The following is a 116,595-nucleotide window of genomic DNA, read 5'->3' on the forward strand; positions in this document are numbered from 1 at the left end:
AGAAATTCAATGGTCCTGTTGAAAGCATCTGTGTAATAAAAATAAAAAGTCCCCTCCTAGAAAAGACAGGTCCCTAGACCTCGGACTCACACTATTTTGAACCCCTGCTCAATTAACATATTTTGGCAGCTTTTGCATTAAATACAAGATGTTTTAATATGTTCTGTGATTCATTAATTTTCATGGATAATAATTTTCCAGGAAAATTGTATTTTCAGTGAAATTTTGATTTTGTGGTTATGTCAAAGTCTGCATACATTGAGTGGCGTAAGGGGGGGGGGGGGGGGGGGGGTATCTGCACGGAAGAACGTGAAATAAAATTGCCATTTCACGATGAACAAACAATTAAAAATTTCTTGCATATTGATCTTTTTACCGATTTCACGAAACATGGTGAATAACAAACCTTTTTCACAGCTGCACGTGAAATAAAAACGGCAAAACACATTGCACGAAAATAACCCTTTACCACCCTCTACAATACTTTAGAAAATTTTATTATTGGTGGAATACCAATTTTTGTGGATTTCGTGGTTATTGGTGAACCATGAATTTAAGTGTTCAACGAAATGTAAATTTTCTAAAGTATTGTAAAGACTAATTTTGAGGTTAAGGTCATGTTTACTAAAAACAAGTCTTAAATTTGTCCAAAAAATAAGTTTTCTTACGCTTTATCAAATACTTCATATTGCATTCCAACCTTTCTCAAATTTGATGTAATACATGTACAATGTAATAATTTTCACTCATTCATTTAAATATAAGTTGTTCAGCTTTCTACTTAGAGATTGAAATAACTTTACTTGTGCTAATAAAAACACTCTTTTTTGCAGGTAACAAGCCAACACCAGAAGAATTTGACAATAAAATTATGGATATGTTAAAAAAGCATGCATCTAATGAAAATCTGGATGATCGTAGTCGTCAACCTGATTTATAGTGCTTAGACCCGAGATGGAATCTCAAATAAAAACTCAAGTGTGTCCAACGTGTGTGTAAGCCCACAAGTTATGGAAGTTGCCAAAGACAAACTTTTTATGGCATGTAATTAATTTAAATGAACTGCTTCCATGTTCTGTGTACATAGTATATCAAAAGTGTTATTATTTATTGGGTTACAGTTTTTAGGGATCTCCTGGTTTACTGTTGAGTCAAAATATTAAATATTCCAACAAGATACAATTTCTCATTGATGTGTGCTGCTGAGTTTCAATCATGTGTGGCCCTTCAATCTGGAGATATAGATATCCAGATTTATTTCTACAAACAGAATAATTTCATTGCAGAACAAAACTTAAATTATATTTTATATTTGTTTATTGTTTTGTCATAAACCAATCTGTTTGAATTGTTTCACATTTTTAGCTCATCTGGCCCAAAAGGGCCAAGTGAGCTTTTCTCAGCACTTGGCATCCTTCGTCATCCGTTAACTTTTACAAAAATCCTGTCTGTCCTTCCGTCTGTCTGTCCGTCCGTCGACAACATGTCGGACATTAACTCAAAAAAACTTTAACCAATATGCATGAAACTTTGGTGAATTGTTAATATCTATTGACGTGAGCTCCCTTTCGTTTTTTATAAATTTCAGATTTACCGTTTCTGAGTTTTGGGGTTTTATTCATTAAAAAAGGGGGGGATTTTCCAGTTTTCCGACAATAACTCAAGAATGCTTTCACCAACTTGCAAGAAATTTTGGTGAATAGTTTATATATATTGACATGAGCTCCCTTTGGATTTTTATAAATTTTAGATTTTACCTTTCCGAGTTACAGGGTTTTATTCATAAAAAAAGCGTGATTTTCCAGTTTTCAGACAATAACTAAAAAATGCTTTCAGCAGTTCTCATGAAACTTTGGTGAATTGTTTATATCTGTTGATGTAAGCTCCCTTTAGAATTTTATAAATTTTAGATTTTACATTTCTGAGTTATGGGGTTTTATTCATTAAAAAAGGGGTGATTTTCCAGTTTTTGAACAATAACTCAAAAATGCTTTCAGCAGTTCTCATGAAACTTTGGTGAATTATTTATAGCTATTGTTGTTATCTCCCTATTGATTTTCATAAATTTCAAATATGACATTGAGAAGAAATTGAACTTTATTTGTTTATAGTCTGACAACTGATTTACTAAGTATTGTGCAACAGCACAGTGTATTGCACAACAGCAAGAAATCTTTAATTGAATATAAATTCAATTCATATAACCAATTTCAAGTTCTTTGACTACATTTATTCAGAAACCTATAATATGTCAAATATTTAATTACAATCCAAATTCAGACCTGTATCAACCTTGAATATTGTGTCGATTTTTGCCCCAACTGTTAGGGGTTGGACCTCTGCGGGCATATCCAGCTGCGCTCAGCGAAGCAGTTTATTGCCTATTATCTTAAAAACTATAATAGATACAGAGAAACATTAGATTGCAAAAATGATCAGCAAGACAAGTTCTACAAATAAGTTACATTGTCGAAATCGTCAGCCTACTCCTTATGAGAGTTATTGCCCTTTGATGATGCTTTTTACAATATTTTGCGTTTTTGCCTTATTCCTTAAAAATTATAATAGATAGATAGATAGATAGAAACTTAAATTAGGCAAAAATGATCAGCAAGACAAGATCTACAATTAAGACAATATAGAGGAAATCGTCCGATCTACTAACAAGTCACATTTTGCTGCTAAAGGTAGTAGGCTGTCACTCTTTATAGGAGTGATTGCCCAGCCCCTTAAATAAGGATTTTTTTACCCTCTTTTGTGTTTTGAGCAAAAACTAAAGAAGATAGAGAGAAACAAAAACAGACTAAATGACCAGCAATACAAGATCAACAAAACAGAGATTTTTCTTATGAATTCTATTCTTGTCTTCAATGTTGGAGAGTGTCCTTTGTTGAATATGCACATAGACCAAGGTGAGCAACACAGGCTCTTTAGAGCCTCTAGTTTCATGTTGGTGACTTTTATAGCTGACTATATGGTACGAGTTTTGCTCATTGTTGAAGGCCACAAGGTGACGCATAGTTGCTTAAATCCATGTCATTTGGACTTTGTTGGATAGTTATCTCTTTGGCAAAAATACCACATCTCCTTGTTTAATATTAAAGAATCTAAGTTCTATTTAAATTTTGGCAAAAAATTTTGGCAATACAACAATAAATTCATGAAATGATATAAAATATAAAACCAACTATCCGTGCATGGTATGTCATGTACATGCTATGAATAAATCATAGTTGAACAGCTGGTCAATGAAAAATGTTTTTTTAATGGATCAGACTTATTTGTAAGATTCTTGTTGCTGAATCAGATTTTTAAATTTCTGATTTTGATATTAAATTCAGAAATTTTTGGGATGTTTTTATTATGTAATAAAATGCTCCGCAGGGCGCAGCTTGATACGACTGCAGAGGTCGAACCCTGAACAGTTGGGGCAAGCTTGATACAGCTCTGAATTTGGATTGTGATTAAATATTTGACACAGCATAGGTTACTGACACAGAATGAATGTGGTCTAAGAACTTAAAAATTTTAAATTGGACATTCACCTATTATGGTCCAATATCCAAAATCTAAATACATGGTTAGATTCAGCATATCAAAGAACCCCAAGAATTCAATTTTTGATGAAATCAAACAAAGTTTAATTTAGGACCCTTTTGACCTCAATGTGGACAAAGTTGATAACGGGGCCCAAAAATCAAAAATCTAAATACATGGTTAGATTCAGCATATCAAAGAACCCCATATATTCAATTTTTTATGAAATCAAACAAAGTTTAATTTTGTGGACCCCGATTTGGACCAACTTGAAAACTGGGCCCATAATCAAAAATCTAAATACATGTTTAGATTCAGCATATCAAAGAACCCTAAGAATTCAATTTTTGTTAAAATCAAACTTAGTTTAATTTTGGACCCTTTGGACCTTAATGTAGACCAATTTGAAAACGGAACCAAAAATTAAGAATCTAAATACACGGTTAGATTCGGCATATCAAAGAACCCCAATAATTCAATTTTTGATGAAATCAAACAAAGTTTAATTTTGGACCCTTTGGACCTCAATGTGGACCAATTTAAAAACGGGGCCCAAAATCCAAAAACTTAATACACGGTTAGGTTCAGCACATTAAAGAACCTCAAGAATTCAAGAATAAAACCCCATTGAAATTGGTCAAGAAATAAGCAATTTATACGAAGTATCTTCTTTTGCACAATACTGTGCAATTGAATATTTCTTACTATTGCGCAATACTGTACAATTGACAATTTCTTGCTATTGCGCAATATTGTGCTATTGGATATTTCTTGCTATTGCGCAATACTGTGCAATTGAAGATTTCTTGCTATTGCACAATACTGTGCAATGGAAGATTTCTTGCTATTGTGCAATACTGTGCAATGGAAAATTTCTTGCTATTGCACAATACTTATTATATAATAATTTACACATCCTGTTTGGTGTGTATCTCCTACCATATCATTATTATTTGCTTTTAAATATAAATCAGAAATAACCAACTTAAAATGGAAAATTTTAAAAGAAAAAAAAAGGAAAAAAAGAAAAAAAAAGGAAAAAAAAAAAAATCCCCCCCCCCCCAATTTTTTGAAACCCCTTATGATTCATCACCCCCAAACTCAATCCCAGCCTTCCCTTTGTGGTATGGAACCTTGCAGTACAATTTCAGAGAGATCCATACACTTGAACACAAGTTATTGTCCTGAAACTAGAAAAATGCTTGTTTTTTTCCCCTTTTTGGCCCTTAATTCCTAAAATTTTGAGGCAATTACCCCCAAAATCAATCCCAGCCTTCCCTTTTTGGTATGGTACCTTGCAGTACAATTTCAGAGAGATCAATACACTTGAACACAAGTTATTGTCTGGAAACTAGAAAAATGCCTATTTTTGGCCCCTTTTTGGCCCTTATCCTAAATGTTTTGGGCAATTACCCCCAAACTCAATTCCAGCTTTCCCTTTGTGATATGGAACCTTGTAATTCAATTTCAGAAAGATCCATACACTTACACACAAGTTATTATCATGAAACTAGAAAAATGCTTGTTTTTTGCCCCTTTTTTGGCCCCTAATTCCTAAAATTTTGAGGCAATTACCCCCAAAATCAATCCCAGCATTCCCTTTGTGATATGGAACCTTGTGGTACAATGTCAGAGAGATCCATACACTAACACACAAGTTATGTCTGGAAGTTACAAAAATGCTTATTTTTGGCCCCTTTTTGGCCCTTAATTCCTTAACTGTTGGTTCCATAACCCCCAAAATCAATCCCAACCTTCCTTTTGTGGTATTGAACCTTATGGTAAAATTTCACGGAGATCCATTCACTTAAACTAAAGTTAGAGTGCGAAAACCAATGTGTCTTCGGACGACGACGACGACGCCAACGTCATACCAATATACGACCAAAAATTTTTTAATTTTTGCGGTCGTATAAAAATTGGGTTAAGACAGATTTCACAAAAATAAAAACATTTTAATATGTGATAGCCTTATTGGATTGTAGCATATTCTTAATTACAATTATTTATATTGCATTTGTGTTGGTTATTCAACAATTGCTATATTAAATCCATCCACTAAAAAATATCTGAATTAACAGTACTGTAAACCAACTTATTTATTCAGATACTTCTATCTAGCCAATTTGAGGGGATTTTCTTTCTCATTTTTCTGAATTTGTTTTTGCATTCATATAAAAAAAAATCCAAGTTTGACAAATTCACATTAATTTTTGCCCATGAAAGTAACTAAAATTAGTTTACCGATACATGTAATGTGAATTGAACTCCCTAAAAGAACAATTTAATTGTCCATTTTCTGAAATTAATGCAACTGTGACTTTGAAGTGTTTTAAAAAACTTCTTATGACTTCTCATTTAAAAAAATTAGAATTTTAGTTCATTTCTTACTTCTAATGTCTGTTTGTAAAAGTTATATCCATCAGCTATTTCTTTTCCTATTTTAAAAGAGCATCTCTTCACCAGATAAATTACTATTCGTAAGTTGTCAAGTTATAGTAATTTAAATTGTCTTTCGTGTAAAAACATATTGTTGACCTTTTTATTTTACAACATCTGTGCTCTGATTTTTATTGAATATTAAATATATCGCTGAGAAGTGCAGATGACCATAATCCATCTGTTACTTTGTATTACAGCATAAGCAAAGTTGCAAACCCATGCTGGTTTACATTTGCGTAGTACGAAAGCACCTGCCGACTTTTGATATACCAAAGTTGAAAAATACCATCAGCATTGAAAGTTTATTATCTGAAGTTTCTTCAAGGATAAACAGAATTTTTTTAAAGCGCCACCTGTAATACAAAGTACATATGAGGAAATACATAAGTGACCAGTGACTTACAATGGCGACATCAGGGGTGGATCCAGCCATTTTTAAAGGGGGGGGAGGGGGTGGTGGTGTTCCAACCATATGTCCCCATTCAAAAGCATTGATCGTCAAAAAAAAATGAGGGGTATGAGTAAAAGGATAACTATATTCAGTATGTGATCCTTGCAAGCTCAACATATCTGTCTGACAAGGTTTACCTGACCTCTACCAAATTTCATTGATCAGTTATCAAGGTTAAGTATTAGAGGTCAAGTCTGTATCTCAAATACTAAAAGAGTAGGTCAACTACATTTGGTGTATGTAAGGATTGTAAGGTGTACATGTCTGTATGGCATGCATCCTCTGACCTTGAACTCATTTTCATGGCTCATTGGTCAATGTTAAGTTTTTGTGTTTTGGTATAAATAGGTCATCTATATTCGATGTATTGAATGATTTTAAGATCTTGTAAGGTGTACATGTCTGTCTAGCCTTGACCACATTTTCATAGTTCATTAATTGGTAAATGTTAATTTCTCGTGGATATTTCTGTTCCTCTTATACTATTAACAATTGGTGTAAGGAATAATTGTTAGGTGTACATGCATGTCATCTGACAGGGTTCATCTAACCTTGACCTAAACTACATTGATCATTGATCATGTCAAATTTATGTGATCCTTTTAGTTAAACATTTTTCTTGAACTTTTCAACATAAAATCAATCATGAAAGCAGGGGAGTGATTTCAGAAAGAATCGGTTAACCTTCTTTGGAGAAATTACCCAATATGTCACAATACTAAAAAGGTTCTATTACAGGTATTGCATAAACATGATCAATGAACCATGAAAAGGAGGCCAAAGTGAGGTGAATCCAGGCAAATGCACAAGTAGACCTGATAATCATTCCATAAATTAAATATAGTTGACATATTGCTTAGGCAGGGACCATTTGATTTTCTAGGGAGCCTGGGTTTTTTGAAAAAATATAATCTGGCCTATTCAGTTGTTAAAAAATATTCTGGCTTCATCTTCAGTAAGTATGACATGTATGATGTAAACAAAAAAATTTCTTACTTTGGATTGACCTTTGGATTGACTGAAAAAAAATTCTTGTTTGGTTTGCATGGTAAAAAAAAATCTGGCTAGATGTAAAATCGCCCCCCCCCCCCCCCCCTCAAATCAAATGGTCTATGCCTTATAGTATCTGAGAAAAGGACCTAGCCATGAAAACATACTGTTGTTGAATGAACCATGCAAATTAGATCTACTAATCAGATGAACCATGGCAGATTGACATGTACACATTACAATCATTCCATTCCATACACCAAATATAGTGGACATATGATTGTTTCGAGTACACGAAATGCAGACTTGACCACAAAAACTTAACATTGATCACCCAGTTATGAAATGAGGGCAAGGTCAGGTGAAACCTGCCTTATAGATATGTGATTCAGGCTTCATGGAGCCTCCAGTTCTCTTTAGCTTAGCCTTAGATATGGATAGTTTTTAAGTGTCCAATGTCAGTCTGATACCATTTATTACTAGATTATTTTTTCTACACCCATTTCTAAATGGCCTGCATGGTTGTTTTTTTTGCCAGAAACATCAGTTTAGGAAGCCAAACTAAAGTATAACCTTCTTGGTAATGTTGCTCTACAAAACGAAACTGTTACATAGAAAACTAAAGACTAAGCAACACAAACCCTACCAAAAACCATGGGTGATCTCGGTTGCTCTGGAATGGTAAGCAGATCCTGCATGGAAAACCTGACATAATTTGTATGAAGGTTGTTTAGTACTTTGATTAATTGTTAGTGATATATATATTTATTTTGTCTGCCCTCGACCTTAGTGTTATGCTGCAGTGGTCCAGAATAGTTATTCACAACATATGAAGTATTATTTTCGGTCATAACAACAACAAAAATAAAACAAATAAGTACAAATTTTTATGCATGAAATCATAAGTTAAAGATTTCAAAAGAACTTCCAGTACAAAGAACACCAAAATTTGCTCAAATATATCAGGTCCACTTGCAAACAATGGATAGAAACAAGGAATTTGCATGAACTCCAAAAGGAGGGAGACAAGGGATGACATCAGTGTAAGCCTCTCCTATGTATGCATCATCGATCATGAAATTCTATATTATTGTACACATCATAACAAATGACATTGTTATGAAATTTCAATGGTATTTAAAATCATTTTTTTTCATTAAGAGAGTAGTGTTTGTTTGTGTCTTGTTTTTTAATATACATGTATAAGATAAATATTTTGAAAAGAAACTGGATGCATTACAAAAAATAAAGCTGCAACTCTCTTATGCAAAGCTGACCGTAGACTAATAATGACTCTTTTAGCTATTCTGTTCAAGTCCAATTGGTTTTGAGAATTCAAAAATATTTATGATTTTTACACCTTTTGGTCTCAAGTCACTGTTTTGGAATGTAAAAGATTATGGGTAATTTTATTTTTCCCTCCTCAAAATGAAAATAAAAGAACAGAGTTCTAATGTCCCCCGTGTTGCACATATTTTATATTTCCAAGGGGCATAACTCTTTTAAAAAAAGTCAATCAGCCACCATTATACAACTTGTACGAGATATTGCTGATATTAACCTATAGTATAAGTCTTATAATAATCTGGCAAGAATTGTACCCGTGAGAGCGCTAACGATGCCATTTTCCATAAATTTAATATTTCCAAGGGGCATAACTCTTTAAGAAAAAGTCGATCGGCTACCATGATAAAACTTGTCCGAGATATTGCTGATATTAACTTATAGTATAAGTTTTATAAAAATCTGGCAAGAATTGTACCCGTGAGAGCGCTAACAGGACGGGACGGACGAACGCCTGGTATTTCCATGTCCCCCGCAATGCATTATGCAGGGGACAATAATGTCAGGTTATTGGTTGAATTTGATTGTTTAGGATATCAATCACTCATTTTGGTGTACTTTTAAAAACTGTACACAGAAATGCATTAGATTCTGAAACGTGTCATATATGGACTGAAATCAGTATCTTTACCATGTGTCATGTGGACTGAAATCAGTGTTTACCATGTGGACTGAAATCAGTGTCTTTAAAATGTGTCATGTGGACTCAAATAAGTGTCTTTACAATGTGTCATGTGGACCAAAATCATCAGTGTCTTTACCTTGTGTCCTGAAGTCAGTGTCTTTACCATGCTAATAATAAGAACCAGTTTTAACAAAAATACACAAATCATTTATTCAAAATTCTCCAAAACAAAGCACTTTAACAATCTTTTTTTTTGCACTTTTGTATATAATAATTGAATAAAAACATAATCGGTGAGTCTTTGAGCATTTTCGTCCATTGGAATCTTCCTTTAACTTCTCAACATTCCATAATTATATTCTTCACTGTGGGTTGACAGTTTGTGCAAAACCTACTCTGTTGTTTCCAAGATCAAATTCTGTGTAGAATGGTCCAATAAAAACATCTCCAAGAATCCATAATGGACCAAGAGGGGCAGGTACATTTATTCCAGCGAATCCACTTAGACAAATTGTTTGACCTTGTTGACTGACCTGTATTAGAATAAGCAGGATTTGCACAAGAAAAAGCTAATACAACAGTTAGTTCATGCTCCAGTTGAAATTTGTTAATACCAGTACTGATTTTGAATGTACATGAATAAAGAGGAGTGTCTGGGTATATGTTATTGAAACATTAACCCAACAACACACTTTGCTTCATTAATTTTTGATAATACTATTGAGTTCTATGAAACTCAGAATGTAAATCTTTGATGTAAACAAAAGTTTGAATAAAATCTATGTCATATCAAATTTGATTCATTTAAATTTTTAATTCAATTATGCTTACCATAACCAATACATTCGTGAAATTGTTAACATTGTAATTTTTCCTGATTGCTCTCTAAAATTTGTGTTTTTGTAGAAAGAAATATATTTAGTGTTTTTGTATCATCTGTACATGTGCTGTCAATCAGAAAGCACAATTTTGATTCAAGGCAAATAACAAATTTCAACTGTGTTTATAATCATGTTAAACAAAAACCATGCCATGCACCAATCAAAATAATTCCAGACTGAAAAAGAAAATATAAGACTAAACAGAGGTATGTGCTTGTTCTGTTTAGTTGGTGGAATTCAGCTTTTAGTCAATCTCCAAGGTAAGTTGAGGCAATAAGGATGTTTATAGCTATGTACAAGTATGTATATGAAAAATATGTGAAAATATAAAAGATCATATTAACCATGAAAACTATGTGAAAAAAATATTAACCATGAGAACTATGTGCAATATATTAACCATGAAAGCTAAGTGAAATAAAAAGTATTCACCAAATTATGAACATGATCCCAAATGATGTGTGAAGCTTGAATTGGGGGATATCAAGGGCCATAATTTGTAAAACAGGAATAATTAGGTAGAATTTCCATCCAAATTTTGAAAGAAAAAGGTATTAGTTTCAGATTGTAAAATTAAATGGAATGCTAATATAATTGAATGTAAACAAAGGTACAATTTACCAATTTTCAAGTTATTTAAAATTAGTGGAAAACCTGTTTTGATGTTCCTTTGGAATTTTTTTCCCCCAAATAAGGATGGATCAAAACCCAGCCCCTTCATTTTAATTTTTGTTAGAGCTCGGTCAACTTATTTTTATGAAACTGCATACTTATGCATTGCATAGATATTTATGTAAAAATCCATAAACAATAATATATATATATTAAAGTATCACAAATATACAAACATGAAATATAAAAAGGGAAAACAACAGACATTTTCATCATTTACGAATGAGATCACATCAAATATCATTTTTACAGATCTACCACAAATGTATTATGCAAAGTTGAATATTTCAGCAGAAATTATCCACTTGTTATTAAAATTAGTGAAATTCTCCAATACCCTTTTAAGTAAAAAAAAACGCATTCATAAATATTGTGAAAATACAAACATGTATAAATATTCATAATTTTCTAAAGTCCAATAAAACCTAGCAATATTATAAACATAAACAAAGAAATATTAATTCCACTGTGTTTTTCTGTGCTCATTTTATCACTATGAATAAAACAAGATCAACATACCGTTTTCAATTACTTTTATATATTTTTTCAAAAATTATCAACATATTCAGTACTTTCACAATATTTATAAATATTAGAACTGAAAATTGCAAAAATGTGTAGGCAGACAGTGAGCATCTATTGACTGTGTTTGAAATGATTGTTTAACAATCGGTCAGATAGCTAAGTAGGGGCTAGTCGCAACATACAATTTGCAAGCATTTTTTAGTATTTATAAATTCTGTTAATGAGTTAGTAACAATGACGAAACAAAAAAAGCCAGCCAGCCTGGATCTTTTATGTCTACATTTACGTCCAGATTACAACTAAATTATAAAACATATATATATGTAGATATGTTGCTAATCTAACATCTCTTTCAAACACTGTGTGCTTATAATAAATATACTGATTTTTATTTTTTTTTTCATTGAAATTTTTATTATTTTCAAATCTTTTTCGGTTAAAATATTTTAATATGATCAAAAGTATAACATGAACAAGATTTCTGACAACATACAGCTAGGAGACAATAATCAGCAAATTCATTATAAACTGTTAGTAAAAGGGTTGTGTAGGTTTCTGAAATTTGCATCAAATATACATATGACATTTTAGTTTTCTCTTTCTTTTTTAACTCTAATGTAAAAAAAATACTGACATACAAATTAACTCAGTTCCAAGTATGATTCTAAACATTTATCAATTTCAGATAAATTATTGAATTTTATATAATTTTTCCAAATGTAGTTTTGATTGATTGTTTAATAGTATTGGCACAAGACCATCATTCATTGTTATATAATTATAAAATCTAAAAAGTTGTATCCTTTTCATTTTTTAAGTGCCTTAAACCAAACCCAAAATAAAATATTGCTTCATTAAATGACAGCTTTACAGTTCAATCTGATGTAACTCACTATTTAAGAAACTAATGAATTCTTGTTAAAAAAGTAAATTCAGTTTACCATGGTTTTGAACAGATTTGGTTTCAACCACATGTATTTCAATCATCACTTATGCAGATGCACATTAGGTCAAGTACATTCAATGCAAATTCCATTGTCGACCAGGTTGGACGGTTTGTGCAAACCCTACTCTATTATTTCCAAGATCAAATTCAGTATAGAAGGGACCAATAAAAACATCCCCTAAAATCCAAAGGGGTCCTAAGGGGGAAGGGACATTAAGTCCTATAAATCCACTGAGACAAATTTTTGCCCCAGCCTGCGATACCTGAAATACAAAGCAAATTAACATATTAAATATTCATGTACTAAACACCTAGAAAGCAGAAATATCTGAACTTGTTTCTTTTTTTCTCGCCAAAATTCAAATCAGTCCAAGCTTTAGGTCAATTTAGGATATGGAGTTATGTGAACTGGAAAATTATATAGACCAACTGTTTACATAGTTTGAAATCTGTCATTGAGAAGATCAAGATAACAGACAGTTTGACATTTGTGAGAGGGTTCCTGCAGTATTGCAAAAAAATTATTACATAAAAAAGGCAGTCCATAAAAATGTACTTGCTCCCTTTCTAAACAGAAAATCTGCTTCCAGAACCGCCAATGTTTCATTTAAAAATTGTTACCAATCATGTTAAGATTTTTATAATTAACGATTGAAGATCAAACCAATCATTGGAGTTGAAATAGGAACAAACCTTCCATCATGACTTATATTTTTAAGATGGTTATGCATAATGATTGAAAATCGCATGATTTGATTGAGCTGAGAAAGCAACAAATCTTCAGTCATGACTTATATCTTTAAGATTGTTATACATAACGATTGAAAGTCATATGAATCATTATAATTGAGATAGCAACAAACTTTCAGTCATGACTTTTATACATAAGGAATAAAGGCCACATGAATCTTTGTAGTTTAGAATGCATTGAGACTCCAGTTATGACTGATATAGGGATGATCACTTGATGATATAAGTAAGTTCTTTATAATCTGACTTAGATATACATAAAAGCTACATTTCGAAGTAGGCTAGAAATTTCAACAGACTTCAGTAGATACATTTAGATGACTTAACATGCATAGTTTATAAATTTTATAGAAAAAGAATATCAGCTATTGTGTCATATAAAGTTTAAAAAAAAACTAATTTATAAATTTTGAAGAAAAAGATAAACTGTTGTGTCATATGAACACTTTAAAAATCTGGTTTATAAATTTTGAAGAAAAAAATACAAACTATCGCGTAATAAGAAAGTTTTTAAAAATATGGTTTATCAATTCAGCAGAAGAGGAATATGAACTATTATGTCATATACTTGTTTGCATAAGTGTTTTATAAGTTTGTACTTCCCATGAGCAGGTCATATTATTGTTTTGTCATGTTCAAATTATCATATGGATTTATAATCATATCTTTGGGTACTACTAATTTATGCAATTATTCAGATCAATAGATATAAGAAGATGTGGTATGAGCGCCAATGAGACAACTCTCCATCCAAGTCACAATGTGTAAAAGGAAACCATTATAGGTCAAAGTACATTCTTTAACACTGAGCCTTGGCTCACACCGAACAGCAAGCTATAAAGGGCCCCAAAAATAACTAGTGTAAAACCATTCAAACGGGAAAACCAACGGCCTAATCTATATAAAAAACGAGAAACACTAATGAACCACATCAACAAACGCTTTAATAAATTTAATCCAAACCTTCACAGATGGAAACCCAAATAGTCAGTTTAAATAAATTTTTTAAGATTTTTTTAGCAATGACTGTTAGTTATTCTTATAATCCTACACTTTTGCAACTTAAGTCATAGACGAGTTATCTCCCATTTTCTGTTTCACAAGAGCGATATTGACTGTTAAGTATAAATAACTGTATTTAAAATTCATAATGAACTGAAGAATTTAAAGAGAAATTTTAGTTTACAATATTAGACTACAGAGTTTTAAAGATATGACACAATAGCAATTCTAAGCAAGGTTTACTTAGGACGCTTTACAGATGGCGCAAACCCGACTCTATTCCTGCCGAGATCAAATTCTGTATAGTAAACACCAATAAAAATATCCCCTATAATCCAAAGGGGACCTTTTGGGGGAGGAACATTAAGTGGCGTAAATCCGCTGATACAAATGGTAACCCCAAACTTTGATAGCTGAAATGCAAAACAATAAGTATCATATTAGATTTTCAGTTAGGGCAAAAAAAACTTTTTGTCTTAACCCTGTATGTATAGGCAAGCTTAGGTAATATGACTTGTGGGTAAGCATTGTAGTGAGCACGGGAAAGCAAGTGTCATTTAGTGCTATTTAAACATTTTTATGATGTGCAGGAAGGTACTGTACACTTAAAATGAAATAAAAAGAATCTAAATGAAATTAATCCTGCATTGTATGCTCTGTTTTTTTAATAACAATGCATAATTCAAACGTTTTAACTTCTATCCATTTAATATTACATCATGGAGTTTCGGTATCAATCTAATCGGCACCTGTGCTCAACCACAAACATCCAGAACCATAAAATCCCATGATGCAACACCATATCAATTTGGTCAATTACAACTTACTGTAGATTCTTTATTAATTTTGTGGGTACCAATATTTGTTGATTAAGGAAATATTGTATTTTTGTGAATAATTGATTTAGTGGTTTTCCCAAAGACTGCATACAAGCCTATAGAAAATTGGTACTTAGTTGACATTAAATATTTAATTTTGTGGTCCACTTAAAATCCACAAAATCCACAAAAATTGGTACCCCCACCAACAATAATAAATCCAAAGTAACTATAATCCCTCACAAATAATATTGAGAATATCTTTTTTATGGGAAATTGTGCTTATACCCAATAGAAAATTCCATGCTCAATACTCCAGGCCATAATTTTAATTCACATAGAATATTGGATGTAATATTGTTACCTGAAGAATGTATTCCTTTCCTGTTAGGGTGAAGGTGGTTCCTCCCAATACAAAGCTTATTGGTGGTAGGCTGTCAATTTTGCTGCAGTCAACTACATACTAAAATTTAACAAAAATTAAAATTAAAATCAATTTCACACACTATTTAAGGGTGGTGCTCTTCCATCCTTACATAATCAGCGCAAACCTGTGATGTTGATTTTAAAGCAAAAAGTCTCTTACCCTGTAAAGGATCAAATTCAAAATCTAACTCAAATTGGAGCTATTTTTAACAGAACTTCAAACTGTATAAAAGTTTACAAAGATTGGTCTTGGAAAGCTTAATGTACTTGTTGTACATTTTTGACAATATAACATATTAATTGTTTCATGCTCAAAGTGCTGTAAATATCTATAAACATGACTAGTCAAAATTGTAAATACATGTATTAATAAATGTGGATAGTGTCCACATGTGGACACAGATGATGCCCCTGTTTGCATATCATATAGTTATAAAGGGACATAACTGAAGAACGGTAAAAGTGACGCTACCCAAATTTGAACTTGATCTGAGTTTTGTGGTAATAAGCATTGTGTGCAAGTCTCTTAACCATAGGTTGAGGCTAACTTAAGTAGAGAACAGAAACTAAAAATTCAGCAATTTTTCTATTTGTAAACGTGCATAACTCTAGAACGGTTGTGTATAAGTTTTATAACATTTGGTTGAGACAAACTAAAGTGAAAGAACGGAAACGAAAAATTCAGCAATTTTTATGTTTATAAAGGGACATAGCTCAAGAATGGTAAAAGTGTCACCACCAAATTTTTGTACTTAATCTGTATTATGTAGTAATAAGTTTCATAACATTTGGTTGAGACAAACTAAAGTTAGAAAACAGAAACAAAAAATTTGTACTTGATCTTAGTTTTGTGGTAATGAATATTGTGTATAGGTTTCATAATGTTTGTGTGGGGCAAACTTAAGTTACAGAATGGAAACTAAAAAATTTGCAATCTTTCAATTTATAAAGGGGCATAACTCAAGAATGGTTAAAGTGACACTACCCAAATTCAACTTGATCTGTGTTTTATCAGTGGAAGTTAAACATTGCATTGTATAAAGCATTGATTGTAGTTGATTCAACTATAATCATGAACAAAGGAAGATAACTCCAATTTTAATAAAATGCTCCGCTGGGCGCAGCTTGATACGACCGCAGAGGTCGAACCCTGAACAGTTGGGGCAAGTATGGACACAACATTCAAGCTTGATACAGCACTGAATTTGGATTGCGATTAAATATTTGACACAGCATAGGTTTCTGACACAGAATGCATGTGGTCTAAGAACTTAAAAAATTTTAATTTACCTATTCAAACCATATCATTATTATTTGCTTTTATATATAAATCAAAAATAACCAATTTAAAATGGAAAATTTTAAGAAAAAAAAAAGGAAAAAAAAATCCCTCCCCGAAATTTTTTGAACCCGCTTATGATTCATCACCCCCAAACTCAATCCCAGCCTTCCATATGTGGTATGGTACCTTGCAGTACAATTTCAGAGAGATCCTTACACTTGAACACAAGTTATTGTCTGGAAACTAGAAAAATGCTTGTTTTTTGGCCCCTTTTTGGCCCCAAATTCCTAAACATTTAGGGCAATTACCCCCAAACTCAAACCCAGCTTTCCCTTTGTGATATGGAACCTTGTAGTACAATTTCATAAAGACCTATACACTTACACACAAGGTATTGTCCTGAAACTAGAAAAATGCTTGTTTTTCCCCCTTTTTGGCCCCTAATTCCTAAAATTTTGGGGCAATTACCCCCCAAATCAATCCCAGCCTTCCCTTTGTGGTATGGTACCTTGCAGTACAATTTCAGAGAGATCCATACACTTGAACACAAGTTATTGTCTGGAAACTAGTAAAATGCTTATTTTTGGCCCCTTATTCCTAAACGTTTTGGGCAATTACCCCCAAACTCAATTCCAGCTTTCCCTTTGTTGATATGGAACCTTGTAGTACAATTTCAGAAAGATCCATACACTTACACACAAGTTATTATCATGAAACTAGAAAAATGCTTGTTTTTTGCCCCTTTTTTTGCCCCTAATTCCTAAAATTTTGAGGCAATTACCCCCAAAATGAATTCCAGCATTCCCTTTGTGATATGGAACCTTGTGGTACAATGTCAGAGAGATCCATACACTAACACACAAGTTATGTCTGGAAGTTACAAAAATGCTTATTTTTGGCCCCCAATTCCTTAACTGTTGGTACCATAACCCCCAAAATCAATCCCAACCTTCCTTTTGTGGTATTGAACCTTATGGTAAAATTTCATAGAGCTCCATTCACTTAAACTAAAGTTAGAGTGCGAAAACCAATGTGTCTTAGGACGACGAGGCCGCCGGACGACACCAACGTCATACCAATATACAACCGCAAAATTTGTTTGCGGTCGTATAAAAATTACTTTGATATTTAGAAGAAAATAAAAATTTTGCAATTTTTCCATTTATAAAGGGACATAACTCTAGAACAGTTAAAGTGACGCCACCAAAATTCAAACTTGATCTGTGTTTTGTGGTAATAAGCATTGTGTATAAGTTTCATAACATTTGGTTGAGGCAAACTTAAGTTAGAGAACGGAAACTAAAAATTTAGCAATTTTTCCATTTATAAAGGGGAATAACTCTAAAACAGTTAAAGTAATGCCACCAAAATTCAAACTTGATCTGTGTTTTGTGGTAATAAGCATTGTGTATAAGTTTCATAACATTTGGTTGAGGCAAACTCAAGTTAGAGAAGGGAAACCAATTTTGGGACGTACGGACGGATGTTCGTACATACAGACGGACAAGGGTAAAACTTAATGCCCCCCGCCGTAAATTTGTTTTTGATTGATTTGTGTTAAACTTTCAGCATTATAAGCTTAAGTTATTTCATGGCAGTCAGTTTTTATTGGTGGAGGAAGCTGAAGTTTTATTGGTGGAGGAAACTGAAATGCCTAGAAACTACAGACCTTCGGTATGAAAAATAACAATCCAATTAAGATTTGAGTCAAACACACCTGCCATGTGCAGGATTCCAACTAATAACCTCCAGAGTTGAAAGGCTAGTGGGCTTTGCTCATTGTTGAAGACGGTACCGTGACCTATAGTTGTTAATTTCTGTGTCATTTGGTCTCTAGTGGAGAGTTGTCTCATTGGCAATCATACCACATCTTCTTATTTTTATAGTGATAAAGTAATTGGACTACTGTAAATTCAGAAATTATTGCGATGTTTTAATTATTGCGAAAAATGTGACAGGGTTATAATCGCAATAGTTTAAACTCGCATTTTGAAATTTTTTATATGAATTAAACAGGATTTTTCTCAATATCGCAAAAATTAAAATCGCAGATTAGTCTAAAATGACAAAATCGCAATAATAAATGCATGCAATAATTTCTGAATTTACAGTACTTAGACCACTCTGCCATCAAGGCCCTTGTGTATCAACAAGAAGTTTGTCTTCATTTAACCTAACATTGTAAAAAGTAAAAAGCAAATAAAAAATTGTTACACTACAGACAATAGTCTCATACCTCTCCCTGTGCCAATGGTTTAGCACCAATCATTTCATTCAGTTTTGTGACCTCATCAGTTGGTCCAGCTAAGAGTGAGGTACCTGTATCAGCAATAGCCTTACATCCTCCTGAGCAGAATTTTGAGGGTTTTCCATTCATCATGATTCTAAAGAGAGAAAAGCATCAAAATGTTGAATATGACACTGCTGTAGCATCAGGTATCGTAATCTGAAATTTGACCTCTGACAGCCTGTTTTAAGACTTGCTAGGGCCTAGGCCGTTTGTAGGGAATTTTTGTTTGTTAGTACTACAGGGGATTAGTACTTGCATAAAAAATACGTATTTGTCAAGAAAAATAAATAAGTAATCAAATGATGTATGATTCATCTACTTGAAAATGAATCTGCATTTGTATAGATTTTGAGACAGAAACTTGCAGCTCAAATTCTTAGTCAGTGATTTCCAATTTTTTTATATGGACGGAGCTCTAATGTACCACTGCCCCATCAAGTCCTAAAAAAGGATGTCAGACGTCAGAGTAATCACTGGCTAAAAATATCTATGCTATGGTAATGCATACCAATATTTAATAAAGTTTGTAGGGAATTTTTGTTTGTTAGTACTACAGGGGATTAGTACTTGCATAAAAAATACGTATTTGTCAAGAAAAATAAATAAGTAATCAAATGATGTATGATTCATCTACTTGAAAATGAATCTGCATTTGTATAGATTTTGAGACAGAAACTTGCAGCTCAAATTCTTAGTCAGTGATTTCCAATTTTTTTATATGGACGGAGCTCTAATGTCCCACTGCCCCATCAAGTCCTAAAAAAGGATGTCAGACGTCAGAGTAATCACTGGCTAAAAATATCTATGCTATGGTAATGCATACCAATATTTAATAAAGTTTGTAGGGAATTTTTGTTTGTTAGTACTACAGGGGATTAGTACTTGCATAAAAAATACGTATTTGTCAAGAAAAATAAATAAGTAATCAAATGATGTATGATTCATCTACTCGAAAATGAATCTGCATTTGTATAGATTTTGAGACAGAAACTTGCAGCTCAAATTCTTAGTCAGTGATTTCCAATTTTTTTATATGGACGGAGCTCTAATGTCCCACTGCCCCATCAAGTCCTAAAAAAGGATGTCAGACGTCAGAGTAATCACTGGCTAAAAATATCTATGCTATGGTAATGCATACCAATATTTAATAAAGTTGTTACAATTTATGAAAATAAATCATTTTTTTATCAACAATAACAATTCCAAGTTTCAGATTCTTGAGCATTATAAGATAGTTTAATTCATACTTTCAGATTCCAAATGAATATGGGTAGTTTCATTGTGAACATGTCAAAATGATAATACAGTAATTAGTAGAATATCCCTTATAAAATTAGATGTAGTATATCATAATCTTATTACAAATCACTACAAGTTATTGGATGATTTTGATTCTGCACCAACAAATAAATTCTATGTCTTTACTCATTTTCATATTTCCCAGAAAGTCCTTTTTTAATAAAAACAATAGAACAATGGATAACTCTTTCATGTCTTTAGTAGATGATAAACATTTGGTATATGAACTATTTTCAAGTCTAATCAAGGCTGACTGTAAAAGTTTAATCAAATATATGATCTAATGTGTCCTATCAAAATTACAAGTTAATTTTGTAGACTGTAAAACAAACATTTGATTAGATAATAATTTTACAGAATGAAAAGTAAACAATTAGATTTGATTAGAAAATTGTATCAGTGACCTTGAACTTTGTGATAACAATATCAATCATACTACTTCCCACTGATAAAGCCATCTTTATTTGGTATCTTATCAGACATAACCTATAGCTTGGTTTCAAATGACAAACGTAATGATAACCCATTAGAAATCCATTTTACTGCACTTTAGCTTTTGCCCTTGACAAAATTTTGTCAAGGGCAAAAGCTAAAGTGCAGTAAAATGGATTTCTAATGGGTTATCAAGTTATTCATCTTGATTTGTATTAAGACCAAATAAGTTATCTGACTTTATAGCTAAACTGTAAAAATAAGGAGATTTGGTATGATTGCCAATGATACAACTATCCACCTAAGTTCAAATGAAGTGGATGCAAGCAATTATAGGCCACCGTAGGCCTTCAACAATGAGAAAAAACCCATACCCTATAGTCGGCTTTAAAAGGCCCATGTGAAACAATTCAAACAAGAAAAATAACACCTCACTTTAAATCAAAACAATTTACGAAAAAACAAATATAAAAGACATGAACCATAAACTTCTTTAAATTTAAAAATTATCCTTTTTCAACTACATTATCAATATCAATAGATTACCCGTCCATTTTGAATTCCCAGTATGCCTGTGTGGTGACTGGAACATATGTGAAGTTTCCTTTGTACAACTGTGGGTCACTGCCTCCTAGGAGCAGCTCTCCACCTTCCTTTGCAGTGGGATCTCTGAAAAAATATATCATGAGTTTATAGTGGACTGCAGATACTGATTGATATTTCCAGTACCATTTATAAGAGTGTTTCACCTATAAAATCTACTTAAAAACTTTTTATTTTGGAAAACACAGTTATATATCTGGTTACAGAAACAGTTCTACAGACCAACTGCTGCATAATGTTGGTGTTCTGATTATGATACTGCTTTTTTTCTTCTGATATGCCTTTATTTCAGTTCTCAATATAAGTTTTTTACCTATCCAAAGCAAAATTGATATATTGATTGTTGGTGTTTAAAACCACTTTCAGCACTATTGGCTATTTTGTGGCAGTCAGTTATTATTGGTTGAGGAAGCGTGAGTGCCCGTAGAGAACCATGACCTTTGGAAGGTATACTGGCATTCCAAGTCAATATCAGTCGAAAGATATTGCCATGTCCAGGGTTTGAAACTTACAACCTCAGTGTTGAGGGCTAGGGATTGCTGTAGATTAACTACTTAGACCACTCGGCCACCAAGGCCCTCCAAAGCAACATATATGACTTTTAGATTCATGCTTTCTACTTGATTGAAAAAAATAAGAAGATGTAGTATGATTGCCAATGAGACAACTAATTAATAGAGACCAAAGGATTGAATTTATTACTTGAATGTAAAATTGTAAACTATTCTGAGTTTCAAGTACATGTAATCATATATACTTTCAACTGTAGTAAATGTAAAGTTAGTAGCATATATGATAATACCTGTGAATTCAATGGAAATTTACACTTGTGTCAACTCCATTGTTATCTTGAAGATTTGTAAACTCCTAAAGGACTTGAATCTTCAATATCTTAATATGGTAAAACATTTCAGTGCTTCAATTCTAAAATGTCACTACTTACTTAAGGTGGTACATAACACTACAGGGAGATAACTCTGTAAAAATCAGCTGAATGTTTTAATCATGTTCTATTGTTGAGGAAATATTAAGCTTCTCAATGATCAAAATTAGTGTTTGTCAAACTGCTATATATTCAATGAAATTTTTCCGATAAAGTGTGTGGTTCAAGTTTTTTGAAAGTTTTATTTTTTTGTCAAAGGGTCAAAGTAAATATTTTGGCAAAATTTTATGAAAATTAAACAAGCCAAATAAATTTTAGTCAAGGTGTTTGGTACCACCTTAAACAACAAGAATTTGTTAAAACTGCGCAGAAGTATTTCATACCTGTCTAAGTAAAATGAAAAAATTGGTGCTGGCACCAAATTCTGTTTAACCATGTTATAGAAAACTGGTGTAACACCATCTACGGAAATTCTCTCATAGGCCATTCCTAAAATACCGTCAAATTTGGCTGCCACAAATGTAATTCCAGGCTGGGTAACTGCTTCAGCAAAAGTCTGACCTTTCACAGTGATGTTTCCAATCTATGAAGTAAAAATTAAAAGGTTTCACTTTAAATCTTATTAATGAAACAGTTGAAGAAAGCACAGCAACATTTTATATACCTCCCCCAAAATTCATTTCACTTAAAATTTAAACCACTTCATAAAGAATGGATAGAATATATTAGACCTCTTCCTTCTCATCTTTTAAAACAAAATTAATTAGGCTTAATTTAATAATACTGATAATGTCTAAAATGCAATTTTTCTTTTCCAATGAAACATCTTTAATTTTTAATAAATGAAGGGCAGTAGGCAGCCTTTCATCCCTAAACCTCAAGAGATACGAAAAGTTAAATCAATAATAGAATAGAGAATGGAAATGGGGAATGTGTCAAAGAGACAACAACCCGAACCAAAGAGCAGAAAACAGCTCAAGGCCACCAAATATGCATCATAATTAGAACTTTTAACAGATACTTGATATAATTCTGAATCCCTAATTCCTGTTAAAATAGAGTGTTTCCCCTTAATCTATTTTTTTTAACAAAAATAACTAGAGGCTCTCAAGAGCCTGTGTCGCTCACCTGACTCTACTTTGGTTTTAGAAATCATGTAAAGATAGATAAAAATCATAACAGATACCCAAATAATGATTGAGGCCAAATTTTGATTAATATTGGTCCCTTTATTTAATAAAATATCCTGGTGGCCATCTTGAACAGTAAATCAACAACAAAGTAGCAACACTTGGTCAGCACTTCATAAGGAACATTCATGCCATGTTTGGTTTCATTCCATTCAGTGGTACTCTAAAAGAAGACATTTGTATGTATTTCCCATAGGGTCCTATGTTAAACTAAGCCCCCCCCCCCCCCCCTAAGAGGCCATCTTGGATGATGGATCGACTGCAAAGTAACAACACTTGGTCAACATCTTATAAGGAACATTCATGCCATGTTTGGTTCCATTCCATTTATTGGTTCTCTAAAAGAAGACATTTTTATGTATTTCCCATAGGGTCCATGTAAAACTAAGTCCCCCGCTGGCGGCCATCTTGGATGATGGATCGGTTACAAAGTAACAACACTTGGTCAGCATCTCATAAGGAAGATTCATGCCATGTTTGGTTTCATTCCATTCAGTGGTTCTCTAAAAGAAGACATTTGTATGTATTTCCCATAGGTCCTTTGTTAAACTAAGTCCCCTGCTGTCGGCCATCTTGGATGATGGACTGACTGCAAAGTAACAACACTTGGTCAGCACCTCATAAGGAACATTCATGCCATGTTTGGTTTCATTCCATTCAGTGGTTCTCTAAAAGAAGACATTTGTATGTATTTCCCATAGGGTCCTATGTTAAACTAAGTCCCCCGCTGGCGGCCATCTTGGATGATGGATCAGCTACAAAGTAACAACACTTGGTCAGAACCTCATAAGGAACATTCATGCCATGTTTGGTTTCATTCCATTCAGTGGTTCTCTAAAAGAAGACATTTGTATGTATTTCCCATAGGGTCCTATGTTAAACCCCAAGAACATAGCTGTCAGTGTCCAAGTTTTATCACAAGTTACTTGCCATCTCCAGCTGATAGTGAAAGTGGGGTAATACAGTATCTGTCTTGTTAAAGGTTATTAATGGCAGTCATTTAGGTACAGCTACAAATGTTGAAGTGGAATGTTACCAAAACAAATGTGTGTAAAGTTTCAATAAAGACATTTCTACTGTAGAGCGTTTTACACATAATTATCTTTTGAAGTTATACTATGGGATAAACTCTCTGTATACCTGTGTAGATTGTAAGTCCATTCTTTGGATAAATAATTGATATTTTAAAGTTTAATGTCTATGCATCATTCTGTAAATTCAAATTTTTTCATGTTTTCACAGTAAATGTTTGAAAGTTTATCAAAATCGAAACCTGTTTCTTTGTTGTTGATTTTATTCAAATTTCATGGGAAAATAAGGAGAATCTCCCCCTGCATAACTTTGTCCTTAGACAGTTTTTTATTTGGTCTTCAATAATTTAGGTAATGGTTGATTAAATCATCATTTTGGCCTTGAGCATCATCACATGTTAGTGTGTTATGCATCTAAATTTGTATTTTTTATCTACATTTTCAGAGTTTACAGTATTGTGTGAAATCATCTTATTTTTTGTGTTTCATAAGTTTTTGCAATTAAAAATTTTGGGATCAATATTTTGTTTTTTCAATTAACAAAGAAGACAAAAATGCACACACAATAATTTAATTATACTAATAAATTATACATAAAGATATATCACAGTTTATTCATCATCATCTGAATCATCATATTCACTACCAATTGCATCATTTTGGTCTATTTGTACATTTTCAACGTCATCAGGCTCAATTTGGTCATTGCGGTCATGATATAACAGATTTACAAAGTTATTCCATAATTCATCTGTAAAAGTATATTGTTTTGGTGTCAAAACCCGATATCCAGATTGTCGACGTGCATGGTCATGTTGCACACGGTGTTGTACAGATGAAGCAGGTCTATCAACATGTTCATTCCAATCAAGTATTGATAGTCCCAACTTAATTTCATACATTAAATTATGATAATGTAACCTTTTATCCACATGTATAAGAATTGTATTATGATAACTCTCAATATAATGAGTGTCACGACAATGTGTATACTTTTCTGGATGCTTATAAATATAAAGGTTTTTAATACTGTTCCTTAGCAACAACTCTGCTGTTGGATCCCGAATAATGTCTCGTGATGGCACATAGTCATTATTTTTGCATCTAGATGTTTGATGACAGTTCCTATGATCTTGTTTGTAGTGGTCCACAATGGAATCAAGCAAGAGCACTAATTGAGCAGCATTGCCATTACAGTTCTTCATTGCCCAGTAAACATGGGTTTTAACACCAGCGGATTTGTCTCTTAGTTCCGGATGCCATGTCTTTCCGAAGTTTTTCCTTGTCCCCTTTGTAATTTTTGCCATATTCCTGCGCACCTCCTTTGCACCATGCCAAGTGTCATAGGAATCAATTACATCTGGTTGGTTTTGGCTCAGATATTTACTGACAGATGCATTTCTATCATGCGAATGAACTTTCACTTTTATCCTTTTCCTTTCGAAATCTTCGTATAGCTTTTCTGTTCCATAAGTTTCATGTTTCTGGGAACTCCTTTCCTGGTTCTTAGTAACGTGACTATATCCTACTACTTTATGAGTCAAGTTTCCCAGAGCTGTTACATCAGTGTGAAAACTGTTCTTTCTGCATGCATGTCTTGCATCTGTCATAATGTCAAGTTTATTATCACTGTAAGAATTTTTATTTTTTTCCTCTTTTAAAGCATCATCAATGCTCTTGTCCCGAAGCGATATCACCACCTGTCTGAATGTTGGAAACATTTTTTCACGGAATCGTTTCTGTGGAAGTCCAATGTTAGCAAAACTACTAAATCGTTCGTATTGGGCAGGAAACATCCCAGCACAGAGATAAGAATGAATCAACTTGTAATTCACTGTAAAGTCCTGCTTCAGTGCGGAGGAGGAATGCCAGAAAATCGGAAAAGATGTGGTTTTAACTGGTTTAACAACTAGTCTGGCAACGTGTCCAATTTTTGTCATTTCGGACGATTCAAGGGGACCATACCACTGTGATAGACGTACCAGTTCAAACAGTTTCTGTTTTGAGCAAACAAAAAGGTCTTGGTCATCCTGTCCACTATTATCAATTGGTTTTATTCTTTCTTCCAGCTTTGGAGTTGAACAGTTCTGATTGTAAAAGTCCATCAAAATGTTCAAAATGTCCACATTAGATTTTACTTTCATTTTCCTCTTTAGGCCTTCATATTTTTCATCAAATGCCAACTTTTGTGAATCATTGTCAAAATTGTAGTCAATGGATTTTCGAGGTTTTCTAACATATTTGTATGATTTTACTTCTCCATTTGAAAGTCTCTTTCTATTAAAATACTCCACATAATTTGTGATATTACTTAGTATATTCATATCGCTAGCTATCTTGGAACTTATTGTATACAGGAACAAAATACTATGTTTGATTTGAAATTGAAAGAATATAAGCGCATCAATGAGCAAACCAATCAAATTCAAAGTTTATAAATCACATGACTTTGAAAAATGATCTGGGCCAATCAGATTTGATTTCAAATTGAAAAATTAGGCGCAAAATTTAATAGACCAATCAAATTCAAACATATAATCACATGACTTAGATAAGGTCAAATGTAAAAGCAAAAATGGAAGAAAGTGCAAAAGCAAAGATGGAAAAAAGATGTGAAATGGTTTTGAAAGTAAATGAAGAGGAAAAGGATAAATTGATGATATTTTTGAAAGAGCACAATATGACATCATGTATTGTTGGTAAGTACCGTATTTTGCGGAAAATAAAACGCACCCCTAAATAAGGCGCACGGCCGTTTTTTGGGGGAAGAAGTGTTTTTTTCCTTACATAAAACGCACCTGAATATAAAGCGCACCCTAATGAAAACGTAGTATGCATTCTACTGACCTTAGAGTAATGAATGTTCACTCGTTTTTGTAACTCACTGCGTAACATGTTTCATTTCTATTTTCAGATTGTTGAGAAAGTTGAAAGGCATTTTGATTATATGTATTTGTTTCATATTAAAATAAAAAATGTTAATAAAATTATTATACTTTTTTTATTGTTTTAATGACGCCAGATTCATTAGTTGTTTTTGTCAACAATGGCCATGTGTTGACAGCGTTGGTGTCCATTGAACTTGTTGTTTTGATTAAAATTAGTTTGGTGTTGATTGCTCGTTAATTGTTTCAATTGGAATCAAGGATTTTAATCTTTCTTGAAAATGTATTCATTAAAGGTCACTCAAGCCATAAAACTGCCATTGTTTACCTTGATTATTATGTAATACCAGGTATACCTGTAGCCACATGTTAACTGGTCACGCATAAGTCAGGGGAAAACAAATTATCAAATTAAATTTGAAGAATTTTATTGTTGTCTATAAAATAAAAGTTTTAGTTTATTAGCTTCAAACATTTTTAAATTTAAACTTGGTTGAATACTACGAACAAAACCATTCAGTTTCTGCAAGTCATTGTCTATTTTTAACTGAAAGTGAGATGGGCCACGGAAAGGGGAATTCAAATAAGACGGCGATATATAAATGTCATAGCATATTAAATTATGAAAATTAATATTCTTTTCTTCATTTCATACATCCGATAATATGTAGCTACAATATTTCATGAAGATATTTCATTTTGAAACACAATAAAACGAAAAGCAGTTACTCCTCAATAGTATATCCTGTATGGTACCTCTTTTCAAACACGCTTATCTTTCTTTGTTTATGAAACACTTTAAAGGGTTCATTTCAGCACATGGTTATCACCATCGTCATTAAAAGAGACTTGAAATATTGGAAAGAAACACAATCACTTCCTTTACTATTCCTTTAGGAGATTTTATTTAAAAACACATTAAAACAACAAACCATTACATATTTATTGTAAATACACAATTAATATCCTGTATGGTACCTCTTTCAAACACAGTTATCTTTCTTTGTTTATGTAATGAACACTCATGGTTATCAACTTCGTAAGCCAACAATGAAATAAAGAACAAATGATAAAGTATATATATTTTTATTCATAACAAAATATGCCACATGAACAATTTATCAAGTCACTGCAAGCACTTGACAATCTGAAGGTCTCCATAAAAAAAATCCAGATATAATTTTTTTTTCACACTTGCCCTGAAACACTGAAAATATACGTACATAAAGCGCACCTGAGTATAACACGCAGGGACAATGACAGAGAAAAAAACCTGCGGCTTATTTAACGAATTTAACGGTATATTAATTTTTTTATTCATTTACTTTATAGATATTTCAATAAAACATTATTCTGTAAAGGTGAATATTTATTTAAATAAGATGTCATTTATCTTTTAAATTAGATTATGTTATTATATTGTATAATCATGTGACAAATATAAATGTAAAGAATGCATATCATAATGTTTATATGTATTTTATTATTTATGACTGCAATTTTATTTTAGAAAAGAAATCTTTAAAGAGAAAAAGGTCTAAAAAGGATGAAAGTGGAAGTACTTCTTCGAGCCAAAGAAACAATCAGGATGAAAGTAGTGACAGAGATGACAATGGTGACAATGGAGATCCAGATCCAGGCCATGGAGACCTTGAATTACGAGAAGGACAATGTCCTTATTGTTTCATCAACCCATGTGTTGCTACCTCAAACATTACAGCTCCATGGGTAGGAAATGGCCAACCACCCTCAAATGCAAACCCCCAGATACGAAAAGGGATATATAGAAGATTTTGGAAATGTATAAACAATATGTATGGGTGGTTACTTCCACAGTATTTGGATAAAAAGAAAAGAGTTGGTGGTGGTGAATGGGTTGTTATGCACCAGCGGGAAATTATGCCTGAGTGTGTTTTGGAACTTGTTAGAGAACTTTATCCTAATCCTGTTGGAATCCAATATATGGGGCATATGTGGGAATAACAGTAAACTGTGTTTAACTTGTGTAATTATAAATCGTCTAAAACTACAAAATATTGTGTTTTTATCAATGAAGTGAAATATGATGCTAATACATCTGTGTAGTGTAAGCTACAAGGTATTTGATTTTTAATGGCTGAAGTGCATCTGGAAACCTCATTATCACTGGTGATAATTCAATGATTTGTCATTCCTCCTGGTGGAAGTTCTTTGGGTTTAAACTAAGTCCCCTGCTGTCGGCCATCTTGGATGATGGACCGACTGCAAAGTAACAACACTTGGACAGCACCTCATAAGGAACATTCATGCCATGTTTGGTTTCATTCCATTCAGTGGTTCTCTAAAAGAAGACATTTGTATGTATTTCCCATAGGGTCCTATGTTAAACTAAGTACCCCGCTGGCGGCCATCTTGGATGATGGACCGACTGCAAAGTAACAACACTTGGTCAGCACCTCATAAGGAACATTCATGCCATGTTTGGTTCCATTCCATTCAGTGGTTCTCTAAAAGAAGACATTTTTATGTATTTCCCATAGGGTCCTATGTTAAACTAAGTCCCCCACTGGCGGCCATCTTGGATGATGGATTGGCTACAAAGTAACAACACTTGGTCAGAACCTCATAAGGAACATTCATGCCATGTTTGGTTTCATTCCATTCAGTGGTTCTCTAAAAGAAGACATTTGTATGTATTTCCCATAGGGTCCTATGTTAAACTAAGTTCCCCGATGGCGGCCATCTTGGATGATGGATCGGCTACAAAGTAACTACACTTGGTCAGCACCTCATAAGGAACATTCATGCCATGTTTGGTTTCATTCCATTCAGTGGTTCTCTAGAAGAAGTTCAAAATGTAAAAAGTTAACGCTGACGACGGACGCCAAGTGATGAGAAAAGCTCACTTGGCCCTTCGGGCCAGGTGAGCTAAAAATGTTAAGCTTGAAAATGCTTATTTCCTAAGAATTAAAAGGGGAAAATCCAGATTTGCCATAAAAGGACATTTCCTTGCCTAGCCCTACCCGTCATTTAGCATCCATTACCTTTTATCTTTTCATTTTTCCTAAATTTTCTTATGCACTTAGCTTTGCAAGAATGAATAGTTAGATGTCAGATAAGCAATGGCAAATTCCATAACTACAAGGGGAAACGTGAAAAAATAATAAGATAAAAAAAAACAAAATAGAAGGTGCACAAAGGCATAATGGCATACTATGATGATGATTCTGAGAAAGTTTCCATTAGTTCTGATACGAAGTTTAAGAACAGAAATGGATGCAGATATGACAAAGTCCATGTCATGCATAAGTTAACCCAAAAAATCCTTCTGATGATGAAATAATTAGGAAGTGCAAAAGTACATTACGTGAGTCAGATTCGATGAACGTTTCATAAATTTCTAACAAGCCGTTCATGAGCAGTAGAGGATACAAAAATGGGACAGAAGGAAGACAAAAATCTACTGGCAATGGAGCCTTAATTTGTTTGATTTTTCATATAGAGACTTACTGTTACTGAATCAGTGCTAAGGAAACCAGTCAAACTTCCTGTTCCATATCTAATAGAAAAAGCAGTTCCATTCTTCACATAAGTACTCGACTGTGTGCTGTCATATTTCTGGTGTAATACTGGAAAAGTAAATATAAAGTATGAATCTAATTAGACATGATATTAAAAATGTGACTTCAATGTATCTTTGTTCTTTGACTTATCGAACTTTAGGCTATAAATAATAACAGAAAAAGTCTCCTGTATATTTGAGTAATTTATACTTCTATTACTGTTTGAGGGGTACCAATTTTCATGAATTTCATACATTGTGTAGTTGCATCAAATCACAGAATTTCATACCAAACAAAATACATATTTTCTATCTGAATGTGTAAATTTCAAAACCATAAATTTGAAACCACACAGATTAACACCCAGGAAGAACAGTTCCTCCACATTATTTATTATATATTATAAGTCAAAACAGACAGGAGGATTGTATGCAGTGAAAACAAATCAAAACTTCATTCTGCAATACCATTTCTGAAACCAACCCCCTGATACTCTGGCAAATGGAGTACAATTTAGTCATTATGAGCAATTTATAATTAATGTGAGGGAAACTAAAAAGTAAGCAGTGACCATGGTGACCAATGCTAATTATCATCTGTCTTTGAAAGAATTTGGCAATATCTAAAATACTTAAAAAAAAACATTGATTAAACTACTGATGAACTTAGTCAAAATAATTATGACATCTTGTAAGGCTGTTTCTATTTTTTTGCTTTGATGCCTTCCTACAAGGCTTCACAACAACAAAATGAAAATAGCCTTACAAGACGTCACAATTATTTGGACTACTGGTAAACTAAGATCTGCAATTTTGATGTCGTTACACTGTGCTCAAGCATAGATCAATTTTATTCGTTCAGTGTATGTTTACTTGTTTTTGTTAATATGTCTTTTGATTGAGTTAAGCCATTTCAATTGATATTTTATAGTGTGTCTTTCTATGTTGTGATGTTACACTATTGTTTCAGGTTAGGGTGAAGGTTGGCACCTGTTAAAACTTTTAAACCCGCTGCATTTGTTTGCACCTGTCCTAAGTCAGGAACCTGTTGTTCAGTGGTTGTCGTTTGTTGATGTGGTTCATAAGTGTTTCTCGTTTTTTTATATAGATTAGACCGTTGGTTTTCCTGTTTGAATGGTTTTACATTAATCATTTTTGGGGCTCCGTGTTGAAGGCCTTACTTTGACCTATAATGGTTTACTTTTACAAATTGTGACTTGGATGGAGAGTTGTCTCATTGGCACTCATACCACATCTTCTTATGTCTAAGTATTTAGTAATTCCAATTAATGTATTTATTGCCTTAAGAAATTAAGTTCACCATACTTACGGCAAGCTATGTCAGTGATGTGACATTTCTTTGATGGTACCCACAAGTTAGATGATCCAGTATCAAAAACAACATTAAACGTCTGTGGAGGTGTTCCTATTGTGATTGGACCATAATATTGTGCCTGAAAAGAATAACATAATTGTAGGTTTTACTGTGCAAGTAGCTTGTAAACTGCCATTAGAATGGTCTCCCTTTCAACGATGGGCAACCCACTTCTTCTCCTGCCAACCCAAATTTTACCTTAATTTCTTTTAAAATATTAAATTCTAAAACTAAACTAATTTTTCAAATATATATATATATATAAATATAGTTTAGTAAGTTCAATTCTTATCATGAAAGAAAAGAAATGTCTGGTCAAATCTATAAATAGGCACAGGGGACATTCTAGAGGTTAGGAATGCCCTTTACCGTCAAACGGTCATTTTTGGCTACCGTTACTGTCAAATTGGTTAAAATTTTACCGTGATTCGTCAAAATATCCTTATCGTGATTCGTCAGAGGTCTCAAATAATTATCGTTACCGTTATTTTTGGAAAAAATTTAACGTGATTCGTCAAAATCAGTTGATTTTTTTATCGTCTAAAAGAAAGTGTACATTTTATCGTCATGCACCAAAAATTACTGTTAACCTCATTTGGCAAGAATTTTTACCCTTATTCGTCATGAAGGTGTCAATTTCCAACCTGGACAGGTCTACACAAGCTGCAGTGCAGAACAATGCCAATTTCTTCTTCAATAATAAAGACTACTCACATCCATATAGTCTACCAGGGGTTCAGGAGCGGGTCCTCTAATCTGATCTGAGCCATATCTCCATTCCAAAGCTTTTATTGATGTGCCAAATTCTGCTAAAGTTCTTCTCACTGTCTTAAACTTTTTCAGTTTGATTCTGAAAGATAAGAGTTTATGTAGGAAATGTATTTGTTTTGCCTATTGGCACTATCATCACATTCTTCATATAAGTTCCTGTCTCAACCCAGGAACCTGCAATCCATTTGTTGCTCTCTGACATAATTTGTTTTTCTTTCATTGTTGAAGGATAAATTAAGACATTGAGTTTCTTTTCTGAAATTTTTCACACATATTAATCCTTTTATAGATAAATACCATGATTAATTGGTATACAGTATAAGTTATGCTCATTGTTGAAGAACATACATGTATGTGTCACTATGGTGACATATAATTGTTCACATCATTGTCATTTGGTCATTAATATGGATAGTTATCTCATTGGCAATCATACCACATCTTCTTATCTTTTTACTGTAGCGTAACTACTAACTCTATATTTCCTTCAATCATGTCAATTATGATCTTGTGGACAATCTCCTTCAGTCCTTGTGAAACAAGAATGAATAAATGAACACGAGTTGTTTCCTCATCTAGTCATGCTGTCCACAATCAGCATGTTTTGAAAAGCAGTAAAATGTTTTGCAATGAAACTTGGAAACCCACTATATATATACAAATGTAGCATTGCATATCAGCATATTAAAGTCGGTGAATTTAATATAAATTAATGGACATGAAAATGAATGAGGTTTCCTACATTGTATATGGGATTTTGTGTTTTTCTCATTGTTGAAGGCCGTAGGGTTACCTATAATTGCTTATATCTTTCGTCATTTGAACTTGGTGCATAGTTGTCTTATAGGCAATCATATGGATTTGTAAAGTATTGAATCTCTTTATCATTAGCCTCAGAAGTCATAGTGTCTCATGTCTTAACACATTAGAGTTAACATTACTGCTAGGCAACCCTTAAAAAATTCTATGTTTGATGTTGCCTAGTACCCATGCCTTTTAGGGTTGGGTAGGTAGGTAGGGATTTTTTTTTTTTGGCAAAAAACATAGGTTACATGTTTTAGACAAGAAAACGATGTTAGACTGAGAGCCATACAAAAATCTTTCAAAAAAAAAATTGAACCAATTTGTGTCATAAAATCTTTTGGGTAGGCTGCTTTTTAGGTGGGTAGGTAGGCAACATCAAACAACCTAAATTTTATTTGGGCCCTATTGAACATGTTGAACCTGAGTATTGAATTCATCAAGTCATTATATTATCTGATACTGAAACAACCACAAAAACACACATACCAGTGGGTCATCATATTCCAAACATATATGTAGAGTTTTATTTTATTTTCATTTTTATACATTACGGACAATGATAGATAAGTCACAGTAAGCGTTTATTGTACAATGAATTCCTTCACATTGATTGTCTTATAATACAGGGATGGCAATTTTTTACACTATTTTGCTTGATCATATATATTATAATGATAAGACTGGAGTGGGCCACCAAAATAGTTTGGCTGGGCTACCACTTGTAAATTTCAATTTCCTGCTGTTAGTTCTAAATGTCATGTGCTTAGCGAAGCAGCAGCAAAGTATAAATACCAATTTTCAAGCCTTTAATATAAAAATAAGAAGATGTGGTACGATTGCCAATGAGACAATGCTTCATCAGAGACCAAATGACATAGAAGTTTACAACTTTAGGTCACCATATGGCCTTCAACATTGTGCAAAACCCATACCAAATAGTCAGCTATAAAAGACCCGAAATGACAAATGTAAAACAAGCTTAGACCAGGATCAGGATCGAACCAAAGACCTCCCTCACTTTAAGCAAACATGCAACCACGATATCAGTGGTGCTGTCTTGACCAAAAAACATTAATCTATAAAATTGGTGAAACTACTCAAGTGTAAACAGGAATTAGGGTGTAACGACTCACATTGCACATGGGGCGAAACCATTCAGATGAATGTTTTTAACTTACTTTATTTTATTACTGGTACAGTACCTCCTTAATAACGATGTTTATTCAGATCGATGTCTTGCTTAGTACAAAACGACCTTGATAGAAGAAAAAAACACCACTTACAAGGCCCCCTCCCCCTTTTTTTCTCAAGCGACTACTTCGTACTTGTCATTAGTTTCAATTATTATTCATCGAAAAAGATTTTATAAAGTATGACAAACTGTTTTATTTACAGTATTGGTAGAAAGACAGACAAGAAAATGTATATGCACTATGGCCTATGCAAGTCCCGTGACTAAGGGAGTTGTATTTGTAAAAAGTATGCATGCACGAAGTTTGTGACACCTTACCTCTGTAATGCACTGCAAACGCTTACAAGCAGGACGCACAAAAAAATATTTAATGCCTTCATGGTGAGATTCCAGTAAATGCAAAGAAAGATACCGGCTGACAAGGACTTTTATAAATCGAACCAAATCATGTGATAAAATGTTCACGTGATGCGTTATCTGAGTCATGTCCCTTGTCACGCTTCATAGATTGCAATACGGTCCTGTGATAAATAGTCTGTATGCCCATAAATGCTAAATTAAAACATACAAGTTTCAGCTTTCTAAAAACCTTTGGAGGGCTTCATTGTATCATAATTTTCGATAGGATGTGGTTTTGTAACTATGGGAAAAGTGTAATTTGTCTCATTTGTGCATATACTCATAAGTGTGGTACTACCGAAACCCGTCTTTAATAGATGCCATGCAGTGAGGGATCGTCGTATTATGGTATACCAGAGACATATAATACAAGAGATTCGCAACTCTAGTGGAGTCTATACAACAGCCAATGAAATGACTTGGCCACCGGAAAGCCGATTATACCGATGGATTTTTGGGTAAAATCCGCCATTGTTGTGAAAAAGGTCCTACGCCTAACGATTTTTATAATGGATAATGCCGATACTTTTCACAGCTAAAGCATGCAAGTATATTTAAAAATTACAAAAAACGAATTCTAATAATTTATATTGATAAAATGTGTTCTAATGATGAGATTAATCAAATACAAACAAAGTTAAAACTCGGCCCATTTTACTTCACCTATTGCCGTAGAAACCATTTGATCTCCCAATTTTTTTCTTTAAACTTGGAAATATGCTGATAAATATATAATTCTATGGGGCAATAATACTCCTAAATGTTGTTTCGTGAAAATAAGACTATTTTCGTAAAATTTGATCCCAAAGTGTTTTTTTTTCAAAATTATCAACATTTATACACAAAGCCAGCTATGCTAATTATTTCAATCTGTTTCGTCAAAACTAGAAATTTACAAATAAATATGTCATATTATGGGGATATATATTACTCCCAATTTCTTTTTTTTTTATTAAACTGGCTAAATATTGAAATTGTTCATGGACAAATTTCCTTAAATCAGTTCTTCATTTTTGTGCACTATGAAATTTATAGCCTGCATTTTGTTTGGCAATTTATTCATTTTTCATTCTGTTTATGGCAAAGTTGTTTATTTTCTCCTATTCTGAAGTCATTGTTTTTTTCTTCCTTTTAGGGTGGCGTGCCAAAGATGAACGAATGCAGTAAATTTACAAAAGGAGTAAAATTTTCCTAGTAAAGGAAACCTTCTGCTGGTCGTAATATTATGAATGAGCTTCATGCATCTGTTGTCGTTTCAGACTACGCTTCTCATTCAATCATGAACTTATTCATTTTTAAATTAAAATCGTATTTAAGGACATTTCAATGGTGACTGCAAAAGATATATATATATATATATTTGATAATAAAAAAATGTATTTACACCAAGGATTTGTATATGTATACACACTTACTTTTAAACTGCCATCTCTTTACCCCAGAATAAAAAAGACAAAAACCACTACAAATGATTTAAAGACAAAAACCACTACAAATGATTGTCTCGTGGAAAAAAGGTTATAAAAAACTTTTTAAATAGTGTCTTCCATGTTGCTTTGATGTATGACCTCGGCTCCCACTTCAATGTTGTGTTTTTTTATAGATTTTTTGTTGCTTCGAGGACACACATATCCATCTATGTATGCAGTATTGTCAATTGCTTTTGTTGGTGGGTCTCTCGCTTATGTCTTCGTCACTTTCACTATCAACAAAGAGTTCGTTATCAGTTTATTCAACTAGGAGAGTATCTAAGTAGTAAGATTGTCATCCCACGAAATAAAATCGGAATTTTCCATATTGCGTGCACATGAATGAAGCTTTATTCAAATGAGAAATTAAATGTAATTTTCTTAAATATTAATTCTCAATACACACTTCGAACATGAAGAAACCATAAATTTACCGACAATCAATTAAAAAACAACTCAATGCAAGCCTATGAAGAAACTGTCAAACAACTCATAGAAATCAAACATTTACCGGCAATCCCACAGAAAAAACTCAATGCAAGCCCAATTAATGATGAATATAAAAATAAATAAAATTTTAATAATTTATAAATATCAAGAATAGAAAACAAAGCTTTTCATGATTAACAATTAATTAACAAATAAATTAACTTTTTTTCCACATTAATTAATTTTACATTTTGTGAATTGTATTTTTGGAAATCGTGTGTGGACACCTGTGGTGTAACAACTTCTTGTTTACAGGATGTCAATTAAAACTCATTATTTATAACATGTTCGTGATTTACCTGGTCATCGAATAATTCAAACCTAATATACATGTCACACTGTGAAATTATGTCTCCGAGACAGGTGTATATTCAATGGAAACCTATTATGAAACTATCAAATAAAATGAACTCTGACACAATTTATCAAGTGTTAATTATTTACTATCAGTTTTTTTTTAAATACAATATCAAATTATGTCTCTTTTTCTATAATACAAATCTTAAATCAAAATTACATTAAAATAAATAATTATATATGAACTCAAATTATTTAATTAATTATGATAAATTTAACACTGAAACAGTTTATGTTATGCTTAAACATTCGTCCTTACTTCGAGTACTTTTAATACTTTTATTCATGACTTTATTACCTAAGGAGATCTCGCGAGGTTTAACTAGTGGCCGCGTGTTTTTACGGGATTTCGCCGAGTTGCGAATCTCTTGTATTATATGTCTCTGGGTATACTGTAGTTTTTCCATGAACCATACTTCCTACAAAAACTCAAATTTGCTATTAACATGTTTAAAACCAATTCACACAAAATTTTAACAGATTGGGATCGATAAAAGAAAGCTTAATACTTTTGATTTTAAAATTCTTTGGTGGCGTCTAATTCCAGAGATATTTGTCGCCCTACACTGAGTCATCATATGACTTACAACATGGTTTTCGGTCATCCCGTTCCTGTGAAACTCAGTTAATATCATTTATTCAAGATCTTGCAAATTCAAATAATAAAAACTTTTAAACAGACATCATAATAATGGATTTCGCAAAAGCATTTGACAAAGTTTCATACCATAACCTCATGTATAAAATCGGTTTCTATGGTATAAATTGCAATGCATTACATTGGATTCAAGACTTTTTAACAAACAGAACACAAACAGTAGTCCTTGAAGGTGAAACATCAAATAAAATTCCTGTAACATCTGGAGTACCACAACCGAAGGCACAGTGCTTGGACCAATTTAATTCTTGATATTTATTAATGATTTGGCAGAATAAATTGAACATAGTACATTAAGATTGTTCGCAGATGACAGCATTATTTATAGGGAAATTAAGAATCCAGATGACACATATAAATTACAATTACAGTCTGATTTGGAAGCGGCCGGCAGATGGGAGCGGGACTGGCTCATGCATTTTCATCGTGATGAATGCAACATTCTCAGTTAAACACAAAAACGAAAACCTTTAGACTTCAATTACAAATTACATAATCACTTTAAGTTAAAGCTCATGCATTTAAAGCTCTTGTCCGACAAAATCAGAGTACTGCTCAACCATTTGGAATCCACATCAAAAACAGCAAATTTCACAAATTGAAAAAGTTCAGAGAAGAGCAGCCCCGGCGCTTCCATAACACCAGCTCAGTTACTGAAATGATGACAGACTTAAATTGGTACCCACTTGAAATTAGGCGTTTAAGATACAGAATTGTTTTCCTCTACAAAAATATACACGAAATTGTTGCAGTCCCTATATTTAACCTTTTGATCCTATTAGACAATAGAACCAGACATAGCAATCCACACTCATTTAGGCAAATACAAACATCTAAAGACAGTTATAAATATTCATTTTATCAACGTACAGTTATATATATAGACTGGAATCATTTGCCACAACAAATAGTTTCATGCAGTACAAGCTGCACATGGGTTCAAGAGTATGATCTCAGAATCTGCTCTCATCCCTATTTTCTACCCTTAACTATTATTGTTATCAAATGTATATATCACATGACTGATTTGGTTTGATACACATATATATATATAGAAGTCCTTTATTATCAATGATGCTTGATTGATTGGTGTTTAACGCCACTTTCAGCACTATTGTGCTATTTCGTGGCGGTCGTTTTTAATTGGTGGAGGAAGCCGGAGTGTCCGGCAGGAAAACTGACAATCCTAGTCAATTACGATTGGAGTCGAGTGCACCTGCCACGTGCGGGAATTCGAACTCACAACCCAGATCAGTGGGGGAGGGGGGGGGGGATTGTTGGCAGGCTAGTGATACAATAATTAGACCACTCGCGCGGCCACCGAGGTCCCCCTATCAATGAAAAACCGGGGGAAAAAACAATTGAGTGACGCTTCGTTTTTTTCACTATAAGGATCTATGGGGGGAGGGGTCGGAGGGGTCCTGATGATATTATGTGATGTGGCATTGTAAATCTTGATTATGAAGCTTAATATTTATATTTGAAATTCCTCTGTTTGGACACATTTGTTGACAGGATCGTGATTTAAGTTCTGTCAAAAGATTTTCAACAATTGTAGTCTACACACTACCTCCATCGAACATTACACGGTCTACACTACAAATGAAAGAAACGTAAGAAGCCGACTGGCATAAATCAGAATTGAAATAAAATTGCCATTCAAAAATTCCAGATGAATGAAAAGCCTGAGGAAATGTGTGTATGTGCATGTTAGTTACATATTTCATCAGTTCAATCTAATATCATTTGACTATATGAAATAGGTTTGTGTCAGTTATCTCCGGCCTTTTAAAATGTGCTATTTAACGTCTTTAAAGGACTTCATGCACCTTATAAACTTTATCTGCGTAAACTCAGATAAAGTAAGGGGACTCTTTGTTTTGATAGAAATAAGATTTCATCTAAAAATTGGTACATTCATATTTATTAATTATGGGCGCAAATGATACTAAATATTTTGAAAACGAGGAGCAATTAAACGTATTATTGGCGCAAACGGATATCTTCGTATCCAATCATATGTGGTTTTATACGTCTCTGGCAGCTAGGGGCCGATCCAGTGTCCGAGGAAAGGGGAGACAGTAAGTGTAAAAAATGGTAAAACATACAGCCGAGCGTAGCGAACGATTTTTTTAACGATTTTAAGCAAAAAAGGATATGTGACACCTCTCAATTCCTCGGTACCTTATAAAGATCTTAGTTTCCACATTGACATACACCTATAATTCATATAGTCAGATGATATAAGGTTGAACTGAAATGTTTAACTTAACACATACACACACGTCTTCAGGCATTCAAAATAAAATGTAACATAATGAGCTTTAAACAAAAATCTACACACTACTATCAACTAGATAACTACATATTAGAGCAAGTTAAAACAAACCTGTATCTATGTCTGAATATATAAGATGACCTTATGTGGAATAGCGGCTACATAGGAAAAATTACAAGCAAGGCAAGCTGTACACTAGGTTTCCTGAGAAGAAACTTACGCCAATGCCCCAAAGAGGGCAAAAAAATAGCTTACGTAACCATGGTAAGATCGGTATTGGAACATGGTGCTGTCATTTGGGACCTATTTACCATCAGGGAAATAGAGAAGATAGAAAGCATACCGAAAAGAGGAGCACTTTTCATTCTGCACGATTACAAATCCAGAGAAACAGGATGTGGAACAAATATTTTTTCCAAGCTGGAATAACCACCTCTCCAGGAACTAAGAAAAAATCACAGGCTGATTATCTTCTACAAATTGGTTAAGGGATTGGTATGGCTATTGAACCGACAAACTACATCAAGGGAATAAGAAACAAACGGCGAGTCAAGGCAACAGATTTTAGTGGTTTCCAATATTCAAAAATCTTAGAAAGACAAGAAACCAGAAAAAGCAGATCCTACAAATTGATTGATCATATAAGATGGACATCAGAAAAGACTCTTCTTTCCAGAATACAATACTGCAGTTAGACCATCTGGAAGAGAGCATCGCATCATCCATGCTCAAAGGTAGTCGAGTGTTTAATTCACGACTGCCCTCCAGTAGTTGGACTAACCAATCAGATCTCTTTCCAGTGCATATATATCCGTGATCGGATCCTGCACTGTGTAACATACAAATACAGATCTTACTAATTACCCATCCAATTCTCATGCCAGCATTGAAATTAAAAAAAAAACATAGACATAAGTGAATTTAGTCCCTTTGCAGACCCTCATATATTTGAAAAGGTACGGATATACTGTGTATAACAGATAATGTGTTGACAAAATCTAAATAAGGTCGAAGAAATATAAGGAAACAATATGCATATGCTTATTGCTCAAGTATTTAGATACTACTAAAGATAATTTCTACGTAATTCCTTGTAAGGACGAAAGAAAGAAAAAAGACAACAATAAAGAGTCCACAAAACACACAAAAAACTTTAGAATGAGCAACAAGAACCCAACATTGAAAAAGAAACAGTTCGGTGTTACGCAGGAAGGTTACTATAAGCAATTGTTGCTCCGCCAGTGTCAGGGATCCCAGCTGTGTTCACGAAATTGTTGCTCAAGGCAAGAAAAAAAACCAGCGGTAATTTTTATTTATTCGAAGGACGTAAATGTGGAAAGGAGGACTCGATTGTGTATACGACAAATGAAACATATTCGTTGTCATCTGTGACACAGATATTCATTACAGCTGTTATCATAATGCTAGCAAGTTAAAGGTTTGGTTGGCTTGCTTGCTTTGTTTGTATTAATGTTTGCTCAAGCATTGTAATTAAGATTGACATCTGAAAACAATATATAAAGGCAGAGTTAAACTTGTATACTTTATGCTTAAATTTGATTGGACACTATCAAATAATCAAATTTACCTATATACAGGTTTAATTCCGCCTACTTATATTGTTTGCAGATGTAAATCTTAATTACAATGCTTGAGCAAACATTAATACAAACAAAGCAAGCAAGGCAAGCAAACCAACCAAACTCTTACTCTGCATGCATTAGGAAATTGACTGTAACTTGTAATCAAATCATGAATTAAAGCTTTAAAATCATCGAAGAAGTAGTATAGTCTCAGATAGAATAATGTTTTGAATGTGATCATAAGTGGTTATGATTGCGGTTAAATATATATAGTCCGTGACTGTTAACAGGAGTCCGTGACTGTTAACAGTAATGCAGGAACTACTATATACCAACAAATCGTCTGACGTCTATAGCTAACATTTATAGAAACTTTCAGTCTTCTAAAACCACGTGGGCTGATTGAAACCACAGTTTATCATCTGATGCAGAGACTTTTGGTTAACCGATGCATTCGTGGATCAACCAATGTGACCATCGTTATAAAAATAGAATATGCTGGGGGTAAAATCATTTGAGGGGTTGGCGGTTAAGAATAGTCTTTCATATATATGATACGAATGTGGAATGGCTTTGCGGTTCTGTTTAAGATTTTAAGTTGATGATTTATATTTTCAGTCAGAATATCGTAATTTAGACACCAGGTGAGCGATACAGGCCTCTTGTATGTGAACTTGAAGCAGAGATATTTGACAGTCCAGTGGCGTAGTTTGGTCCTCGACCTGAAACAGAGACATTTGACAGTCCAGTGGCGTATACGTGGCTTGTCTTTTATTTCCATGTAGCCGAAGCAAACATCACTCCATCCCCCTCCTTCTGTCAACGTATATTTGTTCATCCTAAGAAACATCCTTTGTCATGCTGGGACCTTTTATAGCTTATACTATAATGTATAAGTTTTGCTCATTGTTGAATGCCGTACTGTGACTTATAGTTGTTTACATCCTCCTCCTATGGTATTTGTTGGATACTTGCCTCATTGGCAATCAAATACCACATCTGTTCAAAAAGACGGATGCCTAGTTTAGCATTTTTTTATGTGCGGTACTCTCTGATAGTCATCAATTAAAAGTACAATTTCGCGATTTATCAATAAGTATAGACATGGAAGTATAATACCGATAGAAGTCTATAAAAAGGACCAACCAGCAAATTTACTATGTACCGGATCTAGAATATCTTACTGTGCAGATAAGGAAAAAATTATATAAGTCTAGAGATTTGCACAACGATACTAATATTAGATGGTATTATACGAAGATGTTGTTATTAAATCGTGTATATATATATACAACTCGTCTAAACATCAGCCCAACAATGTTAGATCTGTAAATTTGCTTTCGCAAATTTTTTGTTCTTCCCTCGTCAGGATTCGAACTCATGCTACTGAGATATCGTGACACCAAACCGCCTGCACTGTATCCGACGCGCTAGACCACTCGACCACCTAGGCTTCACAATAATACAGCTTTCGGTGGCCGGGTGTTACCTTTCCTCGTCAGTTTTGAATATAGCGTCGTAGTACATGATATATTAGCATCGCAACCGTAGATTTCGAAGAAAAAGTCAAATTCCGGTCAATCCCAACAACACGGTTGTCAATTTGTCAACAGTCTCTTTAACTGAGGATGAAATTAAAGTCTTGTCTAAGGGTTTGAATTTTTGCCCTACTCCTAGTAACATAGATAATATGAAACTGGAAGATGACCTCAATAACTTTGCCAGAACCCTCAGAATTAAAGAATACTTTGGTAACAAGGATAATGAGGAAGACTCAGACACGTCGGATTCGGAGGAAGAAATCAGAATTCCGCATTTTCAAAAGAAGAGTTCATGGATTCCTAAACCAAGCAAATCTGCTACACTGGAAGATGTTATCGACAAAATCAAATCCGATGTTGTTCATCTAGCTAGCAACAAGTACTCGTCGTTTTATAACACCTCTTTTGATGAAAAAAAAGCCATACAATCGCCGAGAAACCGAGATGATATTGTGATAAAACCAGCAGACAAGGGAGTGCCGTTGTGATAATGGACAAAGCTAACTATATCGCGGAAGCAGAGCGTCAGCTCTCTGATGAGAGATTTTATAAGAAGCTTGACTATGACCCTACTTCCGAGTTTAGTTCCAAAATTATAACTGCGTTACAAACCATGCACAATGACGGTCACATAGATGAGGATACAATCGGATATTTAAAACCAGAGAACGCTAAGCCTGGTCGATTGTATCTTCTTCCTAAAATACACAAGGTTAACAACCCTGGTAGACCCATTGTATCCGCAAGCGGCCACCCGACTGAGAAAATCTCGGAATTCGTAGACTTTCATTTGAGATCTCATGTAGAAAATCTTCCTTCTCACATTCAAGACACTACAGATTATCTTCGTAAAATGGAATCTATGAACCCTCTTCCTCCGGAAACCCTCCTTGTCACTTTAGATGTCATCTCATTGTATACCAACATACCTCATGATGACGGAATACAATCGTGTAAGGAAATATGGGACTCGCGCAACACTTTAGAACCACCTACCGAATGTTTAGTCCAGCTGCTTACTCTGGTTCTGAAATGCAACAATTTCACCTTTAATGGTGAACATTACCTTCAGATAAACGGGACAGCGATGGGGACGAAAATGGCACCGTCTTACGCCAATATTTTCATGGGCAAATTAGAGAAACAAATTATTTCAACATCTTTATCCAAACCTCTGTCTTGGTTCCGTTTCATCGATGATGTTGACATGAAATGGATTGAATCCCAACAAAAATTGGATGATTTTATCAGACATGCAAACAACGCCCAACAGTCAATTAAATTTGCATATGAAATTTCCGCCTCTAAATTATCTTTTTTAGACACAACTACATATATAAAGGACGGTGTCATATCAACAGACCTCTACTGTAAACCTACAGATAAACATCAGTACCTTTCTCCCCAAAGCTGTCACCCCATGCAAACACTGTACAAAAAGTATCCCGTACAGTCAAGCTCTCAGAGTAAAGCGGATTTGCTCCTCTGAGGAGGCTGTCACTAAACGGTTACAGGAACTTCGCGGATTTTTGACCAAACGAGGTTATAAGAAATGGAACATAGATAAGGGATTTGCGCGTGCTAAGGGGACGACCATTTGATATTCTGGGGCGGGGGGGGGGGGGGGGGGGGGGGGCAGGAGGATTTGTTTTGGATGGGTTATTTATTTCTGTGGACCAAAAGGACAGATTATTTATTTTCTGCACTGTTGAAGCATGATTTTTCATTTTCATTGAAACAAGGGACTGATTATCTATTTTCACAATTAAATTTATAATATTTGAAAACATACAATTTTTAAATTCTTAAATAAATAACATAGTCAATTAAGTCAATCAGAATTAATCATCATCCTCTGGAAGTTAATCTTCTGAATTGCTAACTGCATATATTGCATACGTACAAGGTATTAAAGCTGGGCTGTAACTAGCCTCTTTTAAAAGTTGTCAAACATTTTCGCCGAGCGGAGCGAGGCGAAAAAAAATCAGCGAAGAGTCTGGGGTTCGCTGAAGGCCCCAAGAAGCTATAGAAAAAATGGCGCAAAATCATGCATTATGCGCGTTTTCCAGACCCTTTCTTAATTAATCTGAAACGCAAGTTCTGTTTTTATTTTTTTGGCAATATTCTGGTCTCAAAGCAAAATATATAGATTAAGTGTAAGACTTTTAGTTTTTAGGGACAACATCAAAAGACCAATATGTAGGACAAAGCAAAAAATGTTTCAGATTGCGGAAAACCTTTTATACCTGTCAATTATGTTTTTTGTTTCAAATTAAGTTAAGAGGGGGCTGATTATCATTGATATAACTATGTCAAGTCAGTTTTTATAACACATTTCAATTACAACTTGATGTAGTTCCTAACTGGGATACAATTTAAAGTAGTTTGTAATAGACAAAAGGTCCTTAAATATAATAAAACTCAAGTTTAAAACATAATAACTAAATTACAAATAGAATGCAACACTAAGAGAATAGTCATAAAAGAAGGGCAATCAATGAACAAAAGACGAACCCGGGAACAGATAAAACACAAAACGACAAACATTATAGACAATCAACACTGAAAAATAAAAATAAGTGAGAAACATGGATCTCAAAAAGGGGCTACGTCAGAGGGTGAACAGAACTTGCTTCTTGCAAGACACTTACCATGAAAACAATTTGATAGGAAGACAAGCTTTTGTTTTGAAATTTCCAACATGAGGCATTTGCCTCAATGTAGTTACGGCCCTGTAATAAAAGTGAGGTAAATGTTCACAAGACAATATACCTCAAGTGAAATGAAACCCATTTTCAAACATTTCAAATACATTAATATTTATATTATTAAAAGATTTTCCCGAAAAAAATATGAAAAAAGACGAAGTTTGGAAGAATCTGGTGCCATCTCATACTTCAGAATAGCATTTATAAAATGGCTTAAAAGACCTGCCAAAATATTTCCAATACATTGTAAGTCAGGTTATTTATTTTCAAACTACCACAGAACAAACCATTCATTTTTGTTATTATCAAGGCTGAGTTATTTATTTTCAAAATCCTCCTGCACCCCCCCCCCCCTCCCCCCCCCCCCCAGAATATCAAATGGTCGTCCCCTAACAATAACAGCCGCAATGACCTGTTACAGTACAAACAGAAGAGGCGCAGCAAAATAGTTCCGTTTGTTTTAACATACAATCCCGCCTTTACTAACCTATCACGTTTGATCCGTGCCAATTGGCAAACTATTGCCAAGCACCTTAAATTATCCAAGATCTTTCCCAATCCTCCTGTCTTAGCTTTTCGGAGACCAGCAAGTCTGATAGACTTATTTGTGAGAGCTGACGTCTCCTCTAATAAAAGCTGTTCAACTGCAGGATTGTGCAAGTCGTGTGGTAACAGACGATGTCTGACTTGCCAACAAATACTGAATACTCAAAACATTTACTTGCCACTCCACTGGATCTGTGTACACTATATTTTGTAATGTAACTTGCAAAACCCAGAATGTTGTATACCTTCTTCAGTGTCGATGTGGCATGCAGTATGTTGGCGAGACAGAACAGCCATTCAACAAACGCATGAATGGTCATCGTAGTGACTACACCTGCAAGCCCGACCTCCCCGTAAGTCGTCATTTGAGATCCCCTGGGCACGCCCAAGCTGATCTCAAAAATGTTTGGGCTTGTATTATATTTGCCTTCGGGTTTATATGATCCGTTTATCCTATTTTGACTCTTTCAAAATTCAAGAGTCTATCCTAAATTGAGGTAAATTATATGGCCTTCCAAATACCGTTTCGATTCCTAACATCACATGTCACTATACAAATCCTTGGTGCAAATAAAAAATGATTAAACAGCCATTATTCAATACATCCCTGAAAAACAAAATTCAACTTATATAAACCCGGCCAATGAATGTCGAAAACTTTAGATTGCCATAAATATATGCCGTAATTATTCTATACTTGTTACAATAGCAATTAACAATTAAAAGGAATAGATGAAAAGTTTGCTGGGAACAAGCAGTTGAAGAAAAAATAGAAAGAAATAATATATAAAAAAAATCGTCTATGTAAAGTCTTTAATTAAACATATTTAAAAATTAATTACATCATAAGCAGCAAGCAATCGTGAGTTCGTGTTTTGGAACTAGATGGGTATTATGAACATGATGAATCTAACTTAAGGTTCAAACACTCTAGTGCAATAGATAAACTCATCATATAGATATACCAGGAGTCAGTTTCACCTGAGACTACTAAAACACTGTGTTATAGTAGCCTCAGGTTTCAAAAAACTTGCGACTAAGATTGATCGTAAATATACTGAATTGTTCATGACTTACGATCAATCTTAGTCTTAAGTTTTGTTAGTGAAACCGACTCCAGGATTAAAATGTCAAGTGTACGCAAGACGAGCGTTTCGTCTGCAAAAGACTCATATCAGTGACGCTCGCATCAAAAAAGTTAAAATGGCCAAATAAAGTACAAAGTTGAAGACCATAAGGACTCAAATATAATTTTGGTGGGTGTTTTGAAACTGTTACCGGTAAACCTGAGGTACCTACGGTCAATCGGTGAAGCTGACGTCTTTGAACAATCGACTAGCTATTACTGCATTAACATAACAATTATAAGCATTTTGACATCGGAAATGTACTGGAAAATCACGGATGTGAAAGTCGTCTGTATATCGTCCAGGAGTATCTGTATAGAAACCATCCATGACATACAGACTCATTGGCTGTTAACCAGAAGCAGAGTTCGACTTTTGATTGCCGAGTTTATGAGCTTCGGTCCTTGCTTGGAAGCCTTGCTGTTCACATTGCAGCCTAAAAAAAATCCTCAAGTTATTTTTTTTTTGTGTGACCATAAGTTTCAACAAAATAACATTTTACATTTTAAAAGTATAATAATGTGACATGTGTGATAAGTCTCTAGTTTCAATACTTTATTTGACCTTAGATAAACTATACGGAAAAACGTAAAGTTATAATAACTCCGACACCGGTCTAACATTTACTTTATTAGACAAGAAAAAAATGGCGGATGGCGTGGACATCGATCTTTATGACAATTTAGAAGAAGGATTTGAACAGGTTCTCCCTTTAAATCAATGCAGTTTATTACTAAAACGTGAAACAACTAACTTTATTTACCAGTCAATTTAGCCTCGTCTCAAATCAAAAAGGTTTTGGTCATTTTAGCGGACAACAAAAAAGCTTCCGCCATCTTGATTTATTTTTTAATGAACAGGATACATTTCATCACGTTTTTCAATAAATATTCTATGTGAGTTTTGTAAGACTCGGCAAATATGCCTGAAGTACAAAATTAGTAACCACAATTCATTTCCGCCTTCCTAAATACCAAAGACCATACTGCAATAACTGTATAAACATTTTAAATTTATCTAATTTGTGCATGCATGTATACTTTTGTCTTGTATGTGTATTCATGTCATTTGTGTAGTATATATGACGGTTTTTTCAAGTGCTAGCATGTTTACGTTTGTTATCATATATTAATGCACTGTTTGTTATCATATATTAATGCACCGTTCTTAATAAACCTTTGAAAATCTAAGTCTGAAGCTCCACAAAATAATTTATGACTGAGTGAGTACCGAATTAGGGTCCATTCGCCCCAAAACACATTCGTGCCCATTCATGTTCGCCCCCTTTCACTTTCGCACCCTACACGTTCGCACCCAAAGTCCGTTCGCACCCTACATGTTCGCTCCCTTTTTATTGGTTTTGACAACAGTTTTTTTTTGTGATGAATAAATCTTAATTTATGTCTTAAATTATATTTTGGTTAGTGTATTGATATAAATATTTTTATTTCATACATGTGAACCTCCCGACGGGAGTACAATAATCCCGTTTTCAGGGGTCTCCTCCCGTTGAAGAGAAAAAAATCCTGTGTATGAAATTTCTTGAATGAAAAATTTCTGCCCAACATATCATCTCAGACATCTGTTGTAACTGACATTACCTGAAGTTATATTTTACCTGTAAATCAATTAACATGCATAATTATATGGCTTCACTTGTCAGCTTGGGTGTCAAACATACCGGTAATCAACGATTTTTACCTCAGGATAACTGCCGGTGTGTAATAAAAACTTTGTGTATTTATTGGGTTACTTCCCTTGATTTATCCTGTTTTAAGTTACTTTCCTTTAAATAATGAAAATTTTTAAAAGAATATAAATAAAATATAGATTGAACAAATAATCATAAAAGGATGGTAATTAAATGATTTCAAATGTCAAAGGACAAATAAAAAAATAATAATTTGAAAATTATTTGAGGGTTCTATACTTCCTTTCAAGGCTTAAATTGAAATTTATATAATAACTATGACCCTTGTTGCTAGTTTGAAAGAGTTTCTGAATATTCAAATAAAAACTAATTGCAATTGCAGAAAGTTAAACAAATGTTCTGATTGCAATGATTGGTCTATAGAATAATGATATAAAAGATATGAAGTAAAAAATTTAAGGAACATACTAAAAAAATAGAATGTTACATTGTAGATTGGACATGTAGAATATAAAGATAGAGAAACTTTATAAATACAAGGGTACTATAAACATAATACATTGGATGGAAAATTGAAGAAAACACACTTTAAAAGACAATTTTTACAGCACACGGTTACATTTACGACAAAATTTATGTCGATTAAAAACCTCCTGATCTGAGTCCTAATCTCCTGACCAAAATTTCCAAATCTCCTGATCTGAGTTTCATAGTCCATCACATGTATGTTATTTCAATGTTTCAAAATAAAGTGTGATCAAAGGGGCCAAGCTGTTAAAAACAATTATCTTTCATGTTTTTCATTTAAAATCTTTAATGTTTTACTCATACCAAGCTAAATACATGCAGTATTTACAGCAAAGCAAGTTAAAAACAGAAATCATGATTTTCAAACACACAACAATAATACAAAATTTAGCTGTTTAAATACCAATTAGCAGTAATCATAAATAATTAACATTTAATAATTAATCATCAAATTAATAAAAAAATACGTTTCATATACAGTCAGGGGAGTTACTTGTACAAGTGATTTTTAAAATCACTTATTTGCGTGATTTTTTATTTTTGCATAGAAACATAGCGATCGGTAAGGAGATTGAAAATTTGAATTTCCCGCAATTTGTAGCTCGTTGTAATCTCGCGAGATTTTGCGGAAACCACGTGGTTTTCCAAAGATATGGTGGGAAAATACTGTAAACATTGACAAGATAAGGAGTTTACAAAAATTGATTGAAAATGACTAAAAATAGCCTCGAAATATTAATAGTCTGGGGATTTTATAAGATTTTTGCTGATACTGTGAATATTTTTCCGATAAACTTCAACATTTAAACTACGTTTTGACGTTGAAAAATATACGTACTCTCGATTGAAATGCAAGTACTCGCATGGTCAGAAATTTGGACCTTCTGAAGATTGGAAATCACGCCAATGAGTGATATTTTTTATTCAGGTACAAAAGATCATTTCAGCAAGTGATTTTTTGGAATGTTATTAACTTAAAGGGGATTAACTCCTGACGACTTAAAAAGTTTAAACAATTTCCCCGTGCATGTTTGTCAGAATGTCACAAATTAATTTTGGCACGATAAAATAAATATGAAATCATTGTGCGTTTTCTTTTTTTATTATAATTTCACACTGCAAACAGAAATATTAAATATTTATTTGATAAATACAGACTTAATAAAGCAGATCTTTTTTACCAAACTTCGTAACAACTAACATGCAAAGATAATTTTTTTTTGCCAGAAATGGTAAACAAATAACTTGCATATTTATCTCCAAGTGTATTTTTTATATAGTTTATTACATTTGTACATGCAGTTGTATAAATTGTGCATATCATGTACTATGTGTTTCAGGAAAATAAACAGATAAACAGTTGCATATATAGACTATGTGATTAACCATTACTGCATTAGGCATTAAATGTTCTATCACATTATCATGCATATTTCATATTTGTTGTTTTTATAAGTCCCCTAACTACCGACAAAGTCGAAGGGGACTTTAGGTTTGCACTCCGTCCGTCTGTCTGTCCATCCGTCAGTCTGACAAATCAGTTTTCCACACTTTTTTTCTTCATGTTTGAAGATATTGATTTGATATTTGGTATATAGTTTTATTATGACAAGTTACAGATCAAGTTTTCATATTGTTCCGGTCTGATGATTTTGTGCAGAGTTATGGTCCTTGAACTTAGAAATTTCACTCAAATAATCAGGTTTCCACACTTTTTTTCGGTCAAGCTTGAAGATATTGATTTGATAATTGGTATATAGTTTTATCCTGACAAGTCACAGATAAGTTTGAATTTTGTTCCAATCTGAAGATTTCGTGCAGAGTTATGGTCCTTGGACTTGGAAAATTCACTCAAATAATCAGTTTTCCTCACTTTGTTTCGTCACGCTTGAAGATATTGATTTGATAATTGTTATATAGTTTTATCATGACAAGTTACAGATCAAGTTAGCGTTTTGTTCCAGGACAATGATTTTTTAACGGGTAGGGGACTATATATTGCCATGCAATACTCCCAGAATGCTTGTTGATCTAACAATCTAACATTCAGATTTATGCATGTTACACTACAGCTCGGGTGGATTTTGCTTTGTCCACCGGCCCACCATGGGAGTGGGCACCTGGTGGGCAAAATTTGTACCTTGTCCACTCTGCCCACCTGTAGGAGTGGGCATTCAATTTCTTTTGTTTCATCTAAAGACTTGCAAGTACAATCACTTGAAAAAAGCAGATAAGCATTTGTAATCAATATTTTTACAAAAAAGAGATTATAGCTAGAGTGGGCACGGGTGGACTGCCCACGGTGGGCCGGTGGAAAAAGCAAAATCCACACGGGCTGTTGTGTATATGAAATTATTAAAAATCACTGTGCAGTAAGATCATTTGTACCATCATAGAAATCACTCTGTGCAGTGATTTAAAATCATTTGTACAAGTGATTTATATTATTTAATGTAAATCACTCTGTGCAGTGATTTAAAATCATTTGTACAAGTGATTTACATTGTTATTTATCCTGGTCTTATGGGTTTTTTGTTGAGCCTGCGACTTTTGTCGCAGAAAGCTCGACATAGGGATAGTGATCAGGCGGTGGCGTTAGCTAACTTCTTAAAAGCTTTATACATGTATTTTAGAAACTGGAAGACCTGGATACTTCATACTTTGTATATAGATGCCTTATGTTACGATGTTTCCATCTGTCACATGTCCATTGTCCTTGACCTCATTTTCATGGTTCAGTGACTACTTGAAAAAAAGTAAAGATTTTTTGTGAAGTTAATTTCTCTCTTATTATGAGTAATAGAATAACTATATTTGGTATGTGCGTAGCTTGCAAGGTCCTCATGCCTGTCAGACAGTTTTCACTTGACCTCAACCTCATTTCATGGATCAGTGAACAAGGTTAAGTTTTGGTGGTCAAGTCTATATCTCGGATACTATAAGCAATAGGGCTAGTATATTCGGTTTATGGAAGGACTGTAAGGTGTACATGTCCAACTGGCAGATGCCATCTGACCTTGACCTCATTTTCACGGTTCATTACTTAGTATTAAGTTTTTGTGTTTTGGTCTATTTTTCTTAAACTATAAGCAATAGGTCGACTATACTTGTTGTATGGAAGAATTGTAAGCTGTACCTGTCTGCCTGGCATGGTTCATATCATACAACTAATGTTCTCCAGCTGAGCCTAGCAATATTCAAGGTAATTTATACACTGTCCAACATTGCCCTTAAAATCTGGGTTATAACGCTAAAGTGCCCTTTCAGACAACTAGCACCCTTCTGCCCTGAGATTCAAGCTAGAACACTGTTATGACATTGACCTCATTTTCATGGTTCATTGGTCAATGTTTAGTTTTCTTGATTAAGTGTGTTTCTTAGAAACTATAAGCAATAGGTCAACTATATTTAGTGTATTGAATGATTGTAAGGTGTAAATGTATTTCTTGTTTGGTTTATATGACCTTGACCTCATTTTATTGGATCATGTTAAGTTTATGTGATAGTTGTAGTTAAACTTTATATTTGTGACTATCAACATGATATCAATGATTAGTAAAGAAGGCGAGACATTTCAGCGTTTGCACCCTTGTCTTACTATTAAGAATGCATTTTGACGTCACAATGTCCATTAAAAAAGCATGCATAGTACAAATTCATATGAGGTAAGAAAACGTATGATCTGACCATAATGAAAATCACTGTGTAGTGATTTGAAATCATTTAATTTGTACAAGTGATTTATATTATTTAATGTAAATCACTCTGTGCAGTGATCAGATTTGAAATCATTTGTACAAGTGATTTACATTATTATTTATCCTGGACTGCATGGTCTTATGGGTTTTCTTAACTATTATAACAGGTTGGGAACAACCCCCAAATGAGGGATATTCCTTTAATGAGGGACTGTCCCTCAGACAAGGGGTCATTTTACTATTGTAAAACATAAAACTTATATTTTTTAACTTAAAAACAGTTTATCCCAAACTTTGACTGACCAACAAAATGTCAGACAAAAAGTCATTCGGTCAGACAGAAATTTTCAGATTTTTTTAGTTGAAAATATAGACGAAAAGGTCAAATTTCTTTTTCAGTCAGACAAGCTCTAAAACTGTTTGGCATAGACTGTTAAAAGGGAAAAAATTATTATACATGTATTTCATAATTTGGAACAACTTTTCTAAAAGACGGGTACACTTATTTTTAATAATAAAGAAGATATACATGTAAGTCCAGAAATATTACAAAATTCTTGGACATGTTTTGACCATTTAATACAAGATAGATTTACAGTTCTTTGGGAAAAGTTTCTTCAAATAATATAAATATTTGCTCATTTGCACATGTATACCCTGTGATGCGTTTTCAGATTCATCACTCAACAACTAAAGTTACTTCCTGTTTACTAAACACTTGTATCGTTTTACACATGATAGCCAAGTTTTGGACGATCAATGCATTTGAATGAGAAAATATGGTTTAACACCCCTTATACATTAGTTGGTAAATATCACCATGATCACTGACAAGTTCAATAAATAAATTGGGTCAATTGGCTATAAATACCTTGTGTGCTATAAATATTTCTTATCAATTAAAACATTCAAGGCATAACAATAATCACAAATACTACAAAATATTCTTGTCAAAAGCTCTATTATATATATTATCTCCTTCTGGCGTCAACACTTTGTGGTGTAATTGTCAGGAAAACCTTTCATGTGCACTCAAATACCCCCATCCCCCCCCCAAACCAATACACTTAAAAAGCATTTGTACATCATCATCATAATGATCAAGTTGATCTGTGGCATTTTGAAGCTAAAGTAAAAAAAATCACTGGTTGAAGTGATGCACGTAGAAAAATTAATTAAAATCACTCTACACAGTGATTAAGATTCAAATTTACTACATTAGTTAAAGTTATTATAACTAAACAACTAAACATACTAAAAAAACGATTGTGAAAATTTGAGATATTTGTACTTTTGTCCCCCCCCCCCAAAAAAAAAAAAAACCAACAGTTTCCTTCAAGCTACACCTATTTTCAAATTTATTGAAATAAAGAACACATCGTGCACATTAAAAAAAAAACATTTGAAAATACTTGTAGTAGTACAATGTAGCTTATACTTGTAATAGATATAAAAAAGAAGATGTGGTATGATTGTCAATAAGACAACTCTCCACATGAGATCAAATGACACAGAAATTAACAACTACAGGTCACTGTACGGCCTTCAACAATGAGCAAAGCCCATACCGCATAGTCAGCTATAAAAGGCCCCGAAATAAAAATGTAAAACAATTCAAACGAGAAAACTAACGACCTAATTTAAATTTAGACCTGGCCTATCATTAATTTGTTAGTTTGTCTGTCCTTTCAAATAAGTGAGCAAAAAAAATAAAAAAGAAAGCATAGCACCCTCCCTTTTTTCAATTGATAAATGGTTTGGCAGTTATCGTGTTTTTGCCCTATGAAATATTCTTAAAAAATTATAGATTTGATCTGATTGATAATTTTTTTGTAATCAATGAAAAGATGTTACTTTAGCATGTTTAGTAAGTCAGTTTTTGAAGGTAATTTGAAATTAATTTAAGGATCCTGACCAGGGACATGACAATGTGAGAGGAATAAACATTTTTTTAGAATTGAACCCTGCTTTCATCCATGTATAATGGTAAATATGGAAACGAGTTCATGTAACCTTTTTACAGATAAATTTTAATTGCAATTTGAAATGATTTTGGTTTTAAGCACCTGGGTAAATCAATTTTTTCTTCATGAATGATCTTGTGCTGGACAGTCAGGACCCCTTGCTGAACCAGATTACAACAAAAATGTTATCTGAATTTAAATTTATAGAAATAGTTATATTCTGACAAAAAGATTCAAATCACCTAGGACTGCAAAATTTGACAACTTTTATGACCTCTGCATTCTGTTTCAACCCTTACAAAGACTAAAATCTGCAACAGAGTTCAATCATTGATGATTAGTCCTGGTCATTAAATAAAGATTAATATTCTGGTACTGGATTTCTAATAGGGGAGGGGATTCTAATTGGAAATCACTTCTACCAGTGTTCTGTTGAAATCACTCTGAACAGTAAATAAAAGTCACTCAAGTCATCCCCCCTTTTTAGCTGACTGAGGCCGGAAGTGCCCTTTGTGAGCTTATGTCATCACTTGGCGTCTGTCGTCATAAACTATTTCAAAAACTTATCCGCTGAAACTACTGAGCCATATACCTTCAAACTTTAAATGAATGTTCATTAGGGTATCTAGTTTATAAATTGTATCCGAAGTTTTGATCCACCAACAAACATGGCCACCAATTCATTAAAGAACATTTAAATGGTATTTTTAAGCCACTCATTATTAATATATATTGAAAAGCAAAAATAATCATTGATGAAAGATTTAAGCAAAAAATAACAGGTAGGTGATTCAGGCTCTTGAGAGCCTCTTGTTTATTAAGATTCAATTGCTGTTGCACACATTTTGTTTCAGCCCTCTAAAATTATACAATTTACAACAGATTTTGATTTGATTGATAAATATAGTTATTTTTTTAATTTGAATTAAAAAAAAACATATCTGTTTTTCACTATAGAAGTTAATTGGAAATATACTGCTGGTATCAGAGATAAACACACATTTTAATTCACTCTGTGCAGTGATTTTAAGTCATTTGTACAAGTGATTAACATTCTAATTGAATGAAAATCACTCTGTGCTGTGATTTAAAATCATTTGTACCAGTGATTTACATTATTTCAAAATGTATGTGATGAAAGACACCCTTTGAAGTGTTTTATTTTTATTTATACCAGTGATCAATACTATTTTTTTAATAAATGATTATATTCCATTAACTTCACTACAAATTATAATTATGACCTGCAAAATCTTATTTATAACTGTTTGAGTCTTTAGTTTTCTACAAATGTATGTAAAAATGTTTGTGATTTTTTTTGGTCATATATATATATAGCATTTTCAGTTTATGAGTTTTTATTGTTCCTTTTTATGACCCAGCTGTAGTGTAGGGGCATTAAGTTTTACCCTTGTCCATGTTGTCTGTACATCCCAAAATTGGTTTCCGTTCTCTAACTTAACTTTGCCTCAACCAAATGTAATGAACCTTATAGACAATGCTTATTACCGCCAAACTCAGCACGAGTACAAATATGGTAGCATCAGTTTTACAGTTTGTGAGTTATGTCCCTTTATTACAGTATATGCAAGCAGTTTATTTGAAAGAACATTTGAACAGATTGCTACTAATCATTTCTAATGCTATTGTTTGTTCAGAAAATAAATTTTTCTCCTTACAAGTTAGTTTTTATTTATTTTCACCTTTTAAACAGGTGTCTTCTATTAGCTAATGTCAAAATGACCCCTGTTGTGATGTTGTCCTCTGAAAGAGGGAGATAACCCTGGTTTCTTATTGAAACTTTTCCAAACATAATATTAATAATCACTTGAATGAGTGATTTTAAAAAATATTTCTAATCACTGGTAGAAGTGATTTTTAAAAAGTAATGAAAGGGAATGAACACTAGTTTTGTTGAAAAATCACTTGAGAAAGTGATTTTAAAAATCACTTGTACAAGTAACTCCCCTGACTGATATAATAATTCCCCAATTTTTATTCCGGAAAATTATTTTTTTTTGGTATACACATATAAAAAAATATCTAATAATTCAACTGGAATTTGAATAAAAATTGGGAGTGAATGTGAAGTGTGCGAACGGACCTAGGGGGCAAACGTGTGATGTCCGAATGTGTAGGGTGCGAAAGTGTATTGGGCGCTAACGGACCTGATACCGTGAGTACCCTGCTTGTTTACTGACCACTGTACAGTAATTGTGTTTGTTCCATAAGGACTTGAGGATTTTTTAAAATGAATGTTTAAATAAACTTGCCCAAAAGAGGACAAAATTGTTTAGCAAATCTTGTCAGATTTAAATGAATATTCTGTGAAAAAATCCTCTTCTCCCCTCAGAATATCAAATGGTTGTCCTTAAACAGACTATAAATCTACAAAACATGTTTAGCAAAACCTACTACATCTGGAATACGTAAAAATCTGGAAAAATGGTAAAAATTAAACACAAATCAATGAATTCTAAGAGGCAGATAACACTGGTAACAGGGTTAGCAAAATACCAAGGTTTTATGAATATTGACCAGTCCAGTTTGAAACCTTTTGCTCTTACATTGTTTTCTTGTCTTAAACATGTTACTTATGTTGTTGTCAAAAAAAAAAACCCTACATACCTACCCAACCCTACAAGGCATGGTTAGGCCATAAAAAAGAATATGTTTGTTTGCCCTAACCCTTCCTACCCAGAAAATAGCTGCCTACTCAAAATCTTTTATTGTCCTGATGTGAAAAAGTTTTTTTTTAATCAGATAGGCATAATATAATAAACAATTGACACTTCAATTTCTCTTTACCAAAAAAAAAAGAAAATGCCTGCCAACCTACCCACTGTCTCTACCTTCGAGTAGGGTTTGGGCAAACCAAAATATTTTTAAGTGTGGCCTTAGGCAGCATCAAACATAGAATTTGTTAAGCAATGTTAAGGGTGGCCTAGGCAGTATCCATTTCTGGTGATATTACTCAGGTTTTTCTTGCCCAGGTGAAATTTTTCCAACCATGATGAACAATTTCTTCGCTTGAGGAATAGCTCTTCTAATAAGTATTCATCAAATTAGTGATGTTTTCAAAGTGTTAAAGTTTAATTTAGTCGAGTCATTCGATGAAGGTAAATCCAGAAAAGCACTTCGAATGCATGAAATTTATAAAGTGTTGTTTTTATTTTTTTGAGAGACAGTTATTCTCTTTTGTGGGAAACTTCTCATTTGCTAGGAAAACTATTATGTTTCCTGTTTTCTGTTGTTAGCAGAATTTTTGTCATTTAACATGATAATAAGATTGAGTTCAGCTGACCCTACAAAAAAACAATCCACAGACATGTCCGACTGACAGGCTGATTTCGTTTCAAATAAATTATCTGAAAATAAATAAAGGACTTAGCAAACACTAAGACTACATACAATACAATGTATGTAATTGAAAAATTTATCTTTCAGAATGAGGAATTTACACAAGATGATGATTTGTACAATGATGTAATAACAGCATCCTCGTCTGTAGAGTCTACTGAGGTAATTGACATCTTTTTTTAGCTCACCTGGCCCAAAGGGCCAAGTGAGCTTTTCTCATCACTTGGCGTCTGTCGTCTGTAAACTTTTACAAAAATCTTCTCCTCTGAAACTAATGGGCCAAATTTAACCAAACTTGGCCAATATCATCATTAGGGTATCTAGTTTAAAAAATGTGTCCGGTGACCCGGCCAACTAACCAAGATGGCCGCCATGGCTAAAAATAGAACATAGGGATAAAATGTAGATTTTGGCTTATATCTCTGAAACCAAAGCATTGAGAGCAAATCTGACAAAGGGTAAAAATGTTTATTAGCTCAAGATCTATCTGCCCTGAAATTTTCAGATGAATCGGACAACCCGTTGTTAGGTTGCTGCCCCTGAATTAGTAATTTTAAGGAAATTTTGCATTATTTGGTTATTATCTTGAATATTATAGATAGAGATAAACTGTAAACAGCAATAATGTTCAGCAAAGTAAGTTCTACAAATAAGTCAACATGACCAAAATGGTCAGTTGACCCCTTAAGGAGTTATGCTCTTTTATAGTCAATTTTTAACAATTTTTCGTAAATTTTTGTTATCTTTTACAAAAATCTTCTCCTCTGAAACTACTAGGATGAATTTAACTAAAGTTGTAAACAATCATCATTAGGGTATGTAGTTTAAAAAGTGTGTTTGATGACCCCGCCCTCAAACCAAGATGGCCGACATGGCTAATAATAGTACATAGGGTAAAATGCAGTTTTTGGCTCATATATCTAAACCCAAAGCATTTCTAGCAAATCTTTCAAAAACAAAATTGTTCATTAGGTCAAGATCTATCTGCCCTTAAATTTTCAGACCATTCAGGCAACCCGTTGTTGGGTTGCTGCCCCTGAATTGGTAATTTTTAGAAATTTTTTCAGCTTTTGGTTATTATCTTGAATATTATTATAGATAGAGATAAACTGTAAAGAGCAATAATGTACAGCAAAGTAAGACCTACAAATAAGTCACATGACCAAAATGGTCAATTGACCCCTTAAGGAGTTATTGCCCTTTATAATAAATTTTTAACAATTTTCATAAATTTTGTAAATTTTTACAAAATAATTTCCACTGAAACTACAGGGCCAAGTTCATTATAGATAGAGATAATTGTAAGCATCAAGAATGTTCAGTAAAGTAAGATCTACAAACACATCACCATCACCAAAACACAATTTTGTCATGAATCCACCTGTGTCCTTTGTTTAATATGCACATAGACCAAGGTGAGTTTTTAATTTAATGGCTCTTTGTTGGCAATCCTTTGTGATATGAAAAGAGGTCATATATTTATTATGAATTTGACTCATTTTAGGGATAATTCCTTCAGAAATATCTCTCCATATACTATACAACATGAACAGGATACACAAGGGGATTGAGTTAAAATTTCTGTTATTGGTGAATTTTCACTCTAATCACCAGCAATCACCCTGTTTCACCATGAATCACCTTGTGTGTAGATGTACACAATTACAATGTATAAGGGTGTAATCAATGAGTAACATTCGATCAACCGTAATTAATCTGTTACACAATGAATCATTTAGGACAGGAGTAAGTTTCATCTTTATAACCTTGTGTGTACTTCATCACACGAACAGAAGATCTATAAATAGGATTGACATATTCACATAAAAAGGATAACAAGAATTGCCAAAATATTAAACAGTACAAAGGACTATACAAACCTAAATGTACAAACAACCAATTCCTCTTGAGAAAAAAGACATTTGAACAAAAACAAAAAACAGAAGTGACCAGATATGTGGTGATATTATAATAATTTAGCTGCGTTTGATAGAAGTCAACGTTATGCAAGTGCACATATACATATACATGTAAAAGACCTTGATTGATTTTGGAACATTCAAATACAAAATAAAAGTTGAATTTTGGTCTGTTTTGTATGGTTTTTATTGCAACTCAAATAGTTACAGATTTTGCAGAGAGACTTTTTCACCCCGAAATAGGTTAACAGATGTATTGATATTCATTTGCATAAGGTCGATTTCTATCCAACGTAGCTCAATTTTTAAAAATACTTTCAATTCTTTAATGCAATTTAAAAGAAATGTACTCAAAAGACTTGCTATTCAGCCAGGGGCATTACTTCAACAAGTAGCAAGTACCTATACAAGTTATTATACGACCACTAAAAATGTTTTGGGATCGTATAATGGTATGATGTCGTTGTCGTCGTCCGAAGACACATTGGTTTTCGGACAATAACTTTAGTTTAAGTGAATGGATCTCTATGAAATTTTTTAAGAAGGTTCAATTCCACAAAAGGAAGGTTGGGATTGATTTTGGGGATGATGGTCCCAACCGTTTAGGAATTAGGGGCCCAAAACAAGCATTTTTCTAGTTTCAGCCAACTTTCAGGATAATAACTTGTGTATTAGTATTTCGATTGCTCTGAAATTGTACCACAATGTTTAATACCACAAGTACAAGGTTGGGAGACATTTTAGGGGTTATGGGGCCAACAGTTTCGGAATTAAGGGCCAAAAACAAGCATTTTTCTAGTTTCCAGACATTAACTTGTGTGTAAGTGTATGGATCTCTCTGACATTGTAACACAAGGTTCCATACTACAAAGGAAAGGCTGGGATTGAGTTTTTGGGTTATTGCTCAAAGGGGGGGGGGGGGGGGGTTCAAAAAGTTTGGGGGGGGGGGTTCCAATTTTTTTAAGGGATTCATATTTTTTTTTCAAAATTTTTCAAATTTCGAATTTTTGAAAAGTTTCAAGAAGAAATCTTCAATTGCACAGTATCGAGCAATAGATTTGTAAGATCTTTGACCACATTTATTTTGTGTCAGAAACCTATATTATGTCAAAAATTTGATCACAATCCAAATTCAGACAGTATCAAGCTTGAATATTGTGTCCAAATTTGCCCAAACTGTTTAGGGTTTGACCTCTGCGGTTGTATCAGGCTGCACTCAGCGAAGCATTTTATGTGAATATGAGGCTCTTTTAGATAAAAATTGTATAATTATAAGTTACTTTTGTAAATCCATTCAGATTTTACTCGAAGAAACACTGTAACCACTTGACCGAGTTATACTTCTGATCAGTTTATTTTTATCAGTATTATTATTCTGAAGTTTGTCCATTTTACTGTATCATTGATGCAATTTGGAAGCTGAAACTTATCCTTGATTGTTATTTTGTAGACGATAGAAGAAACAAAAGCTTTGTCAATATCCGTACCAGCAGGTTATAGTGGTAGGAGGATAAGTTTATATGTAGGAAACCTAACATGGGTAAGGTTTTATTTGAGGCCAAAAATAAAATTTAGATTGATGTTGCCCAATTTCCCACCTAAAAAGCAGCCTACCCGATAAATTTTATGACCCAAATCGTTTCAATTTTGGTTTTAAAGAATTTTTCCTGCTCTTCACATCGTCCTCTTGTCTAAAAAACATGTAACTTATGCTGTTGGCCAAAAAAAAAAAATTCCTGTTACCTACTCTTCCCTACAAGTCATGGGTAGGCAACATCAAACAAAGACTTTTTTTAAGGGTGGCCTGAAATGCATGAAAAAATTGTAAAAAAATAGGAAAGGATAAAAACTGGTATTGTGTATTAAAGAGGCACTAGCTGTCAAATTCATGTTAACCGATTTGACTCAAATTCTCATATTTGATTTACAACAATGTAAAACATTTATCCAAAGTATAAAAAGTCTAAAATAAACAATTTACAGGGCATGGGCTCCAGAATATGTAACTTCGTTTCGTGTGTATTTTAGTCTAGATGCCATCTAATTAACCATCGCGTTGACCTCCGAAAACCTCTGATGGTCATATAAGCAATATAAACATAAATATAGATATAAATAGAAAGTGGACTCATGCAATGGATTTTTCCAGGTCTGTTTAATTTCATATTATAGATTAAAAATATATGTTAATCATCGTTTTTACCTGTATAAGAATAATGTTTTGTGGATCGAATCAGTCAATCAAATGATTTACCTTTGTTTCACTTTCAATGTTTACATTCTTTTCAGTTAAATAACTCAACACGCACAATGCATGCGTTATCAATCTCTAGCTAAGGGGTTGAATTGAAGTTCATATGAATACGGATTCAATGAGGTTGAATTATTCACTTGCAAGTGAATAATTCATCATCAATGTTTCTTAGCTTATTTTGAAAAAATTTAACCATATTTGCCGCTTAAAGCGAATTATTATTTCACTATTTTAATTTCATAAATGATTGAACAAAAAAAAAAATCATATTTTAAATTTTTATATATCTCGTAGCTAGTGCCCCTTTAATTCATGGCACAAAACGTACATGTACATTTGACAAGTAATAGTGGGCCCTTCAATTAATAGCAAAACCTCACACCTCTGTCCTCAATATATGCAAGTATAAGATGACACCTAGCACATGTTTGAGTGGATGTTGACAATGCTATATTTGTGCATTGGACACTTTTACCCAGCAGCAGGGTAATAATAATAAATTACACTATGATGAGCAAATTAATTGTCATTAATGGTTCACTAATTGAAAAGTAATTTTTCACTATTTTCAACAAACACGTATGCAAATTAAACAGGATAAAAATACACAAACCTCTGAAAGAAACAACATTTTTATATGGACATCAAACACCCTTACTAGTAATTTTGAATTTAAAAAACTTTCCTCTATTCTGTTCAGTGTTTCATAGAATATTTCAATTGAAAAGCAGGTTTTACAAATAAATAAAGAAAGAAAAATACAAAGTAAAATGAAAACACACCTATCTTAAAGTAAACAATGTTGTCCAAAAGTATGACAGGTCCTGTGGGAATTTAAACAAGAGGTCCCTTTTCCGGTCAACAACAAATAATTGAGCAATTGGATTTTCTTATTTCAGTGGACGACAGATCAAGATTTAACAGATGCCATAGCTTCTGTAGGAGTCACAGATTTAGTAGAGATTAAATTTTATGAAAATAGAGCAAACGGACAGTCAAAAGGGTATGTTTACAGTTTCCCAAGCCTACAGCTCTTGTCTTGTTAGATTTGTTGTTAGATTCTGTCTTATTTACATAACAATAATGTATCTTTTTATTAAAATTAAAGAAATACCATCATTTGGGGAAATGTTTTTTTAAAGACTTAGGGTTGCACAAGTTTATCTTATTTACTCAGTTTTTAAAGAGTAAACATGAACTAGGTGACAAATCTTTTCAACATTGAATTCAACATTTTTTTTCAACAAAACAAATGCATCTATAAGACCCCTACCCCTATCAAAACAAGAAAAAAGGACAAAATTAGTATGCTGGTTTTCAATTTTGTCATTAAAAAATCAGAAATTAACCAATGCTATTCTTGGTGATATTATGGAAGAACATCAACAGCAAGAATTAGAATGCTTGTCTTTACTCCTTTCTGGCAAAAATGAAAGCATCACAATAAATTTAGTTAAATACAGAAATTTTATTTAAGTCATTTTCTCACCTTTTTGCACTTCATAAACATTTCAGATCTAAATTTGATATTAGATTAAATTATGTACAAAATGTATTGATATTACCTTTGTGGCTATCTTGACTCTTGTGTGTAATTCTACTCCTCCCGGTCTAATTAAATGTAGGTTTGTGTTGACTTAGAAGGAAAATGGTAAACATAGTGTAATCCAGTTTAATATCACTCTTGGTGGTGATTTTCACAGTGAATGTTGTTGTAAAACACAGCATTCACTGCGAAGAAACCCCCCCTCCCAGAGTGATTCACTCTGAAATATCTCTGTTCTTTCTTTAGGCATTATATAACAGGTTCATAAATCGGAGTGTTGTCACTCTAAATCACCAGCATTCACCCTGTTTCAAAAGGATTAACCTCACTCAAGCAAAAATGATTTTGAATTCAATCACCTTGTGTGTTTTTTTTTAGTAAGGTCAACTGAAATCTCACAGATATATATTTTTGTTTTTAGGTTTGCAGTAGTGGTAGTAGGATCAGACAACTCTTCTAGGTTGATATTTGACAAGCTACCAAAGAAAGAAATCCATGGCCAGGTTCCACAGGTAACAAATGCTAACAAACAGGCACTTAGTCAATTTGAAGCCCAGTCAAAGAAAGATGGTGGACCTCCTCAAAATGGTAATTACAGTGAGTTGACCTCTTTATATTATATATAACACCTAAAGTCTTGATTACTGATGATACCTCTTTAAAGTGGGAGTGTTTTATTTCACTAACTATGCCATTATTCTTTAAAAGTCAAGTAAATATCTTCCTTTTGAAAATTTTATTTTTAAGGAATATCTTAAAAAGGTGACAAGAAAATGGCAAAAAGTTTTCGTCCTAGAAATTGCAAATTTCAACTTTGCGAAAAAATATATACCACTTTACAGTATGTTATCAGTTGCATTTTCATCTAGTTAGTTTATGATCAAATACTGACATTATTAAGAAAAATACTTAATTTACCATAAAGTGAATCCTATGTTGAATTGTTACTTTTTTGTTTGGAAAGATACTTTTTATTTCACCTAGAACTTAGGGCCAGGTTAGCTATTGTCATAACTTTTCAACCTCAATATGTTTGTAGTTAGAACACTTAGACTTAAAATGTCAGAATGGGTATGGGACACCTCTTTTTATACGACCACAAAAAAATGTTTGCGTCGTATAATGCTATGATGTCGTCGTCGTCCGAAGACACATTTGGTTTCCGGACAATAACTTTAGTTTAAGTGAATGGATCTCTATGAATTTTTACCAGAATGTTCAATACCACAAAAAGAAGGTTGGGATTGATTTTGGGGGTCAGGGTACCAACAGTTTAGGAATTAGGGGCCAAAAACAAGCATTTGTATGGATCTCTCTGAAATTGTGCCACAAGGTTCCATTCACAAAGGGAAGGCTGAGATTGAGTTTGGGGTTAATTGTCCCAAACGTTCAGGAATTAGGGGCAAAAAAGGAGCCAAAAACAAGCATTTTTCTAGTTTCCAGACAATAACTTGTGTTTAAGTGAATGGATCTCTCTGAAATTGTACTTCAAGGTTCCATACCATAAAGAGAAGGGTGGCATTGAGTTTGGGGGTAATTACTCCAAAAAAAGGGGGGGGGGAGGTCAGGGCTTCCAAAATTATTTTTAGCCAGCCGGACATTTTATATATTATCCCGATTTTAATCCCTTAAGACTAAATAAACAAAAGGCAATTATGGTATTCAGTTGCTGAGTTGGCCATCCCAATGATTGACATTAAAAAAAAACGATATTAAACTTTCTTTGATTAAAATATGAAGTTCTGACGTAAACTGTTAAATTGGCAGTGCATCATTCGAAGTGTGGAACATCAGCGTACTTATATCTGCCTTAGACTCTTTATTTGTGAAAAATAACTTTGTCAAAAACTTTACAATCGTTAAAATCTTATACCAGATGTTATCTTGACAATGGTAAAACATGGACCAGAGACGGATACGTCAATTTCGTGTACATTTGCAAAGCATGAATGAGTGTACGTAGCTCTTTCTACGTTATTTTTTCAAGAAAATATTCGAAATAAACGTGAGATAAAGGTATCAAAAACAATTTAAGCATTTTTTGAATTTCACACCTGCGCACATGCGCACACGTGTACTAGTTCAAACAGAGACATGTCTCTGGTTCAAACAACGTGGTTATGACGATTTTTCATTTTCACCTTTTTAATTTTTTCATCAAATCATATTTGTAAACGTATTTCTGATAATTTAAATCTTTTTGACTAAATTAATTAGATGCAAACCGCTGAAATGTAAGAAAATAACTTTGAATAGACCGATCAATGTCTGATTCAAAATAGTTTACCTGTCACCTGAACAGGTAAATTTCAGCTGTTCGACAACTAATTAGTCTTGATTAAAATGAGAAGGTATTAAAGTAGGGGTTGTTTTGATAGTACTTAATGATCATGTCACTTTTATGACCGGAAATGTGTGGCTGTTAAAGGCAAAAGGTTGGGTCAAAAAGATCGCGAATTATGTTGAAATGACTGTCTCTTAAGAAAGCCTTGAAAACTAAAAAGTAGATGACCGTTTCATGCTTTGCCCAGCCGGACTTTTACCGGACATTATACATTAATTATTTTCTTCAAAATTTTTGAAATTTCAAATTTTTGGAATCTTCAATTGCACAGTATTGCGCAATAGCAAGAAATCCTCAATTGCTCAGTATTGGGCAATAGCACAGTATTGCACAATAGCAAAAAATCTTCAATTGCACAGTATTGCGCAATAGCAAGAAATCTTCAATTGAAAACAAATACAAATGTTTTAACCAATTTCGATGGGATTAATTAAATCTTTATTTTTTGGGGGTTCTAACCTTGTATAATTTTTTGGGGTATTGGGCCCCATTTTTAAATTGGTCTACAATGAGGTCAAAAGGGTCCAAAATTAAACTTTGTTTGATTTCATCAAAAACTGAATTATTGCGGCTGTATGATTTGCTGAATCTTATTGTGCATTTAGATTTTTATTTTGGGCCCTGTTTTCAAATTAGTTCATATTAAGATTTGAAGGGTCCAAAATGAAACTTTGTTTGATTTCAACAACAATTTAATTATTGGTTTTTTTTATATGCTGAATCTAACCATGTTGTTAGATTTTGGATATCAGACCATTCTAGGTTAATTAAATTAAAAAAGTGGGGGTATATTGTTTTACCTCTGTCTGTCCGTCCATCCGTCCAATGATTATTTTTCGTCGCATCTTTCTCAGGAACTACATCATAAGGATTTCTGAAATTTGCGTTTTCAGATTCATCACTCAATAACTTCCTGGGCGGGCGTGGGTATCATCAGTGAGCAGTAGCTCGCAGTTTCACTTGTTCATGCTCTTTCAGTTGCTTAAAGCACCATGCTCTTTTTAACATCTTACAATCTTACAAGATCCTTTGTTTATATTGTGTGTAGATATCAGACTCTAGTTCTATCGAGCATGCACATTTTATTTGAACACTTTTCTAGGTCCCCCAGGTCCAAGACCTCAGCAGCCGAGACCACCAGTTGGAAAGCCAGGATTTATGCCTCGACAAAATAGGCCTCCAGGACCAGGAGACCATCCCCCACCAGGCCCTCCTCCACATGGTGGACCCCCTCCAGGATTCCCAGGTAAGATTCAATAAACTGAAAAAAACATTTTGTTCCTGATAACTCTATTTCTGACTGAAGATTTTTGTGATTTGATTTTAATAGGTGCAGAGTGAACTAATTTTGAGAACTTAAAAAAATTTTAATATTTTATTTTGCATACTCTATTTTTTTTTTTATAATTTATAGTTATTTTGTAATATTTGTTACACTCAGCTTTTTCTGCTCAGATGTCCTGTTTGTAAGAAAATTAAAGTTTTTATGTGGACAAAAGTGAAAGTACTGAATCAGATACATGTATATTCTGAAAAGGACATGGTCCAGAGATTCTTTATCTTGAAAATTTATGATGCTGCATTATAAACTTTTTTTTATTTAAGGAGGACCACCACCTCGAGGATTCCCTCCAACATCTGGTCCCCCTCCAATGTCTGGACCACCCCCAGGACCACACATGAGATTTGGAGGTCCACCACCAGGAGGGCATGTAAGTCAATACTCATGTTGAAATTTTCAAAAATTTAGGAAGTATTACTCCATTATTTTCCCTCTCCCTTGTCAAATTTTTTTTAAAGTAATAACCATACCCCCACCACCAGTACATTGGTTATTCCCATAAGGACATTGAACTCAATGAAAGATAAATACAAAGGATGATTATAAGCCGTCAGAGGAATATTACCAACAAAAATCTATGGATTGGTTTGATTGTCGTATAAGCAAAACCCAGTCAAGTAAAAATTATCGAGTAATGTCATGTTATGAAAAATGAAAAAGAAACCTAAATATTTTAATTTGTATCCTTATCAATAACCATATGCCTCAATATTGTGAAATTGGTTTAGCCTAAAAACAAACATATAGCATTTGTTTATCAAAGAGTTAACTTTCTCTACATCTCTAAACTTTTAATTGAAAAAAACATTGTTAATTATGTAAAAGAAAAATTCTTGGTTGTTTTGCCTGACACCACAGATGTATAACATTTTATTTCCAGATGATGAGAGGAGGCCCTCCACCCCCATTCAGAGGTCCACCACCACAAGATCCACGTGGACCACCTCCTCGTCCAGAGTGGGAAAGACCACCAGGTAACATTAACAAATAGTTTTGTGTTGCATTGGATTTAATTTCATGGATTGCAGAAATGTTGTTTTTCTTTGTAGATACTTGATATTGTAGTTTCGAAAAGTTATGCACTCAAGCCTTGAGGAAATGTGTTCCATGTTGAACATTTAAATTTGTGGTTCACCATTAACCATGAACAACATTGGTACCCCATGGATAATTAAGAATGATACCAATGGCTAGCTGTGTAGTGCACTCTTTTTCAGGCATTTTGTAGGAATTGTATTATCACTTAAATTTAGTACACTTTTACAGAATAATTTGTGAGGGCTATTCTATTAAAATGTATGTGAGAGGGTAGGAAGGAAAGTTTAATTATTGAATGTGGGTCATGAGTCTTTTTATACGACCGCAAAAAAAGTCGTATATTGGTATGACGTCGTCGTCGTCCGGCTTCGTCGTCGTCGTCCGAAGACACATTGGTTTTCGCACTCTAACTTTAGTTTAAGTGAATGGATCTCTATGAAATTTTACCATAAGGTTCAATACCACAAAAGGAAGGTGGGGATTGATTTTGGGGGTTATGGTACCAACAGTTAAGGAATTAGGGGCCAAAAATAAGCATTTTTGTAACTTCCAGACATGACTTGTGTGTTAGTGTATGGATCTCTCTGACATTGTACCACAAGGTTCCATATCTCAAAGGGAATGCTGGGATTAATTTTGGGGGTAATTTCCTCCAAATTTTAGGAATTAGGGGCCAAAAAGGGGCAAAAAACAAGCATTTTTCTAGTTTCATGACAATTACTTGTGTGTAAGTGTATGGATCTCTCTGACATTGTACCACAAGGTTCCATATCACAAAGGGAATGCTTGGATTGATGATGGGAGAAATTGCCTCAATATTTTAGGAATTAGGGGCCAAAAAGGGGCAAAAAACAAGCATTTTTCTAGTTTCATGACAATAACTTGTGTGTAGGTGTATGGATCTTTATGAAATTGTACTACAAGGTTCCATATCACAAAGGGAAAGCTGGAAATGAGTTTGGGGGTAATTGCCCAAAACGTTTAGGAATAAGGGGCCAAAAATAAGCATTTTTCTAGTTTCCAGACAATAACTTGTGTTCAAGTGTATGGATCTCTCTGAATTTGTACTGCAAGGTACCATACCACAAAGGGAAGGCTGGGATTGATTTTGGGGGTAATTGCCTCTAAATTTTAGGAATTAGGGGCCATAAAGGGGCAAAAAAACAAGCATTTTTCTAGTTTCAGGACAATAACTTGTGTGTAAGTGTATTGATCTTTATGAAATTGTACTACAAGGTTCCATATCACAAAGGGAAAGCTGGGTTTGAGTTTGGGGGTAATTGGCCTAAACGTTTAGGAATTTGGGCCAAAAAAGGGCCAAAAAACAAGCATTTTTCTTGTTTCCAGACAATAACTTGTGTTCAAGTGTATGGATCTCTCTGAAATTGTACTGCAAGGTACCATACCACAAAGGGAAGGCAGGGATTGAGTTTGGGGGTGATGAATCATAAGGGGGTTCAAAAATTTGGGTTTTTTTTTTTTTTCCTTTTTTTTCTTTAAAATTTTCCATTTTAAATTGGATATTTCTGATTTATATATAAAAGCAAATAATAATGATATGGTTTGAATAGGTAAATTAAAATTTTTAAGTTCTTAGACCACATTCATTCTGTGTCGGAAACCTATGCTGTGTCAAATATTTAATTACAATCCAAATTCAGTGCTGTATCAAGCTTGAATGTTGTGTCCATACTTGCCCCAACTGTTCAGGGTTCGACTTCTGCGGTCGTATCAAGCTGCGCCCCAGCGGAGCATTTTATTTCATTATTCGTCTATTACCATTATGCAAAATTATCTAAAAATTGGTTCTTGGTTGTAGGGATATTTTGAAAATCCCTTCCTACCCTCCCAAATACATTTTAATGGAATAGCCCTGAATTAATATGGTATGCATTTATTACTTCAAGTTTGGAGGATATACAAAAGTTGAGATTAATTAAGGATTTTACCAAAATTAATCACGGTGGGAGGATAGGAGGCACTCAGATTGATTTATTATGGGTGGTTACATTTCCTTAAAATTTTGTATAAGTTATAATAAGTTTAATGAAAATTTTATTTTAGGGGTGGTTGGGTCTAAACAAAGTGTCTCCCATACTATTAATTTTGGAACATCTTTACAGAATGCATTGAGTGTGTAGGTAAAGGTAATATGTTTAGTTAGCTTGCTTGTTAGCTCAACCGTGAAGTCATTATTAAGTTAGGTATACTACCCTCCTTTTAAAAGAAAACTAGTCTGACAGATAACCAATCTATAATATGTCTGTAGGACTAGACTACTCCGAAAGGAGGGTAGTATGCCTAACCTAATAATGACTTCACGGTTGAGCTAGCAAGCAAGCTAACCAAACATATTACCTTTGCCTACACACTCAATGCATTTTGCTGTAATGCAAAAATCATTTATTGAAAGCAACAAAAAAAACTTAAGAAATGGTGAAGTCATCTTTTGATTCATCACTTTTATCATTTGAAAGGTTTTTTTGAACAACCTCCTCAACAAGGAGGTAAGTGTGTCATATTTTATACTGGTAATCACAGTCTGTAAATCCCTCATGGTTGTAAGGTCCTGTTTGGTGAGGCCAGAACTAAATAACATTGCTTTTCCAATATCTTTTGCAAAAAATACTTTTTGTTCTAAAAACCCTTCAATTTTTTATTTTTCAATTAGTTCAGAAGGTTCACAATAGAACCTTTAATATAATTGGTACAGGAAAACAACTTTGTGGTGCTGAAATAACTGTATCAAGATAAAAAAAAAATGCAAGTACAAACGAAACAATAATGAAAATATACCTTATCAAAGAATGTTTGCAGTTACTGAAAGCAAGCTCATTCTTTCAGTTTAGTTGGCATCAACATTTGATAATTTATACTTACATGGACTTACATAAAAGAAAATACTTCATTGATTTTAAAGCATTTTTAGTTTGAAAATATTTCATTGATTATAAAACATTATTAGTTTAAAAAAATCCTTCATTGATTATAAAACATTATTATTTTTTTTCCAGTAATTGGGATTTAAATAATTATAGCTAAAAAACATGAAATAATTTCCAAATATTTTCTGATTTTTTTTCCCCCAAACAATTGGGACTTTTAGAAAAAGTTCTTTGGATTTTCAATCTCAACTCTCCACTGAAAAAATTTCCCTGTCTACCAGCCATACACACAATGTCGTAATGGAAGGGCAGTAAAATGAGGAGCAATAATTTTTTTTAGTTCTGGCCTAATGTTGCATGTTGGGTATAAGGAATTGTTCAGTTGAAGTATGAGAGTTTGGAGATGTGTTAGACCAAAGCTATTTATTGACTCTTATTTATGCATCTCATATAAATACTAAGTACAGGAGATATATATATATATTCTCTTGCATTTGCAAGAAATTTGAACAAGGCTGAAACTTTATTGATGCTTCATGCAATACACTTAATATAGATAGAGACTATAGATAATAAGAAACATATATATTATGCTTTTGCAATTGTGGAAAAATTGTGTTGAAAGAGTAAATCTGAACAGAAAATGTTTCTCAAAGCATGTTTAATTAGTAGTTAAAATGAAAATAAGCTTTTTCAGTATATATATTTATAAATCCGTGTATGTTTAAAAAAGCAAAGAAAAATTAAGTGATATGCAAAATACAAAAAAGGTCAAAATTCAACATGTAAAAGAAAAGACAATTTTATTTTATTTGTTTTATATTTTAGTAGGGTATCCACCCAGTGGACCACCACCCCCAGGTCCACAACCAGTGCCTCCACCTGGAGCAAGAATGCCACATCCAGGTAAGTTCATAGTTAACCTTATATCTTTTAAAGATCCTTGACATTTTAAAATGATAACTTTTCATTAGAATTGAGAAATGTCCATAAAGTTAGAAATTGACAATTTATGTACTAACATTTAAGCCTCTGTGTGTTTATGTACCCAGTAGATAACTTTTGTTTGATAAGAATATTGTCAAAGATTGTTTAATTATAAACTTTTCGCATCCTAACATTAACACGCGGTGAGAGAAAAAAACTCTTCTCTTTTAAGTCTCGCTTTTTCTCCCTACCAGTTTCAAAAAGAGAAATCACTTCTCTATGATTTTGAAGTAGTGTGAGCCATGATGTTGTAATGTTAATGATTTATGCATTAATGATTTTGATTATAGGTATGCCACCAGCTACTCCACCTATATCTCTGCCACCACCAGGCCACCCGACAGCTCCTGCACCACATGTTAATCCAGCTTTCTTTCCTCCACCACATGGAGGACCACCCCCTGCTGTGGCAGTAAGTATACTTTGATATATTTTGTAGGTCAATTCTACCAGTTTATAACCCATGAATATTATAACTGTATTATTTATTAAGAGCCAATATTAGGAAAAGCTTACACTGCAACTGAGATGGATTTAACTTTTTCTTCCAATCCACAGTTGGAGTGGACAAATGGTGGGTGAAACTTTAAGCTCTAGCGGACATTCTGTTTCTTATAAAATAAATAATACAATAACAATAATACATGAAAAGTAACAGTTCATGGTCCAGATAGCCTGACTTGGTACAGACACAAAGTATGATGATGTTAAACCCGTCTATTCCATGGTATGGCATCAATGTTGATGCTGTATTGAAAACAGACAATTAAACGGTTTATTGCGAAGGTAATCTCTGCCCTGAATCAGTTGGAGTTCACCTATCCATTTAATTTTTTCAAAGTACCAAAAAAAATAAAATAACCATGACATTAAAAAACACAAGGTTTGCACAAAGTTATTTTTTTCTAACCATATTTGAATTTAATTTGGTAGGAATTTTGTCAGGTATCCATTGCTTTTCTCTCAATAAACCAATCAAATTTGGTGTTTTAAAATATCTTTTGTGTTGTTAATCTAATACTTCAGCTATGGGGTATATGTTTATAAATTTCTGTATAGCCTTTACACCCTGGAGCAGACCCATATGGAAGGCCGCCACCAGTATCATACCCTACAGACCCTTACAGACCTCCAGATCACTACTCTAGACCCCCTCCTGAAAGGTAAGAGGAATACAGTACATACCAGTTTATTTAATCAAGTTTCACTATTTGTGTTGAATTTTCACTGTGAAGGCTTGTAATTAACTGAAAAATTTCGAGTACATTACATAGGTATTGTATGAAAGGGTTATAAATCTGTGTGTTTTCACTCTTAATTCAACAGCAAATGCCCAGGTTTACAGTCATTCATTCAACACCACCATGAGTGATTTTTATCCGATTCACATTCAATTTATAGTAGATAATGGGGGTGGGGAATGAAAAAGAGACAACAAAATTTGAATATCCAATAATTAGATAAGAGATGTCTGAACTTGAAAACTTAAAAACACCAAACCAAAATACAAACTATAAACCCTTTTTAATGTAATGATGAGTAACTATGAAAATATCTTAGTGCTAAATTTTTCAGAAAGAGCATGTTTGAAAAATATGAATTTAGGACATGAACAATAAGGCTCTGTATGAAAAACAGAAATTTTGTCTTCAAAAATTTTAGGAATTTTTTAATGTATCATTGCTAAGCAAGTCACTGAAATTAAAAGAAACAGTTTTAGTATTTCAAGCAAGAATAATTTGTAAACGTTTAATTTTTACAGACCAGAATCACCAGCCCTCAGTGAACAAGAATTTGAAGAGATTTTCCAGAGAAATAAGACTGTATCAAGTAGTGCTATATCCAGAGCTGTACAAGACGCAAGTGCAGGTAAATTTCTTCTGTATATTTAGTTGGTCGAGAAGGGGAAAAAAGCAAGATAAAGCAGGGACTGGCCTTCAAAAAGTTCAAGATGCCATCATTAAATTTTTTTCACTAGTTTCAAAATATAGTTCCATATATTGCCATCGGTAGTGAAAGGCTTTTCCAACTAAAATTGCAACTGCAACAGAATATTGATGTTTACATTGAAAATGTGTTTGAAACCTGTTAGTCTTATATTAAAAATGCATAATAAAATTGAGAATGGAAATGTGGAATATGTCAAAGAGATAACAACCCGACCAAAGAGCAGACAACAGCCGAAGGCCACCTATGGGTCTTCAACGCAGCGAGAAAATCCCGCACCCGGAGGTGGTCCTCAGCTGGCCCCTAAATAAAATTGTGTACTAGTTCAGTGAAAAAGGACGTCACACTAAACTCCAAAACATATAAATGAACTAAAATTAAAAAACATACAAGACTAACAAAGGCCAGAGGCTCCTGACTTGGGACAGGCGCAAAATAACTCTATTTTTTTCAATGATACCAAAATTATAAGCCTGGTGTCTTTCGTGGCTTTTTTTGGCACATTGATGGAACATTCTAAGATTAAAATATCATACTTATATCAATGGGAGTATGAGTTATGTGAATACCAGGAGATGTTGGTTATACATCAACTTGACAGCAACCCAATAACAAAAAATAACCAAACAACATCTTACATCACAGTTCAGTGGGATTTTGCTTGTTCCACAAATTCTTAGTAGGAAGTCCACTCAAATCTACCTTTAAATTTTGTAAAACATTTTCTTATTTTCCAAGGTATTGTATCAATTCTTATGTTTAAAAAAAAGAATGTTCATTCTTAAGGGCGTGCACATGGAACATCTAAAAGTTTTGCCCGCTACCACCATGAAACGGTGGAAATGCCAAAGTCCATGTGAGGTGTAAGTATATTTCTCTACAAATATTTGAAAGAACAGGATCATAATAGAGAAAGAGAAAGAAAGAGAATATAGCGGTTGAAAATTTAAAACATGTTTATTATCCTTAAACAAGAGGCTCAACAAATTATTCTTAAAATTTAATTTATTTTTTTTTTCACAGGAGAATTTGCAAGTGCAATAGAGACATTAGTGACAGCCATCTCTCTGATCAAACAGTCAAAGATTGCTAGTGATGATCGATGTAAAATTCTCATTAGCTCTCTACAAGACACACTTCATGGTATAGAAGAGAAGTCATATGGATCAAAGTAAGTTATATAAAATTCTCATTAGCTCTCTACAAGACACACTTCATTGTATAGAAGAGAAGTCATATGGATCAAAGTAAGTTATATTAAATTCTCATTAGCTCTCTTCAAGACACACTTCATGGTATAGAAGAGAAGTCATATGGATCAAAGTAAGTTATCAAACATTATCAGTCATATTTAATAAAAGCCCTGTCTGACTTGATATTATAGTGCCTGAATCAGATATCTGTAACCATAATCCATTGTAATTAATGAAAACTTTTGGTGTATTCATGTAACTGGTAATTGTTTAATTTAATAGGAGCAGTGCAAGAAGATCAAGATCTAGGGAACGTGAAAGAGAAAAGGAAAGAAGAAGTAGAAGTCACAGATCAAGGAGTAGGGATCGAGCAGAATACAGAGAGAGGAGTAGAGAAAGAGGGGATCGTCACTATGCTGAAGAATCATCGTCACGGTCCTCACACAGATCTGACAGAGATCGAGATCGGGATAGGGAAAGAGAAAGAGAATATAGCAGCAGACGACATTAACTTAGGTAACTTTTGCTTCTGAGAGATAAGCTTGTAATGATTACGGTTAGGGCTATTCCATTGAATTGATGTGGGAGAGTACGAAGGGACTTCCATAATCTAACCCTTACAGCCACCAATTTGTAATTTTGCATACATCAAATCAACATATGCGGTTTAATGACCTATGACTCATGTCAGAAAAACTAAACCTTTCTTTTTCTACTACATTCATTTTAATGGAATAGCCCTTAGATAATTTCAGCACTCAGAAGGGCTTTTTCTTTATTCATTAGTTTTATGATGATAATTACAATAGCATAACCACGCGTATACACACAAACTCGTCGTTCATGAATCATTTAAAATCTAGCAAACAAGCAAGAAATCAAGCACAGCCTAATCCAGTAATTAAAAAACAGGTAAGTAAATTAGATTTATAATGCTCTGTTGTTGAATTTATAATATATGTGCATAACTTATATGAAACTCATAAGCAAGAATTTCTAAGCTTGATGTTGAGACGTTGCTTAAATATGCATATATATTTCTTTTACAGATTTCCTGAATTTGAAAATATCATCGAAGAATTTTTGTTTCTGCACAAAATATTCTAAAAGATTGTGTTTGGAGACAGTTATAGGAAAAAATCTCTGGAATTGAAGATTTTTTTTTGTTATTTAGGAAACAAATTTGTTAATATATTTAAAAATTCAGTATTGTAACGTATTGTCTTTCTAAAAATATTTTGAAGGAATTTTGTTTGGGCAACTGCAAATTAAAACTTGAAATTGAATTTCCATATTTACTTTTAGGTAAATAAGAAGACTAAATTTGAAAACTGATGAATATATGAACCAATAAAACCATTGACTACTAGTTATATCAGGGACAAAGATCATAAAAAAATGTCAATAACTATAGAGAAAATTTGCTATGATTTCTAAAAGTAATTGGGATATTTTTGACGAAAAAAATCATCAAAATATTTTGTCTTCTTCCGTAACCATAAAGCAGTTGCCCTTTTCACAAACATGTATAATTTTTGCCAAAGTCTTTCAGTCTTTTTTGTAACAAATGCATATTGGTGCAATATTTATTTTAAAAAAATTTTACTAGTCTTTTACATAAACTATTTTTTTTTATAACGTTTTATCAATTTTAATATTTTATAACATAATTTTTTTTTAATATTTACATATTTTTTTTTTTAGATATATATACATTTGTTTAAGTTTTTGAGACTGTTTATTTGTTGTACTTGTTATATTGTCAATAATATATTTCTTTTTTTCCAGGTTATATATGAAAGTATCTACAGCTTTTTTTGAAAAGATTATATTATTTAAAGGGTGTTGGAAAATGAAAGTTCATTTAATTCTTTTGACTACTTAAATTCTATCTGTTGAAATAGCATGCCTAGCAAGATATCAGAAACTTATGATAAAGAATAGATATTGATTTTATAAAATATGGGGAAAAGACTGTAGATATCTTATCATAAAGTTAATGATAATTATGAGTTTCTCACATTAAATTTGAAGACCATTCCAGGGAAAAATGTGATGACCTAGAAGGCATTTGGCAAAAACAAAAAGTTTTAAAAAGAATCCTATAATTAAAATTTAGGAGACAAAAAAAAAACCCCACCCTCAAAAGTCACAAATAATTTCTTTGGAATGGTCTTAAGTCTCAATTAATATGTAACATATTGAATTTGAGAGTCTTATATATCTCTTGATATCATAGATAAACTGTGTGAAAAATTAAAATAGAAATCTTAAGATTATGTTCAGGGTCAATATGTGACAATAGAATTCCATGTTCTCTCAGTATATTTCTTTTTTGTACTTTGGGTTATATACATGTAGTTGTGGGAGTGTCAGTCCTTCTGCTTTCTGTCCCACTTTATCCCCTACTGCTCCTGCAGAGCTTGGGAAATTTTGTGAAACTTTCACATAATCTTAGTTACATGATGTTTTTAAGCATATCCTTTTCATTTCTTCCTACGAATGATTTTTGGGATTTGTTTGGCATGATGAAGACTTTTCATATCTGCCCTACATACACATTTGTGTTTTCTTCTTCTAAACAACCATCAGAAATAAATGAAACTTAACCATATATTGCTATTGTGCACCTCCCATACTTTTTATCCCAATTATTTTCGGATTCCCTGTGCTAATCATAGACTTTGCCATATGTTCATATAGGGGTTGGGTATCAGCTTGTGGGCTCTCCGGATAAGTTTAGTTTGATCTTACACATAGTGCTGACTTATTAAAAGGGCACTTTTAATATTTATAGTCCAAAATTGATATCCTTAAATGCATTTTCATTGAACAATTTTTAATTTTAAGATTTATGAATATTTGCCACACAAGTCATGGAAAGGCAATTTGTTTATAGCATGTTGGGGATTGATTTATGGAACCTTTATGGATATGGGATAAGTAAGTCAAAGATCAGGTTCTATAGAAGGATTAGAAAAATGGGGTCACATTTAAAGAAATGATTGATGCTGATTGAAAAAAAAGGAATATTATTATAGAGTTTGGGTAAGTGGGTCAAAGGTGCTATTCATTATATCTCAATCCATTTTGAATCATTGTAATGTATAAGTCATAGTTTATTTAGAGGTAAGTAAAGATCATGCTTATTGTTACGGGAAATTTCTATAATAATATGTGTTGTCTGTTAGATGAACCATGGCATCAATATTAGCTTTCTTCATTACCTATTGAAAGAATAACAAATGATGATATTGGCTGATCAAGTGAAGAATTTAGGCAACAGTAGTTTACTGATGTTCAAATCTCGTAAAGGGATCACAGTAGTATTATAATACAGATGTTCATATCTCATATATGGGTTCCAGAAGTTTACCAATGTTCCAAGTCTAATAAAGGGTTCACATATTTTTTAAGGAACATTTAGCAAATTTAAAGAATGGTGCTGATTGTTAAACGAAAGATCATTATAGATTTTGGGAACATAATAATAGGTAACAAAAAGATGTCCAGTATGTTTTTATGCCCCCGCCGTAGCGAAGGGGCATTAAGTTTTACCCTTGTCCGTCTGTACGTCCCGAAATTGGTTTACGATCTCTAACTTTATTTTGCCTTAACCAAATGTTATGAAACTTATACACAATGCTTATTACCACAAAACACAAATCAAGTTTGAATTTGGTGGGTGTCACATTTACCTTTCTGGAGTTATGCCCCTTTACAAATGGAAAAAGTGTTGAATTTTTCATTTCCGTTCTCTTAACACAATGCTTATTACAACAAAACACAGATCAAGTTTGAATTTTGGTGTTCGTTTCCATTCTCTAACTTAAGTTTGCCTCAACCAAATGTTAGGAAAATTATACACAATGATTATTACCACATAAGTCAGATCAAGTACGAATTATGGTAGTGTCACTTTTACCATTCTAGAGTTATGTTCTTATATAAAGTTATATGTAAGCACGGGGGCATCATCTGTGTCCCATGGACACATTCCCCATTTATTTAATATATATAATAGCTTATAAAGAATTCATGGTTCATCTGACAGACAAAAAATTTAAATTATAAGCATAAATACACTATCAAGTAGTTAAGCTGTAATACAATTTCTTCCAGAATCAGTGAATTATTCGGAATTGATTGTACTGTAGAAACGTCATTTCTTTTAATGCTCAGTTTGGTTGAAAAATAAAAAAAGTGATACTTCAAGTTTACTTAAAATATAATTTATAGATTAAAAAAGAAATGATTGAAAAAAATGAAGGAAATGATGTTGCTGATTTATGTTGTTACTGCATCACAGCTCTTGTGGATTATGTTACTTCCACCCATCCATGATGGAAATGGGCAAATCTGATAAGAAGTTGACTGTCACTGTAGGGAGTGGATATGCCATTTCTTTTCTTCCAATGCAAGACCTTCGCATTCAAATACAATGAAGAACTTTGTATTTCATATTTTTACAAAATTAAATACTAAATTGAGTTTGCAGGAGAGGGGTCGTCCATGATGGGCAGGGTGAAGTGACAAAATCCTTATAAGCTGTGGTGTCTGATAAGAATAATGTACAATGGCTGTTCCGTAAAATCCTTCTGTGATAAGCTTAGAATCATTTCTTAATTTTTTCTATACATAATGATGTTTCATTAGATATGAAGCTGTTTTAAACACATAAATATGCCTTATCACTACAGGGTTTGTTTATGGAACAGTTCAAAAACAAAAAAATTAATGTGAGAAACTTCTTGTTAAATGCCCTTGAATAACTTCATTCAATTATTATTTTAAGTATGTTGGAAAAGACTATTCCAGAAACATCCTTTAGTTATTGCTGCAGTATGATTTAAATGTTCAATACACCACTGATAGTGGTAATCTCTGATTTATCCTTCAACCTCTTCCTCACTGAAGATAAACTTAGATAGCCCTCATTCTGGAATAGCTCTTGGAATTGTATTAGTAGAAACTTTACATGTTATCATTTATACAGTTGTGTCTTTGCATTAAAAGTTAATGCTTATGCATCACATTTGAAAATGCAATAGACAGTGTGGCTTACATTTGACCATATTTTATGGCAGTAAGATTAGAACTGTTCCACAATATAATACACATGCGGCATGGAAGGCAGACCCCAACCACCATAATATGAAATTTTCATTTTACTTAAAATTCTTACAAAATTTGAAGGATAATTTTATTAATTTTAGTGCCTTCCATCCCCTACGACAGCCAATTTTGGAACAGCCCTAAAAATATTTGTATTACATATGACCATAATTAAATGACAGGTGTTCAATTAATCCTTCGATTTGAAAATATATGAATTGAACTTATATTTTTCAAATTTTCATGCAATTATTAAGCAAGTGATGTGGCACATTTCTAAGCAAGAATCACACCATATGATCATTTCATTTAAGTTGTGCTACATGTATGTCACTTGCATTCATATGGCTTAAAACCTACATCAACATCAGCTTTCTTTTGTTTAGGAGTAAAATTTATTATTATATGCATGGGCAAATCAGGACAGACAGCAAACCTTCGTTACTGTCATTTGACATTATGCTAAATACTATTCTGTCTGTGTTAGAAATAATTGTAAACTTGGGTATTAGATCAAAATTATGTTCAGAATGAACTTATAAATTTAGATGTAAAACCAGATTATAATTTGGGCATACACTATACAGGTAAACCTATAAATATCTATATCTGTGTGTAGAATTTATTCGAAAATTGCATGATTAAATACCAACTAATCACAGAACAGAATTTTCTGAAGAATAAGATGATTCAAAGAGTTATGAATGGTTGTAGAAAAATGCTGTGATTATTATGTAAATTCAGAACTTAATGCATGCATGCATTTTTGAGGGTTCTTGAAAAATGACAATATCTCTAAATTAATTGATGTACTTTGTTTAGAAGAACACTACTTCTTTCAAAAGGTACATGCAAATTTTAATCATTGCATAAATAAGTTAACAATATGTCATATGAATATCTTAAGACTTCCTAATGGATTTCTCATTTATGGGTAGAAATGTTATAGTAGAATAAATACAGAAGAGTTTCATTTAAGTATAAAACAATAATGTGTTTGTATATAATGAAATAACATTATTAGATCATCAGATAATTCACATGTTGTAAACAAATTTGCATGCTTGAGCCTCAATTGATGGTTGTATTCTATCAGGGTAATGATTTATATGAAATCTTTGAAAGCCTTGAATGTGATAGCTTCTCAATATGTGACAGTCTCATACTATTGACATCTCTTGTTTGTTCATGATGGTAAGTAGTGAAAACTGTGTCAAGTTAAAGATATATTAGAAGTTTGAAAATACTTCACCTGAACAATGATTTTAGTCATGATAGTGAATCCATGGAATTAAAAAAGTTACATGTTTTATGTTTATAACATGATTGTCTAAATGTTCCATACATGTAGTTTCCAAAGTAATATCTTGTAAAATGTGTTAAGGATCAAGATTCAGATTGCATGTTTTAAACATTCATGTTTTAAGGGCAGTAAAATTGTAGGGGACTGTAGAATACTTGTGATCTTGTGATATTAGTTTTAAAGGAATAGTGCAATATACTTTTGTACAAAGAACTTGTAAGGCATACATGAAAAGAACTCTCTTTAAATGCCTAATACATAAAATGTATGCACATGCATATCTTACAGTTACTTATGCGATGTTGTTATTTATTCAATGATACATTAAATGTATTACCACTTTACCGACTGTTTGAAAAAAATCCATAATATAATGCTTCATACTGTACATTAAGGCCAAATCTTACCGTAATATCATTGTCAAACTTTCGTCCCTCTTTTGTAGAGTGGAACATTTTTCACAGAATTTCATGTGGTGGATAGTTCCTCAAAATCCTAAAAATGCTTTTCATTTAGCTTTCAATAGTATTGCAGTTGTTTTTTGCTACACATGTTAATCATGTTTTCATACATGTTGTTTTCCTTTTAATATTGAAATATGGTATGGATGATAAATATTGATATTGCTCAAACAAGAAGTAATTACGTTATTTTCACTTGTTCCATGCCTCCCCTAAATCAAACAAATTTGCAAAGTAAATTTTAATCTGTTTTCATCATTGATTTTGTATTATCCAGTATGTCAGACAGCTCTCCCATAGTATACTGCCATCTTTAATTTTAATTGTTTTATAATTTGTATAGTATATATTATTCCTTGTAGAAAATAATTAAAAGTGAATATTCTAGACTTACAAAGTTCATGCTATTGTAAGATTAGCATATTCATGCATATTTAAATAGTTGTACCATACCATAGAACAGTTGTTAACAAGTATATTGATGAAAATTGAATTGTCCTTAATAGAATATTAATTGATTTGCCAAGCTTGTGCTTTATAATATTTTTCTTGATTTTGATTTTGATTTTAAGATTCATTTCCGAAAACAATAGTCATGATGTTTTTTAGAATTTATTTCCATGGGCAATCTAAACTGTTAAAGCTCTTGAATTCTTTACATTGACTTTCATGATAAAAAAATACAAAAGATTTATGGAAAAAAGTGTGAGCACATGTTAGGAAAGGAGAGAAAAAGGTATTTTTCTCAGATGGAAGAATGAAAAGTTGGTATATTGAAAATAAAGTGAAGAAAAGATGTTAATGTTTTGTATGGATACAAAAGAAATATAAACTAAATTTGATATTTCGAAAGGTTGTGCATTATTTCAACTGGATTTGACATTTTGGAATATTGAGTGTAGAATGAAAATATATACATGAATTACAGTTTGGGGATTGATCGCTGGAATATGTGATTTTATAGAGAAAAAAAGGATATGAATGATAGTGAGCTTGTATTTCAAAGAAAAAATCAATAAATTCTGTCACTGTTATCTTTTGCATGCTTCTTGTTTTCATTAAATTTTTCATTTTTCCAAGAATTCCAGTTTTGATTTGTATATTTACATGGTAATATTTGTTTTTAAACACACTAAGTCATCTTAAGCCATCTCATTTTAAACTTCCCCTAGTAGTATAACTTTTATTCTATGTAGTTCTGATTTAGTTGTTTATATTTTGAATAACCCATATTTAACCATCAATATAATCTTTTTATGGATTTGAATCGCATATCAAGCAAACAAGTTTTAAGCATTTTGTTCTTGTGAACTTTATTTTTCATTTTCATAATGTGTGCAATGAGGCTTGGGAGGAGAGACATGAATGTGTTTCTTTATAAATGGAGTGAGAAAGTGAACTTATTTAGTGAGTATTGGACAGAAAGTGAAAGCTTTTATATTTATTTTGCATTAAACATTGCAGCTTACATGTAGAAAAAAAACACAATGAAAAATAAATTGTCATTGAAGAGCAGACCGGTAATTGGTATGGTTTAGTAAATTTTAAGAATAGTGTTTGTACAAATGAAGAATTTCTGAATATAATTTAAGTCTCTACAATAAATTTCGGCAACAGTAGTTTACTGATGTCCAAATCTCATCAATCCAAAACGAAGATTCAAATCAAGATAACAAACAAAAACTTTGGGAAAAATAAGTTCTTAAATGAAAACAGTGTATACATTATAAATTACTGAATGTCATATCTGATATGTAAATTTAATTTAGTATTTTCTGTCATCCCTAAAAATAAATTAATTCATAGTTAAAATCTCATGGACATGATGGATTTGATTAAATGTCGGCTTATAACATAAATGTGTTAAAACATTGTTAAGTTCTTTACAACATCTTATTTATGATATTAATATCAGTATGAGGTTGAAGAACCAAAACTGTATGAAGTGATGTTTTTAAAAATAATAATCCTTGCTGCGTTATGAATAGTACATAATAATGTTTAGCACCAGTTGTTTTGTTGAAAAAAATCTTTGCATAGTACTGGGTTCACTTGTAAGAGTTGAAAGTGTTTTTGCAATATTTGTTGAACAATTTTCCTATTTCATTTTTTTTACTGGATAGTTAAGTGTTCACTGATTTGCCTACAGTGAGTATTTTAATTTTTTCAATCCATTTGTTTGTGATTTAAGAAATAAACACATGCTGATGCGAGATATTGTTTTTCCGTATTAGAATGTTTGATAGTTGTTCAGCAAAGTAATGTTTTATGTGTGAATTGAGATAATTGTGAAAGAGATTCAGAGTTAAGTGTTTATGATTTGTATGTTTCTGTCCAAGTTGTGTGAATGTCAGTTGATTAGATAAATTCATAACATAGATAATATGTTTGTGACGGTATTTGTTTGATGGTTGTAGGATATATCCATAAGAAAACATTAAAAACTTTCTAACCGATAAGATTTTTAGTTTTAAATGATTTTTTTTAAATATAGTAGTATATTATTGTAAAAATTAAGTTCTCAATGAACAACCCCAGAGGATGTAAAAAGATACAAACCAAAATTTATTTTTTGGAATAGAAAGCATGCTTTCATGGCAAAAAATTAAACTTGCCATTAATTACCATCATAAATCAAGAGATTTACTCTGAAAGTATAGTAGAATTTTATGAATTAAGTTGGTATTAAAATCACAAAAGTGTTATATACTTGAGAAAAAAAAGAAATCTGTCAGGTATATGAATTTCCAGGATTCTGGTGTGCGCTGGTATGGTCTTACCTACACCTAATTTCTTGTGATTTAATTCCGTTGTTTATGTGCTGTTTGATACAAGAGGCTTGTAAATGATGTTACTTAAGTATTGAACTTACTCTATGATTACCATAATATTGCAAATGGTGGAAGACCTTAATCTTATTAATGTATTAGGAGGTTATTCTTTGTTCTGTTTATTTCCAAAGGCTGTACAAATTATTGTATCATTTGTTATGTAACTTTTTAGTTTGAGCAGTTCTTGTCAATAACCTGATCTTGGAGATAATTTACTACCACTAAAGTCCTTTATTTTGTTTGTTTATTTAATTTCATCTTTTACATTTATACAAATCACTTTGTATTTTATTGCTTATTAGAAAGTCTTCTTCACATGTGCGGAAAATTGTCATAAAAATGCTTTGTAACCAAGAATAATTTAATCCTGGTCAACAAAAAAGAAAATGTTCTATTTAAAACACAATTATGAAGCTTGACTTATGAAATGCTGATCTTTGCATATGTAGTTAATAAAGGAAAAGGTAGTTTACTGATGTTCAAATCTCTCAAATTGATTAAGAAGACAAAACAAAGTTACAAACTAAACTTAGGGAATCACATGAACTCCAAAAGGGGTTAAGACCTTGTGTGTTGACAGGGTAAGCCTCTCCTGCTTTGCATGCATCAACCGTCGTGCAATTTGATATTAAAAACTAGTTTATAAAGTACTATCATCACAATCAAAATGGTATAGTGGCTGTTTGTTTAATTCCTTGGCATTAAAGGCTTTACATTTTATATACAGGGTATTTATAGATTACAATCTAAAACTGGGATGCCTTTACCCACTATTCACAGCTAAATTGCATGAAAAATGTCAGATTAATCAAATGGATTGGTGACCAATTTTAGAAGGCAATTCGAGGCTTCTTTGTATTCTTTGTATGTCCATTACAGAGTGTAATTTATCAGTAGTTGCTTGGTGTCTAAAGTGAAATATGATTGAGATTTCTTTATTCCAATGTTAACTTTTGTTACATTTGTAATTAAACAGTTTAACTGTATAATTATTATACTTAAGTTATGTTCCTGTTTATCAATATGTTTAGAATTAATTGAGTTTAATTTATTCGTTGCCTAGCAGATCAATCTGGCTTTGTTTGAAATAAAAAAAAAATAACTTAGTTGTTCAAGAGTCTTGGTTCAAGAAAAAAAAATAGAACTTAATCTGAACAACATAGAAGACAATTTATTTATTTTGACAAATTGGTATTTCTGCATATATTTTGCCTGATTGACACCCCCAAAAAATGTAATTAATGATATACTATTTACTAGAGGGTGAAAAAGGATTCAATGATATGTTCAGTTTGTTATAAAAGTACTTCTATTGATAAATTGACTATTCAAACAGAAATTGTAGAATGAGTAAGTCTTTATGAAATAAGAAATCATCCTTGTATTATGTATAATGTAGTTGTGTAAGTCATATCTGATCATGCCAAACTAGCATGATTTTTTTAGGATAAATACTCTTTCAGAAATAATGGCATGTTAAAAATTCCAAGTATTTCTTAAAAAATTATAATGTTTGACTTCACTGCTATTTAATATATTCAAAGAGGAAGATTTGGGAAATCTGACCATGCCATTATTTTGGAAATTCTTAGTTACTCAAATGTTAATATGTCTTTTAATATATTAAATGATTGTAGAACATCATTATTTGAACGGGCTGCATTATGATTCAGTCAATATGTCATCCTGGTATTTGGTGAGGTTTGTGGTTCTCAATATTTAGTTTTTTGTGTTATGTTAAGTTATTGTTATTTGTCTGTTCATCGATTTTCTTTTTGGCCATGGTGTTGTCTGATTTAGCGGGACTTGTGATTGTTAATCCCCTGCACCCTTTAGTATCTTCTCTTGCTTCTTGAAAAATGTTGTAACTTGATAACATGTAGACATGAAAATAATTATTCTTGACACTTGGGCTCTACTTTCAGTATAGAACCTTCTTTGTTTTTTCCATTGCAAATTTGTCAAATTTTAATGTCTTAGTCAGAAATCCCATGCACAAATCTTTCAATTAAAATACAAAAATGAAAAAAAATGGAACTTGATATTTGACTTTCTCCACTCGACTGGGGCCTTAGGTCATTAAACTTTACTCTGTTCTGTACTTGGAGTACGAATTTTGTGCTCGTAATCCTGCATTCTGATTGGTTGGATTCTGAGTCCTGAGTACAATAATCGTAATTTTTTATGAGCGCAATCATTGATAATTAGATTTAGAGAAATAATTAAAATGAGTTTAAAAAAAAACAAAAAACAAAGTTAAATGATGTGTGATCAATTGCAGCCAGATTGAATAATGATGTTCATAACTTAAGTTTAGTTTATGTTGTGTAGTAACTATTATTTATTATTTGTTAACTCTAAGGATATATTTTTGTACATAAATGTGTTCGAGATTTAATGATCCAACCTGTATTTTTTTCAGAGGGAAGGTAAAGTATAATTAATTATAGAATATGTTTATGGATTTTAAAAATTGCTCCTGTACTCTATTTGTAGGTAAAAAGACATGTACAAGGTTCATCCTTAATTATCAGATTATGTATGGTAATTTATTCTGCTTCGTGAAAGTGTTTATAAAAAAAATTCTCAGACATCTAGATGTTTTCATTGATGTATATAGCTAATTGTTTAGACATGTGACAATTGAACTTAAAGACATCATAGAATACATCACTTCATCGCATCATGTGACTCACGTCATCAAATCACCACAGATCATCTATTCAAAGACATACAGTTGAAAACAGAACAGATGAAAATCTACAAATGGAAAAGAGGCAGATCTTCTGTTAGAAGTTACAACTTTATTCTGGATAAGTTTTACACAGGAAAAGAAGTGGATTTTAACAGATTGGATATGAAATGAATTACCACAATACATTATTATGAATTCTGAAGAATATTTAAACACATTTTCTTTTCAGGATTTTACCCCATCAAAGATATTTTATTTTTTTTAAATCCATCAAAAATAAATGTAGTAAAACAACCGACTTTTTTTAATGAAATATTGTCCTATTGGCAAAGGTCTGTCTTCATCATTTTTCCATCTTCCATGGATTCAGATAATGAAAAAGTTAAAAATTATAGTTCAATTATTTAACTGAACATTACTCTTTTTAGCATAGGCATTTTACAGCTTGAATTATTGTTCAGATACTAGTCTTTAATTTAAGAGTAGACTTAATGCTGGCCACGTGTTGGTTATTAGTTCCCTACAGACGAAGTCGAAGTGGACTTTAGGTTTGCACTCCGTCTGTCTGTCCGTCTGTCCATCCGTCAGTCTGGCAAATCAGCTTTCCACACTTTTTTTCTTCGTTCTTGAAGATATTGATTTGATATTTGGTATATAGTTTTATCATGACAAGTTATAGATCAAGTTGTACTTTTTGTTCCGGACTGATGACTTAATCCACAGTTATGGACCAGTCCATAACTCTGGACCATATCTAATGTTAGAGTACTATGTTAAACCATATTTCTGTACAAAGGGAGATAACTCATTTTTTAAAAGACATTCTTTGTTAAATTATTTGAAGAATTTTTTGGCAGGTTTGTTTGTTATTTAGTATAAACTAATTTTCTGAATGCTATATATATAAAAAAAAAATTATGAAGAGAAATACTTTAATTAGATAATAATCTATTTTTATTAATGTATATATTTCAATACATTACATTGTGTAGATAAAAGTTGTTGACATTTTATAGATAAGTTAAAATCTATATTAGTTTGTGACAAATGAAAGAAAAAATATTTGGAACTATTAATTATATTTGATTGTAATTTGAAAATAGATAAACACTGTATAACATCATATCTAATTTTAGAGAACTATTAATCATATCTAATGTTTTTTTCACTCATATAATCAGTTTTCCACACTGTTTTTAGTCATGCTTGAACATATTGACATGCTATTTACTCTTTGTTTACACCATGACAAGTTAAAGAACAAGTTACCATTTTGTTCCAGTAAAATGAATTTTTACCTGGTAGGGGACAGAGTGCATGCAATACTCTCAGAATGCTTGTTTGGTTTTGATTTGTAGCCCAACATCACTTGTTTTATTGTTGTCTTCTTATAAGTGGATAGACATTGTTCGTGTCCTGTTTACCTGTCTGCCTATTTCATTCCAAGGATTTTCACTTCGATTTCCCACATGAATGAATTATGAGTTAAACCTGGCATAATCTATTCTCACTATTTAAAAGTTTATTAGAGCACTTCAATCGGTTTTATTGATTTAGGGGAACAAGCATGTTGGCATTATATCAGAAGATGAAATTATGGAAACAAAGTCTTTAAAGCAGACAAAACTAAACAAAATACATATTGCACTATATTTATTTTAAAATTGGAATTGACCATTCTTATTCGATTAAAAGATGGGTTTCAAAAATAGACGAATATAGAATTTAAATAAGATAACTTGCAAAGAAAATATTTAAATGATTTCTTTTCTATCTAATCGGTTTTAATTTGATACAAAAGACAAGGTATATTACTGATTAATAGGGATGCGCAGTTCAACAATTGATGTCTTCAGTGATGCTTGAGGCCAAAATATTTGAAAGTCCAAAACGAAATACAAAAGTCAAAATAGCATTTAAGCAGTTGTTACCTTTTCTTTATAATGTTTGAAATGTTAATTATTGAATAGAAATTATGTGACTTGTCCGATCAGGTAAATGCCTAATTATAAAAATAAGAAGATGTGGTATGATTGCCAATGAGACAACTCACCACCAGAGACCAAATGACATTAAAATTCTAATGTATATTATTTCGACTTGATTGTGATAAGGACAGTTAAAGATGCATTTGTATTGGCATAATAACATAATCTTTATCGAATTAGTGCTCACAAGCACATTTGATTTCAAATATCAACCCTTCCCCTTTCGTCTCAATCAGTCGCATAAGAAAAGGTACTTGAAATTATGAACAGTAAAATAATCTGAAAGATACCGGATTTCCATTCCCTTGAACCTATTTATAACCATTACTCCGCAGGAGAAGGAAGAGGCGGGTATATTCTCCAGTCTGACTGTCCCATTATCATTCAGATTTTTTTTTCTCAGGAACTACAAATAATAGTTAAAGGGGCACTAGCTACGAGATATTTAGAAAATCTAATATATGTTTTTTTTGTTCAATCATTAATGAAAGTGAAATAGTTAAATAATTATTCGCTTTTAGCTGGCAGTATGGTTCAAATTTGTCAAAATAAGCAAAGAAACATTGATGATGAATTATTCACTTGCAAGTGAATAATTCGACCTCATTGAAAGCGTATTCATGTGAACTTCAATTTAACCCCTTAGCTAGAGATGGATAACACGTGAATTGTATGTGTAAAGTTATTTTAAGGAAAAGAATGTCAACATTGAAAGTGAAACAAAGGTAAATCATTTGATTGACTTATCCTATCTGCAAAAAATCATTCTTATACAGGTAAAAACGATGATAAACATATATTTTTTTATCTATAATATGAAATTAAACAGACCTAGAAAAATCCAATAGCACGAGTTCGCTTAATCTATTTATATCTTTATTTATGTTTACATCGCTTATATGGTCATCGGATGACTTTGGAGGTCAACTCGATAGTTAATTAGATGGGGTCTAGACTAAAATACACACGAAACGAATCTACATATTATCATGCCCATGTCCTGTTAACTGTTTATTTTAGACTTTTAATAGTTTGGATAAATGTTCGATATTGTTATAAATCAAATATGAGAATTTGAGTCAAATCGGTGAACATGAATTTGACAGCTAGTGCCCCTTTAACTGAAATTTGTTATCAGGCTCCATGACAGCATGTTGTGCCGTGTGACCGGTTTTAGAATCATCACTCATTAACTTTTTATCAATTGAATACTTGTATATTCTTAACAAAAAAGCCTTATATGAGATTTTCGTCACATTTTTCTAGGAAACTACAAATAATAGCTTCCTGAAATTTGTTATCAAGCTTCATGTCGGCATGCTATAGGGAAAAAGTAGTATTACATTTTCCGGGCTTAAAGGTTGGCCTTTCCTGTACCCAAGGAAGGTGAAGGACGTCAACTTTGAGCGCTGTGATTGGAGTTAAGGGTATAATATATATTTTTATTTATTTATGAATAACTCCAGTGTGTACATTTACAATATAACTTCTGAAACACATTGAAATATTTTTTGAGAATAATTCGATAAAGCGTCCAAATTTTCATAAATTTGATGTAAAATGACGGTGGGCATGGATCCATAAACAAGTTCCGTTTGAAGATGGTCATGCTACCATTTGACTTCAGTTTCTATAAAATAATGAAGTACTAATATCACACATAACTGTTTTGTCCAGGTTTTTATTGTCAAGCCTGAGACTAATGTTGAAGAAAGCGAGACCTAGGGATAGTGATCCGGCGGCGGCGTTAATAAACTTCTTTAAAGCTTACTAATTCAGAAGGTAGAAGACCTGGATCCTTCATTCTTTGTATATAGATGCCTAATGTTATGAAGTTTCCGTCTGTCAAATGTCCATTGTCCTTGACCTCATTTTCATGGTTCAATGACTAATGAAAAAAAGTTAAGATTTTTAGTGTTCTTAATTTCTCTCTCATTATGAGAAATAGGATAACTATATTTGGTAAGTGCGTACCTTGCAAGGTTTTCATGCATATATGCCTGTCAGACAGTTTTCACTTGACCTCGACCTCATTTCATGGATCAGTGAACAAGGTTAAGTCTTCGTTGTCAAGTCCATATGTCCATATATATACTATAAGCTATAGGTCTACTATACTTGGTGTACATGTCCTACTGGCAGGTGTCATCTGACCTTGACCTCATTTTCATTGTTCAGTGGTTCATGTTAAGTTTTTGTTCTGTTTTTCTAATACTGTGCAATAGGTCAACTATATTTGGTGTATGAAAATATTTTACAATGTACATGTCAGGCTGGCAGAATTTATTTGACCTTGACATCATACGGTTCATTGCTCAATGTGAAGTTTTTGTGTTATGGTCTGTTTTTCTTAAACTATGAGCAATAAGTCAACAATATTTGGGTATGGAATGATTATAAGGTGTATTAACACTTATAGATATAAGAAGATGTGGTATGAGTGCCAATGAGACAACTCTCCATCCAAGTCACAAGTTGTAAAAGTAAACCATTATAGGTCAAAGTACGGCCTTCAACACGGAGCCTTGGCTCACATCGAACAGCTAGCTATAAAAGGCCCCCACGATGACTAGTGTAAAACCATTCAAACAGGAAAACCAACGGTCTAATTAAAAAAAAAACAAGAAACTAGAAACACTTTTGAACCACATCAACAAACGACAACCACTGAACATCAGGTTCCTGACTTAGGATAGGTGCAAACAAACGCAGCGGGTCCAAACGTTTTAACAGGCGCCAACCTTCACCCTACCTGAAACAATAGTGTAACATCACATAGAAAGACGCACTATAAAATATCATTTGAAAGACATATTAATAAAAAAAATTGAACATACAATGAACGAATAAATTTGATATATGACACATTGTACTTATGTAAACAAGTCACATTACCTGAAAATCTGTGAAAGCAGTGAAAAATGTGATGAATTGAAACCGTTATTATCTTTTATTAATTTTTAGGCAGTTAAGCTGCCTTATGCGAGCACCCTAGATTTGTGTTCTACCCAATAAATGCTGAAATACGTGCCATTGTTATTATCTAGCTGGATATAATGTTATTTATAACTAATTGAATAGTTTTTTCATACTTTTAATTCTGGATTACAAAAATATGACCAGAAAAAACCTTAAATGATCGTCGAACCACCCAAAAGTTTTGAAGTTGCACATAGGAAGTAGAGCACATTAGGAATCCTTATGTAGTTTATTATCCCCTGTGCTTTTGGCTAAGATGTCAAAGAACAATTGTATGAAATATTTAATCGCCGAAAATCTTTAAAGACAAGCAGTTTAGATTTCCCAAATGGCAAAAGTCGTAGGAATATTGTTTGTCGTCAATACGTGTTACAACTACGTCAGTAGTCTATTAATAAGTTCCACTGTTCATGCTGTTGGCGGCAATTTCAAATTAGAAGACGAAATTTTCGTATCTTTTCAATTTGGAGGCAGGGATTCAAATTAGCGGTGGTCCGAGGTCCGCGACCTTCCACTGTTGCAATCGGACTCTCGACTTGGTTACTAGCTACGCCCGACGGACCTTTCACTTGAAAGAAAATTAAAAATAACTTTGCAAACCTTTTTACCAAAGTCTCTAAATAAACGATCTCAAAACGTATTTTCATCTTTATTATTCATGACAGCGATGTTCATTTTGTTCAACCGCTAGCTTTATACAGATAATCGCCTAATAGTAATGTGTAAATTCGAGTAAAATCGTATCTGACTGACAAAAACAACATTGAAAAACAATGGATGCCGTGTAGACAATTACAATATCGGGTCCGATTCCGGAAGCGGATAAGGGTAATTCCGGGTTTTGGAGATCAACTACAAAAAATTTTTTCAGGCAGGCATACTGTTCCCAGAGGCAGGTGACAAAATACATCTATGCATGGTAAATACATATAAACACTAGAAATGGAAACCAAAAGATATATGTAAAAGAAAGAAAAAGCAAAAAATATTTGATACAGAAACTCAAAATTACTTTTTGACAAATTTTAATGTCAAAATCCAATACAATGTGACAGCTGGGAACAGTATATCTAACAATATATATGTTCCTGGTGACAGTATAAATCTTCTTTATCAGTGATAAATGTTGATAATGCATGTAAGATGCTTTTAAAGTGTAAACATATTACTGCAATTTTTTTCTCAATTTTGAAGGGTCAGTTAACATAGCTGGAAGTTTCTTACTTTGTTTTCGCAAATAGTGCAACTAGATTTTATGATACCTGAATGTAAGCAAATCATATGATATATAGGTGGAATCCTTTGGGTCACTCTACCCCCTCCTGTTTGATAACTTTGAAACGGATGAGATCCCCACCCCTAAACCATATATATTCATGTATGGGACTATATAACTAATCAAATGAAATATATAGGGGGAAGTCCCTAGGGTTACCCCACCCCTCCTGTTTGAGAACTTGGAAACAGTCGAGATCCCCACCCCTAAACCATATATATTCATGTATGGGACAATATAACTAATCAAATGAAATACAGGGGAGTCCCTGGGGTCACCCCAACCCTCCTGTTTGGGAACTTTGAAATGGTCGAGATCCCCACCCCTAAACCAAATATATTCATGTATGGGACAATATAATAAATCAAATGAAATATAGAGGGAGTCCCTGCAGTCACCCCACCCCTCCTGTTTGAGAATTTGGAAACGGTCAAGATCCCAAGACAAGACAAGACAATTTATTTAAACTTAAGCACACGTATGGTGCTACAAGAGGATAACAATTATACATTAACAATTACATATATACTTATACATTTACAAGCAAGACACACAATAAATAAATAAGTGATATCATACAATAAAATGGAAATAAACTATAGTTGGTTGATTTGTTTGCAAAATTCTTAATTGCAACATGGATATGAAGTTATTGTAACATGCTTTGTATTATGAAAATATTTTTTCAATATGTCTTAGAAACATGCACACTTTTGTTAGCAGTGGCACGTTACAGTGTGATAATAGACCAGTAAGTTTCAATTGGGAAGGATTTTGTGTGTAATATGTAGGTATATATCTTTCTCTTAAAGACATAATTTGTTCATTGGAGCATACAAAAAAATAATGATCCCATAAACCATACATATTCATGTATGTGACAATATAAAAAATGAAATGAAATATAGGGGGATTCCTTGGGGGTCACCCCACCCCTCCTGTTTGAGAACTTGGAAACGGTCGAGATCCACCCCTTAACCATATATATTCATGTATGGGACAATATAACAAATCATATGAAATATAGGTTGAGTGCTTGGGGCCACTCTACCACTTCCTGTTTGAGAATTTGAAAACGGTCGAGATCCCCACCCTAAACCATATATATTCATGTATGGGACAATATAACAAATCAAATGAAAAATAGGGGCAGCTCCTATGGTCACTGTAAACCATCCTGTTTGAGAACTTGGAAACGGTCGAGATCCTCACCCCGAAACCATATATACTCATGTATGGGACTATATAACAAATCAAATGAAATATAGGGGAGTCCTTGCAGTCACCCCACCCCTCCTGTTTGAGAACTTGGAAACAGTCGAGATCCCGACCTCTAAATTAAACCATATATATTCATGTATGGGACAGCAGAACTTATCAAATGAAATATAGGGAGAGTCCTAAGGTTCACCCTACCCCCTCCTGTTTGATAACTTGGAAACAGATGAGATCCCCACCCCTAAACCATATATACTCATGTATTTGGCAATATAACAAATCAAATGAAATATAGGGGAAGTCACTGGGGTCACCCCACCCCCTCCTGTTTGAAAACTTGATAACGGTCGAGATCCCCACCCCTAAACCATATATATATTCATGTATGGGACAACATAAAAAATCAAATGAAATATAGGGTTAGTCCCTAAGGTCACCCCATCCCCTCTTGTGTGTGTTTTAAGAACTTGTAAAAGTTTGAGATACCAACTCCTAAACCATATTCATTCCTGTTCGTCATTTCAAACAGATTTGAATGACATACAAGATCAATCTCATAGGCATCACATATGCATATCACTTTACTAGACCTAATCAATGTGTACTAGACTTTGCCCAATGTCAGGCGACCATGGGAACGAATAATTATGGCAGCTTTGTTTGGGAGACTTCGTAACAGCATTCTGTTACAATTATTTCTTGTTTATTATAAAATTTTATTGATGCAAAAAATGAGTAGGTTTAAAGAATTTACCTTAATTATATTTTGAATAATTTCTGGTTCTATAAAAAATTTCATTTTAATATGGCTCATTTTAAAGAAAACATATCTTTCAAGCCCAAGAGTGTTTGACCAACTTTATTATAATCACCTGTCATTTTATTCCAAACTTAGACATCATGGACTTGGGGTGAAGGTGGGGGTCATTTACATTTACTATGGGCAGGTCAGTCAGACCTCACCTTTGATCCCCGTAGTAGTAAACATTTGTCTGATTTGTGTCTCATAACTTTTGCACTGTAGAACACAAACTCAGTTTTCTTTCCAGGGAAGCAAGTCCATGCATACTATTACAAGCTCGTACTAAGTCAACTTGAACTACTAACAGTCAACTAATACCAACGTTAACTATCAACTAGAACAACTGCAATCATTTCGAACTTGTACCACTGCAGACACATGACCATTAAAAATATACTTGATATATGCGTTGCTTTTGAAAACCTTGATAAAATATGAATTATTTGCCTTAATAATTAATTCATTAAATGAACATAAATGCACAATATATGAATGTTTAATGTTTGTTCTTTTAAATCTTAAAAAAAATGAAGCAACATAGCCACAGTTTTCATAATTATGTTTGCCTTGGTTTTTGGTTAACTGCCTACAGTGCTTACAGTGCTTTGATCTTATATGTTACCAGCATACGGATTCTACTGAACTCTTTTAGCTCACCTTACCCAAAAGGGTCAAGTGAGCTTTTCTCATCACTTGGCGTCCGTCATCCGTCGTCGTCCGTTAACTTTTACAAAAATTTTCTCCTCTGAAACCACTGGACCAAATTAAACCAAACTTAGCCTAAATCATCCTTATGGTATCTAGTTTAAAAAAATGTATCCGATGAACCCGCCCACCAATCAAGATGGCCGCCGTGGCTAAAAATAGAACATAGGGGTAAAATGCAGTTTTTGGCTTATATCTCTGAACTTAAGCATTAAGAGCAAATTTGACATGGATTAAAAATGTTAATCAGGTCAAGATCTATCTACCCTGAAATTTTCGGACGAATCCGACAACCCGTTGTAGGGTTGCTGCCCCTAAATTGGTAATTTTAAGGAAATTTTGCAGTTTTTATACGACCGCAAAAAATTTTTGGCGTCGTATAATGCTATGATGTCGTCGTCTGCGTCGTCGTCGTCCGAAGACACATTTGGTTTCCGGACAATAACTTTAGTTTAAGTGAATGGATCTCTATATAAATTTTTACCAGAAGGTTCAATACCACAAAAGGAAGGTTGGGATTGATTTTTGAGGTGATAGTACCAACAGTTTCGGTATTAGGGTCCAAAAAGGGTCCAAAAACGAGCTTTTTTGTAGTTTCCGGACAATAATTTATGTGTAAGTGTATGGATCTCTCTGTAATTGTACCACCCACAAGGTTCCATATCACACAGGGAAGGCTGGGATTGAGTTTGGGGTTAATTGCCCCAAACGTTCAGGAATTAGGGAGGGAAAAGGGGCCAAAAACAAGCATTTTTCTAGTTTCCAGACAATGACTTGTGTTTAAGTGTATGGATCTCTCTGAAATTGTACTACAAGGTTCCATACCATAAAGAGAAGGCTGGGATTGAGTTTGGAGGTAACTACTCCAAAAGGTGGGTGGGGGGTTAAAAATTTGGGGGGGGGGGGGTTCATTTTTTTTCTTCAAAATTTTTTTAATCTTCAATTGCACAGTATTGCGCAATAGTAAGAAATCTTCAATTGCACAGTATTGCGCAATAGCACAGTATTGGTCAAAAGCAAGAAATCTTCAATTGCACAATATTGTGCAATAGCACAGTATTGTGCAATATCACAGTATTGCGCAATAGCAAGAAATCTTCAATTGCACAGTATTGCACAATAGCATAGTATTGCGCAATAGCAAGATATCTGCAACTGCACAGTACTGCGCAATACCAGAAATCTTCAATTGCACAGTATTGCGCAATAGCAAGAAATCTTCAATTGCAAAGTATTGGACAATAAGTATTGCACAATAGCAAGAAATCTTCAATTGCACAGTATTTTGCGCAATAGCAAGAAATCTTCAGTTGAAAACAAATACAAATGTTTTAACCAATTTCAATGGGATTAATTAAGTCTTTAATATTTGGGGGTTCTAACCTTGTATAATTTTTTTGGATATTGTGCCCTATTTTTAAATTGGTCTACATTGAGGTCAAAAGGGTCTAAAATTAAACTTTGTTTGATTTCAACAAAAACTGAAGTATTGCGGCTGTATGATTTGCTGAATCTTATTGTGCATTTAGATTTTTATTTTGGGCCCTATTTTCAAACTAGTTCATATTAAGGTTTGAAGGGTCCAAAATTAAACTTCGTTTTTCAACTAAAATTAAATTATTGGTGTTTTTTTTTATATGCTGAATCTAGCCATGTTGTTAGATTTTGGATATCAGACCATTCGAGGTAAATTAAATATCCCATTTAAAATTTTTAAGATCTTTGACCACATTTTTTGTGTGTCAGAAACCTATATTATGTCAAAAATTTGATCACAATCCAAATTCTGGCAGTGTCAAGCTTGAATATTGTGTCCAAACTTGCCCTAGCTGTTCAGCGAAGCATTTTATTGGTTATTGTCTTGAATATTATAAAAGATAGAGATAAACTGTAAACAGGAAATATATTCAGCAAAGTAAGATCTACAAATAAGTCAATTTGACCAAACTTGTCAAATGACCCATTAAGTAGTTATTGCCCTTTTCGTAAATTTTTGTAATCTTTTACAAAAATCTTCTCTTGATATTACTGGGCCAAGTTAAACCATTCTTGGCCTAAATCATCCTTAGGGTATCTAGTTTAAAAAAATGTATCCGATGACCGCGCCCACCTACCAAGGTGGCCGCCATGGCTAAAAATTGAACATTGAGGTAAAATGCAGTTTTTGGCTTATATCTCTGAAACTAAAGCATTTAGAGCAAATCTAACGGGGTTAAAATGTTCAACAGGTCAACATAACCAAAATTGTCAATTGCCCCCTTAAGGAGTTATTGCCCTTTAAAGTCAATGTTTCTCTTTTTCGTAATTTTTTTTTAATCTTTTACAAAAATCTTCTCTTTATCTACTTGGCCAAATGAAATTAAACTTAGCCACAATTATTATTAGAGTATCTTGATTGAAAAATGTATCCGATGACCCTGCCGTACAACCAACATGGTCCCCATTGGTAAAAATAAAACATATAGGGGTTTACTCTAGAAGTCTATGGGGAAAAAGGTAAAAAAAAAACCAATTTCAAAAGGTCACAACTTGAAAACTAATTTAAATAATGATAAGGGGTCTTCAGTAACTATTGTAAGGCTGCAATTGGATGACTTGATTTTTTTCCAGGGCGTGCAATTTTTCAGGGGGGGGGGGGGGAAACTAATAATTTCTCCTTGATATGTTCCATGTTTAGAATTATTCAGTGTTACTTTTTCTATGAAGCATTATTATATCTTTTCTTTCAGCATACTTATATTGGGTGAATGCCCTCCAGACCCGGCGGGTTATTCGGGGTCACTGGAACCCCTGCCCCAATTTATTTTATTGAAGAGTGTTCCATAAAAACATTTAAAGGCATTTTCACCATTACACCGTCCCTGGGTGAAATAAATTTTGGAGTGGAGGAAAGGAAATTTTTTATTTTTTGTTGATTATCTTGAATATCATTACAGATTGAGATATATTGTAAACAGCCAAAATATCAAGCAAAGAAAGATCTACAAATAAGTTAACATGACCAATTGGTAATTGACATCTTATTGGAGTTATTGTCTTTTAAAGTTATTTTCTGCAATTTATTGGTAATTTTTGTAAATCTTTTCGAAAATCTTCTGCTTTTAATTTAACTACTGGGCTAAATTAAACCAAACTTGGCCTCAATCATTATTAGGGTATCTATATGATTTTAACCTTATTTTACATGATTTCCAAAACCACAGTAGATACAGGTGAGCGACACAGATTCGTGAGAGCCTCTAGTTTTATATACATACACATATATATATATATATATATATATATAGCTTAGAACGCGTAATTAACAGTGTATAAAAACGCCTGACCATCTTTTTCGTTCACAACAAACAAAGATTTGAATTTGCTGTTATAGCAAAGAGCCCATGGAGAACCAATTAAGTCTGTCTCTGACAGGAGTGTTTTGTACTGTTTGCCACCAGAGTCTATTGCAATGACATTTTTTGAATCGAGCCCTGCAACAAAAGAATTCCCGTGTTCATCAACTGTGATACCTCTAGGTCCCGTGAGAACCATTTCGTCTGTAAATGTCCATAATATATCCCCGTTTCTATTATGACAGACGATCGTATTGGTATATCCGTTTACAGAATAAAGTGTATTGCCTAATGAAGCAAAAAATGTTGAGACTTCCCCACTGCGTATGTAATTTTTCTCGTTATTTTTTAACCTGATCTCCTGTAATTTGTTTTCGAGAGAAACTATAAAATTGCCTTCAGAGTAAGTTACGCCATAGGAAGGGTGAGTCGTGGAGATACTTCTGAATGTTTTCCCTAATTTAAGACTAACTAGTTCAATATTCCTTTTCGTGGATGATATTACGGCAACAGTTTCATTGTCGACACATGTAACATCATGAATATTTGGCATCATGTTGGTAATTTTCTTTTCAAATTTTCCACCAGGTGAAAAAAGTATCAAAAAAGAAGGATTAAAGTTTGATACCACAAGTTTGCCACAAGGTAAAATACAGCAACCTGACACATTTAAAGCTGTTGTATTTATTTTTGTTTTTAACTTCAGTGTTATATTGTCAACAGACATTGTAGGATTCACGTTTACACTAATCAACTGAGCTTGGCTCTCTTTCCTTCTTTTTAATAGGAGTTTACATGGTAGGGCATTGATGCCAACTTTTCCAAACGTAGGTGTTTCTTTACTGATATTTTGTAATAAGTCGTTAAATTGGCAAATAACTTCGACGTGAGCCAATTGTTGATCTTCAATCCAAGACTGTATGTCATTTTCTGTTTTATTCAGTTTGGTTTCTAACTGAGTGATCCCTAAAAATGTTTGCATATCTGTTGCGTGTTCCTTTATGCTTTCTACATTTTCTATCCACTCTTCGACTAAACTTTGAGTTTTTTTCAGAGATGCAATGAAACTCTGTATTTGTTTGGTTGAATTTTCTACAGATTTGTTGAGTTCAGCGACAAAATTGTCTTGCATTTTATCTAGGTTATAATTTATCGTTTGTCGGATTGCTGATATCTCGGATTCGAATTTCTTTTTTGAAGCTGATAGCGAAGATACATTCTTTTGTCTGTCAGCCAGAATACGACTGAGGTTTTCCTTCAGTTCCACGAGTGAGGATGTGATCTCCGTAAAGGCTACTGATGTTTTAGCATTTTGCACAACATCTTCAACGAGTAATATTTCTTTGCATTCCCTGTGGTTTGCAGAAATGACACATTTTCTACACAACAGTTCATTATGCACATTGCAAAACAATTGGTACTTTTCGTCGTGTCCATCACAGTTCAGTTTAATGTTTGCAATAAAAGATGGCAACATGTGGTATTCCGCGATAAGAACTGTGGTGTGGTTTCGTGTGGCCTTTGACAAGCCGTGATGTTCCTTACAGTCCAGGCATAGTCCTTCATCGCAATCTGAGCACCAAACAACTGACAGCTTAGAAACGTGACGTAAATAACAAATACAACAATTTTCAAACAAAGTAGCCATGACCTGTAAAAACAAAATTCTGTTAATATATACGATCAAATATGGATATCCCGTATAACATATTTTTCATAAAGCGTTATATGTACAAGGTATTGCTGCATAGCGCCTGCCATTGGTGCATGTTATTAACAAAATTAAATTTTGATGATTTGATCATTTTCTTAAAATGCCCCAAAAAAATAATAAAAAATTTGTAGGCTGACAAGTCATGTTTGCGTTTCTGACTGAATGTTATGTTAAATCTTTTTTAAGATTAAGGTATTACCAACTGAATATGTCAACGAACATTGAAAGTGAAGTCGGATGATCTCGGTCAGACAAATTTTCTAATTCTAAAATACAAATTAAGTTATAACTTACAGTAACAAAGACTCTAAAGTAATTGTGAAAAAAAACTAATGTAATCAATGGACCATGAAAAAAGTGTTAACAAAAATACCACAATCCAAGGTAAATTCAAAAATGGAACTCTATAAAAAATGAAAAAATCAAACGTTAGACTTTATCAACCAACGGGATGAATGGAAAATAACTCGCATATTCTTGACCTGGTACATGCATTTTTCGAAGAAAAGTAGGATTAAACATGGTTTATAGCTAGAACCCCGTCATGCAAACATGAACTCCTTACAGCCCATATGTAGTTAACCTATTACGAACAGTAGATAATTACTAATCTAAATTTGAAAACACATTTTTATCAATAAAACTAAACAATGAAAATTATAGATAAATTTCAGATGAGCCCAGTTAGACAGACAAATACGCCTTACAATTATTATACACCACATATGATACAACAAATTTTAATCAAGATACAACAAAAACATAACTGACGAAAAAGTTCAAAGGTATTGGTATTCTGTTGTTACATCGAACGTTGGTAAATGAACCACAAACATACTTTATGGGTAAATGAACATTGTAAGACGGACAAATACACCTTGTAATCATTCTTTTATAGCATGAATATAGCTAATCTATAATAACCTTTTTTATAGACCACCTGGCCCATAGCACAAAAAGGAGGGAAAGATACCAAGAGAACCTTCCAAAATCGAAGAAAAACTGGCAAAACCATGAAAAAAAAAAGATTGAAAATAGAAATAAGTCCTCAAAATACCCAAAAGACACTTAGATTGACCAACACGAACCCCATTAAAAAACTGGGATTGAAACATGTGTTCCGCAAGGGATCTATGCTCATCACTTGTCCGCTCGTCAGATAACTTTTACACTAATCATCTCCTCTGAAAATTCAGGACCAATTAAATTCAAACTTGGCCACAATAATCCTAAGGGTATCTAGCTTAAGGCAAATTAGCTATGATCCGACCAGCCAACAAACATGGCTGCCAAAATTAAAAAAACATAGGGGTAAAATTGAATGTACTGTCTTATCTTCAAAACCGTTATAGGTTGCACTTTGTAAATACAACTGTTTCACAAGCTACGCCTCTTTTGGGGAGATATATAATATTCATAGATATGTTAATTTGTTAACGTACTGGTTCCCAAATATGATCTCTGTGTTTGATCTCACAGAGACATAACTTGAGAATGTTACCAGTATAGAAAAAAATGGTAGCGCCTAAAATTTAATTCTTAGGAGGTCCAAAAGTGGAGGTAGGGGTAGTATAGAATTTTAGTATAAGTTTAAACTCTTAGAAGTTCAGGGCATATTAATGTTGAAAATATGCCGCACAGCACTATATTTTGACCTTTGAATAAAATAGTAGTGCATATCAACATTCCGTTCTGGGATATAATTTTTCACGAAACTTCCTAGTAAAAGTGGCACAGTTTTAGCCGCAAAGGGTGTTCCTTTGGGAAATTACATTGTCTATATTTACAGAATTGCAACCTTTAGAGAGAGAAAATCTGACATGGACAGAAATGTTCAGAATGTCAAGGTCTACATATTGTCTCTTTTTAACACCCCTGCCAGATGGTCCTAATATGAGCTACAGTCATTAAATGGCGATTTGTACCTAGTTTTTGGGGGTAGTTTTGGTTATTATCTAAAACATATTAAAGTTAAAGGGAAACTGTAAAAAGCAAAAACGATTTACACAAAAGGTCAGTGACCGAAATCGTGAATTAGTTGTTGCCCCTGCATGATAAATATTACTCATTTATGTTTTATTTTTCGGAAACTGTAGAAGATAGAGAACTTTTAAATTTTAAAAATGATCACAAGCACAAGATTTACAAATAGGTCAAATTGTAAAATCATCTGGTCGTCTACTTATCGGAGTTATTACCCTTGAATGGCGATGTTTACACTTTTTTTGTGCTTTTATCAAAACTATAGTTGATAGCGAGAAACTGTAAATAGAAAATTTTCTATAGCATGACGAAAAAAAAAATACATGAATGAAATCATTAATCGATTACCTTGAGGATTTGTAGCTCTTGAATGATTTCTTTTTACAAATTATTTTTTGCAAAAACTAACATGCTAAAGAAATAAAAGAGAATATTTGAAGTAAAAAAAATATTCTCTTTCATTTCTTTAGTTTTGGTAAAAATAAAAAAAATGTGAAAAGTCTTCATTAAAGGGCAATATCTCATATAAAATATAGAGAGTATTTGAAGTAAAAAAAAGGATCAACAGGACAGGATCTTCAAATGGGTCAGTTGACTTTTTATATGAGTTATTGCCCTTTAATGAAGATTTTTCATATTTTGTTATTTTTGCCAAAATTCTGGTAGAGAGAAACTGCATGAAGCCAATTAAGCCAGTCAAAACATATGGCCGAACTCGTTAGTAAACTCCTTATAAAAGTTTTTTAATTTGAATGATGAATTTTACCAATTATTTTTGCCGGAAAATATTAAGGAACTATTCTTTTCGCATTGTATTAATGTTAAACAAAAATGACAAATGAGCAATACAGGAGCCTCTAACTCATTTTTACAATCTGGATCTGCCACTTAGGGTGATGGGGTATATGCCGCGCGATCTTCTCTGTATAATAATCCAGTCAGACGTGTTTATTTTAGTACATTCTGTTGATTTTACTTAAAAGCCATCCATATATACCTATGTATATTTTTCATTGTAGCGTAGCAATAATAGCTTTTGTACATACCTTGGATGTTTAATAGAAAAGTGGTCTTCAAAGTCGATAAATATTAAACAGGAAGTATGAAATAGGTCGTTGTTTTTCTCAGATCACATGCTATAGCAACAGGTTAGATAACTTTAACATGTATGAATAAGTACATACTTTAAATTCAAATTCTCCTTTGTTAGAGAGAACTATATATCATATACACATACTGATGATTCTCAGAACTGGCTGTCATGAACGCAGGTTGAACTCTACAGGTAAACTGGAGTATATTCCAAGATAAGAAAGGCTTTATAAATATTGTAATTTGAACGTGATTGAAGACCAGATCCATTTTGCATTAATTGGCATGTCCTTTTTACATGTTATATGCATCAAGAAAAGTTTTACTTGAGCATACTAAACTTAGAGAATATATTAATTGGATTATGTCAATTGACGACAAAAGCTTTATAACCATGTGATAACATCTTCATGCAAATATACCCGGTACCTTAACATAAGTTTTGAAACAAAACTAAAAATTGGGAAAATATATTTACCAAATTGACACACCTAGCTTAAGGCTTTAGTGACAATATAAAGAGCGGAGATATCTTTCTTTCATCCAGCTGGCTCTCTCAAATTGTTTATCTTTGTACATGTTATATAAATCATAATATTGATTATTTAATGTATTGTCTATTTTAAGGAATGTGTAGATGTTTATCTTTTTTTACTTATTTTCTTGTTTGTAATTGACGTTCCTTTAAGGGGCATTTAATTAGGAAATAAACTGATTTGATTTGAACAAGATCTGCACCTAGTTGAAAGGTCAAATCGGTGGATCAAAATGCTTAGCCACGTGAAGTTTGGAATGACCCGGTAATCCTCATAAGATAAATAGATAATTGTTTGTTAAAACAACGTTTAATGAATTCAATAAATTTTACAGTATTTAGTGTTTCTCTACAAATCGTAATTTTACATAGAATTACAATAGATAGGAAACGAATACAAGTACAAGAAACGACAATCACAGAACATTTACATTATAATTAATTTACGCCTACGCATATAAAAAAGTAGGACCCTATATGAATGTAAGATATAAGAAACAACCGTCGAAGCAAATAATAAAAAAATAAGATATCTACAGTACAAATGAATGAAACTGAATAAGATAGTAGGTAAACACTTCCGTAAAGTATCAAAATAGCTCAGAAGATGAAACAGACTCCTATGTAAGTGAAACCGACACAAGGCAATCAAATTGAACGACGCCAATGGATGGGACACTTTCCTGGAGATTAAAACAAGACATATAAATATAAATGTAAACTCTTGAAGGACTAACAAGAGGCTATATATAATGCATGTGTCGATAACATGGATCAATGTGCATCTTCAACAATGGTCATTCTCCAACATTATATACGAGTTTATGATTCATGACTTAAACACTTTTTTAGTGATCTTTTTACTGTTTACAATTTCCATCTATCTACTACAGTTTTTTCCACAACCCCAAAAAATGTCATTTAAAGGCAATAAATCCCATAGAAAATATATATGTATAAATATATCAACACATTATGGTTATCATGGTCAGTTTGAAGCATTATCCGATACTATCATATTGGACCCAATAAGAACGGGTATGATCAATGTCAATCAGAAAGGTCTAATTTGCGAGTTCTCTTTAGAAAAAATCTAATATAAAAGAAGATGTGGTATGATTGCCAATGAGACAACTCTCCACAAGAGACCGAAGTACAAAGAAATTAATAACTATAGGTCACCGTACGGCATTCAACAATGAGCAAAGCCCATATCGCATAGTCAGCTATAAAAGGCCCCGAAATAACAAATGTAAAACAATTCAAATGAGATAACTAACGGCCTAATTTATGTACAAAATAATGAACGAAAAACAAATATGTTACACAACAACAAACGACAACCACTCAATTACAGGCTTCTGGCTTTCTTGGACGCAGAAGGATGAATGTATGGTGTACCATCGCAGTTATAATTCAGGATTTTATACATATTAGTAATTAAGTATCTTCAAGCATATGATATTTATCATCTATGATCAATATTTTTATATAACACAAGATATATTTATCATGTTATGATAATACAATTATTACATGCAAAAAGTAGAATAACAAAAATACCGCACTCCAATGAAAATTCAAACGGAAAGTCCCTTATCAAATGGCAAAATCAAAATCTCAAACACATCAGACGAATGGAAAACAACTGTCATATTTCTGACTAGTACAGGCATTTCCTTATGTAGAAAATTTTGGATTAAACCTGGTTTTATAGCTAGCTAAACCTCTCACTTGTAAGACATTCGCATAAAATTCCATTATATTGACAACAATGTGTGAGCAAAACAAACAGATATAATAGGTAAAAATGTCAAAACTTGGGGTACAGCAGTCAACATTGTGTTATAATCTTAATCACTATAAAAACAAAAAAACTGTGTAAAAAAAAAAAAAAATAAAATAGCATCATGTATTTGTGAAGTTGATACGGAATATTTACCAACAAGGTCTTGGTATCTTCCGATGAACTTTTCTAGAAAAAAGGATGAGACGTTCTTTTACATAACCCTGGTTCATCAACTTTCTGCTCAGACCCTGGTGACGTTTAATAAAGTATGAGTAGCAGCTACAAGCTCTTTAATACCGAATGAAGTGGGAAATGTATATCCTATATGCAGGTGAAGTTGGTATATTGTTGCTAAGGTGGGGGTAATTTGTAATTTAAAAAAAAAATCTTCTCGTTTTTAGCTCACCTGAGGGTCAAGTGAGCTTTTCCCATCACTTGGCGTCCGTCGTCCGTCGTCGTCGTCGTCGTCGTCATTAACTTTACAAAAATCTTCTCCTCTAAAACCACTAAGCCAAATTGAACCAAACTTGGCCTAAATCATCCTTAGGGTTTCTAGTTTAAAAAAAAATCCGATGACCCCGCCCACCAATCAAGATGGCCGCCATGGCTAAAAATAGAACATGGGGGTAAAATGCAGTTTTAAATTTCAAATGTGACGTCACTTTGTGCGTTGAGGCTTTGGCTAACTCGGCTGTGTATTTTTATGTGTTGGATTAAGTTGTTTTATGTAATGTATCCGTTTTTATTCTGTAGTTAGTCCCCACTTCGGTTTTATCATGTAAATCTATTATATAGTCATTTTATAAAATTTACTGTTTGCAAAATTATTAATTATTCTAAATAATAAGGATGTTCTTGTCCCAGGCAGAAAACCCTGGCCGTGTTGGGCGCAACTTTTTGGAAGTTTTGGTCCTCGGTGCTCTTCAGCTTTGTACTTGTTTTGGCTTTCAAACTTTTTTCATCTGAGCGTCTCTGGTTAGTCTTGTGTGGACGAGACGCACGTCTGGCGTATTGGATTTTAAACCTGGTGCCTTTTGTTAGCTATCATTCGTGTGTTTCTTTGTCCTATATGTTCTCCCATTTATTTGTATTGTAATCCTGTCATGTAATGTTGTCATTTGAATGTTATATATTTAACATTGCCATAAAAGCGGGAGGTTTGGCATGCCACAAAACCAGGTTCAACCCACCATTTTTTTCTTAAAATGTCCTGTACCAAGTCAGGAAAATGGCCATTGTTATATTATAGTTCGTTTCTGTGTGTGTTACATTTTAATGTTGTGTTTTTGTTGTGTCGTTCTTTTCCTCTTATATTTGATGCGTTTCCCTCAGTTTTAGTTTGTAACCCGGATTTGTTTTTATCTCTATCGATTTATGAGTTTCGAACAGCGGTATACTACTTTTGCCTTTTTTGGGCTTATATCTCAAAAACTGAAGCATTTAGAGCAAATCTGACTGGGTATAAATGTTTATCAGGTCCAGATCTATCTACCCTGAAATTTTCAGACGAATCAGACAACCCGTTGTTGGGTTGCTGCCCCTGATTTGGTAATCTTAAGGAAATTTTGCAGTTTTTGGTTGTTATCTTGAATATTATAATCGATAGCGATAAACTTTAAACAGCAAATATGTCCGGCAAAGTAAGATCTACAAATAAGTCGAACATGATCAAAATTTTCAATTGACCCCTTAAGGAGTTATTGCCCTTTAAAATTAATTTTTCACATTTTTTGTAAATTTTTGTAATCTTTTACAAAAATCTTTTCCTGAAATTACTGGGCCAAATTAAACCATACTTGGCCTAAATAATCCTAAGGGTATCTAGTTTAAAAAATGTATCTGATGATCGTGCCCACCTACCAAGATGGCCGCCATGGCTAAAAATTGAACGTAGAGGTAAACTGCAGTTTTTGGCTTATATCTCTGAAACTAAAGCATTTAGAGCAAATCTAATGGGGTTAAAATGTTCATCAGGTCAACATGAGTTATTGCCTTTTAAAGTCAGTTTTTCACTATTTTTCGTAATTTTTTTTTAATCTTTTACAAAAATCTTCTCCTCTTAATTTACTTGGCCAAATGGAATTAAACTTAGCCGCAATTATTATAAGAGTATCTTGATTGCAAAATTTATCCGATGACTCTGCTTTACAACCAACATGGTCCCCGTTGGTAAAAAAAGAACATAGGGGTTTACTATAGAAGTTTATGGGAAACATGTAAAAAAAAAATTTCAAATGGTCACAACTTGAAAACTAATTTAAATAATGATAAAGGGTCTTCAGTAACTATTGTAAGACTACAATGGGATGACTTGATATTTTTTTCCAGGGGGTGCAATTTTTTCAAGGGTGGGTAGTAGGGGTTGCTAATAATTTCTCCTTGATATGTTCCATTTTTAGAATTATTCAGTGTTACTTTTTCTATAAACCAATATTATATCTTTTCTTTCAGCATACTTGTATTGGGTGAATGCCCCCCCCCCCCCCCCCCCCAGAACCGGCGGGTTAGTCGGGGTCAGGGGAACCCCTGCCCAAATTTTATTGAAGGGTGTCCCATAAAAACATTTAAAAGCATTTTCAGCATTATACAGGCCCTGGGTGAAATAAATTTTGGAGCGGAGGAAAGGAATTTTTTTGTTTGTTAATTATCTTGAATATCATTATAGATTGAGATATATTGTAAACAGCAAAAATATAAAGCAAAGAAAGATCTACAAATAAGTTAACATGACCAATTGGCAATTGACATCTTATTGGAGTTATTGTCTTTTAAAGTTATTTTCTGCAATTAATTGGTAATTTTTGTAAATCTTTTCAAAAATCTTCTGCTTTTAATTTAACTACTTGGCCAAATTAAACCCTCAATCATTATTAGGGTATCTATATGATTTTAACCTTATTTTACATGATTTCAAAAACCACAGTAGATACAGGTGAGCGACACAGGCTCTTGATAGCCTCTAGTTTATAGATGCTGGTACTGAGATGACCGCTTATGTCAAATTAGATTTATAAGTGTTAAATTGAGGCGACGGATGCCGTGTCTGTTGTTTCTTCAATTTGTAGTTCTTGGGGATAAAGTAATGGAACCCAATTAGAAAAGTTTGGATTGTTAATGGATAGAACATCATCAATATATCTAAATGTGAATTAAATGATATAGCTTCTCTGATTTTCTTGCTTTTGACAAGTGTCTGAAGAAACCCCGACTCATATGAAAATAAGAAGAGGTCGACAAGGAATGGCACACAGTTCGTTCCAATAGGAATGCCGACAATTTATTGAAAAAGTCTTCTTACAAATTCAACACATATGTTGTCAATAAGAAACTCCAGCATTCTGATCACTTTTTGTTTGGTGTAGCATGTGTTACCTTTTTGTTCATTATTAACAACATATGCAGTATGGTATCACAAAGAAATAAAAATTAAAGCGCATTGTAAATTATTTATTATAGCAAATTTTTCAATTTGACACGGAGAATTGTGGTATAAAGGGTTGCAAAATCAAAGGTTTTGATAGAATTAATTTCAGTGAAAGATCGAGATTTAAAATTATCCAGAATTTTTTTTTTTGAGTTTTACGAATCTACATATGGTTAATACCACTACACGAGTTAACAGTTTCACAGTTTTTCTGAAGATTTTCTTTCCCTGCGGAGAGAATTTATTTTGATATATATTAAATCACTTTGATATGATACAACTATATCAGCTATATGAATAATAAAAGCTCAAATTAGCTCTTTGGCAACGTGAGCTAAAATGTATTGCATCAATTTAAACATGACGTTTGTAGATACAGCGTCTATGAGAATAATACTTTTTTACATATGCATATAAATTCTCATTAATCAAAAGTATTAATGATATATCTTCATATTTTTATTCAGAAATGATATTAAACAAGAAGATTATTGAATTATGATAGGGATAGTACACAATAATGGACACACCATGATGGAAAAAATTATAACTCCATATATTGGCGCTGCTGAAATGTTGCTACATAGAAATAGAAATTATACAATTGAGAAGGTGAAATTATCTTTCATGTCGTAATGTTTTTTTCTCAACCTACCCGCATTGACAATTTCTAAATGTAGTTCAAGATATCATGACGCAACTACATATGTTGTAACCTTTATATCAATTTCGGTAGGATCTATGCGTTCAAAATAGTCATCAAACTTTCAAAGTGAACTATTTAATAAGAGGACATGCAGTTAAAGGATTATGCTTCGTTCTTTTTCATTTCTCCTTAGAAGTTCCAACGGGAATGCAGAAAAACACGTAACCAAAGCTACTAAAAGAATTCACGTATTGTGATAGCTATAGATATGATTTTAACCTTATTTTACATGATTTAAAAAACCACAGTAGATACAGGTGAGCGACACAGGCACTTGAGAGCCTCTAGTTTATAGATGCTGGTACTGAGATGACCGCTTATGTCAAATTAGATTTATAAGTCTAAAATTGAGGCGACGGATGCCGTGTCTGTTACTTCTTTAATTTGTAGTTCTTGGGGATATAGTAATGGAACCCAATCAGAAAAGTTTGGATTGTTAATGGAGGGTCGTAATGGGGGTACCTTCATGACGAATAACGGTAAAAATTCTTGCCAAATGACGTTAACGGTAATTTTTGGTGCATGACGATAAAATGTACACTTTCTTTTAGACGATAAAAAAATCAACTGATTTTGACGAATCACGATAATTTTTTTCCAAAAATAACGGTAACGATAATTATTTGAGACTTCTGACGAATCACGATAAGGATATTTTGACGAATCACGGTAAAATTTTAACCAATTTGACGCTAACGGTAGCCAAAAATGACCGTTTGACGCCTGACGGTAAAGGCCATTCCTACCCTCTTAATGGATAGAACATCATCAATATATCCAAATGTGATTTAAATGATATAGCTTCTTTGGTCTTCTTGCTTTTGACAAGTGTCTGAAGAAACTCCGACTCATATGAAAATAAGAAGAGGTCGACAAGGAATGGCACACAGTTCGTTCCAATAGGAATGCCGACAATTTATTGGAACACAAAGTCGTTGATAAAATAGTTATTTACAAAATTGATAACAAGAGTCAAATATTGTTATATTCTACAGGAAAGTCTACGTTTTGGGTACCCCATGGTACAAAAAAACAATTAAACATATCAGTACGATGTGTTCGGTATGTTTTTTTTCAGGATTTATACTTTCATATGAGACGACGCCAAGATAATTATCCTTAATGCTAGAGAGTTTTGATACAAGGAGGGGGAATCATAAACATATAAGGTCATCAAAGCCAGATTCAAATTTCATCTACATTAAACTCAGCAATGGCACTCGAAGCAAAATAGTAGGAAGTTAATATAGTGAACGAAATTAAAGATCATTGAAAATATAAAAGTTCTGGAGGATGATAACATGTGAGGTAACCATAAGCAATCACAGTAATCCGAAGTAAATATTGGATATATTTATTTCGATTATCGATGATTTTTGGTCAGGGTTAGGAAAGATAAACCTGTTTTCATGATTGATACATGGAGTGTTTACAATTTATATTTTACGTCATATCTAAATATTTGCAGGGATATTTGATGAAAAATATTTATGAATAAGAGGACTTATGAAAATATTGAATTACATATATACATACACTTTTGATTAAAAGTATACACTATGAACCTGTACCTTGTGATTACATTGAGCAGCCATTACAGCTCGTGTTATCACTTGTTTAAAGAAGGATACGTCAATCCATTCTTTGTAATGGATTGGCTTATTGAGATAGTAGAGGTAGTTTTGTGTTATGGTAGGTATATTATTAGTTACTGTATTTCTATGATTCTTTGATATATATCTATTATTGTCACGTAATTCAAACATACACAATTCCATCCTACATTATAGTATTATTGTTTGTTCCATGACGTCATTAATTGTAATGTGTCAAAAAGTTTATCTTTTAGAAACGTTAAATTTAAGGTATTTTAAAAAAAACTTACTATGTTTCGGGTAACAGTCAAATACTTATATTTTAGTTTTGCTTTTTTACTACTGTTTTACTCAGGTTTTTAAATCTTCAGTCATGTATATAATCACACCTTTCATTTACAAATGGTAACTGGTATTCATGAATAACATGAATAAGAAATCCATATGCAGTTGTCTGTAATGTAAAAGGACGTACCGATTATCAGATTGCCTGCATATTGATATTGTAAAATATTAGCTGTGAGTTACAATATGAAGCCTTTTGAGAGTGAGCGCAGCGAAAGAGTTCAGAAAAGCTTCATATTGTGTCGAGCAGCTATATTTTACAATATAAATATGATGAAAATCTGATTATCGATTTATCGGATTTTATTTATGTATTTTGCATGATAGAAACAATCCGGAAGATGACTGGATAAGTTCGGGTTAAAGTTATCAACGTCGGTGCTATATCCAGGTCAAAGTTATTTACGTCGGGTTAACGTATTTGACGTCACAAAGCCATGATATGCTATTTCATTAAGAGCTGAGCAGAATGATACAGACAGTGGGAATACCGATAAATGTCAATATAAACCACAAAAAAACATCATTTTGTATATTACGGCATAGTTCAGAGGAGGGGCGACACTGAAGGTGTCGTGTGCATAAAAATTTATATCACGTGACCGGAAATCGGCTTGTTTACCGTTATGTGATTAAGAGATTAGGGACGACTTGTTTGACATTTTGATGAGGTGATAACGGTGATCAAGGATCGTGAAAGGTGAGTTATTTTTGTTTATGCCCTCCAGTAATATTTTAAAGGTATATTATCGAATTAGTGTAAAACAACGATTTTAGTAAGAAAATGAAGAGTAGAAAAAGGGTACTATCGGCAGCCATTACGTTTTTCTCTTTCAGCCTCTGGACCTGATGTCAATTTTCAAAGTCGTACAAGAAAACCTTTTGAGATTTACAGTTAAAAATTGAACACGATGAAGAACAGTCATGAAGAATTTTAAATTTCTAAAGGTCTCCTTAAGTCTTTACATTTGACTACACAGTTGACCACGGAAATTCCTTATTTTTCAGTGTTTTGCTTATGATGCATGAAAATTTCAAAGTGAAGAAAATTAAAATAAAGATTTATTTGAACAACCCTGATCACACTTTCCGTAAAGAAAATGCTATAGGTCATGTGTTATAAGACAAAAATAAATGTGCATACAACTTAAAAAATAACTTTGCATGGTTTAGATACATGTAGATGTACAGATACAGATTAAGGGGAGGGGGGTCCAATAAATTATATTGAAATTAATGCATAGACTATTTAAAAGTATCACTCAATACACTGTCTTTCCATGGGGCTCCTCTTTTTTCAAAATCCTGTAAATAAATGTTTTACATGTACATGTACATGATGTATATAAAATTGAGAATGGAAATGGGTAATATGTCAAAGAGACAACAACACGACCAAAGAGCAGACAACAGCCGAAGGCCACCAATGGGTCTTCAACGCAGCAAGAAAATCCCGCACCTGGAGGAGGTCCTCAGCTGGCCCCTAAATAAATTGTGTACTAGTTTAGTGAAAACATGTTAAATTCCAAAACATATAAATGAACTACAATTAAAAAACATACAAGATAAACAAAGGCCAGAGGCTTCTGACTTGGGACAGGCGCAAAAATGCGGCGGGGTTAAACATGTTTTGTGAGATACATGTTATCAAAATGACATACATATAATATACATGTATATGCATATGTTTAAAACTATACATATACATGTATGTCAGATAGCATTGAGTCATATAGAAATATGGAGATCATATATATATACATATGTTGTATGATTCTCATTGAGACGACTATCCAAATATTCTCCATGGAAATAAGATATGCCAATGCTTATACAACTGCATACCAAATATCATTGACTTACAACTAGTGGTTCCCTTTAACCTGACCTAATCACAAACTAATAC

At 33.0% G+C, this 116,595-nt stretch overlaps 4 protein-coding genes across 7 annotated transcripts in view; 2 read left to right on the top strand and 2 right to left on the bottom strand.

The window, feature by feature from the left end:
• LOC127706840 (succinate dehydrogenase assembly factor 2, mitochondrial-like) overlaps positions 1 to 1,348 on the top strand; it is an 8,590-nt gene extending 7,242 nt beyond the window's left edge. Inside the window, exon 4 of the mRNA XM_052211557.1 lies at positions 834 to 1,348. Within this exon, the coding sequence (XP_052067517.1) occupies positions 834 to 940 (107 nt within the window). The 3' untranslated portion in view covers positions 941 to 1,348. The remainder of the gene's footprint in view (positions 1 to 833) is intronic.
• An 8,225-nt stretch (positions 1,349 to 9,573) lies between these two features.
• LOC127706836 (lysosomal aspartic protease-like) lies at positions 9,574 to 35,464 on the bottom strand. Of its 2 annotated transcripts, none has more exons than XM_052211553.1 (9): positions 35,306 to 35,463; positions 32,935 to 33,070; positions 32,176 to 32,299; positions 30,794 to 30,912; positions 22,582 to 22,781; positions 21,259 to 21,381; positions 18,928 to 19,075; positions 15,348 to 15,446; positions 9,574 to 9,922 (listed from the first exon to the last, which is right to left on the bottom strand). In XM_052211553.1, the coding sequence occupies exons 1-9, from the start codon at positions 35,365 to 35,367 to the stop codon at positions 9,752 to 9,754; spliced, it is 1,182 nt and encodes a 393-aa protein (XP_052067513.1). In that variant the 5' UTR covers positions 35,368 to 35,463; the 3' UTR covers positions 9,574 to 9,751. The 2 variants fall into 2 exon arrangements, with proteins under 2 accessions (XP_052067513.1, XP_052067512.1); XM_052211552.1 differs by lacking the exon at positions 9,574 to 9,922 and adding an exon at positions 11,007 to 12,676 and having other exon boundaries at positions 35,306 to 35,464.
• Positions 35,465 to 48,781: 13,317 nt separating this feature from the next.
• On the top strand, positions 48,782 to 89,497 carry LOC127706832 (cleavage and polyadenylation specificity factor subunit 6-like). Of its 3 annotated transcripts, none has more exons than XM_052211538.1 (15): positions 48,782 to 48,845; positions 59,431 to 59,505; positions 62,713 to 62,802; positions 64,416 to 64,519; positions 65,484 to 65,659; positions 68,509 to 68,652; positions 69,012 to 69,118; positions 69,629 to 69,722; positions 73,500 to 73,577; positions 73,949 to 74,070; positions 74,718 to 74,821; positions 75,421 to 75,527; positions 76,629 to 76,776; positions 77,081 to 77,314; positions 89,005 to 89,497. In XM_052211538.1, exons 1-14 carry the CDS (start codon positions 48,789 to 48,791, stop codon positions 77,307 to 77,309), a joined length of 1,635 nt encoding a protein of 544 aa, XP_052067498.1. In that variant the 5' UTR covers positions 48,782 to 48,788; the 3' UTR covers positions 77,310 to 77,314; positions 89,005 to 89,497. The 3 variants fall into 3 exon arrangements, with proteins under 3 accessions (XP_052067498.1, XP_052067500.1, XP_052067499.1); XM_052211540.1 differs by having other exon boundaries at positions 48,785 to 48,845; positions 65,484 to 65,650; XM_052211539.1 differs by lacking the exon at positions 89,005 to 89,497 and adding an exon at positions 77,848 to 78,388 and having other exon boundaries at positions 48,785 to 48,845.
• A 10,511-nt stretch (positions 89,498 to 100,008) lies between these two features.
• LOC127706831 (uncharacterized) lies at positions 100,009 to 106,327 on the bottom strand. The gene is made up of 2 exons (XM_052211536.1): positions 106,250 to 106,327; positions 100,009 to 103,157 (listed from the first exon to the last, which is right to left on the bottom strand). The coding sequence occupies exon 2, from the start codon at positions 103,152 to 103,154 to the stop codon at positions 101,460 to 101,462; it is 1,695 nt and encodes a 564-aa protein (XP_052067496.1). The 5' UTR covers positions 103,155 to 103,157; positions 106,250 to 106,327; the 3' UTR covers positions 100,009 to 101,459.
• Positions 106,328 to 116,595: the final 10,268 nt, after the last annotated feature.

This window comes from Mytilus californianus, unplaced genomic scaffold (assembly GCF_021869535.1).
Source record: "Mytilus californianus isolate M0D057914Y unplaced genomic scaffold, xbMytCali1.0.p SCAF_6, whole genome shotgun sequence".
Taxonomy (NCBI): Eukaryota; Metazoa; Mollusca; class Bivalvia; order Mytilida; family Mytilidae; genus Mytilus; species Mytilus californianus.

Excerpts from the sequence above, each read along its gene's own strand:
- LOC127706836 (XM_052211552.1), bottom strand. The coding sequence starts at position 35,367 with ATGAAGGCATTAAATATTTTTTTGTGCGTCCTGCTTGTAAGCGTTTGC. Across the intron at positions 32,300-32,934 it reads CCCTGGTAGACTATATGGAT|GCACAATATTATGGTCCAAT; the intron begins GTGAGTAGTCTT and ends TATTCTTTTCAG. Across the intron at positions 15,447-18,927 it reads AACCATTGGCACAGGGAGAG|TATGTAGTTGACTGCAGCAA; the intron begins GTATGAGACTAT and ends GTTAAATTTTAG.
- LOC127706832 (XM_052211538.1), top strand. The coding sequence starts at position 48,789 with ATGGCGGATGGCGTGGACATCGATCTTTATGACAATTTAGAAGAAGGA. Across the intron at positions 64,520-65,483 it reads GCAAACGGACAGTCAAAAGG|GTTTGCAGTAGTGGTAGTAG; the intron begins GTATGTTTACAG and ends TTTTGTTTTTAG. Across the intron at positions 73,578-73,948 it reads AGCAAGAATGCCACATCCAG|GTATGCCACCAGCTACTCCA; the intron begins GTAAGTTCATAG and ends TTTTGATTATAG.
- LOC127706831 (XM_052211536.1), bottom strand. The coding sequence starts at position 103,154 with ATGGCTACTTTGTTTGAAAATTGTTGTATTTGTTATTTACGTCACGTT.